A 144,179-nucleotide genomic window follows, 5' to 3' on the forward strand; every position below is an offset into this window, starting at 1 on the left:
TGGTTAGGACTTGGCATTCTCATTGCTGGGGACTTTAGGTTCAATTCCTATTTGGGGAACTAAAATTTCATAAGCTGCATGCATGGCAAAAAAAGAAAAGAAAAAAGAAAGATCTCAAATAGACAACCTAACTTTACATCTCAAGGAACTAGAAAAGGAAGAACAAACTAAGCTCAAAGTTAGTAGAAAGAAGAAAATAACAGAGATCAGAGTAGAAATGAATGAAATAGAGACTTAGCAGACAGTAGAAAAGATCAATGAAATGAAGAACAGTTTTTTAAGAAGATAAACAAAATACACAAACCTTTAGCTAGACTAACCAAGAAAAAAGAAAGAGGACTCAAATAAAGTTATAAATGAAAGAGGAGACATTACAACTGATACTACAGAAATATAATGAATCATGAGACAACTATGAATAATTAATCAATCCTGAGGATCATTGGAAGGGCTGATGCTGAAGCTAAAGCTCCAATACTCTGGCCACCTGATGCAAAGAGCCGACTCATTAGAAAAGACCCTGATGCTAGGGAAGACTGAAGGCAGGAGGAGAAGGGGACGACAGGGGACAAGATGGTTGGATGGCAACACCTACTCAATGGACATGAGTTTGAGCAAGCTCCAGTAGATGGTGAAGGACAGGGAAGCCTGGTGTGCTGCAGTTCATGGGGATGCAAAGAGTCAGACACTACTGAGTAACTGAACAACATGAATAATTATATGCCAACATTTTGGACATCCTAGAAGAAATGAATAAATTCCTAGAAACAGATAGCCTACCAAGACTGAATCATGAAGAGATAGAAATCTGAATAGACTTACTACTAGTAAGGAGATTGAATCAGTAGTCAAAAACCTCCCAACAAAGAAATGTCCAGCTCTTTCCGCCATCTTTCCCTGCCGCCAGAATGGTGCGCTTGAATGTCCTGGCCGATGCTCTCAAGAGTATCAACAATGCCGAAAAGAGAGGCAAACGGCCAGGTCCTTATTAGGCCATGCTCCAAAGTCATCGTCAGGTTTCTAACAGTGATGATGAAGCATGGTTACATTGGCGAATTTGAAATCATTGATGATCACAGGGCTGGGAAAATTGTTGTGAACCTTACAGGCAGGCTAAATAAGTGTGGAGTGATCAGCCCTAGATTTGATGTGCAACTCAAAGATCTAGAAAAATGGCAGAATAACCTGCTCCCATCCCGTCAGTTTGGTTTCATTATACTGACAACCTCAGCTGGCATCATGGACCATGAAGAAGCAAGACGAAAACATACAGGAGGGAAAATCCTTGGATTCTTTTTCTAGGGATGTAATACATACAAATAAAATGCCTCAGAGGACAAAAAAAAAAAAAAAAAAAAAAGAAATGTCCAGGACCAGATGCCTTCATGGTGAATTCTACCAAACATTTAAGGAAGAATTAATACCAAGCCTTCTCAAGCTTTTACAGCAAATGGAAGAGGAGGGAACTCTTCCAAAATCATTATACGAGGCCAACCTAAACCAGACAAGGACACGACAACAAAAGAAAATTAGAGACCAGTATCTCTGAGGAACACCCATGCAAAAATCCTCAACAACATATTAGTAAACTAATTTCATGGTATATTACAAGGATCATATACCATGATCAAGTGGGATTTATTCTAGGGATGCAAGGGTGGTTCAATATCCACAAATCATTGTTACACTACAACACATTTAACAAAACGAAGGATAAAAACATATGATCATTTCAATAGGTACAGAAAAAGCACTGGAAAAAATTCAACATCCTTTTTAAGATAAAAATTGTCAATAAATTGGTATACAGGGAATGTACCCCAACAAAATAAAGGCCATATTTGATAAGCCCACAGCTATCATTCTCAATGGAGGAAAGCTGAATGCTTTTCTTCTAAGAATAGGAACAAGACAAGGATGCCACTCTTGGCATTTTTATTCAACATGGTATTGAAGTCCTAGCCAGAGAAATTAGGAAGAAAAAGACATGAAGACATCTAAATTACAAAGGCAGAGACAAAACAGTCACTATTTGCGGATGACAGGATTTTATATATGTTAATTGAAAATCCTAAAGACTCCACCAAAAACTATTAAAACAAATAAACAAATTCAGTAAAGTTGCAGGGTACAAAATCAATACAAACATCTGTTGCATTAATTTTTGTTTTTGGGTTTTTTTTTTTTTTGCCATACCATGTGGCTTGTGGGATATTAGCTCCCCAACCAGGGATCAAACCCAAGTCCATGGCAGTGAAAGCCCACATCCCAACCATAGGACCACCAGGGAATCCCCCTGTTGTATTTTAATACACTAACAACTATCAGAAAGAGAAATTAAGAAAACAATCCCATTGACAATAGCATCAAAAAGAATGAAATACTTAGGAATAAATTTAACCAAGGAGGTAAAAGATCTATACCCTGTAAGACATTGATGAAAGAAACTGAAGAAAACACAAATAAAAGGAGATATTCTACGCTTATGGTTGGAAGGATTAATGCTGTTAAAATGTCCATACTGCACATAGTGATCTACAAAGTCTATGTAATCTGTATCAAAATTTCAATGGCATTTTTCACAGAAATAGAAAAAAAAAATCTTAAAATTTGGGCTAGATGGCAAATCCCAGTCAACAACTGGGAATGGAGATAGGCTTCTTGAACTGACCTAGGCTTTAGAGTGACATGGTACATACCTAGAGTGTTACAGAGAGTGTTATGAGTTATTAAAGGAATTTGTGAAAATATATTTCTTACCAGTTGCTGCTATGGGGTTGTTTGCTCAATGACTGAAGTAGAAAAATAAGGAAGTATCTAGATGGCCTCTCATACTCCCTATTAAGACTTTGTCTGCTAGTGTGTAACAGACTCCTTTTATTTCTTTTGGCTGTACCTCCCACCAACCAGGATCTTAGTTCCCTGAACAGGGATCAAACTCATGATTGCTGCATTGGGAGCACCAAGTCTTTACCACAATGGCACCCCACTCCGGTACTCTTGCCTGGAGGATCCCATGGACGGAGGAGCCTGGAAGGCTGCAGTCCATGGGGTCGCTGAGGGTCGGACACGACTGAGCGACTTCGCTTTCACTTTTCACTTTCATGCATTTGAGAAGGAAATGGCAACCCGCTCCAGTGTTCTTGCCTGGAGAATCCCAGGGACGGGGGAGCCTGGTGGGCTGCCGTCTCTGGGGTCGCACAGAGTCGGACACGACTGAAGCGACTTAGTAGTAGTAGTAGTAGTAGTAGTACCTGGTAAATCCCCTGATCCCTTTTAAAAACTGAGGAAAGGTTATAAATTCTTTTCTCAGAAAATGCACAGCTAATACACACAAAATATTTTTCATAATTTCAGGGGGCCACATACTTCTGAAATCTATTCTGGACTCCAAGATAAGGACTGTTCTCAGCTATGTTTTCTCCCAAGAGTCAGCCCAACTCTCAGTCCTATTTTATTTTTAAAAAATATTTACATAGCTGCACTACATCTTTAGTTGTGGCATGTGGGATCTAGTTCCCAACCAAGAATCGAACCCTGGTCTGCTGCATTGGGAGTGGAGTCTTAGCCAGTGGACCACCAGCGAAGTCCCTCAGTCCTATTTTAGAATATAGTAAGTTTCAGTTCAGTTCAGTCGCTCAGTCGTGTCCGACTCTTTGCGACCCCATGAATCGCAGCATGCCAGGCCTCCCTGTCCATCACCTACTCCCGGAGTTCACTCAGACTCACGTCCATCGAGTCAGTGATGCCATCCAGCCATCTCATCCTCTGTCGTCCCCTTCTCCTCCTACCCCTAATCCCTCCCAGCATCAGAGTCTTTTCCAATTTAGTAGATCAGAAGCAGGTTCTGGAAGCAGGTGGGTTTGGGAGATTACTAGGCATTACTATACATTCTATGTACTTTGCAAAGTATATAGACATGAACAATGCGACGGAAGATGCCACATTCTGGATCTTTCAGGAGGTCGTTATGGTCACTACAAATAATGGTTTCTGACCACAGATCCAGCTGAATCATTCAGCAAATATTTACTGGGCGCCTGATATGTACAGGCACTGAGCCAGGCAATGAGCTCACCAAGATAAAAAAGACACCATTTGTGTCCTTGATGAGACATTCACATGAAAAAGCATGAATGTAGTTATTGGTGGCCTGAAAATAAAGGTTACCTAAGACTGAGAGGCATTCTGAGGTGACGGAAAGGACTCTGAGTTTGTGATTTGATTTTTGGCTTCACCTCATTCTAGTGTGGCATCACTCAATCTCAGATTGCCTCATCTATCAAGTGCGGCAAATAAGTAGATGAGAACTGTGGCAAATTTTCAAAAAGATAACCTTTAAAAAAATTAACATGGACAAACAGAAAAGGCAAGTTACAGGCTTATTGAAAATGACAGCTGAGAGAGTCACCCCCAAAGGGAAGAGCCTAACTCTTCCCAGGCTCTACGGACACCACCGCGCCCCGCACGCGGTCACAAACCGCCCAATAAACCTTCCCGGACGGATCAAGTTCCGCTTCCGCAGGCAGGTTTTCGCTATAGGCGTGAGCGAAGGACGCCAGACGCAACGTAGCGTCGGACCTCCCCATTGCGCATGCTCTGGAGGAGAGGCTGAGAACGGAAGGACGGGGGAGTGGCCAGACGCCGCGGCCGGCCGGCTCGCTCTCCCTGTGGCCCCGCGCGGGAGGCGGGGGCGCGCACACGCTCGTTCGCGCGGCCGGCTGCGTACAGTAGTGACGGCCGCGCGGGAGCGGTCACATGACCGTAGCGGCTGCCTGTACAGTAAGGACCCAATATGGCAGCGGCGGTAGCAGTGGTAACGGCAGCAGGAGGACCGGCCGCCCCATAGACCGCCCCCAGCGCACCACCCCCGTCGCTTCCTCTGCTCCGGTGCTCCTCCGGCCTGACTTCCCCTTTCTCCCACCTTTCCCGGCACCGCGGGAAGAACAGCGCAGAGCAGAGCAGGCAGGGAGGGCGGCCGGAGCCCGGACACGGGAGCCTCCCAGTCAGTTCAAGACCCGACATGAGGGAAAAGGGCCGTAGGAAGAAGGGCAGGACCTGGGCGGAGGCCGCCAAGACGGTAAGGCGGAGGGAGCGGACGGGAAGGCTGGGAGGATTTCGTTCCCTCGCCGCCCTCCCTCGGTCGCAGGGGAAGGGAGGTCAGTGGCACTGCGACCCGGCTAAGGGGGGCACAAAACCGCGCGGCGAGGGCGGCGGTTTGTGTCGGGCTTGTGGTCCCTGTGGGAATGGAGGCGCCTAGCGGAAGAGGGTCGCCGCGGGGCTGTGGCTTCTCCCCGCGTCTGCGGTGGTTCCTCTATGGTGTTTTGAAGCTGCCTGTTGGAGTCACTGCGCTCTCACCCCCACTCTGTGGTAGCCCCTGCCCCAGCATGGGGAAGTCTGTTGTGCTTGCACAGTAACCGGTTCTTCTCCCTTGTGCGGCTGAGGAGCCTCCATTGGATGCGGATAGGAGAAGGCTTGTGCATGCACCCAGCCCCAGAAAGAAGAGGGGAGCGGTGGAACTGGGTAGAATTGACCCGCTGTAGCAGGCACACCGCTCGACTCCGGGGCCCCTGCTTGTCTGGGCTCCTGGATCCGGCCGGAGGTCACGAGGCTCTTGTTTTATGTTTGCTGTTGGAGCCGAAAGTGCAGGAGGTGTTTAGAAACGAAGTAACAGGTGGGACTTGTAGAATTTTTTTTTTTTTCCTGTTTCCGTAGAGACCTACTCAGAACAAGGCAGCAATGCATGGTGGGACCTGTAGTTTTACCCGGCCTTGATTTTTCCGTAGCTAAAGTGGTGATGGCCTCACGAAGTTGTGATTAGTGGATAAAACCATCCTTTTTTTCCTTCTAAATTTATCTTAACGAAATTTAGAAGTAGGTTTAAAAAACAGAGTATTGAGGATGAGTGAGAACTTTTATGTTTTTTAATGAAAAAGTTAAAAGCGTCCATGTATATATATTTAGAAATGAAAGGTTTGGAGAAAGTCAGGTTCATTCCATCTTCTGAGGGTGCAGCAGAAAAGTAATAGGACGTGAGACAGCAGCATTTTAGTGTTGGGAGGCGAGAAGGATGGAAGCATTATTTTTAATGGTGAATCATGACAGTAATACTTGTATAACCTGGAGAGCCCCTCTGAATGAAGCCCCTCTTTATGGTGTGTTGTATGTTTTATTTTTTAAAGGGGAGTTTTCTGAAGTAACAAATGTTCACTGTGGGAAAGTTAGGGAAATTATAGTATTTTAGTATAAAGAAGGAAATAAGTCATGCATTTAACCAAGCTCTGTTAACATTTGATATATTACCGCCCCGTCTTTTTTATTTCCCCAAATCTGGGTATTTTTGTTTATTCATTCTTGCACATTTGCTTTGTAAATCTTGTGCATTTGTTTTGTAAATGGTATGTTTTAGAGGATTCATGAATCTTAAACTTGTTTGTCTGGGTTAGTAGGAAATGTGTAAAAGTTAGTGAATAAATAAAAGCACATTTTATTTGTTGAGTGCTTTCATTTACAGTGTACCTTCATAACTGTAATTGCTGGTCGTTTCCCTCCAAAGAAAAAACTCTAGAAATAATTTTGTTGGGTGGTGGGGAAATTCCTCCTTCACAAAAGGAGTGAAGGAGGAATTGTTCTACTTGATCAACACTACCTCAAGACCTCTTTTAAAGGATAGTAAATTTTATTCATAAGTAACCAGATCCCAGTCTTCATTGTGTTAATTAATTTTAAGTCTCTAGAATTTCATGAGTACTTTATGAATTATCTCTTTGGATAAAACAGTCTAATCTTTGGGAGACTGTGACAGGAAAAATTTGCATCTACAGTCTATTTTCCTATAGTAAATAATTATGTTTGCTCATTTATAACAAACATTTCAAGCCTTAGCTAGTTATGTGCAAGTAATATTTAGAAGATGTAAAGACTGGAGCTAATCAGTAGATCTTTGAGTGAGTTCCTGAAGCGATTGGTGTATTAGTGGTTTGGTATTTTTATTTGATTCTGGCAAATATATAAGAGCTCAGACTAAATAAAAATGAATTTTAGAAAGAGAATGGTAACACTAAAACTTCTTTTTTCTAGTATCCAAAATCTAGAAAACACTCTACTCTTTTTTATCATCTATAAAGTATTTAAACCTCAGTGGTCAAAGGTTTCTGTTTACAGGAGAAATAGGTAGAAGTAAATGTGAGAAGAATAAACAAAAGTAAATCTTTAATATTTTCAGATGCAGAGTAATGAGATCAGAAAGTTAGTGGTTTGACAGAGATAACTTTGACCTAAATTAGGAAACTGTATATTTTATAAGATTAAGAGAACCAGGAGAAGCAAGTCTTAAACTTACCTCATAGGCATTAAGGCCAAATGTTCTATGAACAGAGTTTCAGAAAGGATATATTAAAATTATTCATTGAGTATAGGCAATGTCTAATTCATATTTTATTATGTTCTTGGTACCTACATTGTAGAGCTATCCTGTTTTAGAGAACGTTATTAAAATGGGGTTGTGTTCCTGACCAATAATAGAGCAATAGATAAAATTACTCACGTATATATGTATTTATATCACATATGTTTGTGATTTGGGGTTTTGTGTGTATGTGAGAGAGCTACACAAATTGATACAGGATTGCTGTGAACAACCTGAAAAAGGAAAAATAATGTGATTCATAATTATTATATAATCATGAGATTATGCCAAAGTCTGCTTAAATGTAGAGAATAGATGAGTTCCAATAACTGAAGACATCCAACAGAGAAATAATGGAATTAAGATTCAGTTGAACTTGAATGCTCATTCACAACACTGGATTGTGTCCCTACTGATCTTATATTTGTCTCATAAATACACTAGTTATAAAAAGCATTATTCAAGTATTTAGTTAACCCTATTACATTTTAAATTTATTTATTTATTGGCTGCACCCTGTGGCTTGCAGGATCTCAGTTCCCCTACCAGGGACTGAACCTAGGCCATGGCAGAACCCAGGCCATGGCAAGACTGGAATACTAACCCCTAGGCCACCGGGGAACTCCCATTATGTGTTTTAAATTTTTTTTTTTTTTTTCACCATTTACTTCTATTTATTCATTTTTCTAAGAGGAAATGCTTCAGTCTCTGGATTGAAAAAGGAGAAAAGTTGGCTTATATTTTTATATATTGAAATCTTTTCAGTGAAGATTCTAGACTTGACTTTTTTTTCTTTTAGCTGAGTTCATGATCATCATCTAATTTAATAATACTAATTTATTATACTTCTTATACGTGTTTTAAATTTTAAAGGTAGCAGTGATAGTGGTGATGATGTGATTTGGATGAGAGACCTGCAGGATAGTATTTGGTGCAATTAAAACAGAAAAATTTGTAGTAAGCCAGAGATAATGAAAATCTTTACATTGACTTTAGAACTGTGTTCGAAGTTCCGCTCATTTTTTTTTTTTTTTTTTAAGCAAAACAAAGCATTGTATCATGTACACATTAGGTGACATCCCTGAGGAATTTAGCTGTTTTTACAAAATAGAACTTTCAAAAGAGTATAATTTTGGTGATACTTTTTTTTTTTTTGACGTTTTCCCTTGTCACCCACCACAACTGGGGACACATCAAAAGGGAAAAATGTCTTTTTTGGACAAGTTTGTTGTGATTGTAGGTGAAAGAGAGCAGCAGACCTTAGAGACTGCATTAGGTTATCTTTGAGGAGTGAAGTGGTCAGAGTGTAAGTGAAGGATGGGTGTTAGAGGTGAGGAGAATAGCAGGCGAGTGTAGATCTTTAGCATGTGATGTCTAGACAGAAGGAAAAGTGTTTTTTTTTTGTATCTAGACTTCACTTAGTGGTTAATACTGTTTGGAAGGTACATAGGTTTTAAAATTTATGTTATTTACCTAAAGTCATTTGGGCTTCCCTGGTGGCTCAGTGGTAAAGAATCTGCCTGCAGTACAGGAGCCACAGGTTCTAGCCCTGGGGTGGGAAGATCCCCTGGAGGAGGTTATGGCAACACACTCCAGTATTCTTGCCTGGAGAATCCCCATGGACAGAAGAGCCTGGTGGGCTACAGTCCATAGGGTTGCAAAGAGTCAGATACGACTGAAGCGACTTACCACACTTGCCTAAAGTTACTTAACTTTAGGGAATAGAGTGGAAGAAAATTTGTATTAAAGGAATAACTCTCATAAGCTAATTACCTTTCTGTAGGAAGTATTGAAAATAGAAAAGAATTACTTAAAAGTAAAATGATAAAGTACATGTAATGATTAGAAAGAAAAAAGTCTTAAAATATACTTTAGAAAAAACAGATGTATTAACTTAAAAAGTTTCAGTTCTCTTAATCTTGACCATAAGTAATTATCTTCTGCTAGGAGTATGGCCAGGCCTGGGGATATCTCCTTGGACCTGTATTGGTTGGCCAGAGTCTTTTTATGTCTGTGTTTGTCTTATGTTTGTACTTGTAAATGTTAGAATCTCCAGGAGAGTGTGCATCTTGGAAAACCATACTAAAGAAATATATTGTTTTTGTAATATTGTTTTATAGAAGGTAAAACTGGACAAAATCTTCCTGGAATATGTTAAAAATAGAATGAGAAAGATTGTGAAGAGCGTGGGTGAAAAACTGAGAAACTGCTCTAACCCATACTTTTCAAAATTAACCAGTTTTTTTTGAGGTATAATTGACATAAAATTATAAGATATTAGATACGTTTATGAGATTTCCATCTGCAGGTCTGTTTGTGCTAGGGCATTCTTTGCTTGAGAGATCTTCATTTTTGCTTTAATACCGAAGTAAAGTTCCCTTGTATTTTGCCCTTATATTTTGTATTATTATTTTCAGTTCATCCTTCCTTCTCTCCTCTTCTCATGTTCCTGTCTTGAAAGGCCACAAACTAAGGAAAAAGGAAGGAAAAAAATCTTTTTTGAACATATAAGTTAAAAATTTCTGTGGAAAGTGCTGCTGCTGCATCTCCTAGAATTATGACAGGAGCTGAGAAAATGATGTCAAATTTGCAGAAGTCCTTACTCTTTCCTCATCCACAAAATCTGTTATCTACTTTTAAAAGACTGTGCAATTTTGCTGTCAGTGAAAGGGCATTATGTTTTCACTACAAAAGCTATCTGGAAGGAGGCCAGTTGTGTGGAAGATAGAACTACAGGAACCTGATAAGTAAGGTTTGTCTGCTGTCTTTATCCTTTTTATTAATATATGCATGCATACTAAGTCGCTACAGTCATGTCCTACTCTTTGTGACCCTATGGACTGTAGCCCGCCAGACTGCTCTGTCCATGGGATTCCCCGGGCAAGAATACTGGAGTGTGTTGCCATGCCCTCCTCCAGGGGTTCTTCCTGACCCAGGGATCAAAGCTGCATCTTTTATGAGTCCTGCATTGGCAGGCGGGTTCTTTACCATTAGGGCCACCTGGGAAGCCAGAAGACTTGGAATGCTCCACCAGTTCTGTTTTCTTTCTTTCCATATCTCATAGAGGCCATCCTCATAGTTTATAGTGTTGTAGTATTGCGCGATTTAGTACTTTTAGTACAGTTTGATTTATCATGTTTTTAAAAGGTTTTTGAGCGTACTTAAGTTTCGAATTCTTTAGATAAGACTTAAAAACAATAGTGTTAGTTTTCTATTACAGTTATATAGGCTCTTTTAAAAAATAACTCATTCATTCATTCATTTATATTTGGTTGTGTGGAGGGCCTTTTCCTTGCTGCCTGTAGGCTTTCTCAGGTTGCGGAGAGCAGGAGCTACTTTTTGTTCGGTGGTTTTTCTCCTTGCGGAGCACAGGCTCCAAGCACATGGGCTTCAGTAGTCGCAGCACATGGGCGCGTTAGTTTCGGATCTCCTGCTCTAAAGTGCGGGCTCAGTAGTTGTGGCGCATAGGCTTAGTTGCTCCTTGGCATGTGGAATTTTCTTGGATCAAGGATTGAACCCATGTCCCCTGCATTCGCAGGCGAATTCTTACCCACTGTATCACCAGGGAAGTCCTAGACTCATTATTTTTAAAAAAGTAGAACGGCAGTATATAGAGAGTCTTGGATGAGTCACTATACTGAAAATAGGAATTAAATGCATATGCAAATATTGAAAATAATTTAGTTACCAAACTGAAATTAACGTGCTTAGTCACTCAGTTGTGTCTGACTCTTTGCGACCCCATGGATGTAGCCCTCTAGGCTCCTCTGTCCATGGAGATTCTTCAGGCAAGAATACTGAATTGGGTTGCCACGCCCTGCTGGATCTGTTGTCTTTGCCATTTTGGTACATTAACAGAGCATTTCTTTAGTTGCTTTGTTCAGTAGAACTTGATGGAAATGATCTGTATCTGTGCTGTCCAGTACACTAGCTACTAGTTACGTGTGGCCATTCAGCACTTCAAATGTGACTAGTGGGACTAAGGAACTGAATTTTGAATTTTACTTAATATTAATTAAGCTTAAATACCTACGTTTGTTTAGTGGCTGTTATAGAATAACTTTCTATGCTTATTGACTTTCTCTGTATTTTTCAGTAAACTCTTTTTTTTTTTTTTTTTGCTTCCTGGTCTTTTTTATTCTAGTTTCTAAGAGTGCAGTGTAGATGAAGAAAACTGGCCCTTTGTGATACATGTCACAGATCTGTTTCCCAATTTTGGCTTTGACTGATTTATGCATTTTTTTTTTCTGCCCAGACATTTTTTTATGTTAATATATTAATAAATAAATTTGCCAATCTTTACCTTTTGTGTTTTTCTAGGTTTTACGTCCTATTAAGAACAACATTCTCAAAGATTATAAATGAGTGCTTTAAAAAAATGTTTAGCTGTAAAGGTGTATATTCCCCACATAAAATGCATATTTTGTTACGAACAAGTAGGAAGAAATTCAGTTCATATGTATCAGTAAGACTGTGCTTCTTGATGGCAGAGACTTTTCTTTTAAATGTTTCTACCTGCAGAGATGAGTGCTAAATCTTTGTTGTTGTTTTTCACCTTTTTTATTGGCGATAAGACACTGTTGTCACTTTAAAGAGAGCACAATTTGAGTAAAATTAGTCAACTATATTAAGTATTGTTTGCCAGGAAAACTGGTTCAGTACCTCTCTCTTGTTTGTGAAAGAAAGTTATTTCAAGACACACCATGGTATTTGCCTTCCAAGACCCTTTTGAATTACATTTGGATATTTCTGTGGTAATTTTACTTCTGACCTTGCTTGGCAAAACTAAAATTGGTTAATTGTAAAAACACATGTACTGAGTCCTGAACATCAAGGGACACTGTAAACCTAATTAATTACTGCATCTTCTCGGTAATTTGCTCTTTTAGTAAAAATTATGTTGTGAAACACTTGTCATTTGAAAATTCTTTTGCTGCTGATGTTTAGCAGCAAACATCATTGATACTGCATTTAGAATAGACTTTCAATAGCTTGGGGTGGCCCACATCATCTTGAATCTTTAACCCACTGATGTCTGAATTATTTAGTAGTTGGTTTAGCCATATTCAGTTTCAAATAAAGTGCTTAACGATGTTAGTGACTTATTCTAAAGAGTAACATAAAAATTTTAATGTATTGCTATTGATTTTATAGTTTCCTATATAATTTGAGTGGTTCTGGCAAATTTTGTAAGTTTAAATGGATGGTACCCACGAAATTGATATTTTTGGAAAGGTTTTCTCTTTGACATTGTGTTTGTGTGTGTGTGAGAGTGGTGGAGAGGGGAGAGAAGGAGAAAGAAGATGTCAAAAAGATGGATTACAAGATAAAGATAAAGATAATGAACACTTTTCATGTATATCATTAAACACCTATGAAAGATGTAAAGAGGAATATAGGTCTATATATACATATATATATATTTATATGTGTGTATATATATATATTTTTTTTTTTTTTGGCATCTCCCGAGCAATATGCAGGATCTTAGTTCCCCGACCAGAAATTGAACTCATATCCCCTGCATTGGGAGCCCAAGGTCTTAATCATTGGACCTCCAGGGAAGTCCCAAGACTATTTTTATTAGCAGCTTGGGAATAACCTTAACAATCTGGATCTGATTTTGGTTGTTTAATTTACTGAGCCTATTGTGTCAGCTTGGACAAGTCATTTAAATCAGTGCTCAAACACTAGTGTGTATAAGAATCATCTGGGAAGCTTATTATGATGTAGATGATTATTCAGTAGGTCTGCAGTGTAGCCAGAGATTCTGCATTTGCAATAAGTTCACAGGTGATGCTGGTGCTTTGGTATAAGGACCACTTTGGGAGTTGTAGGGACTTTAGACTAACTGTTCTCAATTTCCCCCAACTTTAAGATAGAGATAATAGAATTTACCCTAAGTCGCTTCAGTCTTGTCCGACTCTTCACAACTCCATGGACTGCAGCCCACCAGGCTGCTCTGTCCATGGGATTTTCCAAGAGTACTGGGGTGGGGTGCCATTGCCTTCTCCGATGATTAGGCTAGAACATGTGAAAAATTCTTTGACGATACATGGTATGTTGTTGACTTTCCTGGTGGCTCAGTGGTAGAGAACCCATCTATTAATGGAGGAGATGCAGGTTCGCTCCCTGGGTTGGGAAGCTGGAGAAGGAAATGGCAACCTACTCCTGTATTCGTGTTTGGGAAACCTACTCCTGTATTCTTGTTTGGGAAATCCCATGGACAGAGAAGCTTAGCCAGGTATAGTCCAAGGGGTTGCAAGTGTTGTAAGCATGGTTTGTTAATGTTACTGAAAAATTAATAAATGTAGATCATCTTATGTTTCTGAATGAGAAAACTGAATATTGTACAGATGTTATTTCTTATCAGGTGTAGAGGTTTGAAACAGTTCTAATGAAAAGCTTTCTAGTCTCAGGGACCCCATTTGCCACTTGTTTCCCAAGGTCAGTGTGGAATGAATGACAGAGACCTGAACAAGCTGTAGACAAGTTTGGGAACGCAGTGGAAGCTCTATATCGTGCTTTAGGAGATTGTGTGCCAGATCCCACTCTCTTGACTTAGACTTTGTGAACCGCTATGGAGAAAGCACGTAGCAAGCAATGAGCAAGCAGCCTCAAGTTTCTGAGTGACTCCTGGCAAAAAGTCAGCAATAAAACAGTAAGGGACTGAAACCTGCCAACAAGTAAGGTTCATGGTAAGCCTGGAAAAGAATCCCAAGCCTCAGATAAGTTCACAGTCCCAGCTGTCACTTCTGTTCCAGCTCTGTGAGACCCTCAGCAGAAGACCCTCTTAAGCCATGGCCAGAATCCTGCACAGAACTATTAGATAACTTGGTATTGGGTTCACCTAAGTTCATCATAAACCATAATCATACCATAAATTTGAGTTGTTGGGGTTGTATAATAGCAAACTAAAAGTAATATTAAAATCTAGTGGAGGAAGGAACATGGAAAGGTTGGTCTCAGAGAGGGTTTGGCCTGGATATTCAGGGGTGAATATGGATAAGGGTATTCCAGGCAGAAGGAAGGCTGAAAAAATGCAGCGTATGTTTTATGCATGCTGATTTACCTTTGAGTCTTATGAAGTATAGTAAAAGATAAGGCCAGAAAAGACAATCTAGGATCCAGATGTGGAGAGTTGTAGAAGTTGAACTGACAGATATTTTTATTTTAGTAGTTGTAATGTTTTTCTGCAGGTGACAACATCATTGTCTGTGTTTGGGGCCATTTGTGGGGTGTATTGTAGAGAGCTGAAAAGTCTAGCTACAGAGAGGTTATCAGGGTTAGAGTAGGGCTCTTGAATTAAAAGGATGCCTAGGGGTATACATTTTTTCCCCCCATCATTCAGTGTTTCTTATTTTATACCCATTCCACGTACACCTCTCATGCTTACAGGTCTCCAACAGAAGCCTATGCTTAAGATCTGCCAGTCTCCTGAAATCTTCACCTAATAGGAGGTTCTGGCATGTTTTTCAACACAACTGAATTGTATGATTTTTGAGAGGGAAAAAAGAAAGCAAACTCTTTTCCCACTTCATTCTAGCTCATGTTGATTTTTCTTTTCTCTGAATTCTTATGCCGCTGTTCTTCCTGTTCCGCTCTCCTCTGTGCCGCTGGTCTTCTGGGTTGTTGAGGTGGTAGAATCAATCAGGAGTCTGTGTTGCACAACTCCAGGGGGAGCCATTCATATTCACATATTGTATTTTATGTGAATATTGCTTTCTAGAGTTGTGTATCACAGTGACTCTGGGTTCCATGATGCTTTTTGTGAAAACATCATTAAACATTAATTTATTTGGACTTCCCTGGTGGTGCAGTGGATAGGACTCTGCCTGCCAATGCAGGGGACATGGGTTTGATCCCTGGCCCGGGAAGATTCCACATGCTGTGAAGCAGTTAAGCCTGGGTGCTGCACTACTGAGCCCACGCACCTGGAGCCAGTGCTCCTCAGCGAGAGAAGCCATGGCAAGGAGAAGCTCATGCACCGCAACTAAGAAAGCCCACGAGCAGCAGTGAAGACCCCGCGCAGCCAAAAATAAAAGAATTGAAAAAATACTGGGATATTTCAGTTCAGTACAGTCGCTCAGTTGTGTCCAACTGGTATATTTATTTCTGATCAAATTTAGAATATTTTTGCTAGGAGAAAAACAATTATAGGTTTGTGATAGAAAAGTCACACCTTGAGAACAGATGGGTGGGCAGCAAGAAGGGCAGCTTTTCCAGTCTTTTTAGTATTGGATTTGCTTCATATGTATTTCCCAAGTCTGTTTCCTGCAGACAGAGGTGGTAGCAAATGACAGAGGTTTGATGAACGTGTTAGCTGTGTGGTTTTTTGTGAACACTTTACTTTTTAGACTTTTTAATATGGTGGATTACATTGATATTTCAAATTTTGAATTGGCCTTGCTTTCCTGGGGAAAGAAACCTTACTTGGTTGTGTATTATACTTTATATATATTGCTGGGTTTGTTGAGGACATTTATAGCTATGTTCATAAGGGATATTAATCTGTAGTTTTTTTGTGTTGTTTATGACTGGCTTTGGTATCAGGATAGTGTTGACCTCATAAAAAAGGAAGTCTTCCTTCCTACTCTGTTTCCTGAGAGAGATTACAATTGATCTTCACTATTCGTGGATTCAATACAGTTGACCCTTGAACATCTTGGGTGTTAGGGATGCCAACCCTCTCTGTACAGTCGAAAATCTTCAAGTGACCTGTAGGCAGCCCTCCATATCTGTGGCTCCTCATCCATAGATTGAACCAACCTTGAATTGTGTAATACTGTAGTTTTTACTGTTGAAAAAAATTCCTTGTATAGGTGGACCCATGCAGTTAAACCTGTATTGTTTGAGGGTCAGCTGTATTTGTGGATTTACCTGCTTGCTAAAATTTACTCCTCATCCCAAAATCAGTACGTGGCACTTTGGTCTATTCATGGACATTGGCTGAGTGGCAAAACATTTGTCACCTGACGCTGAGATCTCTGCTGAAGTCACACAAGGTGATGCTGTGCCTTCTTGTTACAGCTCTCATAGTGAAAAACGTGCCTTTTGGCGGTCTATTTAATGTCATGGTGTGCGCATTTTTGTGCTTTTTGTTAGGCTCTCACTATTTAAAATGGCTCCCAAGTGTAGTACTGAAGTGCTGTCTAGCATTCATTCTTAAATGCAAGGAAACTGTGCCTCATGGAGAAAATACCTGTGTTAGATAAGCTGTGTTTAGGTGTGAGTTACAGTCCTTTTGGCCATGAGTTCAAAGTCAGTGAGTCAGTAACATGTATTAAATAAGATACCTCCAAACAGAAGCACGTAAAACAAGGTCACGTTGACAAAAACATGACCAGAGGCTTGTAGGAACTTTGTATTTCACTTAGGAGCAGTGGATCAGTATTTGCTAATTTAACATTCATGGTGACTTTATAGAGCATAACTATTGTGAATAATGAGAATGGACTGTGTATAGAACTGGTGTTATTTCTTCTTTAAATGTTTGATGGAATTAACCATTGAAGCATTCTGGGGTCTAGAGATTTCCTTGGTGGGAGCATTTTAACTACGAATTCAATTTCTAGTATAATTATAGAACTATTCAGACTTCTTGTGTAAGTTTTAGTAGTTTGCAGTTTTCCAGGAATTGGTCCATTTCATTTAAGTTGTTGAGTTTATGTCTGTAGAGTTGTTGGTAGTGTTCTCTTATTGTTTGCAGTCTGTAGTAATATATCCCCTCTTTATTCTTGATACTGGTTATTTGTCTTTTCCCTTTTGTTTTTTTTGGCTAGAGATTTATCAATTTTTAAAAATCAATTGAAAGAACCAACTTTTGGTTTCATTAATCTTTCTCTTTTTGTTTTCAGTCTCACTGATATTCATTATCTTTATTATTAGTAGTAGTCATTTTTCATACTCCACCCCCCCCCCCCCCCCCGCCCCCCGCCCCACTAGCCTCTGGTAACCATTAATCCTTCTGTGTCTTGGGTTTGCCTGTTCTGGACAGTCCATATACATGGAGTCCTACAACATGTGGCCTTTTGTGTTTCATTTTTTTCACTTTAGCATAATGTTTTCAAAGTTCATCCATATTATAGTGTGTATCCTTTTTTGTGGCTGAATAAATTCCCTCATGGCTATACCACCTTTTATTTATCTGTTTATCAGTTGATGGGTATTTGGATTGTTTATACTTTTGGCTATTATGAATAATGCTGCAGTGAATATTTTGTGTACAACTTTTTGTGTTAACGAATGTTTAATTCTTTCTGGTATGTAGGAGGGGAATTGCTAGGCCATGTGTTAACTCTGTTTAACTTTTTGAGGAATTGAATTATTTGTCTTTTTGTTGATTTCTAAGAATTCTTCATATACTGCATCAGTTCAGTTGCTCAGTCGTGTCCAACTCTTTGCGACCCCATGGACCACAGCATGCCAGACTTCCCTGTCCTTCAGTATCTCCCAGAGCTTGCTCAAACTCATGTCCATTGAGTGTCAGTGATGCCATCCAACCATCTCATCCTTTGTTGTCCCCTTTTCCTCCTGCCTTCAGTCTTTCCCAGCATCAGATGTCTTTCCTGTGAGTTGGCTTTTCACATCAGGTGGCCAAAGTACTGGAGCTTCAGCATCAGTCCTTCCAATGAATATTCAGGATTGATTTCCTTTAGGATTGCCTGGTTTGGTCTCCTTTCAGTCCAAGGGACTCTTAAGAGTCTTCTCCAACACCAGGTTCAAAAGCATCAATTCTTTGGCACTCACCCAGCCTTCTTTATGGTCAACTCTCACATCCATGCATGATTACAGGAAAAACCATAGCTTTGATTATACTGCATACATGTACCTTATCAGACACACAATATTGTCTTTGTGGGTTCTTTCACTTTTTTTAGAAATGGTCTTTAAAAATATTTTAATCAATCACTTAATTAATTAGACTACACTGGGTCCTGGTTAGGCAATGCAGGATCTTTAGTTGCGACACGTAAACTCTTCATTGGGGCATGTGGGATCTAGTTCCCTAACCAGGATCCCTGCATTAGGAGCTCAAGAGTCTCAGCCACTGGACCACCAGGAAAGGCCCTTTACTTTCTTGTCCTTTAGCACACAGTTGTTGTTTTTTTTTTAAGTATTTTAACTTCTATTGCATTAATTTTTGACTGTGCTGGATCTTCATTGCTATGCAGGCTTTTCTCTAGTTGTGGCAAGCAGGGGCTGCTTTCCAGTTGCGGTGCGCTGGCTTCTTACCGCGAGGGCTGCTGCTTCTGTTGTGGCTTCTTCTGTTGCGAGGGCTTCTTCTGTTGTGGAGCACAGGCTCTAGGCACACAGGCTTCAGTAGTTGTGGGACGCAGGCTGTAGAGCATAGGCTCATTAGCTGTGACTCGTGGGCTTAGTTGTTCTGCAGCATGTGGGATCTTTCCAGATCAGGGATCGAACCTGAGTCTCCTGGGTTGACAGGTGGATTCTTTACCACTGAGCCATCAGAGAATCCCCTGGAAGCTGACTTTTGACCAAACATTTGAAAGAGATAAAGGAGCAAGCTTTGCAGATAATCGGGCAGAGAGCCCTCTACAGAGGGGGAGCAGGCGTTATGAGGACTCTGAGGCAGGAGTGTGCCATCTTGGTCTAGCAACTCTGAGGAGGCCAGTGTAGCTGAAGTAATGTGACTAAGGAAGAGAGATATAGGAGTTGAATTGGGAGGCAGCATGTTCATTATTCGGGCTATACTCCCATTTCCTAGAATTCAGGGTAGATTTTCCTGTCTTCTTGTTCCAGTTTACTGTCCAACTCCTCTCATACCAAATGTCCTCTGGAGTACTTTTGGATTGGCATTGGCCTGTGGAAGGTAACATCCTTCTCTGTGACAGGTGATGGCCAAGGTTTCAATAAAAACTGTAAAGTCCTTCAGAGGTTTTCAGAAAATTATGACTTTTTTAAAAAAAAGTTTTAATACTGACATTATTCAGGATATATCAGCTTCCTGGTTTTTTCGGTGTTCTTTATGCTTTATTTCTATAGTAAATTACTTCTGTCTGTATAATGGCAACTAGGATCTGTATATCTGTTGGATTAGGTATTGTTGAATTTGTTGTCTCAAATTCCCTTCTGACAGGATAGTGCTTTTACTGTTAAAATATTGAACACCTACCATGTATATAATAGAAATAAGCTAACTAACTCATCAGATCAGATCAGTTGCTCAGTCGTGTCCGACTCTTTGCGACCCCATGAATCTCTTTTTCTGTGATCCAGCGGATGTTGGCAATTTGATCTCTGGTTCCTCTGCCTTTTCTAAAACCAGCTTGAACATCAGGAATTTCATGGTTCACATATTGCTGAAGCCTGGCTTGGAGAATTTTGAGCATTACTTTACTAGCGTGTGAGGTGAGTGCAATTGTGCAGTAGTTTGAACATTCTTTGGCATTGCCTTTCTTTGGGATTGGAATGAAAGCTGACCTTTTCCAGTCCTGTGGCCACTGCTGAGTTTTGCAAATTTGCTGGCATATTAAGTGCAGTACTTTCACAGCATCATCTTTCAGGATTTGGAATAGTTCAACTGGAATTCTGTCACCTCCACTAGCTTTGTTTGTAGTGATGCTTTCTAAGGCCCACTTGACTTCACAGTCCAGGATGTCTGGCTCTAGGTCTTTGATCACACCATCGTGATTATCTGGGTCGTGGAGATCTTTTTTGTACAGTTCTTCTGTGCTCATATTGAAACTCATATTTTAACAAACAGGCTAAAAAGAAAAGGAAAATAAGCTAATTTTACTAAGCAATCGTGTATGTAAATTATAAATACAGCAATATAGTAAAACAACACACCATGATTAATCAGAATGTATTCCAGGAATGAAAGTTCCTTTTGTTATTAGGAAATTATTAATTCATCAAATTATTAGGTTAAAAATGAGCAACTCTATGTAGAGATGGTACTTGCCCAGCTCCCTAGGCAGGGATTTTATTTTTTAGACCCCCTTATCTAGGTGGTGCCAAGTGACTGTTTTTGCAGGGAAATGTGAGCAGAAATAATGTGTCACTTCTGGGTCAAGGTATTTAAGAGCAGGGTGTGCCCACTGAGTAGGAATCAGGTGCACTGAACCGTTAATAATATGTTCACAGCTCAATAACTGTTTATAATATAATAATAACTTGTATTGTGTTACGCTAATGAAATTTTGGGATTTGGTTATAGCACCTAGTGTTACCTCACAGGTATGAGCTATATGATTATCTCACATGTTAAAAAAGCAGTTATTTAAATTCAGTGTCTGTTCAAAACCTTTTGATTATACATACACATACCCAGGAAGGTAAACTTAATTAGAATTTCTTTCTGTGTATGGATGACTTAAATATAACTGACTCTGTGTTTGGCTTATTTAAATTTATTTTCCTTCTAAAATAGCAGTCTTGGGAATAGCGGAAATAAAACTCAGCATATTGTCCTTTAAAAAAAGAAGGACATACCCAAACTTCCATTACCTGACTGCTTTTGTTTTTTTTTGTTGTTGTTTTTTGAGTTTGGGCAGAAAGATATTTTTATAACATAAAGAAAATTTCAGCCTAGTAGCCAACATCACAATGATAGTGAAACACTAGAGATAAACATATGAAAAGTATGACAAGAAAATTTGCTTTCATTATTTTATTTAACATTGTTTTAGTTATTGTAGCCACTGTAGTTAGGCATGAAAAATAAATGAGGTGCAAACATTAAAAGAAGAAAAAAGTTGCTATTTGCAGATACTGTGACTGCTTATTTATTAGAAATCCCCAAAGTATCAACTAAAAAAATCTAGGTAAGAGTTTAAAAAGATGATTGTTAAAGTAAATATATAAATAGAGTACCTATATCCCAATAATTTGGCTTCCCAGGTGGCGCTAAGTGGTAAAGAACCTGGCTGGCAATGCAAGAGATGAAAAGTGCTGTTTTGATCCTTAGATCAACAAGATCCCCTGGAGAAGGAAATGGCAACCAACTCTAATATTCTTGTCTGGAGAATCCCATGTACAGGCGAGCCTGGCAGGCTTCAGTTCATAGGCTTGCGAAGACTCAGACACAACTGAAGTGTCTATTGTCTATGCATGCACACACAAAGTTGAATAAGGAGTGTATAGAGTCTAGGTGAAGAAAATACAAAATCCTGGGAGAGGATGGAGAATAGACTTGGAAAATCAGAGAGAGTGACGTTGCACCTATATTTGAAGAATCAATATAATAAAGAGATTTTAATTCTTGTCAAGTAAATTTATAAATTTAAAGCAATTCCACTCTGACAAAACAAATCAAACCTCACCTGGGTTAGACTAAGAATACATTTTTTTTAAAGAAGTGTTCAGTTCAGTCACTCAGTCGTGTCTGACTCTTTGCGACCCCATGAATCGCAGCACGCCAGGCCTCCCTGTCCATCACCAACTCCCGGAGTTCACTCAGACTCACGTCCATCGAGTCAGTGATGCCATCCAGCCATCTCATCCTCTGTCGTCCCCTTCTCCTCCTGCCCCCAATCCCTCCCAGCATCAGAGTCTTTTCCAATGAGTCAACTCTTCGCATGAGGTGGCCAAAGTACTGGAGTTTCAGCTTTAGCATCATTCCTTCCAAAGAAATTCCAGGGCTGATCTCCTTCAGAATGGACTGGTTGGATCTCCTTGCAGTCCAGGGGACTCTCAAAGTCTTCTCCAACACCACAGTTCAAAAGCATCAATTCTTCGGCGCTCAGCTTTATTCACAGTCCAACTCTCACATCCATACATGACCACAGGGAAAACCATAGCCTTGACTAGACGAACCTTTGTTGGCAAAGTAATGTCTCTGCTTTTGAATATGCTATCTAGGTTGGTCATAACTTTCCTTCCAAGGAGTAAGCGTCTTTTAATTTCATGGCTTCAGTCACCATCTGTAGTGATTTTGGAGCCCCCCAAAATAAAGTCTGACACTGTTTCCACTGTTTCCCCATCTATTTCCCATGAAGTGGTGGGACCAGGTGCCATGATCTTTGTTTTCTGAATGTTGAGTTTTAACCCAACTTTTTCACTCTCCTCTTTCATCTTCATCAAGAGGCTTTTGAGTTCCTCTTCACTTTCTGCCATAAGGGTGGTGTCATCTGCATATCTGAGGTTATTGAGATTTCTCCTGGCAATCTTGATTCCAGCTTGTGTTTCTTCCAGTCCAGCGTTTCTCATGATGTACTCTAGGTATAAGTTAAACAAACAGGGTGACAATATACAGCCTTGACGTACTCCTTTTCCTATTTGGAACCAGTCTGTTGTTCCGTGTCCAGTTCTAACTGTTGCTTCCTGACCTGCATACAAATTTCTCAAGAGGCAGATCAGGTATTCTGGTATTCCCATCTCTCAGAATTTTCCGCAGTTGATTGTGATCCACACAGTCAAAGGCTTTGGCATAGTCAATAAAGCAGAAGTAGATGTTTTTCTGAAACTCTCTTGCTTTTTCCGTGATCCAGCAGATGTTGGCAATTTGGTTTCTGGTTCCTCTGCCTTTTCTAAAACCAGCTTGAACGTCAGGAAGTTCACGGTTCACGTATTGCTGAAGCCTGGCTTGGAGAATTTTGAGCATTACTTTACTAGCGTGTGAGATGAGTACAATTGTGTGGTAGTTTGAGCATTCTTTGGCATTGCCTTTCTTTGGGATTGGAATGAAAACTGACCTTTTGCAGTCCTGTGGCCACTGCTGAGTTTTCCAAATTGGCTGGCATATTGAGTGCAGCACTTTCACAGCATCATCTTTCAGGATTTGGAATAGCTCAACTGGAATTCCATCACCTCCACTAGCTTTGTTCGTAGTGATGCTTTCTAAGGCCCCCTTGACTTCACATTCCAGGATATCTGGCTCTAGGTCAGTGATCACACCATCGTGATTATCTGGGTTGTGAAGGTCTTTTTTGTACAGTTCTTCTGTGTATTCTTGCCATCTCTTCTTAATATCTTCTGCTTCTGTTAGGTCCATACCATTTCTGTCCTTTATCGAGCCCATCTTTGCATGAAATGTTCCCTTGGTATCTCTAATTTTCTTGAAGAGATCTCTAGTCTTTCCCATTCTGTTGTTTTCCTCTATTTCTTTGCATTGATTGCTGAAGAAGGCTTTCTTATCTCTTCTTGCTATTCTTTGGAACTCTGCATTCAGATGTTTATATCTTTCCTTTTTTCCTTTGCTTTTCGCTTCTCTTCTTTTCACAGCTATTTGTAAGGCCTCCCCAGACAGCCATTTTGCTTTTTTGCATTTCTTTTCCATGGGGATGGTCTTGATCCCTGTCTCCTGTACAGTGTCACATCTACAGGGCTGTATTAATGTATATGTATACAGTACAATTAATGGGTGCTTAAGGGTACAAAGAATTTACATATCTAACTCTCTTACCAGTAGAAAACAGTGATAATGGTTTAAGATAACTTTCTTCACATATGTATAACACCCCCCTCCATAAGGAGTTAAATGACATTTACAATTCTGCAACTTGCATTGTTCACTTGATGATGTCTAAATGTCTATGCATGTCTGCACATAGAGTGCTGCATTATTCTTTTTCTTTACATTATTTCATTAAGAAAAAATTAAAACACACAGCAAATTTGAATGAATTTTACCCACCGTATACCTACCACCTAGATTCTACTCACTAACATTATCTATCCACATTGCTCCTTTTAAAAATGTGGTAAAATGCACATAAAATTTACCATTTTGATGGTTTTAAACTGTACACTGTTAAGTATGTGCCTGTTGTCCATAGACTGTAGAACATTTTCATCTTGCAAAACTTAAACAACTTACCAACACTCCCCTTCCCACAGTTCCTGACAAATGTGTTGTGTTAGTCACTCAGTCTTGTCGATTCTTTGTGACTCCGTGGACTATAGCCCACCAGACTCCTCTCCTCCATGGAATTCTCCAGGCAAGAGTACTGAGTGGGTTGCCTTTCCCTTCTCCAGGGGTTCTTCACTATTCTACCTTGAATTTCTTTGTCTTACCTCATATAAGTGGCATCATGCAGTGTTTGTCTTTTTATGACTGGCTTATTTCATTTAGCATAATGTCCTCAAGGTTCATCGTGTTACAGCATGTTTCAGAATTTCCATTTTAAGGCTGAGTAATTGCATTGTATGTGTATACCACAGTTTAAAATCCATTCATTTGTTGATGGACAGTTGGTTTGTTTCCGCCTTTTAGCTATTTTGTAATACTGCTGTGCACATGAGTATACACAGATCTCTTTGAGATCCTGCATTTGATTGTTCTGGATATATAACCACAAGTGATATTGCCAGATCATAGATAATAATAATTCTGTATTTAGTCTTTTGAGAGGAACCACCATACTGTTTTCCATAGCCGCTGCACCATCTTACATTCCCATTAGCAAAGCACAAGAGTTCAGATTTCTCGACATCCTTGCGAACAGTTGTTATTTCCTGTTGTGTGTGTGTGTGTTTTTTCATACCAGCCATCTTAGTGGGTGTGATGACTTCTTATTGTGATTTTGACTTGCATTTCCCTAATGATTAGTAATTATTTTTATATGCTTCTTGGCCATTAGTATATCTTCTTTGGAGGAATGTTTTATTCAGGTCCTTTGCCCATTTTTAATTTGTTTTTTCTATTGAGTTGTAGGAGTTCTTTATATACTGAATACTAACGCCTTACAATTCGCCAGCTATTTTCTCCCATTCTGAAGAGTGCCTTTCAGTGTTGATTGTCTCCCTAGATACAGAAGAGTTTTAAGTTTTGATGTCGTTCACCTTCCCTATGTTTGTTGGCTGTGCTTTTGATGTCCACATTGCTTTTCTTTGATGGTGGCATAGACGATTATTTGGCTACTTAGCAATCTATTTTATTACTTATTGGAATTTAGGTAATTTTTAGCTTCATGATATTACAGACATGGCTTTCTAGTAAATATTGTTGTTCATATTTATGTACTTGTAAGAATATAATCTTCAAATTAATTTTTGTATCTGGGAATTGTCAGGACAAAGGTGTAGCCAGCCAAGCCTAGAGAGTGCCGTATTATTCTTGAAGAGTTGTTCCTTTTTACAGCACTGGCTGACAGTGCCTCCTCCCTACACCCTGTCCCATGCTGAACTTTCAGTCCTTTTCATCTTTGCCTATTTAGTGGGTGAAAAAAATATGGTTTTGATTTCAATTTCTATATTTAGAGTTGTATGGCTGTGGTTGAACATCTTTTTAGGTATTTACTAACCACGTGTATTTCTGTTTCTCTAAACTGTCTTCATTGCCAGTTTTTTTTCTTTGAATTGGTGTTTTTCTCCTTGATTTATAACATCTTCCTCTGTATATGGTGTGTTTCCCAATTTTTTCAACTAGTTTTCCTTTGAGTTCAGTTCAGTCACTCAAATCATGTCTGACTCTTTGCGACCCCATGGACTGCAGCACACCGGGCTTCCCTGTCCATCACCGACTCCCGGAGTTTACTCACCTTCATGTCCACTGAGTCGGTGATGCCATCCAACCATCTCATCCTCTGTCGTGCCCTTCTCCTCCTGCCTTCAATCTTTCCCAGCATCAGAGGCTTTTCCAATGAGTCAACTCTTCACATCAGGTGGCCAAAGTAGAGTGTTAGCCTCCCAGGGTCAGTCAGTGACCGTGTTACAAACCAATGATGCTTCAGTGTCAGTCCTTCCAATGGAGATTCAGGACTGATTTCCTTTAGGATTGATCGGTTGGATCTCCTTGCAGTCCAAGGGACTCTCAAGAGTGTTCTCCAGCACCACAGTTCAAAAGCATCAATTCTTCGGTGCTCAGCTTTCTTTATGGTCCAACTCTCACATCCATACATGACTACTGGAAAAACCAAAGCTTTGACTAGATGGACCTTTGTTGGCAAAGTAATGTCTCTGCTTTTTAATATGCTGTCTAGGTTGGTCATAACTTTAGACTCTGCTTATAGGTTTGTGTGTGTGCTTGTGTGTGCATGTGTGTACAGGCAGTACCAAGTTTTTCATTTTATATAATGTAAGCCCATTTGGTAAGATTTTTTTCTCATATTGTTCTGGGTTTTGTGTCATTCTTTGAAAAGCATACTTAACAAAAGCAGAATCCATAAAAGACAAGATTTTACCACATAAAAATGAGAAAACCTTTCTGGATCAGAATAATACTTGTACATGATAGAAAATATGGGGAGGGTAAAAAGGAAAAAAGAAATTACCCACAGTCCAGTGGCAGTTACCATTGATATTTCAGCTTAATTTTTTTCCATTTTTTTCCCCTACTTAACCTCGTTTCAGTTTGTGGAGAGTCATTGGTTTGTAACTTGGTCACTGACCTTGGGGGGATAACACTCCACTCATTGATTGTGGAGGAATGGAGATCTGCCTCTTATTTCTTGCTTGAACTCTAGCACAGTTCACTAGACCTCCTTTTGAGTAGTAAGGAGTTAGGAAGGGCAGAAGCTAGAGCAGGGAGTGTTGGTGTTAGAAGGTCATCATGGTGAGAGTCAGACATCTGTTTATATAAAAGTGACTACAAGTTACAGTTTCTTTCTCCTCTATTGTACAACTTTCCTTCACTATTTAGTAAAGTTCTCGTTTCATAGTGCCTCTGGGTTTTTTTTTCTTTTACACTGTGCAAAGGCAGAAAAAGGGTATTTTAATCCTTTGAACCAGAGCTTTATTTATTTATTTTGTTTTGTGTGTGTGTGTGTGTGTTTTGTTGTTATACCTGGTGGCTTGTGGGATCTTAGTTCTCTGACCAGGGATTGAACCTGTGCTCTGGTAGTGAAAGCACCAACTTCTTGCCATTGAACCACTAGGGAATTTTATTATTTTAGTTTTTCTGATGTATGATTTTATTGTATAACAGTAAGAAAATGTTTGAACTCTTCGTGCATACTAAGTCACTTCAGTTGTGTCCAACTCTTTGCAATCCTTTGGACTGTAGCCCGCCAGGGTCTTTGTCTATGGAATTCTCCAGGCAACACCGGAGTGGGTTGCTATCTCCTCCTGCAGGGGGATCTACCCAACCCAGAGATCAAACCTGATTCTCCTACATTGGCAGGTGAGTTCTTTACCACTAGTGCCACCTGGGAAACCCTGAACTCTTTATGGTTTTTGTAATTAATGATGTTTCCTAATAAATAAGCAATTTTTCTAACAGTTCCATTAGTGAATGGGAGAAAAAGAACTTTTGAAGAGTTTGATATATCTTTGAATTCACCCTTACTGGCTTTATTATTCATATACTTCTATTTCTGTCTTATAATCATAAATGAGAGCTGTAGTAGATGGAAGGTTGGGATAAGAGAGGCACCCTAACTTTAATCAGGATCTATGATTGCTATCCAAATTCCATTTTTTAGTGAATGGTTTAGGCCACTTCATTTTATTGGACATTTTTTTGAAGGATGGCCTAACAACCCTAGAATTTGGAACTTGCTTTTTAGCTGAGATACAGTCATTTTACTGAAATTCTTCTGTGATAGTAATACATTATATTTGCAGAGTGATATTACCCACATTGGTTTCCTCCTCTGGTTCCTTATTCTTTGTTGGCTGAACCCTGTATGAAATCTTGTTCCTCCAATGTGGACAAGAGTTGGGCAAATTAGAAATATAAACAAAGGAAAATTATACATCTTGAGCTGATAGAAGTATTTTAAGGAAATGTCTCAATATGCAGGTCCTTTAATTTTTTGTTAGGGATTCATTATTTTTTTGTGAACTGTGGACACTTTTAACTAATTTCCCCTTTTTTCCCCTTGATTATCTGGCTAGCAGTGTGCCTTGTGGAAAGTTTAAAAACAAAAGTGTAAAGAGACATATTCTTAGTCGTTTCAGGGTCAAAGTTCCCCTTTGGAATTTAATGAAAGCTGTGGTTCTTCTCTTCAGAAAAAGATACAGACACTAAATACTATACAAGACTCCAAAGGAGTTCATGTAATCCTGAAGCCAACTTGTGTTCTATCGGCCTAGACTGTAAGTTAATAACTCTGATCTAAGATAATACTATCAACATTTTGACATTAGCTGAAATCTTATGTTGTAACCAGTTTTGCTTGTAGTTTTTGTATATCATAAGCATTTCCTAATCATCAAAAGCTCTGGTTAAAGAAATCTTTGATGATGACATACCATTGTTTTCAATGTAGAAATAATTTATTGATTTCCTCCCTGGTGGCTCGGTCAGTAAAGAACCTGCCTGCGTTGCAGGAGACCTGGGTTCAATCTCTGGGATAGGAAGATCCCCTGGAAGAGGAAATGGCAACCCACTCCAGTATTCTTGCCTGGAGAATTTCATGGATGGAGGAGTCTGGTGGGCTACAGTCAGGGATCACAAAGAGTCAGACATGACTGAGTGACTAACACTTTCACTATGTTTCAAGTATTGTCTAATTGGAGGGCCATAAAGATAAAACGGCTTGTGGTTTCTGCTTTGCTCTTGAACTAAAGATCTCTTTATGAGGAGAGTTAAATTGATTCACTTTATTATCTTAATGTTGGAAGTTAAGATGGTTTATTTTTACCATTGTTACAAATAGTACTACAGGGATCACCTTTGTGCCTAGCTCTCCTGTATATTTCTGTTGTTGCTTTTGTAATCGTTAGAAGAAAAGTTGCTGGGTAAGAGGATGTCCGCCTTTGGAAGGCCCTTAAAGTTACATGTTCACTAAATTGCTTTCCAGAAAGGTATGTCAGTTTACTTTCTCAGGTATGTAATGTGTTGGTGCCTTTCTTACTTAACCCTTGAAGGATTGATTATTACCAGTTTTGGACATTTTTGCTGTTTTGTTAGATGACAGATAAACTTTCAGACATAGAAAGGAGTAGGAAGTTATGTCAGGTACAGAGAGCTGCACTGTGAGAGGTGGGACGTCAGCATTGTGAGTGTTGCAGGACATTGGAAGACTCTGTTACAGTTTATTTCTTACACAGCTAGCACTCTGTATTAAACCCACTCTTGTTACCAGTTTCTCAAGATAGAGGCTGACGGGAGTCTCTAAAAATGACTTAATACAGGGTGGTTAACAGATTAAGCTGTGGTCTGTGTGACAGCAGCAGGTTCTAAAACCATATATTCATTTCCCTCCAATTCCATCTATTCTGGATTTCCTTCACCCTTGGCCAGACTTCAGCTAATCTGAGATCCTTGCCTGGTAGTGTGACCCAGACTATCGTTCCTGAAGGGGCTGAACCCCTGTTTGCCTTTCTCTTATCATGCCTTTGCCTTGTGCTGCTGTTGCCTGTTATTACCACCCTTGTAAGCATTGAAAACCACCTAACTAGTAATGTTAGTTGCCCCAACATTATAACTCCTTTTTTTTTGCCTCTTAGTCCATCAGCATGAGGAGCCCAAAGTGACTGACAGTTGTTAACTTCAGATTCAAAGTCCTCTGATTAAAAATGTTGGCCCATGGGAATAAAGATCTCTGATTTTAGCAGAGCCTAAAGTTGCAGGAATGGGAAACAGGTTCTTTTTTTTGCTCACTAGGGTTCTAGGAACAATCCTATTTCTGTTCATACCACTGGATTGTACTTTCAGGATGCACTTACTGCAGTGTACCCTAAAAGGCTTACTGTGTCTTGGTCGCATAGCATATGTGATATGAGTGCTCAGTGCCCGTGGTTAAATTTTCCTCAATGTAAGCACGAGTCATGTGGTCTGAGGTAGTCTTATACCCCGTGTTGTTACAACTAGGTACTTTTGGATAATGGTGCTGGCTGAGGCACTGAAGGCAGGGAGGGCAGACTTATCAGAATCATTGTCAGTGCCAGTGAGGGCAGATTGCTGCCTTTTGAGGGTGGAGGATGCCCAGTGTTGTCAAGTTGCCATCCAGTGTTTAGCTCATCTCTTTGAGCGGTTGTACCAAATTGGAGGCTCAGGGTTTGCCTTTGCTGATGACTAGTTTTGGATACCCAGCAGCAGCAGAAGCTAAGCTATGTCAGTTTTGAGAGAAGAAGGCTATACTGACTCCCCAGCAGTTGGTTTGGAATTGCTAACTCTGGTAAGAATGCTTATTCCCCTGCTGTTCTGAACTGGGCTGCCGTGCTGCTGTTTGGGCTCCCTTTGGGTAAGAGAAGTTCCTGAGGCAGAGAAGTGGAGAGACTCATGGAACCTTGAGATAGGCCACTATCAGCGTGAAGTGGAATGGACAGTCAGTGTTAAGTGGGAACTGCCTGCAGCAAATGAGGCCGAGTTCATCCGTGGGCTGAAGAGATGTGATACAGGGCAGCAGTTGTTTCTGCTGGATACTAATGCAAAAGAAGGGAAGCAGTTATCTAGTCCATCATTAGGAGACTGGTTAAATAAGTTGTGGTATATCCACATAGTGGAATATAATGCAGCTGTAAGGGAAAAAAAGCTTTCAATATACCATAAGGACCTTCAAGATATATTCAGTGAAAAAGGTCATGTATTGAATATTGTATATAACTTGTTGCCTTTTGTTTGTAAAAGTGAGAAAATTTTTTTTGCTTGTTTATGGTTGCTTTGATGCTAGTAAGTATCTGAGGAGGAGAGGATGGGTGAGAATGGGAGGGAGATGGGACATGGGGGAGGAGCTAGGAAAGAATGGGAAAGAAAGAAAGATGAGAGATGAAACATTTTCTTTAATGCTTGTTTAAAAAATGTTACCTGGTTTTTGTTTGTTTTGTAAGTGAAACCTCTTACAAATGATGAAATGTTTATTATTAGTTTGAATTTTATTTTCCATGTGACTATAAACTAAAACTTCTCATGGCCTTTGAACTAATCAAATACATATTAAATATTCCCATGCCTGGCAACTTGTCACTCATTTGTCAGCTTGAATGTTGGGTGGTCATTGATCCTGACTACTCAGCTCTCTCTCTTCCCATTAAAATTGTCTCATTAAACTCATCGCCCTGTTTTATTTTATTGCACTTAACTACTATCTGAAAATTAAAAAAATTACTGTACTTATCACTTTTATTTTGTTCATTGTATTTATCACTATCTGAAAAAATTTTTTTTTTGCTTACGTATTTATTGTGTGTTTCTACCATTAGAATACTAACTTCTGGGGACTTCCTGCTGGCCCAGTGGTTAAAACTCCATGCTTCCAGTACTGGGCATGGGTTTGATCCCTGGTCAAGGAACTAAAGTTCCTGTATGCCACATGACCAACCCCCCACCCCAAAAAAAGGAATACTCACTTCCTTAAAAGTAAGGACTTGCTGTATATTGTCCAACATTTTTTGGCATCCCATTTTTATTTTTGTTTGTGTATACATGGATGTGATATCTTTTACCCTAAAGATTTATTTACTTATCAAGCAGAGAACATCTTTTCTTCTCACTTGCCCTGCCTACCATCCCCAACCCTCTTTATTGGGTATCAGTTCACTTCCTCTTGCTTTGATCATTTTAGGTATTAAAACAGTTTCATGTTCAGGTATGAGTAAGTTGAGTTCTCTGGTTACTGGTGTAACCACCACCCTAATCAAGGTATAAAATATTTCTGTTCATTTCCCTTTGTGGATTTGACAAAGCTTGTTAGTTGATACTTCAGTGTTTTATTATTTTGTTGTTTACTCTGCATTTGAAATACTGCATAATTTTTATAGGAAGAATTAATGTTCTTTACCTTTGTTTCCATAGTTCTTTATAGATGTTATCAGTGTTTCATCTCTTGTATTGTAAATGTCCATCTCTCTTTTCCCCTACTCAATCTCTACCCTAGCAGTGAACTACAGGGCTTGATTCTTACTCATTTTTGTATATCCAGTTTTTGGCACTTAAGAAGCACTTAGTAAATGTTTGTTAAGAGTTAGTGTTAGGAGTAGTGTGGATGTATAACTGATTGAGAGACTGTATAGCTTAATGCTTAAGAGCAAGGAAACTTGTCTTCCATCAGATCAGATCAGATAGATCAGTCGCTCAGTCGTGTCCAACTCTTTGTGACTCCATGAATCGCAGCACGCCAGGCCTCCCTGTCCATCACCAACTCCCAGAGTTCACTGAGACTCACGTCCATCGAGTCAGTGATGCCATCCAGCCATCTCATCCTCTGTCATTCCCCTTCTCCTCCTGCCCCCAGTCCTTCCCAGCATCAGAGTCTTTTCCAATGAGTCAACTCTTTGCATGAGATGGCCAAAGTACTGGAGTTTCAGCTTTAGCATCATTCCTTCCAAAGAAATCCCAGGGCTGATCTGCTTGCAGTCCAAGGGACTCTCAAGATCCTTGTCCAACACCACAGTTCAGAAGCATCAATTCTTCGGCTCTTAGCCTTCTTCACAGTCCAACTCTCACATCCATACATGACCACAGGAAAAACCAGAGCCTTGACTAGACGGACCTTTGTTGGCAAAGTAATGTCTCTGCTTTTGAATATGCTATCTAGGTTGGTCATAACTTTCCTTCGAAGGAGTAAGCGGCTTTTAATTTCATGGCTGCAGTCACCATCTACAGTGATTTTGGAGCCCTGAAAAATAAAGTCTGCCACTGTTTCCACTGTTTCCCCATCTATTTCCCATGAAGTGGTGGGACCGGATGCCATGATCTTTGTTTACTGAATGTTGAGCTTTAAGCCAACTTTTTCACTCTCCACTTTCACTTTCATCAAGAGGCTTTTGAGTTCCTCTTCACTTTCTGCCATAGGGGTGGTGTCATCTGCATATCTGAGGTTGATATTTCTCCCAGCAATCTTGATTCCAGCTTGTGTTTCTTCCAGTCCAGAGTTTCTCATGATGTACTCTGGGTATAAGTTAAACAAACAGGGTGACAATATACAGCCTTGACGAACTCCTTTTCCTGTTTGGAACCAGTCTGTTGTTCCATGTCCAGTTCTATCTGTTGCTTCCTGACCTGCATACAAATTTCTCAAGAGGCAGATCAGGTGGTTGGTATTCCCATCTCTCAGAATTTTCCACAGTTTATTGTGATCCACACAGTCAAAGGCTTTGGCATAGTCAATAAAGCAGAAATAGATGTTTTTCTGGAACTCTCTTGCTTTTTCCATGATCCAGCGGATGTTGGCAATTTGATCTCTGGTTCCTCTGCCTTTTCTAAAACCAGCTTGACCATCAGGAAGTTCACGGTTCACATATTGCTGAAGGCTGGCTTGGAGAATTTTGAGCATTCCTTTACTAGCGTGTGAGATGAGTACAATTGTGTGGTAGTTTGAGCATTCTTTGGCATTGCAGCCCTTGTGAAGCCTAAACCAGTGGGCAAGACAGATGATTTAAGATGCAGTTATAATAAATACAGTGTGATAAACACTGCAGGTGTGTATGGAGTCCTTAGTCCATCTACTTCTTTACTTGCAGATTCTCACATCCAGCTAATACAAGGATATAAAATTTATACTTTCCAATATTCAAGAATTATATAAACAGGTCCTATATTTGGGTTTGATTCTCACCTAATTAAAAGCAGTATTTGGAAGCTATGGGAGGATGAAAATGTCCAAGGAGAGTAGAAACTGGGGATAAGAGAATTTTGAGAAAGATCAACTTTGTGGAGAACGAAAAGTTGCTAGTGGAGAGATAGGAGGGAAGCAAGGAGAGTCTGGTGTCAAAGAAGCTGAACAGAGGAGTGCATCTCAGGACAGAGTGATCAACAGATACTGTTCAGTAGGCAGGTAAGATGTTTGGCTCTATCAGCTATTCCTTCTGCCTTAATTCCATATTTCCATATTATCTTTTCAGCTCATGAACTCATAGTGTTTGTATAGTGAGTTTGGTAGGTGAGGAATACTGCATCCTCTGACTTCATTTGTTTCTGAGTGTCACATTGTAAATAGCACAGGTTTGGGAAAAGAGAAATTTGTCAAACTCTCCAAAGCATTTGCCTCTCAAATTGGCATGGGAAGAGTTGGTATGGCTAAGGGATGCCTCTGTTCCTTACTTATCCTGTTCAGTGGAACTTGTTCAGGTCCATTTGACAAAACAGTTATTCCTTGATTCCATGTTTTCCTTCACTGTTTAAGAAGAGTTGCTTTAACTCCTTGTTGCTACTCCTGGACCTCCCATTCAGTGCTAAACCTCCTCAAGCTTGATTTCTTCCCTCGTGATTAAGTGGAATCTGAACTTGTAAAGCTGAGAACTTCTTGTTGCTAAATACAGAAGACTTTGAAGTTGCCATCTCAACCTCTAGGGGGGTTTTGACATTGCTGATCACTTTATCCTTTTTAAAATGCTTCTGTCTTTTCTGAGGCAATGTATTCTTCTGTATTCCTTCCTATTTCCTTGGCTACTCCTTTGTTTATTTGCTAGTTTTTCTTCTCTTACCCTTTATCATTGGCTCTTACCACTTCTCATTCTGCATGTTTCCTGGTGGACTTCATTCACTACTGTCACATTAAATTAAAGCTTTTGGATAGTGAATAAGCCACAGGGCACTGATGTAAATCTGTAAAGATTAGCATGTTTTCATATGTATATTTTAAATGTAAAGTAAAATTTTCTAGATACCACAAAATTCAGGCTCTACATATCTGCTCCTATTTGTAATGAACTCAGAAATGCAGCAGTAATTGAAATACTGCTTTTAATTAGGTGAGAATCAAACCCAAATTTAGGACCTGTTTATATAATTCTTGAATATTGAAAAGTATAAATTTTATATCCTTGTATTAGCTGGATGTGAGAATCTGCAAGTAAAGAAGTAGATGGACTAAGTACACTTTAAAAAACAAATTTATACTTTAATTCTGTGTAGTGTTGATTTTAATTCTTCTCAACAGTTACTCAGTTTGTTATAAAATAGTTTCTAAAAATTGTTTTGTAAGTTCATGAACAATTCCAATAGAATGATTTTTTGTTTGATAAACACTGCCCTCCTGTGGTTAAAGTAAACTAAATGTTTTGTGAAACAAGCAGTCTTTCCAATTAAAATTAATTCGTGGTAAAATAATGTAATAGTAATAGCTCTACAGTAATAGTATTGTAGTAATAATGTAATGGAGTATGGTATTTTTGCTAACAAATAGACGTGGGCATTTTATTTTCCTCTTCATCTTTCCCATTTGGGTTTCTCTAGTGTGTCTGTACATTTTTCTGTTTATGTACATTTTCTTATTAAAAATTAAGGGAATTAAAAGTTAAATGCAAATGTTGAAAAATATTAAGCTATTGAAGGGAGAATAAACATAGATGTGCTAAAAGAAATCAAAAGAAAAGACTAATGAGCTATAATATGTGAAACCAATAAAAGCCTCCATGGAAAAACAACAGTAATGAAAAGATGAAGAATAAACTGGAAAAAGTATTTGCAGTAAATGTGACAATAGAAGTTTTAATATATTTAATATGAAAATGAGAGCTCATACAAATGGTATATACACAAGGGATAGTGGTTGTGAATAACCAGTTTATAGGTTAAATGAGAAAACACAGTAATTAAAGTGTAAAATATATTAAAATTCATAATGGCATTACATAAAATTGTATTCATAATATTCCTAATGGTATGTCAAAGAAAAAAGCCATACTCACCAGTCACTGTTGGCGTATACTAGAAAAACTAGCTAATTATTCTGATAATAAATAGAAGGATAGATTCAAACAGTTATCCTGCTTTTTTCTATATGAGTTGTCCTCCTGATTCATCTTGACATCTCAGAAAAGAGACCATAGCTATCCTGTGTATTCTCGTGTGTGTGTGTGGCGGGGGTGGCGTGGAGGGGGCAGAGTAAACAACACTGTGATGTTCTTTCGGTAAAATAAAATCTGGATCTGTGCAGCCCTCTAGGTAATTCTAATTTTCAGGAAATATGTTCAGAGTACATACAGTTAGCAAAATACAGAATGTGGGAAATTATAGTTTTCTTGTTTGTTTGGTTTTTTTTTTTTTTCAGTAAATAAATTGGAAGATAAAAAGGGAGAAATCCATAAATAAACATAGTTTTCTCTTCCCCATGAAAATTGAGGACATTGTCTAAATAATTTGATAATTAAGGAACTATAGTTACATTCTGAGGAGTAAAGTGGTATTTTTTATTTTTAAAAATAGTCTTTATCCTTTTTTTTTTTTTTTCAGTCCTTATCCTTTTTAAGAAATCTATAGTAAGTATTTTTGGATGAAATGTTGAGATTTGTTTCAGGATAATCCACTTTGTATGCTTCCCACCCACATACAAGGATCCACCTGCAATCCACCAGGAGACCCTGGTTTGATTCCTGGGTTGGGAAGATTGTTGGAGAAGGGATAGCCTACCCCCTCCAGTATTCTTGGGCGTGGCTGCAGGTATGGCTGAAACAAAATAAGCCATGTGTTGACAATTGTTGATTGTAGTGTTCTCTCTGAATTTGTGTATGTTTTAAAATGGTCATACTTAAAAGTTAATGAAGTGAAGTGCGTGCATACTCAGTCGTGTCCAACTTTGCAACCCCTGTGGACTGTAGCACACCAGGCTCCTTTGTCCATGGAATTTTCCAGGCAAGAATACTGGAGTGGTGCCATTTTCCTACTCCACAGGATCTTCCCAACCCAGGGATGGAACCTGCATCTCTTGTGTGTCTTATGCACTGGCAAGCAGATTCTTTACCAACAGTGCCGCTGGGAAGCCCCCCAACTCCCCCCTCCAAAAAAAGTTAATAGAGTCCTTGTATTTAATTTATCAACATTTCTTTTTTTCCATCAGACTAAATGATATATAGTTCTAAATATTGAGAAAATTTAGCATAAATTTCTAAATTAAGATTAATTTAAAATGCTTAGTAAGGTATTGGTCATAAACTTTTATTTTTTTAAAGGAAAGTAAACATCTCTTAAGCAGTTTTAACTAATTGGCTTCCTCTATTTTATTTCATTAAAAAACAGTACACCTAGAAAATCAATGAAAATAATTTTCATTAAGAAAGAACACAGACTGTATGACACAGGGAACCCAAAGCTGGTGCTCTGTGACAACCTAGAGGGGTGGGGTGGGGAGGGAAGTGGGAGGGAGGTTGAAGAGTGAGGAGACATATGTATACTTATGGCTAATTTGTGTTGATGTATGGAAGAAACCATCACAATAAAGTAATTATCCTCCAATTAAAAATAAAATTAAAAAAAAAAAACACAGAAATTTCAGGTCTCCATTTCCAGTAGCTTAATGTCTTGTCAGCATATTAAGTATTTATATATAAATAGTAAAGTTCAACCATATTAAAGTAATTCCTTGCTCTGGATAATAAATTAGAAAATACTTTTATTATTACCATTACCATGGATAATATAAAAGTTTTAAATTCTGAATAGAGTTCGTTTCATTCTGATAGTGGATTAATTGTTACCTTTCAGTTAAGATTTGATATTCCAAAGAAATTTTTATTAATTTCCACTTCATAGCTCCTTGGACAGAAAGCCGCTGGTTCACATGAACAGTAGGGCAACCACATCCTCCAGTTTGCTCATCACTACTTTCTGGTAGAGTTGGGATTTGGACTCTGATATTCTGCCTCATTATGATTAATTAACCAAAGTATTCTTACATATGAATGGGGCTTATTCTGTGATATTTTACCCTTGCTTTTCTTGCAGAATAGCTTACTATTTTGTCTTTTTTTCATTTGAATATTTATAATGTAAATATTAATAGAACATATAAGTGACTTTATAGGGAGTGAAGTCTTGGGATTTAACTTAATGTTGCTTCGTATTTTTGTAAAGTTTAGTTCTTGCCTAATGTTTAGTATTATTGGCAGTCTAGGGCATTGAAATAAGCCAGACAGAGAAAGACAAATATTGCATCATCTCATTTATATATGAAATCCAAAAAAGTTGAACTCATAGGAACAGAGTGTAGATGAATGGTTACCAGGGGTTGAGTGGTAGAGGAAATTGGGCTATATTGGTCAGAGGATACAAATTAGCAGTTTTAAGATAAATGCATTCTGGGGTATAATGTTCAGCATGGTTACTGTGATTAACAATACTGTATTATAAACTTGAAATTTGCTTAGAGAGCATATCTGAAATGTTCTTACCACACACCCAAAAAGGTGCCTATGTGAGACAGTGAATGTGTTAAGTTAGCCTTAATGTGTGGCAGTCATTTAACAATATATACATGTATCAAGTCATCACATTGTACACCTTAACTTACACAGTGTGTTGTCAGTTATATTTCAGTAAAGGTAGGGGGAAAATCTGGCTAAAGTAATAAAATTGTGTGTCTGTAGGGATGGTGTTGCTTGTGAGTGTCTGAGTGTATTTTAGAGTGGTCAGGAATATCTCTGAAGAAGTGAAGTGAGGGAGAGAGTCCATGAATTCCTGAGGAAAAGTATTGTAAGAGGAGGGAGCAAGAACAGAGGCCCTGAATTAGGAATGAACTGGTTATGTTTGAGAAAGGGCAAGAGGGTAATGTGAGAAAAGTGAGATGAGAGTTTCATGTAGAATTTCTTAGACTCTATTAGGAATTCAGATTTGTTTTGATTTTAACATTTTAAAAAGTGACGGGTTAAAAATCAGAGGAATATGTAATTTAAGTTTTAGGAAGATTACTTAACTGTCATGTGAATAGACTGATGAGTCATTTAGGCTGGTGTAGAAGAAATTGCGGTTTTACATTGTTGAAATTTGCTGTTTCATATTGGAATACATTCTTAAATGTAGTTATATTATACATCATTTTAATGCACATTTTTCATTTTTTAGCTAATACTTATTACTTGCTGTTTATTTTATGTTGGACTATAGAAATGATGCCAAACAAAAAGCAAATTTAAGTGATTTTTTATTTGAGTTTAAAATGAGTCATAAAGTAGTGGAGAACGACTTGCAGCATCAACAATAACATCTGGCCCAGGAACTGCTAGCTAATGTACAGTGCAGAGGTGCTTCAAGAAGTTTTGCAAAGGAGGTAAGAGCCTTGAAGATGAGCACAGTGGCTGGCCATTGGAAGTTAACAACGACCAGTTGAGTGCAGTCACGAAAGCTGATCCTGTGAAAACTACAGTAGAAGTTGACCGTTCTATGGTCATTTGGCATTTGAAGCAAATTGGAAAGGTGAAAAAAGTTGATAAGTGAGTGCCTCATGAGCTGACTGCAAATCAGAAAAACCATCGTTTTGAAATGTTGTCTTCTCTTACTGTACAACGAACCATTTCTCAATCAGATTGCGATGTGCGACGAAAAGTGGATTTTATGACAACTGGTGACAACCAGCTCAGTTGTTGGACCGAGAAGCTCCAAAGCACTTCCCAAAGTCAAATTTTCATCAAAAAAAGGTGGTCACTATTTGGTGGTCTGCTGCCCATTTGATCCCCTAATAGCTTTCCGAATCCTGGTAAAACCATTACATATGCTCATTAAATAGATGAGATGAACCGAAAACTGCAGTGTCTGCAGTTGGCAACGGTCAATAGAAAGGGCCCAGTTCTTTTCCTCGACAATGTCCATCCTCATATGGCTCAACCAACGCTTCAAAAGTTGAACGAATTGGGCTATGAAGTTTTCCTCATCCAGCATTATTCACCTGACCCCTCGCCGACCGACTACCAGTTCTTCAAGCATCTTGACAACTTTTTGCAGGCAAAATGCTTCCACAACCAGCAGGAGGCAGAAAAGTCTTTCCAAGAGTTCCTCGAATCCTGAAGCATGGATTTATGCTACAGGAATAATAAACTTACTTCTTGTTGACAAAAATGTGTTGATTGTAATGGTTCCTGTTTTGCTTAATAAAGATGTGTTTGAGTTATGATTTAAAATTCGTGGCTGAAACTGCAGTTACTTTTGTACCAACCTAATAGTTAGATATGGCTTTGGCTGCATATCCTCTTGAGAAATCTGTAGGCAGGTCAGGAAGCAACAGTTAGAACTGGACATGGAACAACAGACTGGTTCCAAGTAGGAAAAGGAGTATGTCAAGGCTGTATATTGTCACCCTGCTTATTTAACTTATATGCACAGTACATCATGAGAAACGCTGGACTGGATGAAGCACAAGCTGGGATCAAGATTACTGGGAGAAATATCAATAACCTCAGATATGCAATGACACCACCCTTATGGCAGAAAGTGAAGAAGAACTAAACAGCCTCTTGATGAAAGTGAAAGACAAGAGTGGAAAAGTTGGCTTAAAGCTCAACATTCAGAAAACGAAGATCATGGCATCCAGTCCCATCACTTCATGGGAAATAGATGGGGAAACGGTGGAAACAGTGGCTGACTTTACACCATTCTTAGGGTGTGTCCTTGTCTGTATGGTTCAGAATGACTTGTCTTTTTCATTTTCAAGACGGGGTTAAGGAAGGGCCAAAGAGGGATGTGTCCCTGACTTTTGAAAATCTGAGTTGTTGAAGTCACTCCGCCCCACATTGTGTTGTCCGGTACTTGGATTCCACACCTAGATTTAAGTGCGTGTTTTCTTTTCATCTGTAGCTATATAATATTCAATTGTGTAAATATACTGGTTTTCTTAATATATTTTTATTAGATAAGAAACCTTTAAACTTTTTTCTTTATTGAGTAACAATGAATATTTTCTTATATTATCAATAGTTTAAAGTTGAATGTTGAATAAAGTTGAATTTGTACACTGGATTATGTGTACATATCCATTTCATGGTGTTGTTTTATTATTGCCATGTTTTTGCTGTCCAAAGTAGCAGGGAAAAAACCATTGAAATGTGACTTTTTTTTTTTGCATTTGATCGTTTGTGAAATCAAGCATTCTTTGTTGTTTCTTCCATAAATTTTTATTATAGGATATTGAATGTGTACATAAAAGTCAACAGTAATATAATGAATATTTTTGTACCATCTTATAGTTTCTATAATTATTGACTTATAGCCTGCCTTGCAATACTTAATCTCTATCTAAATTTTCTCTTTATAACTTTGAAGCAAATCTCCAACATCATATAATTTTATCTGTAAGTATTTCAGTATGCAAATGTTACTTTATGTTTTCTGTTCAGTTGTTTTAATTATTTTATGAGCTATCTGTGTCCATGATGTATTTTTCTCCATTTTTAGTAACTTTATATGATTTTAATATATAGATAGTAAATACAGGTCCAGTTTTCTGTTATAGGCCTTAAGTTGGATAAAGGTAGTAAGTTAAATTTGGGGCATGTTAATTTTGAGATGAAACATACAAGGTTGATGTTTAAAAGCAGTTATAAACAGACTGTGCTGCTGCTTTTCATTTATCAAAATGGGAGTGATTGATGAAGTCTTGGGAATGGATGATTTTATTCAGGGAGAGTTGGAGTGAAAAGGAAAAGCTCTAAAATGATGCTTGTGAAATATTTAGGGGGTGGCCATAGAAAAAGACTGGAGAAGGAAATGGCAACCCACTCCAGTATTCTTGCCGGGGAAATGTGTTGGACAGAGAAGCCTGGCAGGCTACGTGGTCCATAGAATCTCAAGTCAGACATGGTCTAGCAACTGAAGAACAACGAAAAGACTACGGAGAAACATATTGGAAAAAAAGAGTCTGGAGAGAGCAGTATCTTAAGAGGGAAAGGTTAATAACATCTGATGTAGCAGAGAGGTCATGGAAGATGTAAACAAGTTTATTTGTTGGATTTTATGGTTAAGCAAATGAGGAAAGAGATGCAGACACAGGACACAGTGCGCTGTAAGCTGCAAGGTAGACCTGAGTTTGAATTATGACTCCCACTTACCTTGCTGCATTATGTTTGGAAATTTGCTTAGCTATTAGCAAATTTACGATTTGTTATCTATAACAATAGATAACTATCCTGAGGGTTAGTTATCCCACTTCTTAAATGGGAGTAATGATGCTTCCCTTTTAAGGTTGCGGAGACATTTAACTGAGAGAATGATTAGCACTTGTTTGTGTCTTCTTTATAAATGATAGTTGCTGATATCACATCTTGATACCTTAGTGGCTGATCTGAGATATCTGACTTCAAGTGGTATCTATTACATAAATCTTGTATCTATTGTTTGTGATACAGTTGCTGTGCTAATTGATAACTCCTTTGATAGTATAATGTAGATTGGTTCAATTTTAGCTTTCACTTTCATCCACTAATTGCCAAGGGTTCCAGGTTTAGAATGGAAAATGATTCAGGTAAAGAGTTTCTGCCTAAAATTTGTATAAAAAGAAAAGGAGGAGTACAAAATTGACTTATAAGAAAGCAATTTAAAGCAAGTCTGTTAGTGGAAAATATCCTTCATTTTCCTTTAAGAATGTCTTAATTTCTTCTTCATTCTTAGAGGATATTTTTGCTGGACAGGAGTGTTTTAATTACAGTCCTTGTCTTTCAGCACTCAAAAATGTACTTCACTGTTTCTGCCTTTCATGGTTTCTGATGAGAAACCCACTTGAGTCACTTGAATTGTTGTTCTCCTAAGTGAAATACTGTTTATCCTTGGCTGCTTTCAAGATTTTAAAATTTTCTTTGGTTTTCAGTAATTTGGTTGTGATATATCTAGGTATAGATTTCCTTGAATTTTGTTGTTTGAGATTCATTGGTTCTCCTGAAATTGTAGGTGTGTATCTGTCACCAAATTTGCTAAGCTTTTGCTGCTATTCCTTTACATTATGTTTTGTGCATGCTACTCTTTATTTTCTCATTTTGGGACTCTAGTGACATGCCCATTGACTCTGTTCATCTGTTTTTTTGTTTTCTCCCCCTGTAACTTTTCTGTTTGTCAAATTGAATAGTTTCTGTTGCTCAATCTTCCGGTTCACTGACTCTCTTCCCCTGTTACCTCCATTCTGCAGTTGAGCCCCTCTAGAGAATTTTGGATTTTACTTTGGATTGTAGTTTTTAGTCTTTTATTTTAATTTTGTTTTCTGCACCACACAGGTACACACACAATGGTATAATCAACCTTACTTCTTTGCTAATACTTCTGTTTTTTCCCCCCCAAGAATAGTCTTCTCGCTTCTTTTTTTTTTTCCTCTTCTTGCAGCATGGTTATAATAGCTGCCTTAAAATCTTTACCTGAAAATTCCAGCATTTGTGTCATCTCAAGTTTGTTGTCTGTAGGTTGTCTTTTCCTTTGTTGAGTTACTGAGATTTTTCTTCATATGTCAAGTGATTTGGGTTTGTGTATTAGACATTTTTTTCCTTTTGTGACATTTCTGTTGCAGTAAAACTTTGATACTGTCTCATTTGAGTCCTATGGAGAATGTTGTTGGTACTTTATTTTGAGGGATTGGGGGTGCTTTTTAAGCAGGCATTTGGCCTTTTAGGTTCAGGTCCCAAGTTTCGGCCTATCTTCTGTGCACTAAAATTCTAGCGTCTAGTTTTTAAAACTTGTTTCTATCTGTCCTGCATGTGCACCACTGAGTGCTAACTTTGGGAACCGGATAGTGTGTTTGGGGTTGTGTCCACATATGCTTAGTTCTTGGGTGACCCCAGGAGTGTTTGTCGAACTTCTTGGTGTCACTTTTTGAGTTCCTTTCTCTTTGCAAGTTTCCTGACACTTTCTGACTCCTAGAGAACTTTCTTCCTAGTCCTATGGCTAAATAACTCATGTTTTCATCTCAGCGTTTTGCTACACACTTCCACAGCTGCATCTGCCTTTGATGCCAAGCGACAGGATGGTAGAAAAAGGATATAAACCTTAGGAATTCCCACCACATTCATAGGATTGGACGGAACCCGCTTTCTTGAAGTTTTAGGTCCTTGTCCAGCCACTGCTGGTATCATCACTGCCACAGCTGCTGCCTTTGAATTGCTTGGGAGCGGGGTCTGAGAGAAAGGGAAAAAACCAAGAGGATCTTCCTCCCCTTTTGGGGCCCCCTTGACTGCTTTTCAGACAGAAAAAAGGAAGACTTCTTTTGAAGCCATTTCTGTCTGCACTTACTGTGCAGTTCTGATTTGGGGCTGCTTTGAAGTCTGGACTGAGTGATCCTAGGGGAAATAAAACCAGGAAACTCACTGCTGGGTTAGTAGTACTTCTGGTTTTGGTTTCCTCCTCAAAACCAACTGCTTCCATTTTCAGAGTCCTCAGAAAACTAGCTGCTCTGTGTACTCTGTCCAGGTTTTTAGTCGTATTCAAGAGGAGAGACAGGATAAACTTTGCTTATATCCTCTTTACCAGAACACAGATACTGTTTAATTTCATTATATTGTTCATTTATTTTGGTTAGGAAATTACTGAGCATCCAAAATGTACTAGACTTTGTTTGGAAATGTTAAGGTGGATACTCCTTAAGCTATTTCCAGTAAGTCTACAAGTAGTTATGTTATGTGGTGTTGGAGGCAGAAAGTAAGCATAATTTCATATTATGCATTCATAATAATTAGTAATCTTTTTTGACTCATTTCTGCTTTGGGATTTGATGTATGGTTTGTGACTGAAGAAAAGAATGTCCTATTTAAAGACTGTCCATTAATTTTTCATTTATTATCCCAAAATTTAAGGGATGAAAGGTCTCTGGATTTGTATGTGCTGGATGAAATTAATACATAGCTATAATAAGAATAAGAAATATAGTTTACATGCATAATTATAAGAATTTAAGTAAATAATTTGTTACTATATACTTGTTTCTCAGGTCTTAGAAAAATATCCCAATACACCCATGAGTCATAAAGAAATTCTTCAAGTTATCCAGAGAGAAGGACTAAAAGAAATCAGGTGAGTTATTTAAGTGTTATTTGTAATAATTATAATACTCGATTAGAATATTTTGTAGTATATAGCAGTCTTCAAAGATTATTTAGTAATAATTGCTTTATTAATTTATGATTTGTTGAATTCAGATCTTTGGAGTTTTCAGTCATAGCACAGGTAAAAAACCAAAAGTAAGTTAGAAAAAATTTCTTATAAGATAGCTATTGCCACACCCATGCACTTTAATTCTTAGGAGACCTGGAGCCATTTTCATCCACATCTTTTGATGTAATAAGCTTGATCATTAGCAAATAAAAAATACTCTAAACAGTTCAGAGAATGGTTGATGTAGTCTAGGAAAAAATAACCTTGGCCAAAAAGAATTGTGGAAAAAATATTTAAAGCAGTACGTGTTTTAAGTAATAGTCTTATGTTCAAATAAAATAGCCAGGGTCAATTATTATAGGACCAAAGATAAAACACACTTTAATTTTTAAGAGCTTTATTATATTACAACAGGACATAATGGTCACTGTTCATAGTCAAGACCCTCTGTCATCAAGAAATACTAAAGTTATGTTCAATATACTTTATATGTTAAGGCAGAAATCTGGGTGTCTGCATTAGAGACATTTTCATTAAGAGAAAGAGGTTGCTGTGCTACTAGTTGTTCTCAGTCAGGGGTGAAATTTGTGTAACAGCCATAGGGAAAGTGTTCAGAATTTTGGGGGACCATGACTAGATTTTGATTATCACCATGACTAGAAAGGAGGGAGCACTGTGGTGATAACGGGAATAGAACAAGGGTGCTAAATGTCTTCCATGCACATTGTGCTGGACAGCCCTTCACAGGGAAGAACTGCTCAGCTCAGACGCCAGTGGTGTTGCTATTGAGAAATAGTGAGCTATATTGGAATATTTGTAGATGGATTGTATATTTTTTGATGAATAGCCATTGCACATTTGAGATTTTTTAATTTTTATTTTCTTTAACATGAAATTCCAGATTTTTTAAGTTGGCTCTTTTTTAGTAATACAGTTAAAAACTTTGATATGTGGCCAAATGTCAGTAGGTTGGGGACAAATTAGCTTTGCTCTGTTAATATTAAATATGAAGTAAAAGTTTATCTCTGTATAATTAATATGTCCTAAAAAATATGTGATCATTTGTAAATTAAACCATTAAAATGTGTGAAGAATGAGTCTTAAACATATTTCTTGTAAATTATTAAAAGATTAATCACTCTTAATTTATCAATGACATTATTCAAAATTTTTATTTGAGTTTGGCTAGACTTACTAGAGTAAAGCATAATCCTCTAATCCTAGATATCTGTATAGGCTACAGGAGAAAATGATAGTGATTTTAGTTACTTTGAGGAACAAATTATGCTAAGGCATTTTAATATCTTTTTTGTGACACAATAGAATTTTCTAGAATAGGAATAAGCAAGAGATTTCAATTCTTTTCATAAAATTAGACTTTTGATACACACTGAGGAAATAGACCAGGAAACCTGTATAAAGAGATCAAACTCTTAACAATGCCCTAGGTCTAAATGACAATTGCAGGATCATCCATCTCTAACATAGTAAGGCTCTGTGGCTGTAAACTTGTCATTATTATTTCTAGAGAGTAGGCAGGAACAGTGAATAAGAAAGAATACTAAATAAGAACAGAAGGGGGAAAAAAGGAAGAACTTAAAAAAATGTAGCAAGATGGTGGAGTCATCAAAAATAGCTTCTGGCTTCACTTAGTGACAACTTACAAATAGCTGTTCTTGATTAAGCTATTGTGGTAATACAGTTATGTGACCACAACGCAGTACTTTTTAAGTCTCCAGTGACTTCCATTTTGTTACCTTACAGAACTTATAGTTTTGCCTGTCTTACCACTCAGCATTATTTAACACAGATGACTGCTATTAATACTTCCTTCTTGAAATGTTTCCTTACTTGAAGTGTCCACAGATATTCTAATTTTCTTTCTTCCTCTGTGAACTTTTCCTCTCAGTTCTTTTGTTCATTATCTTCTCTCCAACTCAAGTGCAATTTTGTCCATTCCCGTAACTTTGTCGGGGGTGGGGGGGGGGTCACTTTTGTTAGTTTCCAGTTTTGTAGGGATGGGCATTCCCACCTAGCCTTTGTACATGCTGACCCCTTTACTTAGTTAACTCTTATTTTTTTTGGGTGTCAACTTGAGTATGTCTTTTTCAGAGATCTTTGACTTCCTGATCTATTAATAGATCACATTTTCCATTTTTAGTTTCTTAATAGTGTTCTGTGTTCTTTTTTCATAGGACTTAAGATTTGAAATTGCATATTGTTTTGGTCTTAAAATCACGTATCTTCTCTATAGCTTACATTAAGCTAGTAGCTCCATGAAGGCAGGACATAATCTCCATCCACTTGGCATTCTCCTTCCCCTCCCCCTTTCCCCCCAGGCTTGGCACGTAGTAGACATTGCTCACCTACTTGTTAATGAGTATATGAAGTATCAGTGATTGGAAGGTCATATTCACAAGTAGTTATAGCTTACCTTCTTGCTGCATGACGTGTCACATGGTAGTCTTACAATCTTTAGACTTTTAGGTAGGTTATGAGATGAAATAGATACTTTGCTTATTGAAGCTGTGCTCCTTTTTACAGTTTTACTTTCATTCCTTAATCCTTAATACAAGCTTTTCCACTTTTTCCATTTTCTCTGTTCCTCCTATTTTGAAGAATCTTGCTTAATTTTAGTTATTTCCTACTATATTGTTTCATTTTAAAATATGTTAAAATGGAAGCTGCTCCAATGTCTGTCAGCAGATGAATGGATAAATAAAATGTGGTATATACAGTCTGTGGAATATTGTTCAGCTTTAAGGAGTGAGATTCTGATATATGCTACATAGATGAACCTTAAAAACACACTAAGTAAGTATATGTATAATTGAATCACTGTACTGTATACATGGAAAGTAACACAACATTGTAAATCAACTATAATACAACAAAAATTTTAAAAAAGCATATGAAAGAGAATGTGTATATAGATAGATACCTATGTATTTTAAAAAACACATGGTGAGTGAAATAAGCAGACAGAAAAAGGCAAATATTGTACAGTTCCACTGACATGAGATACCTAGAATAGGCAAACTCAGAGAGACAGGAGATGGCATAGAGGTTACCAGCGGCTGAGAGTAGGGAGAATAGGGACTTACTGTTTAATTGGTACAGAGTTTCTCTCTGGGATGATGAAAAAGTCCTAGAAGTAGATAGTGGTAATGGTTGCACAACATTGCAAATCCGCTTAATGCCACTGAATAGTACACTTAAAATGGTTAAAATGGTAACTTGTATATTATGTATATATTTTGCCAGAACCAGTCAACAAAAAGAAGTATTAAAAATGAAGTGATTGGCTCCTGGTTGAGGAAGATTGTAGTCCCTTTGAGAAGTTAGGTGGTAAGATTGAAAATCATTTACCCAAAGTATGGAATTTTGAATGAATTAATTAGAAACATGTACAGTATTCTTAGAATATTATAACATTTGAATTAAAAGCTCCTTATAACTATAAAGCATACCAGCATTTTAAAAAACAGAAAAAGAAGGTCCATGAATTTTCCCCTCACAATAACTTATGATTTCAGGCATTCCATTATGTTTGTTTGCTTTTAATTCCTAAGTGAATCCCTTTTAAAGATAGAGTTTCCCAAGGAAGTCCCAGGGAAGAAAGAAGATATGGATTTTGTTGTTTCAGGTGAAAAGAACATTTTGGAGTGTTCTAAAAGTAGCTTAGTTCTGTTGAGAACAGATGAGAAGATGTGAAAAGAGTTGGAATAACCTTTGGGAAGAAGAAAAGATAAAAATTTTTTTTAAAAGAAGAATTTGGAACTTTTAGGTTGTAACAGTTATTGGTAATTTAGATAGATGCTCTGTGATATTTGGTCATATGTTTAAAAAAAAAGTTTCTGTACTGTTTGCCAATAAATAGTTATTTCAGAAAATTATAAATGGCTTTTAAAAATTTGTTGTGACTTCTCACTTCCTTGTTAAATTTTTCATGCCTAAAATACAGCCTAATTGTTTTTTCTCTTAACTTACATAGGAATGATAACTGGGCAATAGTTCCCTAGTCTTGAGCTCTTTGACACAGAATTGCTTGTTCCAAAGTTGAAGTTCTGTCAGAACCTTTACAAAAAATTCTGTAAGCTTTTAATCATTTATTTTTACCTATATCGTTTCCTTTTTACAGTTAGTATTGTTCACTGGGTAAAGATTTTATTTATTGGGTTGACTTGGTTGAAAAACCCCCATTCTCACTTTAGCTGATGGGTTATTGATTCTAGATCATGCTATACATTTAGGTGACTCTAAATATTGAAAGGATAGCTATTTTTGTTTTCCTCTCAAGACACTACAAATGAAATCAAGGATTTGGAGAGACATGTATCCATTTGAGAGACATGATACCATTTGACTACTTTAGTTTCTAAGAGAAATTATTCAGGGTTTTATTTTATCTTGAACCAGTGTAACTTGTATAGCAAATGGCTGTCCTTAGCCATCAGTATTTAAAATAGTCTTTCAAACACTTAACATGTTTCCTTTTTGTCTGATGATGTAGATTTTCCAGTTTACAGGAAGGCTAACTCAGTACTCCCCTCCCCTCTATTCCTCTTTTCTCCTCACTTGAGTCATTATTTCTTCCTGTGATTGCAAAGTATCCCATCAGGCATGCATACAAACCCCAGAGGTAATTCAAACTCCAGCCTCCTGAATATACTCACACAGCTTCTTGGAGCTGTTTCTGGGACTTGGGGCATTCTTTAAAATCTTTTAAAATTAGGTGTGTGAAAGATCCCTATCTTTGAGTTATAGTTCTGTAGTTCTCAGGGTCCGGTCAGCAGACGGAAGCTACCAATACATGGTTTAACAGGGAAGTTACAAAGTTAACTGGTGATTAACTGATCAATATTAACTAGTAACCAAGAATTAACTATTAAAAGGTAAAGATAACGTAGAAGAATACAGTAATTACAGACTTGGGAAGCAACTGTAGGACTAAGGCAGTGTGCCCTAGGAAAGAATAACTTTCATGTTCCCAGATTCAGCTCTCCGTGGAGAAGGTGGGGCTCTGGTTCAGTGGATGACAGAGTTCACTGGTGCCATAGCCTGAGGTGGCACATCGGAAGCCACCTTCTGGGTACTAAAAGAACTTGCTGGAAAGCCTCCTGCTGGGTGTTCAGCTGGGGAGCCAGCTGAGCCACCAGCAGAATTTTCTGGGGAGGTACCCTTAGGCTTTCTGCTGAACATTGCTGAAGGGTGAGCCACTATGGAGTGTCCCTCATATTGTTGGGTGCTGCAAGCTCAAGAAGAAGCAAGCTAGAGTACACTAAAACCAGAAAGGAGAGACCCCATTGTTTATTTTTGCAGTGTCCTCCCAGCACTCTACTGACAAAATTTAACACTGAGCCAGCTGGCAAAGGAGAAATGTTTCTAGAATCCAACTTCATTATCACAGAGAAGGGCAAAGAAGGTTGGATTTGGAGCTAAAACTCAATAAATCGATAACTGGCACAGAAAGCGTCAGTAATTTTTCCTGAGTAACAGGTCATTGACTGGTCCCATGTACCACTTTTGTTTAGTTGATTTCTTTCCATCTGTACCCCAGCTAAACTGGTACAGTGCTGTTGACTGTTTAGGATCTGAAATTTCTTATCTGTACTCAAGACATTAAGCCATCATTTATCCTCATCTCTTATGAAAGAATCTTGAAATCTTTCAAAGTCAACTGAGATATTACCTCCACAAAGCTGGTGCCTTTTTCCTCTTCAGTTCAACATATCTTCCTCTCTCAATATTTTTCTTTTTTAAAGATTTGGCATGCAGGATCTTAGTTCTCGATCAGGGATCAAACCTCGAGGAAAGTCTCCTGTTTTGTTCCTGATGTTGGTGATTTTTATTTTCCCTTTTGTCTTTGTCAGTCTTGCTAGAGATATGTTAATTTTTTTGGTTTTTTTTTTTTTTTTAAAGCGACCAGAGTTTTGTTTCTTTGCTTTTTCTCTATTGTTTTGTCATTGTTTTTCCATTTAAAAAATCATTTTATGACTATGGTGAGGATATGGTCTCTGTTGGGATTTTAAATGTTCCATACATGCTTGAAAAGCCTGTGTATATGTTTTCTCCTGGTTTGGGGGTGGAAAGTGAAGTTGCTCAGTTGTGTCCGACTCTTTGCTACCCAATGGACTGTAGCCCACCAGGCTCCTCTGTCCATGGGATTTTCCAGGCAAGAATACTGGAGTGGGTCGCCATTTCCTTCTCCAGGGGATCTTCCCAAACCGGGGATTGAACCCAGGTCTCTCGTATTGCAGGCAGATGCTTTAACCTCTGAGCCAGCAGGGAAGTGGTTACATCTCATACATGGACTTCCCCACCAGACAATGTTATTATTTGCTTTCTGGCCCTAAAGAGCTGAAAGACTATTTTTATCCAGATGTTTACCATTTCATGTGCTCTTCATTCTTCCCTTAAGTTCCACATTTCCCTCCAGTATCATCCTCCCTTTAGCCTGAAGCACTTCCTTTTCAGTATTTCTTTAAGAACTGCTCTGCTGGTGATGAATTCTTAGTTTTCCTTTATTTGAGAATGTCCTTTGGGAGGGGTAGAGTAGGGGAGGCTTTCATTTTGAAGAATTTTTTTGTTGGGTACAGAATTTGATATTGATAGCTCTTGTATTTCAGTACTTTAAAAATGTTGCTCTACTGCCTTCTGACCTCTATGGTTTTTGGTGAGAAATGCATGCTTGTTTCAATTATTGCCCTCCTGTAAGTAATACTGATACACTGTTTTCTCTGGTTGCTTTCAAGATCATTTCTTTTTGCTTAGTTTACAGCAGTTTGATTTTTTTAAAAACATATCTAGGTGTGGATTTCTTTGTGTTTAAATCTCTTTAGCATTCACTGAGCTTCTTGAATCTGTAGCTTTATATATTTTGCCAAATTTGGCAGATTTTCAGCCATTCTTCAGATATTTTTTCTTCACTACATTCTTTGTCTTCTTCCAGTGTCATGAGTCTGCTCATTTTTCCTCAATCTTTTTCTGTCTGTATTTCAGATGGGATGATTTCTGTTGCTCCTTTGTCATATCTTCTGACACTTCTCTCATTGTTCTGCATTCAGCCACTGAGCCCATCCAGTGATATTTTTAAAATTTCTGATATTATATCCTTTAATTCCAAAATTTGTGTGTGTGTGTGTTTTTTTTTTTTTAATAGTTTTTGTTTCTTTGCTGAAAACTTCTGTCTTCCCATTAATTTCAAGTTATCTTTGCCACATGGATATAGTAATAATGCTTTAAAGTTTCTGACTGTTAAGTCCAGCATCTGGGTAATCTTAGGATTAGCAACTGTTGATTGTTTTTTTCCTTGAGAATCTGTCACATTTTCCTGAACCTTAGATTATTGAGAAATTTAAGGTAGTATTCTGGACATTTTGAATAATACATTGTTTTATGTTCTGTTTTTCTTCTAAAAACTTCCGTAGAATGCTGATTTCTTTTCTTTTTTTAAAGTAAATAGCTCAATTATTCACAGACTACATGTTCTCTCTTCTGTGTTTGATAATCACTTCATCTTTTAAAGCCTTTGCTTTGCTCTTTTGGATCTGTTCCTTGTTAGTCTGAGATGTGAACAGGGATTCAGTTCTAAAAAGCCTTTGCTGTGTTGATGGGAAATGTCTTGTGTGCCAGCTTAGAGATGAGCCCAGGCCTTGTGAGGGAATTAGGGGAGTCCCTTCTCTGGTTCTTTTCTCTTAGGAATTCCATACCCCACAACCCATTCTTAGAATTTTACCTATCCTCTACAGTAGGACATCTCCTCAGCTAGGTCGTGCTTTTTAGTCAAAGTGGTGAGAAATAAACCCCAGAAAACTCACTCTCTGAGAGTTTAGCCAACTGAAGTTAGAGTATAGTCCACATGACTACCCTCACTTTATTAGACCAACTACGTAGTTCACAGATTTCCTTTTTTTAAAAAAAAGTCTGTATTTATTTTATTTTTGGCTGCACTGAGTCTTTGTTGCTGCATGCAGGGTTTCTCTAGTTACGGTGAATGGGGGCTACTCTTTAGTTGCGGTGCACGGGCTTCTCATTGCGGTACCTTCTCTCACTGTGGAGCATGGGCTCTCGGCATGTGGGCTCAATATTGTGGTGCATGGGCTTAGTTGCTCTGCAGAATGTGGAATCTTCCCAGAACAAGGATTGAACCTGTGTCCCCTACATTGGCAGACGGATTCTTAACCAGTGGACCACCAGGGACCACCAGGGAAGTCCTCACAGATTTGACGACTCTCAAGGCTTGATAATTTGCTGAAAGTACTTGTGTAACACTGAAAATTGTTAAGCATTTGGTTTTGGAAGGATACATATTAAGATTTGTCAGGGGAAGAGACACACAGAGTCAGGGTGCAGTACCCAGCGCAGAGCTTCCAGTCATCCTCTCCCCATGACTTAGGATAGTGTTAATTGTCAGCATCAGTGTGTGACAGTAAGCAGAGTATTGTCAACCAGGGAAGTTCACTTAAGCCTTGGTGTCCAGAGTTTTTATTTATTGGGGGTCCATCATATAGGCATTATTCAGTTTTCAGTGTCCAGCCCCTCTAGTGGTCAGCTGATAGAATCCATGTGACCCAAGCCCCCGCCTTAAATCACATTGTTGGTATGTATCAAAGCAGGGTTTTGATACATATCCAGATTGCAGTGTTTCTATGTGGCTGGCCCTCATAGGGCCTGCTGTTGCTACTAAGTCGCTTCAGTCGTGTCTGATTCTGTGCGACCCCAGAGACGGCAGCCCACCAGGGTCCCCCATCCCTGGGATTCTCCAGGCAAGAGCACTGGAGTGGGTTGCCATTTCCTTCTCCGATGCATGAAAGTGAAAAGTGAAAGTGAAGTTGCTCAGTCGTGTCCAACTCTTCACGACCCCATGGACTGCAGCCTACCAGGCTCCTCCGTTCATGGGAATTTCCAGGCAAAAGTACTGGAGTGGAGTGCCATTGCCTTCTCCGTCATAGGGCCTAGTGATATTATTTCTTAAGCCAAGGGCAAGGCCACCCTTCTGTGGGTAATGGTAAATTTTATACTGTATGATCTCATGTGAATTAGGTTTGACTTCCCAGCATGCCAGCTATCTTAATTTTCAGTGTTTAAGTAGTTGCTTTTTTTTTTTTTTTTTTTTTTAGTCTCTAGACTTTATTCAGACTTTGCCTTTTTTTTTTTTTTTCAAATGGCCTTTTTACCTGTCTCAGGGCACAACCCAAGACACCACTGTGTGATTAACTTTAAAAACTCAAATGTTGGGAGTTTACATTTACATCTCTGCTATACTTTATCATTTTGTTGAGATAATTTTAAAAATTGACATATAGTTCACATACCATTGTGGTCTACATTTTAGAACATACAGCTCAGGTGTTTTTTTTTTTTTTAAAGTTTACTTACCCAAAACACTTTCATCACCCTAGAAAGAAGCCCTGTACTCATAAGCTGCCACTCCCCTTCCTTGTCCCCTGCAACTCTCCCCCTGTCCCAGCCCTAGGCAATTAGTAATGTGCTTTTTGTCTCCATGGATTTGCCAATTTTGGATATTTTGTGTGATGAAGTTATATAATATGTGGTCTTCTATGACTGGCTTCTTTCATATATAATGAATTTGAAGGCTCATTCATATGGTAGCATTTATCAGTACTTCATTCCTTTGTTGCCAAATAATATTCCATTATATACATATGCCAGATTTTATTTACCCATTCATCTGTTGATGGATATTTGGTTGTTTCTACTTTTTGGCTATTATGAATAATGTTACTGTGAACAAGTAATAATGTTACTTGTACTCATGTACAAGTTTTTTTGTAAAAGTTGCTTTTTATATTTTTGTCTACAGTCTTTTGGTGTAACAGGCAGATAGGCTGGCTGTTGTGGGCCTGCTTTGTCTTCACCAGTACCAGAAGTCCTGGTCAATTTTAAATCGTGAAATTGGATTGAGCTTTAAATTCATGGAATCTTCCATGGTGAACCACAAATTTTGAGTTGGAGAATCCTGGTGTTTTTCTTTGGCTTTGAATGGAATTCTAGATTTTGGTGTAACCTTTGTTTTCCAGTCATTTTTAAATTGCAGTAAGGGGGATTGTCACAGTTTGGTGTAGGCCATTTAACACAGGTGTTTTATGACTAGGTGTTTGGAACCTCAGTGTCAACTAGTTCTATAATTGGAGCCTGGCTTTTCCAAAACCAAATAAGTAAGTGGATGTGAATAGAACACAGTAAACCAGTGTGAGTCCATTGGCATGGTTAAGCATGGCTCCGTCCAAATGGAAATACTAAGCCTACCCTGAAACATTTACATCTGAAAATTACAAGACATGTAGTCTGATATTTAGATATAATTTATGAAGGGTGTGCTGCAGCATTTTGAGAGTTGAAGGGATTGAGGAGACAAAGAGGACTTTTACTAGATTATGCAAGATATGGTGTGGTTTAGATTAGGGTGAAGAGAACAGACAGATTTGAGATCATGTTTCAGGACTTGCTAATGGATTAGATATGGGAGGTATAAGGAAGGGAGAAATGAAAAATTATTTCTAGGATTCCTTGATTGTACAGCTGCCATTTACCATAGGGAGGAAGAACAGAGGAATAAACTGGGAAAGTGAAGGGGGTTAATTAGTAAAGAATCCAGTGAGCATATTTAGTGGATTCAGAAAAAAAGTTTTGAACATTATGAGGGGTGAGGAGAAATGTTCAAGTGTGGGGAGTGATTTGTTATACGTGTTAAGACAGCAGTTTAAAAAAAAGGTAGTGATGACTGGAGCTGTAGAGTAGGTATCTGTTTTTTGGATGTTGTTGAATAAATAGTTCCAGGTATGTTATAGAATCTAAAAATAAATTCTTTTTCAAGTCTAGGTTTATAAGTTAGGTACTGAAGACAGTTTTTTAATGTATATTTTTACTTTTGGAAAATTCCACACTAAAAAGTGTGTATCTACCACATAAATTATAAATAGTTCCTTCACCACAGGCTGTTTCAGGGTTAATTTCAGATATTTTATTACTTCCAGTATGTACTTAACACATAGGAACTTGAGAGACTATGTGCTATTGGATATTCTGTTTTGTTTTTAAAAACAGACCAACTAAACATGGACATTATGCATACATACTATTGATAAAACATACAGAATAGTACATAGTACATAAATCAAGTGCTTATGTATACTTTGAGAACATTCTGGCTAACCCTTAAAATGTTACCATTTTTTACTACTTCTATCCTTAGTCTTTTGTACAAATTTTCTTTGCCTATCACCTGTGGCTGCCATTATTATTTACAAATGTGCTTTTACAGCGGTGAATTTAGGATTTCAAGCCTTCCTTCTAAAGTAGCCATTGCTTTTAATAACTGCCCCTCCACCCCCGAATTCTTTTACCAGCTTTGCTCATTCTGTTGGCTGTATTGACTCTTTTTTATCAATATATCACCTAGTAAAGAAAGAGTTTTTAGGAAAGAAGAAAATAGTATTCATTTCCTGAGACCCGTTCTTTTTACTAGTTTTTGGTTGTTTGCTTTTTGGTCTTTCCATTCATGAGTAGAAGAGGAAAGAGAAATTTAAAAGATTCTGGGTATTCATGAATTTTTTTATCCACAGATTTAGTGTTTTCTGAGACCATTTATGAGTGGTCCCAAGTGAGCCCAAGGGTTCATGATATATAATAGTAATTTTGGTGAGGCCTGTATGAATTTGAATCTTTTACACTGTAAAATTGGTGTGAGTGGGTAAATTGTACAGCTAATAAATGAGCATAGCCAACTGCCTAGCTTTTAAATTAGGTTGATCATTGCTGATTTGCTGCCTCTGAAACAAGTTGGGAAGTATTTAAAAGCATTGATTCTTTATGGAGGAAGACTGGAAAGGAAGACTTAAGTGTTAGTTACTTAGATGTGCATTCCTTACAAAAGGAGTCTGTCTAGTTCTATTTTACAGCTTTATGCCTCTGATTAATAATACTCTTGAAGGGGTACTCTCTTTTGCATTCCTCATCCTCTTCTCCCCCTCCCAACCTCTTTCCCAAAAACAGTCATATGATTTCAGTCATAGAATGATACAGCTGGAAAAGATAATTAGGATATTACAGTTGTATCTCATTTTATTATTGAAGAATTAAGGCCCATGGAGATTGAGACTTGGCCAGGGTAGCACAATTAGCCTCAGTGAAGCAAAAAGTCAAGCTTACTGCTGACTTTTGTTCTTTTTTTTTTTTAGTATATACTGCCTCTTCATCTATCATTCTCCCTTCCCTCTGACTAGTATATTTGCTTTATTGTTTTTCAAATAAAACTTATACCATGTGCTATCATAGAACATTAGGTTAGTGGCTATCTAACTGTAAGTTGGTCTCTGGAAGAATTTGAAGTAAAAACTCCAGCCATTATAATAACTTGTCTTCTCAAAGGGCCAGTAGGTTTTTTTAAATTTTTATTTTATGTTGGAGTATAGCTGATTAACAATGTTGTGATAGTTTCTGGTGGACAGCACAGGGACTCAGCCGTATATATGCATGTATCCATTCTTCTCCAAACTCCTCTTTCATCCAGGCTGCCACATAACATTGAGCAAAGTTCCCTGTGCTATGCAGTAGGACCTTGTTGGTTATCCATTTTAATAGAGCAGTGTGTACTTGTTGATCCCGACTCTGTGACTATCCCTTCCCCTCATAGGGCCAGTACATTTTTAAAGAACTTTTCCTATAGGAACATTTAAACAGATCTTTATAGTGTTATCTTACAGAGCTCAAAATTGTTACCTACAGGGAGTTTTTTCTTGTGTTTCAGTCTTGTATCCCAATCAAGCCCTTTCAGAGTTAGAACTGTAAAGCTCTCTGGGAACCATCTAGCAAAAATTATGCTTAATAAACATCTTCCAGATTAAAATGTTACCTCTTGGGAGGAGTCCTGATTGTATCTGATTAGTATTGAATTCATTTACTTATGTGCAAAATACTCTTCCTCATGTGGTATTTAAATATGTTTTAGTTCACTTCACACCAAAAACTAATCCAATTACCTAAATTTTTTTCTCACCTCTTATATAAAAGTGTATAGCAAGGGAAATGAAGATTCTCTACTACTTTGCGGCAGAAATCATCGCCACAGAGCAGATAATTTGACTGTGAAACTGAATTGCCTTGAGATGATTTCACTAGAAGAAGCTCAGTTTAAGAATAAAGATTATTATTAGTTAAATTGATACCGTATTTATCTAAGGTTAGCTGATACCTTTGAGTTCAGCCTGTATTTTCTTTACCTCCTAATTTTAGTCTGCTTCCAAGCCCACATACCTTGTAGGGATGTCAGAAGGATTAATTATGAAAAAAACTAATAAAACACAAAAAACTTGGATATTAAAAGAGTATTTTTATCTATTATTATTTAGCTTCATAATGAGTTAGTTACATTATGGAACAAAGGGATGCTAATAAACCTTAAAGTCTATAGCTGATTGCTTTATGATGGTTCCTTGAAATTTGAAATGCATGGGAAGGATGTCAAAGAATGGGGTATATTCAGTGTATCCACATTTAACTTTAAGTTGCTGTAATAGTTTTACTCTGCCACATAATTGAGGTACTGCAATTGTTATAAATGATTTAAACTCTTTAACTGATGTATTTTAGACGCTGATATTTGAGACTAAACTTGTAAATTCTAAAGAAATTAATGTTTTATATAGCAAAGTATGGGGGAGAGTACTAATTTGAAGAATTACGGATATTGTTGGGAAGGGAAGGGAGAATTTATTTTTTTGGCTTAATTGTTGCTTTGTAAAGAAAAATTAAAAGCTCTTTGTTTTTTTTTTTCCTTCTTTGATTTTCTTGGGGTGCATTCCAACTCCAGAAGGTAAGAATTACTTTATTCTAAAGAAGTATTATACAGTTATAAAGCACTCTTTTTTTACAAGTTTAATTGAACTTACTTTTGGATGCATGATGTTTACTTTATAAAACTAATTAGTCTAGTAACTAAGAGTGATATTAATGTGTAAATATTGGTTGTATATGCTTTTTTGTTGTTCTTTATAATTTGTAATAATCATTGGTTATACTTTTAAAAACTCAGTCTACATTTAGTTTCAAGATGATTATTTGACTTTCTAGCATTGGAATACCTAAAATTCTACAGACTAATAATGAAAATATTTAAGAGGTTGGAAATGTGTGAGCTAACACTTTCTGTATGGCTGTAAGATTGAAAATGTATGTTTATGCTCTTACTGATTTAGAGAGAGTATTGGTAAATCCTTTAAAGGAATAACACTTATTTAAAACCAGGCCCAAAACAGGTTAAAATTCACCATCACCGATGCGATGGACATGTGTTTGAGTAGGCTCCAGGAGTTGGTGATGGACAGGTAAGCCTGGCGTGCTGTAGTCCATGGGATCACAGAGAGTCGGACATGACTGAACTGATTGGTAAATCCTTTAAAGGAATGACACTTAAACCAGGCCCAAAACAGGTTAAAATTCTTAGTCTGAGTCTTCACTGAATTGGCTTTTTGTCTCCCATTTTAGATACACCTCTGTTACAACAGTTCCCATGTTAGAGGAGTTATATGCCTGCGACACTTGACAGTAGGAACCACATCCATGTGTTTTCATTTCACTAGGACATGGCATGTTTGGCTTTTAGTTAGAGCTTAGTAGATCTTTTTAATTCCAGTTTAATTTCTATTCCATTAATTTTGTTTATAAGAAATTATTCATTTTTGAATTTTAGTTTATGGAGGAAACCTTATTTCAGGTCATACAAACAGTTAAAATTATAATTTTAAAAAATTTTAAATAGGCAAGAAAAAATTTTGTTTTTTTGAGGGGGTCTTATACTTGGTTAAATTCTTTTGGTATGAATAATAGGAACCAAATGTGAATAACTTTATCAAAATGAGATTTATTTGAATATGGGGTAGCTAACAGTTTCAGAGGAAAGAAACAGGCTCTGGAATTTAGAGAACTAAGTTAGATCAGGCAGCTGACACTTGAAGGATGGGCTCATCAGGGCCCTCCAGCTGGGATGAATTAGTCTATGTCTACTTTGCTCGAGGTTAAAAATTCAAGGAAGACTGGCCTAGTGTCCAGGGATGGTGAGACATCTTAATGGACAGTCCTACAAAGACTATTTCCAGTGGGGTAGGGCATAGTTCCTCAAAGCAAGATTGCATGTTCTTTTCCGGAGGAAGAGAGAATATATTGACTAGGCAGAGACAACAAATGTCCACGACATGGCTTACTGTAGAAGATAAGAGTACAACAGAAAAACTTAAGCCCCAACAATTTTAAGAACTGTCTGTTTATACAGATTCTCCCAGTGGTAACATTGTGCATCACCACAGTACAGTATCACAGGAGTATATTGCTTTTGATACAATCTACCTGGCTTTATTTATATTCATTTATGTATGTAGGTGTGCATGTGTGTGTGTGTGTATATATGTGTTTTAATTCACTCTGCCTATCTTTGCCTTTTAATTTGTATATTTATGCCATATTTAAGATAATTATTGATATTTTAGAGTTTATGCTTACCATTCTGTTGTTTTTCCATTTGTTTCTTCTGCTTCTTGGTTCTGTTTTTCTTTTCTTGCCTTGCCATGGGTTATTTTTAGGATTCTGTATTAGCTTGTTTATACTGCATTTCTTTGTGTCTCTGCATAATTTTCTTAGTGTTTGCTCTGGGTGTTACAGTATACACATGTGATTTATCACGTATCCACATTTTCCTATATGAGCTTTACCATAACTCTAAGTTACTTCTGTGAGTTGGAAAATGCCAAGAATTGGTACAATTCACGTATTTCAGTTTACTGTTTCAGAACTCTAGAGCTCGATATGAATGAGTGTCAAGAGTGACAGTTCTTGTTTAAAAGCAGAGAATAATGGTAATCAGTAGCTTTAGCTATTTAGGTAATTAAAGTAAAAGTTGCCCAGTTGTGTCTGATTCTTTGCGACCCCATGGATTGTAGCCCACAAGTCTCCTCTGTCCATGGAATTCTCCAGGTAAAAATACTGGAGTAGGTAGCCATTCCCTTCTCCAGGGGATCTTCCTGACCTAGGTATCAAACTTGGGTCTCCTACATTGCAGGCAGATTCTTTACTGAGCCACCAGGGAAGCCCATTTAGGTGTGTAATCTTTACTGTTAAATGAACAAGAATACCAAATAGAACAGAGATAGAAAATTACAACAGATTCTTACTTTCTGATGTACTTAATCAAACCTGATAAAATTTTATTCTTCTCTAGCTCATTTCTTTCAGGACTGTTTCTGTAACTTATGTTGACCAGTATTTTGTTTCCAGTTTCTGTTATCCATACTAATTCTTTTACCTCAAGTAATATATACTCACATGTGACTGTCTGTACTTCTTTAGTTCAGAAACATACTGCTTTTTTGAAACTTGACCCAGCCAGTTAAGAAATGTTAGTATCTTGATGAGCTGAAATAAAGGCAGTTGATACTTTTATATATGTAGCTGTTAGAGTGACCTTTTTAAGCAACTTGTTGTAGTGAAACCAGTAGAGGAAATGGCTGTGGACTGATAGGAGTCAAGCACTTTATTATATTCCGTATATTTACTTTAAAATAAAGCACAGAAACACTGGACTCTTCCCCCCAGCCCCCCGCCTTTTGAAATGATTTTGCTCATATCTTACTGGTAATGGACAAGCTACACTTTTTAAAAAGCAATAGTGGGAAAAAAGACAACAATCGGAAGGTGAAGAGACTGAAGATTTACAGTGAAATATTGAAAGGATAGAGAGAGTGTATAAACACAGTTTCTGAAGGATCTTTTTGTTTCTATGGCCTCCCTCTCTATGCTATTCCTAGATTGCTCTCTTATTTATTTTGTGCCCTTTGCTGCCCTGTTCAGACTTCTCATTTTGTGGTCCCAACTGGGCCTCCTCCTCCCAGCATGCCTGTGTAAAAGTTTATCTGCATACCCTCTTACCCTCTCTCCAGGGGTTTTATTTCCATTTATTTAACAACATGTTTGGGAAGGAAAATAGTTTGAAGAAACTAGTTCTCTAGAGAATAGATGAGTAGATGCTACTTCTTACATTTAAAACCTACATTTATTTCTTTTTAAGAAGTAGATTAGTAGTTCACCCAGATGAACTTCTCATTGGAAGAATTGCAGGTAATATGACCAAGGGAAAGCAAGCAAGAGGTTTTAATGAAAGAGTTTGTAAGAGTACATACACAATGTTTCAGTGAATTTAAAGCCTACTGAAACTATTAATTTAATGATTTCTAAACACACCATTTTCCATCATAAGGACACTGTTGTGTTCAATTTGCTTTGTGTGCTCTGTCAGGGTAAGCATGCCACAGATCAGCTGTTGATTTTAAAGTTATGTAGTGCTGATTTTTTTTGTTAGTATGTGGGTAATGAGTGTGTGTGTGTATGTATATTATGTGAGTGAAAGATTCTTACGAGTTTATTGTTTTTTCACATTTAATATTGACCTGCTGCTTGCTGCTAAGTCACTTCAGTCGTGTCCAAGTCTGTGCGACCCCATAGACAGCAGCCCACCAGGCTCCCCTGTCCCTGGGATTCTCCAGGCAAGAGCACTGCAGTGGGTTGCCATTTCCTTCTCCAATGTATGAAAGTGAAGTCGCTCAGTCATGTCTGACTCCTAGCAACCCCATGGACTGCAGCCTACCAGGCTCCTCTGTTCTTGGGATTTTCCAGGCAAGAGTACTGGAGTGGGTTGCCATTTCCTTCTTCGAATATTGACCTGAAATAGGGTTTATTCAAGCATCTGTTTGGGGAACTAGATAATTTTACACCTCTTTTAACTTTGAAACTCAGGAGTCTATTATTTAATCCTGTTGAGATTCAGGATATTAAACTTTGAAGGAAAAATATAGAGTGTGTAATAGTTGAGTCAGAGATAGGTAAGCTGATTATGTCCTAGTTTTGACAAGGCCATTCTGTAGAAAGGAGTACAGAAAAATAAACAAGAGATTAGGATTTAAGTTGAGATAAGGCAGGGTGGTCTGTTGCAAAGTGGAGTATCTAGGAATAAGTAAATAAGACTGGAGTCATTTAAAGCTCTTTGCCAAGGGCTTGAACTGGGGATAATAAATGTTGGAAGACACTGGTGAATTTTGAGGATGAATTGTAGAAGTTTATTATATTAGATTTCTTTAGCTTAGTTGCTGGAGAGAGGATGCCAGTGAGGAAAAAAGAGGCCAAAAATCTGAAAAAGTAGACTTCAGGGCTTCATGAAGAGTCTTATTAAAGTGCTTGAAGGGCTGTCATCTGAATTAATGAAGAAATAATTTCTTTTCCTCTCCACTTATAAAGATGGTTTATTACAAGGTCATTTAAGCAAATTCAAACAGTAGAGAAAATCACATAGAGGAAAGAAAAGAATCTCCTAAATTTTCCACCATGATTACCACTGATTTACATCATAAAATCAGGACTGATAAATGGAGTTAGAGGAAGATGCATTTGGCTTAACTTAAGGAAGAATTTATGAATAATTACAAACGCAGAGAGACTCCACCAGCACATTATAAGCTTGTGCAAAAGACTGTTTAGGATGTTTTAGGAGGGGATATAACATGTGTAGGAAAATGGGCTTCATGACCTGTGAAGCTCCTTGTCAGCCTATGGATTTTACCTGATTCTTGTCTGTAGATGTTTGCACCTGAGAGATGGTTTTGTAAAGTGAAAGTAAGGTAAAGGATGATTAAAAGTTGTAGGATTTTATTTGACCCAGCAGTTCCACTTCTCTGAATACACACAAAAAAATCAAAAGCAAGGACTTGAATAGATCGTTTTACACCAGTGTTTATAGCAGCATTATTCACAGTAGGCAAAAGGTGGAAACAACTCATGTTTATTGACAAATGGATAAATAAAATGTGGCATGTACAGTCAATGGAATATTTTTCAGCCTTAAAAAGAAGGAAATTCTAACATTCTACAACATGAAATGAACTTCAGAGATATTATACTAAATGAAATAAACCAGACAGAAGAGGGAAAATACCATATAATTTCACTTCCATGAGAGACCTAGAGTATAAGTTATATAGAGACAGAAAGGATTAATAGGAAGGTGGTTGCCAGGGGCTGGTGTAGGGGGAAAATAGGGAGTAGTTTTGTAAGGTGAGAAGAGTTCTGGAGCCTGGTGTTGTAAAAATGTGAATGAACTTAAGTGGAAGTGAATTGTACACTTAGAAGTGGTTGAGATGGTAAATTTTATGTTATCTATGAAACTGCAGAAGTGTTAGTCGTTAAGTCGTGTCTGATTCTTTGAGATCCCAAGGACTATAGCCTGCCAGGCTCTTCTGTCCATGGTGATTCTCCAGACAAGATAATGGATTGGCTTGCCATTCCCTTCTCCAGAGGATCTTCCCAACCCAGGGATCGAACCCAGATCTCCCGAATTGCAGGCAAATTCTTTACCATCTGGGTCATATTTTGCCACAATAAAGTTGTAGGATTTTGTTGTAATTTGAGTAGGGTACATTTTTATATAATGTGGGAGAAACAACCACTGTAGGAAAGAAGACAAATGGCTGAGGTAGAGAGGGGATGAGCAGAGGTTACTTCTTTAAACTTTTATAGACGGTAATTTTTCCCTGTCAAATTTAAAATATAGGCAGTGATAGAAGGTTGTAGAAAAATATGAGTGAATTAAAAAAAATTTCTGCCTACAGTGTGATGATACAGAATCAGTATAACAAGTGGTACGAGTGCTATAAGGGTCTTCAGAATTAGGAGAGTTACAGACAAGATTAAAAAAGCTAAAGATTTTTACTGAGAGTTGATGGGCCTTATATATTTATGAATACTTTTGCAGACTTCACTTACAGTTTTATTTGTATCTTCAAGCTCCAGAAAGAAACGGAAAATGAAAGAAAGCAATAGTGAAAATGTCCAGACTTTCAGTGGAGAAATTTGGCATGATTAGTTATGGGAAAAATTATCAGTTAATTTTTAGAAGAGATCTTTAGTAAAATCTAAACCTAAGTTTCTGATTCTGTTCAGTTCTTAAGTTGATAGCAAAATTGCAATTGTGGCTAAATTTTTTACATTACTGGACATGGGAAATGTGTACCAACTTGCCTCATCTCCCTGGTGGGAGGGAAATCTTAATTAATCATAAATTAAACGATAACTATAGTGTGTGTGTGTATGAGTGCACATTGGGAAATAAGGAGATCATATCATTTGGCTTCACTCAGTCCCAGTTCATTTATTTTTACATTAAAAGGTAAGAATGTGTACTTAGGAAACTTCCACTTTATTTTTTATATCACCAGCACTTACTGCTGTGCAGTTACATGGTAACTATTTGGTAGATGTTCAGTGAATGAGAAATCAAGTTAGTTTCTTTTCCACATCATCTTTTTCTAAAAAACTTCTATTGAGGTATATTATGCATGCCATAAATTTCACCTATTTTGACTCTGAGTTGTGCAACTATCACTGTAGTCCCCAATAAGATTTTTCATACTTGTATACAGTTAGTACCAGTTTCCACTGCCATCCTCTAATTTCCTTTCTGTCTCTGTTGGTTAGCCATTTCTAGACATTTCATTTCAAATAGAATCATATAATTTATGGTCTTTTGCTGTTAATCCATATTGTAGCATGTGGATTAACCTCAAAAGACCATAAATTATATGATGAGATGGTTGAATGGCATCACTGGTGCAGTGGACATGAACTTGGGCAAACTCTGAGCGATGAGGGACAGGGAAGCCTGGTGTGCTGCAGTTCATGGTGTCGCAAAGAGTCGGACATGACTTGGTGACTAAACAACAACCGTCACCATATTGTAGCATTTATCAGCACTTCATACTTTTTCATTGGTGCATATTGTTTTTATAGATTTCTATATATGATGCATATTTTTTAGCTTTTTATTTGAATTTCAGACTTAAGAAAAGTTGCAAAAACAATAAAATTAAAAAAGCAGTATATAAAAATTTTTGTTACTTTACCTAGGTTGCACGAATGTAAGCATTTTATATACTTTATCTGTCTAGTTGATGTTTCTGAAATGTGTAAGAGTAAATTGTAGACGTGCTGCCCCATTTACATTTAAACACTTCAAGAGTATACTTTCTAAAGGCAATATATTCTTATGTAACCACAGTGTAATTGTCAAAATCAAGATATTAATATAATACTTTCTAAGCAACAGACTTTATTTAAATTTGACAATTCTTCTGCTTATGTCCCAATCCACGATCACACATTGCATTTCCTTTTAGCTTTTATGTATCTTTATAGTCTCCTTTAATGTAAGAACATTCTTTTAGTCTTTGTCTTTTATGACCTTTACATTTTTTAGAGTTCAGAACAGCTGTTTTGTAGACTGTCCTGCAATTTAGGTATGTCTGATGTTTATTCATGATTAGATTCAGGTTGTACATTTTTGACAAGAATGTCAGAGAAATATGTCATTTTCACTACATCATATCCAAAAGTATGTGATTTCAGCTTATCCCATTATTGGGATATTGGATTGATTACTCCAGTCCCTCAGTTTATGTGATGTCTGCTGTGGTTTTCCATTAAAAAGGTGTAATTTTTTCCCCTTTGTAATTAGTATCTTTTGTGCAGAGGGGAGATACTTTGAGACTGTGTAAATACCTTGCTTCTCATTATGTCTTTGCTCACTAGTTTTAGCATCTCATTGTTATTTATCTATTGCTGCTTAACCGTATTCATAGATTTAGGAGCTTAAAACAACACACATTTATTATCTCAGTTTGTATGTGTCAGCAGTCTGGGCATGGCTTCATTGGGTTCTCTGCAAGACTAGCCAAGGTGTTGACCAGGGCTTGGTTCTTATTTGAGAATAAGAGAAGGATTGGAGAAGGAACCACTTCTAAGCTGTGTTGTTGCTAGCAGGATTCAGATCCTTTATATTTATCAAAATGGAGTGCCTCAGTTTCCACCTGGCTGCTGGCTAAGGCTGCCCTGAGTTCTTTGCCACCTGGGCCCCCCCAACCTAATATGCTTCCCCAAAGCCAGCAAGGGGAGAGTCACCTTGCAAGAATACTGCAGTCTTTCGTAATGTAGTTACTGCTCTGCCCCCTCTGCTGTATTCTGCTGGTTAGAAGCAAGTCACAGGTCCTGCCTACATCATGGGGAGGGAGTTACACAGGAGGTGTAACATTAGGGGTCCTTTAAGAGTATATCCACCAGAATGTCCACTGATAATACTTGTCTGCAGTGTCGTGGCCACACATGGTGGTTTTCTAATTCTATCATTTCTTTTTTGTTAGAATTATATGGCAATGAATTCTCCCCCATTCATTGATTTGTTCTTTTATTTACACTAGTATGAACTCACTGGAGCTTCCCAGGTGGTGCTGGTAGTGAAGAACCCCCCTGCCAATGCAGGAGACGTAGGAGACGCGGGTTCTATCCTAGGTCAGGAAGATTCCCTGGAGAAGGAAATGGCAACCCACTCCAGTATTCTTGCCTGGAGAATCCCATGGACAGAGGAGCCTGGTGGGCTACAGTCCATAGGGTTGCAAAGAGTTGGACATGACTGAAGCGACTTAGCACTTATGAGTTCATGCATGAACTCCATAGATTGTTCGTTTATTCTCTGGGTTATTTTCTACTGTATTTCTTTATTTTGTTGCTTGAGTAGTAGGTAGCAGTTTAATCCCTCCCTACACAAACAGGTAGGAGAAGTCTTTTGCATGGGTGCCTAAACAGGTTGGTGATATAATGAGTCATTTATCAAAATAGACATTTGAAAATTGAAAATGTATTTTGACTTAACAAACTTTTCAAGTTGTTATCAAAATGTCATTGCTTTTATATTAATATTCAAGGGAATCGCTAATTTTCTCCCTAAATATAACTATCCTATAATTGAAATGATTAAATGTTTTGATGATAATGAACTAAACACACTCATTCTGAAACCACTGGATCCTCCCACCCAGCTTCTTCACCTTGGGCTTGTCTCTTGATCTTTAAATGCTACGCATAGACAGCCCCACTCTTTGCATTTGTGAGCATCAATGACTGTTTTTGAGTGTGTCTCTTCTAGTACTCAGTGAACAAATACCTTGCTAGTCAATGTGTCTTTTCTCTTTGGACGTCTCTCACTTTAATCTGTGTATAGTCTCTATGCCCCTTTACCTGCTGTTCTAGTTTTCCTTTTAACTAGCATGCTGTTAACAAAGGAAGTGATTTTGAAAAAGAGCCTTATTCTCTTTTAGAAGTTACATTGTTTTAAAATTTATTCATTTATTTTAGAGTATTTACTATAAAATTTTTGTAAAAATGGTTCATAATAGCCAAAACCAGGTCAATCAGTAATGAAAAAATAAACACTGGAAAATACCTGAAATTCAGTAACCAGGAATTACCACTGGTTGATTACCACATTTAACTGAAGAAACTAAGATAATTGCTGTACTAATTTTTTCCATGAAGATTAGTAATATACTTCATTTAGGGTATTAATTTCTAAATGATCTCTGAAGTTGAGGAAAAAGAAAATAGAAAAATTCTGAATGTGCATTATCACGTGCTAAAAAAAATAGAAAGTATTTACATTTCTCTTTTATCACCATAATTCCAACTTTTTTTTCCCCCTCTAAATGTTTCTCCACTCCTGAGTTTTCTTTCTTTCTTGGCTAGATTTAAGTTAATGGATGATCTTTTCCCTGAGTTCTCATGGACTTAATATTTTTTTATTACTTCTTTGTTTGAGTGATAGCTAGCTAGCTAGCATATTTTTTTTTTTTTTTTTTTACTGTCTGGCATTGAGTATTGGTAAGAAGGCAGATGTTCCCTGCATTATACTGGGCTTATCAGTCAGTTTTTGCTGCATAACTGTCTTGGTTTCAGTGGTTTATAACAACAGATAGTTCCTTTTCTTCTTCATGTCTTTAGAAGAGCTGGAGATTAGTTATTGCCTAGGCTTGGCTCTCTGCTGTGGGTTCTGAAATCAGTGGCCTGCTCTCATGGCAATCAGGAGGAAGTCAAACTGTGCAAGCAGCTGCTAGCCTCTGGTTCTGACATTTATGTTACCATTGTATTGATCAAGTCTTATGGCCAAGCCCAAGAGGGGCAAGGGAATAAATACATTTTATTTACTGTAAGGTGGCCTGATAGAGGGAGTGAATGATTACCTAAAAACAGTAATGTACTCTGCCCACTTTTGTTTTTCATGCCTAGATTTCAGCTTGATTCTTAATCCTTGAAGTTCAAGATTTGGAAAAAAATTAAGATAAATATTTTGGAGTATCTTGGGTCAGTTAGGCTGTGCATGTTGAGTAGCATGTTGCCTCTCCTTCCATCGTTCAATATACACTGTTGATTCATACACATAATGTTTTCTCATTGATAGGAGGGAGTTGCCACCTTTGAATATTCTCCTATATTTTTCTTCTTTATCCTTTTCATATCTCTGTCAGTATGAATGCTTTTGATCTAGATGCTTTGTCAGTTACGATATTTTCATTTGTAAATAACAGGAAATGCAATGTAAACTGGCTTAAACATTAAAGGAAATTAATCATGTGATAAAAGTGAAAATACCTGGCAAAACTTGATCCAGGTGCTCTGGCAGTTTGATCAGAATTTTGGCTCTACTTCCTTCATTTTTGCTCCATTTTCACCAGGTTCATCCATCATAGTTGCAGGTGGAGCCTGTATGCTTTGGGGTTTGACTATAGAAGAAAAGAGAGAATCTGCTTCCCAGAGCTTCAGTGAAAATCACATGCTATTGAATCTGGCTGGTCTACAGTAGAGCCACATGTTAAATTAAAACTTTTTCATGACAATATGTGTAGTTATAAATGAAATATATTTAGGAGAAGTATTGATTCTATACATTGAGATGGCTTCCATAAACAAGGTACTTAAGGCTGAAATCTGAAGAGTGAATTAATTGGAGCTACTAAGAGAAAAGGTGAGGGTTATCATTGCAAGCAGGAGCATTAACTAGTACAAAGGCCAAGAAGTCAGAAGAATTGTAAGTTACAAAATGAAAAGAAAACTAGAGTAGGCCAGAGCAGAGAGGGTGTTGCAGGGGTCAGATTATTTTGATAATTCTGGGCTTTATTTTAAGCACATTGTGATATTATGGATCAATTTTCAGCTGGGCAGAGATGGCACAATCATACATATTTTTAAAAGGTCACTGGCTTCAGAATGGAGAATTGATGAGGGTGAGTGAAGTTATTGTCACTTAAGATAGGTAGGGAACACTGGAATATTATGACACTGGGGTGGGAAATAAGTGAAGGTAAATACCACAGTTACTCAGTCACTTCTCTGTTGCATATACTTGCTATATGTAATTAAGATTCTGTACAGATTATGAAGCAGATAGTGTTTCTTCTATTTCACAGATGAGCAGATTAAGGATATTTACTGACTTGCCCATGATATACTCAGATCTGAACTCTAAGATTGGTCTGAATATATAAATCTGGCTCCTTAGGCCACACAGTGGTCTCTTTTCATGAGTTGCTATGTTTGTTTCCTCTGAGCAGTGTTAATTATAGGCCTCAGGTCTTTCAGCCCTGCTGGCTACTGTTAACCCCCTGTACTGCAGAGAGAATCAAATAAGGCTATTGGCAGTATGACTGAAGTTACTTCTGTTCTTAGGCCTTGTGTATGAAGCATCTTGGTATATTTCCTTCATGAAGTGTATCAGCATAAAATTATAGCACTACACTTACTCCTTTCCTTGAGAAATGCTCCCCACCCTCCAACCCCCAACCCCTACTCCAACCCCAATCTCTTAAACATGGACCAAAATAATTAGAAACTAAATTATCTCATGATAGTTATGTAATCTTTTGAGGTATTCTTGCTTCAGCTGCTTCAAACCCGTATTATACTTACTTGACTTGACATCAGTATTAATTTCCTCTGTACCAGGGTTTTATCACTCATGCAGGGGCTGTCTGTTCCTTCAAGTTACTCAGTTATTTTTATTTAGTTACGTCATTCTGGAGTTACTTCCCTTGAAGATATATTCCTGCCATCGTGGGCAGTGTAGCCTATTTTACTTCTCTGCCATTGCTTCATTATTCATAAAAATGAATTTTTCAAGGGTTCTCTGGTTTTTTATATTTTCCTGAAATCAGATCTAAATTTTTGTTTTAAACAGTGTTAGTGTTCTGTATATCTTGTGGGTTTTTGAAACTTTCATATTTCCTTCAAAGGAAAATTACACCAGATTTGTGAGGAAAATATGATGGTGTCTGTATCTGTTACATCTTTTCACCAGATGTGTGTGCCATTTACTTTCATTTTATGGGTTTTACCGTAAGAGATTTTTTTGTTTTGGTTTGGTTGGCTTGGGGTTTTTTGTTTGTTTTTTGGTGTTTTTTTGTTTGTTTTGTTTTAGGTTCTAGGTACTAAGCTCTAGATGAGACTATATGTTACTTTCTCTCAGACCTAAAGTGCTCTGTGTACAAGCCTCCAATCTCCATTCCATAATGCCAAAATCCAAAATGCTTGAAAAAGGTTTTTCAGTCTTTTGGTACCAAACTTCCCTTTGTCAACAATTCTCTTCAACTGTTTTTCCTGCTTCGTGTGAATATTCATGTATTTTACTGTATTTGGTTATAGGATTGCTGCCCCCGATCTCTCTGGTGATGTTACATAGTATATGGCATATCATGTTGCCTTTCAAAAATCCACATTTTTATGTCTGAAGCAATTGGCCTTAAGTTTTTGGGGTCAGGGATCGTGCACTTGCATCTGTATTGGCAGCACTGGTTGCAGTGTGCCGTGGCCGTTTGTTCCCTTGTCTAACAGTCCTGATAAACTTTGAACAAGAAAGCTTTCCTCCTTGGAGCCACAGACCCTAGTTTATTGAATACTTAGTAAACAGTACTAAACAGAGTGGGTACTTAATACTGAAATTGAATACCAAAAATTAGGGCAAACCTTTTACTAGATAGGTTATTGAGCTACAGATTATAGCATGTTTTCTTTTTACTTAGTTATATGTTCTTTTTAAGCAGTTTCTTTCCTCTTCTGCTTCTTTCTTCTTACTGAAATTTTGTCTTCACCACTTACAAAGCACTATGTGATCTTGAACCAGCTTACTTATTAACACCTCAGTATATTCGTTTGTTCATTTGTAAAAATGGTGTAATAATTTTGCTTACCTCAAAGGATTGTTGTGAGGTCTAACCAGAATGCTTCCTGGAATTTAGCACTGTTTTTGCTGTTAACGTAGCTGTTATTGATTCATATCCTGTTGGTTACCTTACTAACATATGGTCAGCCATTCTTTTATTGACTTTGAAGTCATTTTCAGTGCTTTGACACTTTTAACAATGCTGAAGTTAATCCTTGCATGTATGTTTGTAGGTCTTTGTGGTCTTATTTTGGGGGGATTGATTGAAGTGGGGTTGTTGAATCAGTAGCCCCTAATGGTTTTAATTTTAGTGGATACTTCCATGTTACTTTCCTAGGACGGAATTGAGGTGGGGAATAGGGGGTGGCAGTTTTCAGTCCCACCAGCAGTCTTTAAGAGTGCTCATTTTCCTGTAATCTTACCAGCAATGGGTTTTATCAGTTCACTTTTTAAAATGAAATAATAAGCTTATGGGAAATTATAAGAATAGTCCCGTGTGTACCTCACCCTGCTTCCTCCAGTAGTAGCCTCTTAAATATAGCTGTAGTATGATATCAAAGCCAGGAAACGGACGCTAGTACAGTACTGCCAACAGAGACTTGACTATATTTGATTTCTCCAAGTCTGACCAGTGGTGTCTCAGTTTCATTTGTTTTTGTTTAACCACTGTTAGGTTTGGGCAGCTTTTCATGTATTCTCTTGGCCGTTTTTACTGCACGTTCATATCCTTAATCCATTTTTTTCTAATTGGTTGTTTGTGTTTTCCTAAAAGAAGCTCTCTTAGGATTATTCATTATTTTGTCTGCCATTTGTTTTGCAGTTACTTATTCTAGCTTTGTATGTTTTGTGTAATTTTGTTGATGATATTACTTTGCTATACAGAAATATTTATTTTTTATTTAGTTATTAAGGTTTTCTTTTGTGGTGTTGGAGTTTTCTCTCTTATGTCAAAAGTTTGCTCTATCCTGTAGGATGCCACACATTTCCATTTAGGAAAATGAATTGATTGCAATTAGAAAGGAAAATGTTATATATAACTTTTCTACAGATAATTTATTATATAGCTAAAACTCCAGAAAATATGATAAATGTATATTAACTTCCCTGGTGGCTCGGTGGTAAAGAATCTGCCTGTAATGCAGGAGACGTGAGTTTGAGCCCTGGGTTGGGAAGAATCCCTGGAGAAGGAAATGGCAACTCATTCCAGTATTCTTGCCTGGAAATTCTCGTGAACAGAGGAGCCTGGCAGTCTGCAGTCCATGGGTTGCTTTTAAAAGAGTCCCACACAACTTAGTGAATAGACAACAACATATTAGTAAACTTTTAATCAAGTTTCTACATAGAAGATGAATATTCCAAAGCCTGTTTTATGTCTTTTTAAGTGATCTTATGATAGGTCTAAATATAAGAAACCATTATAATATAGATAAATATGGAATCATTATGTTACACATTTGACACTAATGTAATATTTTATGTCAATTATATCTTGGTTTAAAAAAGGCCATGGAAATATGTTCTTTCCATGACTAACGTTCATTCTGGTACAGCAGTATGGAAGGAGATTAATATTGTTTATTTCTCTTTGTGTTTTCTTTTTCCTCCCTGTTTACTTCTGAACAGGCTTGTGCTAAGCGAAGTATATTAAAAAATTTTTTTTTCAGCTTTATTGAAGTGTGTTAACAAATAAAATTGTAGGTAAAATAAAATCTTTACAGAATGCTTTTGTGATACTTCTGTGAGAGAAATTTTTCTTGACTTAAATGTTAGATGCTGACTTGGGATTAAGAAAATTATAAAATTATTTTTTCTTTAGATATCTGGGAATTAATTTTACATCCATTTTCTCCATGGTCACCTCTCTAGATTTATAGACTTTTTATAGTTTATTGGAGAAGGAAATGGCAACCCACTCCAGTATTCTTGCCTGGAGAATCCCAGGGACAGGGGAGCCTGGTGGGCTGCCGTCTCTGGGGTTGCACAGAGTCGGACACGACTGAAGCGACTTAAAAATGTGTTTTGTCAAATGAGTGTTGATCCATTAATTTTATCTTAATTAGAAACTAATCATTGTGTTCATTTTGTTTTGTTTTTTTGACAGTGGAACTTCCCCTCTTGCATGTCTGAATGCCATGCTGCACACAAACTCCCGAGGTGAAGAAGGCATCTTCTATAAGGTTCCAGGTAGAATGGGAGTATATACTTTGAAGGTAAATATTTTTGTTAGGGAGTCATTTTAAAAGTGAAAACAGGAAGTGACTGTATATAAATAATACTTGAATCGTAGAGACAGAATTCTGTTCTTGAAGAGCTTACTTTCAAGAAGAAGTAAAAATTTCAATCCAATGTCCAGTACTTTTTTCTTTAATTAATCTGTAGCCATGTGTAGATAGATTGGAGAAGTAACTTCACTTCATTCTCTGCCACAATATTATTTTGAAAGGATGAACTGAAAATTATTTCCAGTGACTTTAAAGGGCCTCACATCATTTAAATAATAATGAGTGTTACCGTGGAGCATATAGCTTTAATGCTTTATACTACTTTCTCATTTAATTCTCCGTTACAATTCAGAATTGTGATTATTATTTCTTTATTATAATGGAGAAAGCCGAAGTTCAGAAGATTGGATTTTCTTGCCCAGTGTTAGCCAGATAGTATTAGAGCCAGAATATGAACTCACATCTGACTGAATTTCCATTTTCTTTTACCATAACAAGCTTGCTAATTTCTAATTCCTGCACTAAAAAGGGATCTTGACTTATTATTGTCCTTACAGTTATAAACAGAAAAGCCAACTCAAATGAACTTGAGGAAAACAGAGAATTTATTAGTTCATGTAGCTCAAAGTTTTAGGGAAACTCGGCCTGAATTCAGGAGCTCAAATGATTGTCATCAGAAATGGGTCTCTCCGCTTTCTTTTGGCTTCATTCTAAGGCAGGCCTTCTCATCTACATGACTTCACTCCCAAGCCCCATTCTGCATGCTGTAAGCCTGAGGGGAAAGAGTCTCACAAACTGAAGCAGGAGCCCTTTTAGTTAGTTATGTTGTAGCTTAATTGGTATGGCTTGGCGCAAGTGCCTGTACCTAAACAATCACCTTTGCCAAATGTATTGAATCTTCTGATGGCTGCCCTTAGGTTCATGATCACCCTTGATATGAAGGTGTGGTTAAGCCCTCTCTATCCAGATGGATTGAGGAGAGCGTTATTTCTCAAAGGAAATTTATCATCAGTGACATGTCCACATGTGTGTGCAACTCTTTTCCCCTCTTACCTTTTTAGCTTTGGCTGTAGTCATCACTGTGCTTGGTGGTTGTGTGTAGCATGCTAATTTTTAAAAGATCTAACTCACCTTTAATACCTTCTTTTAAAACACCTTGTTCAACTTCTTGGGGTTACAGGGATCTAGCCCACATGGAGCTTTCTATGTTTCTTTTAGGTTTGAGCTGTTGTAGACCTCCCATATTGTTAAAAATATTTATTAAATGCCTACTCTGTACTGGACACATAGAGGCTATAAAGAAGGATAAATTAAGGTTCCTGATCTCTTAAATCTCACATAGTTACTAAAATAATTAGTGACAGAATGTACTGTGCTATAAAGTGCTGTTACAGTGTAGAGAAATAAAGATTCATCTTGAGTAAAGGAATTTAGAAGTTTTTGTTTTTATTTTTGCTATTTTAAAGTTGTAAAATTTGAGTTGAACTTTGGTAATGGGAGGAAGGGCCTTCCAGGACAAGGGGATAGGTTAAGCAGAGGCACAGATAAAAGGATTCAGAATGGACTTGGGAGTAAATTGGAGTGGTTAGACCATAATCTGTGTGTGGGCTGGTGTGGTAAGGAGTCGGGGTGGGGTAAATGTTAGGTGAAGAGCACACTTTGGAGGCTTTTGAAAACCTGACTGAGGAGTTGGAGAGAGGAGGAGGGAGAGTAGTCATGTGTTGAGGAAGTGGCAGAGGCTTTCAGGAGAATAGCATGATCAAATCCATGTTTAGGAAGATAATTCAGTTAGGATACACTTAAGAATTAAGCAGGGAAACTTGTCAAAAAGATGGTTATGATTGTTTAGAAGTGGTAACTGGGCTGTACTATGAGAGTGATTGGGGCTTCTCTGGTGGCTCAGAGGTAAAGAATCTGCCTGCAATGTGGGAGACCAGGGTTTGATCCTTGGGTCAGAAAGATCCCCTGGAGAAGGGAATGGCTACCCACTCTAGTATTCTTGCCTGGAGAATTCCATGGATAGAGAAGCCTGGCAGGTTATAGTCCATGGGGTCGCAAAGAGTCAGACACGACTGAGCGACTAACATTTTTCATGAGACTGCTAAAAGATGGAGGCAAGGAACATTAGAGAAATAAAATGTGAACCCTTGGGAGTAAATGAACGGATGCAGTGATTCTAAGATGTGGGGTGTGAGTTGATCCTGGAGGGATCACAAGTTTAGGAACATAGTTATATTTGTACTAAAGTATTTGTTGAACTTATGGATCAAGAGGTCTCTTTGGCAACTAATCTGTAAAAGTTTCCTGCATTTTGAAAGAAAGAATAGAAAAATAAGGGATATGTATTTTTAGAAAATGTATAACATGTGAAATGGCACTGGAGTATAAACATAAGTGAGAAAAAACAATTCCTTACCAGATCAGAGGTTGCTGTCTTCTTTTTTTTGTTGTTGACCACACCCTGCGGCATGTGGGATCTTAGTTCCCCCATCAGTAATCAAATCCATGCCCCCTCTGGTGCAAGCTCAGAGTCTTAACCACTGAACCAAAAGGGAAGCCCCCAGAGATTACTGCCTTGATTATAATGTTGTGAGTGCCAGTTGTAGGTAGAATGGTCATGTGTCAAAATTATTTTTGATCTGATAATAAAAATAAATTATGTGGGAAAACAGAAAATATATTCAGAGGAAAAAAGAATCATTCCTAGTTTTATAACTTAACATTCACTAATGTATTTATATTTTATATACTATATAAATACATAGCAGCCAGCTAATATTTATTGAACCTTATCATATGCTAGGCACTGTACTAAGCATTTTACATTTATTAACTCATTTAATTTCAGAATGATCTTTTAAGGTAGGTACTATTACCTCATCTTACAGGGAAGCTGAGGCATGAGCGTTTAAGACTTTGCCCAGAGCTGCATCATTAGGAGAAGATAAGGCCAAAATTCAAACCCTAGATTCTTAATTTTACAGCTTCCCTGTTATATCTATCATACTGTGGCTGACACAGGAATCGTTTGTGATTAGCATTCTCACTATGCAGTGCAGAAACCAAAGATTCAACGATTTTTTTTTTTTAAATGATTCCTTTTATATTTGACTCTTGCTACTTACACTAGCGAATTTTTGGAACCAGATAGATTCAAATAATTGCCATCTCTTTCTTGCTGTCCAGACTCTTAATTGAATTTGTAATACATAATGGCACTTATATACACACAAATATATATACATTATATGAATGATGGGTATGCTTACATTTTTAAAAATTGTTATTGTGTACCTTTTATAGATTTCATTTCATCATTTACCTGGACTTATATATAGCAAGTTTTTGTCTAAGGCTCTGTGTTGTACGTGCATAAGATTGTCATGTATAATTTTTATCTTTGAGTATAGAAGCAAACAGTAGCTAATTCTACACAAAGAAGAGAGGTGACAGGAATCAGAAATTGCTGGTTCTGCTACTGAATCTTACAATCCTAAAAAATAATCAGCACAATTGCAAGTCACAATAATGCATATCAGAAATTTAATTCCTGTTTGCTGAAATGGTAATGATTAATCCTAATTGGATGCCTACATTTTCAGAAAGATGTGCCGGATGGGGTGAAAGAGCTTTCAGAAGGTTCAGAAGAAAGCAGTGATGGTCAGTCAGATTCCCAGAGTTCTGAGAACAGCAGCAGCAGCAGTGATGGTGGCAGCAACAAGGAGGGAAAAAAGAGCAGGTGGAAAAGGAAAGGTAAATCCACCTGACCCCTCAATACAGGACTGAATGCCGTAGGATAAACGCCCTGGTTAATAGTTCTTCTTCTAGACCCCGGCTCGGTTATTCCCTTTCCTTTACTAGTTAGATCAGTACTGTCCCATGGAATTCCCTGCAGTGATGGAAGTGTTCTACATCTATATTGTACAACTCAACAAAGTAGTCACTAGCACCATGCGTCTTTTGAGCACTTGAAATATAGCTAGTGTGACAGAGGAACTGAATTTTCACTTTATGTTAACCTGAATTTAAATAGCCACATGTGGCTAGTCGCCATCACATTGGACAACTCTAGGTTTTTACCTGGGTTTATTTTCAGCTCTTGGCTACCTGTAACCCTTCTTAGGATGCTATTATGTTATTTACCTCTTTAATACTCTCTTCTAAAATTTGAGGACTTAATTGCTTTAACAGCTCACTCCTTACTAGGAAAAGAATGCTTTTCATTTCTACTAGCAAAGACTAAATTTAGTCTGCTAGTCTTTGCCCTCATCTCCTGCTTGGTTTCTGCTTTATAGTTTACCCCAAACTGTTTTTTTAGAGAATAACATCTTTGTTGCTGCAGCTTCCCTGGGATGAATTTTCCACTTAGAGATACATTTTATTACCTAGTCTTGCTAATTATCTGTAGCTTCTTTTTCAACAGTCTTTTTGAAGAGGCAAAATCATTTTTACCCCAGTATTGGTAAATTGAGCCATATATGGCAGGACAGATTTTAAGCCAGCTCATGCTGGTTACTTTATAAGGACTGATGTAGTGATATGCCAGAGCAAAATAGACATCCAAGAATTTCCCTAGCTTGGATATCCTCTTAGGTTTCAGTTGTAGGTGAGTTGTCTTTGAATCTAGAATTTAGAGTTACACTTATTAGAATAATTGACTCAATGTTAAGTGCTAGTAGAGCTATTGATTTTTGAACTGTATCAGAAAAGTCATCAGGTTTATTACCATTTCTGTGTTAATGTGTGGATTACTCTTGGAGAAAATTTAGATAACTGGTTGTGTTATCTGAGTTCTCTCATAGCAGCTGCTACACATGTTATTTGGACAAATTTTGAAACCAGGGGGTCTTAGCTTTAAGATCACAACCACTTAGAGAACAGCCCAGACCCTAAGTGTTATGAACAAATGGAATAAAGGCAAGGCAAGATTGGGACCTGTGACCAACATTCTTAAAAAAAAAAAAAAAAAAAGATTTATTTGTTTGGCTGTGTAGGGTCTTTCCTAGTTGTGGTACACAAGATCTCTGCTGCAGTGTATAAACTCCATTTGTGGCGCATGGGTTCCAGAGTGCACAGGCTTAGTTCCCTGATCAGGCACTGAACCCACGTCCCCTGCATTGCAAGGCAGATTCTCAACCACTGGACCACCAGGGAAATACTCAGTATTCTTGATACGTATTTTTTAAAAGTAATCCCAGTCAGTAGTGAAGAGAGGTGTGTCCAGTGTCTTAACGTTTCTCAGATTATACTAAAGGACCCCCCCTGCCTTTTTTTTTTCTGTTCTTTTTTTGGAAGATGGAGCCAAAAGTATTTAGGCCTCTTTCTCTCCTCTGCTTCCCCCCAGTTTACATTTTTCTTTTTAAGTTTGGGAATTGTTGATCTAGGATTAGAAACCAAACCAGGTCATCAAGCAAGAGAAACAGATTCATAATTTCTGGATGTGGCTGGAAACAGGGAAATCAGCATTAAAGATGGTCAGTAAACTGGGAACAAAGTCACGGTTGTGTAGGTCTTTGCTTTTTGGTAGCTCATAGGCTGGAATAGCTGTTTTAGGTAGTGATTGTTACATGGTTGTGAAAGGCTATCTATGAGGTAAATGTGTTGTGATTACAGGAGGATTTAAGAAATAACAGTTGAACCCCATTCTCAGTAGCTTCAGTTCAGTCGCTCAGTCATGTCCAACTCTTTGTGACCCCGTGGACTGAAGCACTCCAGGCTTCCCTGTCCATCACCAACTCCTGGAGTTTACTCAGACCCATTGAGTTGGTGATGCCATCCAACCATCTCATCCTCTGTCCCCTTCTCCTCCTCTCAGTAGCTTAATGGCTGGATTAAAATATTACAACCGTGCCCCACACTTGGCATAATAATAGAAAATATTAACATCAAGGTTATAGCAAATTCAAAATTGTAGTCAACATAAATTATTTTCTAACTGCCTCTGATGCATTCTTCTTGAAATTGTCACAGTATTAACTACTTAGCCTCAGTTTATGTTGAGATCTTAAGATCTTTTCTGATTGTAGCCTGTTAAACTGAGACTAGGATGAACGTCATGTGGTGTTTGAAAGGTGGAGATGAGAAGTGTATGTGATGTCATATGGAATTCACATCGACTCTGGCAGCTCTGATATCTTAAGAAATGGATAAATGCTAAGCTAGCAATAATGAAGAATGATTTAGTCTCTCATAGGATGTACTTCTCTCATTCTTGAGTCATGCATATGGCATAGGCATAGAAGTGTAGTTTTAATTTTCTGTTGTATACATATGAGTATTTTTGTAGGCAAGTGCAAATTAAAGTGGAAAACTTGTAGATAGCAGTGATAGTAGTAGCATGCTGCAGAACAATTCTAAGTCAATTGCAGTTATTAATAAAGGTGAAACAAATGTGTCTATTCCGTTTTCTTATTTAGAGCTTTTACTCTCAATCTGACATCACTTTATTTCAAATGCATTGTAAGACAGGAAGAACACTGAGATAGTATCGAAACCCACTTCCTTTTATGTACAAAAATAAAGAGCTCTGACAGCAAAACTGATACTTCTAGTTGGAAATCGATAGAGACTCTCTTGAAATAGGTATACCTTTCAGCCAGATAGGAACAGAGAGTAGAACCTTGAAATTCAGTCAAATGTTAAAACTAGTTTATTGATTTCTGTGTAAGGTGGAAGAACTTAGAAGTTTGTAGTTTTGGTTCCTAATTTCCAGACAGGAAACAATGTTCAGAGAAGAGCTTTATGGAATTCCAAGTCAAGGTAAGATGGAATAACACTAGAAAAATGATTAAAATCAACTTTTTCTGTTGCTTTTTGGGTAGGATCGTATCTAAGTGAAGTCTGCCTTTTCCCTGAAATATGATATTGCAGCATGAAATATCTACATGTATTATTGTTTTTATCTTCTGATAAAATTATTTATTATTATTGTCTTTATATATTTTTAATAATAAAATTATTTTTGTTATTAATTTGTGAAAATTAAAACTCTCCCTTAAGAGAAGTATTGCTCCTTTTGACCATGAAGACGATTTGGGGAACTTAAATTGTTATCAGTCTTTCAACGATTAATCCTTTAACTGTATAAAGCTCAGTTTCAATTTTGGTATTACTGCTCCATTATTTCTGATAGTCCCTCTAATACTTCAGAGGGTCTCACTGAATATCTTCAGGAGAAAAAATAAAATACTAAGAGATTATTTACTAATTCTTTTAATTCAAGTGCATTTAATATGAATAGTCCATTACCCTTTGGACCTTGTTTCATATGATAATCATTTGTTGAAATGGAAAATTCCCAATGCTATAGTGAAAAGTGGTGCCTTCTGAGCTTATACCTAGTGGATGGTACAGATGGATCCAACGAGCTGAAACTACTTCAGTAAACTATATAAGTAAAACTGGTTTTGATGAGCCTCAAGTTCTAAATCACTTTGGAAAGCTGGTTTCTCGGTGTATTATAGTTGAACATGCATCAGAATCACTGGGAGAGCTCATTAAGACAGATTCCTGGGCCCTACCTTCACAGTTTCTTGTTCAGTAGAGTTGGGTTGGGATTCAGTAATTTGCATTTTGTAGATAATAATGGTATCATTCTAGGTACAATACCTTAGAAACCAGTGTTTAAAACAGTGTAATAATAAGAGCAAAAGACTAGAAATTACTAAACTACTCATCAGAGTCCAGTTGAAGAAATTATGATACATCTGCACAATGGAATTTTATGTAGCTATTGAAAGGACGATGATCCTTCAGTCTCTGCCTCTGTGAAGACATGGACTTCTCCTCTGTGTTTGTCTTGTGTTTAAGGTGACTCATCATTTGATTTTAAGACCCACTGGGCTCATCCAAGATTATTTCCTTGTCTCAAAATCAATTATATCTGCCAAGTCTCCTTTTCCAAATAGTATAACATTTCTGGGGGTTAGGACATGGACACTTTTAGTGGACACCACTTAATGCACTGCAAGTACTCAGTCTTCTGAAACTGTGCAAAGTTCAAATGTTGGTTGTGCTCCTTACTACCTGAGTCCTTTTGCAGGCTAATTAAATTTCTAGATAAGGAAAATTTAGATAATACCATCACAATATGCAGGTGTTTACATTTAATATTTATATATAAATACACATCCTTGAAATTTTTTCATATTTTTATTTGCATAGAAAAATGTCAACAAGGATACCAATCCAACTATATTATTTAGTTATCTCAGAGGGTAGAATTGGAGGAGATTGGGTGGGAATAGAAAGAGAAGTTGTACCTACCTTATTGTTCAAGTCGCCAAGTCGTGTCCAACTGTTTGCAGCCCCATGAAATGCAGCATGCCAGAGTTCACTGTCTCCCAGTTTGCTTAGATTCATGTCCATTTAGTTGGTGATGCCATCCAACCATCTCATCCTCTTTTCTTGCCCTCAGTCTTTCCCAGCATTACAATCTTTTCCAATGAGTCGGAGTTTCGCGTTAGAGGATGGTTGTAAGAGTTCAGTGAAATTCTGTTCAAATGAACCTAGCACAGCATTAGGCGCATAGATGATGTTTAATTCTTGGTTACTCTAATAAAGTTAATGTGTCTTAGAGATAATGTAGGCACTAGAAGGATTAAAAGAGATGAGTTTATCAACGTGTTTAAATCGTGCTTGCTCTTTGTAGTTCTGAACCTTTAATATTTGAAAGTTTCATTAAAGTTGTGAGACCGGTATTTGGCATTAAGTCAACTCTGGGAGATTTTCTTGATTTATTTTAGTTGGCTTCAAGATATGTTTATGGATTCATTTGCTAGAAAGGGCTTTTGCCTTAAAGGGAAACATTCCAAAGGTTTGCCCTGGTAATCACAGATAGCTTTATTGTGTGTTTTCCAGGCCACAGTTAGAATTATTGCATTCTTTAATGGGGTCATTTTGGTTGGTTTGATTTTTGTTAATTTTTAGATATTGGGGCAGTTGAGGACATGTATATTCTCAGATTTCCGCAAACTATTAAAAAGAAAGTAAATATAGTTAAATCTTAATAGTTTTTTAGCTTTATTTTCATAATGTCCATTAAAAACATTGGTCAAATCAAGAAGACAGACAATAGCAAGTGTTGACAAGAGTGTGGAAAAATTGGAATACTCACACATTTCTGACGGAACTGTAAAAATGGTGCAGCCATTTCAGAAGTCAGTTTAGGACTTCCTTAAAAAGTTTAAACATAGAGTTACTGAAAAACCCAGCAATTTCACTTTTAGATATGAACCCAGGAGGGTTGAAAACATATGTCCAACACAAAATCCTGCTAATGAGTGTTCATAATGGCCAAAAAGTGAAAACAGCCCAAATGTCTGTCGGCTCATGAATAACAAAATGTGGTATATGCATACAATAGAATGTTATTTGGTGATAAAAAAAATAAAGTATTGATACATGCTGAAACATAGATGAATCTTTAAAACACTAATTTTAAAAAAAAAGCCCATCACTAAAGAGGGAAGTCAGTTAGGGGGAAAGAAGAATGACAGCTAACCAGTACAGTGATTCTGATGATGGTTGCACAACTTTGCAAATATTTTACAAGCCATTAAATTTTACACTTCAGGTGAATTGTATGGTATAGGAATTGTATCTCAGTGAAACTGTTAGTGCACTCAGATGCTGACCAATTTTTTAAAATAACAGCACTAAGAATTTAGTTTCTTTTTGTTGCTTAACCATCTCAAGAATTATCCAACTCCATTTTTTGTTTTATATGTTACAATTAACTTTTTTTTTTTTAACACCACACTTTCTTTCCCATATATAAACCCCCAGTTAGGGCTGGGATACAAAGCTGAAGTTAAGTATGATGAGTCTTCTTAATATTGTCTACTGTTGTCTTCATTTTTATTTTTGAGTCTGGGTCAGCAATTTCTTTATTATCTTGTATCATAAATTATACACTGTCGAACTTTAGAGAACATGAAGATCTTAATTGTGTTTATTATAAGAAGTATAGACCCTTTCTGGGGAAAACTCTTCACGCAATACTGAGGTTTGGCCGAGTCTGATAAAACAGCTAGTGATGAAGTAGAGAGTGGTTCCATCCCATGTATCCCTACACTGATTTCATCAGAAGTCCTAAAGCACCCTTTCACATGGGTATCAGAGTTGAAGGAATATAAGAATTAGAGAACAGTAGTGTTTGAGGTGGAATGACCTTATTGCCTTCATTTTAAAGATAAGGGAAACTGGAACCCGTTCTATCAACCCAGGGCTCTTCCACAATACCATGTTGTTACTAGAGGTAACAGTAGGTTCCAGTGGGTTCTAGAATCTTTTCTAAACTTTACCTTAGTTGATGACTCATGGTTTATATTCTGCTTCCTGCTTCTTCAGTCAATTCTATTGAAAAAATTAAAGAATGAGAAGTGATGAATACTAACATTCATCCCTTCCCCATCCTGTCATCCTTCACTAGAGCTTTCTGAGGAAATAAACTGAAAGGGGAGGCTGTTTGCAGTAGAACTCCAAAAAGAAGATCCTTCTCAAAAGTGTTTGGTCACAGTTCTTAATACAGGTAGCACTATATGATTGGGAAAGGAATGGTGCTTGATATCGCCTCTGATAACAAAACTTGGAATTGTCATTTTTCTCCCCCTAGTATCATCTAGGCTGTCACAGCCATCTTCTCCTCATTCGGGCTGCCCATCTCCTACCATTCCAGCAGGTAAAGTCATTTCTTCATCACAGAAGCACAGCAAGAAGGCACTAAAGCAGGTAATCATGCTATTCTGTGTACAGAAGTATACTCTCGTATATTAAAAATGCATGCTTCTGGCAATCAATGAGTTTCTTGAAAGGACATTAAGTCCTTTTAAGGAAAAATTTTATACAGTTTCCCAGTTTGTTTTTAATAATTTATGCATCTCTGCGTTATAGCTTTGTCGTAGATACTCTTTATATCACACTTCAAAAGTTCCTCATTGGTTTCCAATTTGCTATGAGGGGTGTGTGTGTGTGTATGTGTGTGTTACAAGTAGGTATTGAATTTTTTCAGGTTGAATTTTTTCAGCATTTATTAAGTCATCAGGTAACTTTTTAAGTCAGCCAGTATGCAGAATTCCAGGGCTAGATTTTCTAATGTTAATCTGTAGTTAACTCTCTGGAATAAGCCCTATTATGTTTGTTACATCATTTTTAATATATGAGTGGAATTTTCTTTTTTATGAGTTTAGCTTAGATTTTGTTATTTTCTTGTACAGCTTTGGAATCAGGATTGTTCTTAGCATCTATTAAGTTCTGTAGCTCTCTATATTTTTCTAGATTTTTGGAAAAAATAATAAAAATTAGTCTTGCAGATCTTACCTTTTACTGCTAGGGTGTTTCAATTTCATTTAGTACTACTCTTGATTTCTGATTCTTTTTGGAAATTTATTTTTCTTAAAAAATGGTCTAGTTCACTTGATTTTTTTTTTTGTCAAATATTGGTATAAAGTTGTACATAGTATTTTTGTATGTGTGTGTTTTGTTCCTCAGTGTACTTTGTTTATAATGTATCTTTTCTCAGTGTTACTTGCTGACTATTTTACTGGGCTTTTCAAGGAACTAGCTTTTCATTTTTTTGAAATGCAGCTTATCAATATGTATAAATTTGACTAATGATTAAGAACACAGACCACTTCTATCCTTTTGTTGCTGTTGCTAAGTCACTTCAGTCGTGTCCGACTCTGTGTGACCCCACAGACGTCAACCCACCAGGCTCCCCCGTCCCTGGGATTCTCCAGGCAAGAGTACTGGAGTGGGTTGCCATTTCCTTCTCCAATGCAGGAAAGTGAAAAGTGAGAGTGAAGTCGCTCAGTCGTGTCTGACTCTTAGCGACCCCATGGACTGCACCCCACCAGGCTCCTCCGTCCATGGGATTTTCCAGGCAAGAGTCCTGGAGTGGGGTGCCATTGCCTTCTCCACTTCTACCCTTAGATTGGTATATATAATAGAGCTTAATTATAACATAAAGCACTGTCAAGTACATGGGAGAATGACTCCTTGTAGTTTGCTGGTAGAATATAAATTATCATAGCTGTTTTGGAGAAAAATTTTATAATATTTATTAAAATTTTAAGTGCACATACCCTATGACTAAGCAGTTAAATATTTGGAAACTTATCTTAGAAAAATGCATGTGTTCATACATTCACACACAGAAAAATGTTTGGATTAAAGTTTATAATAGGAAAAATGTTTAAGTAGAGATACATACATGAGTTGCTTCATTAAGAGTGGCATATCCATACATTAGACAGTTATATAGGATTAAAAGTTTACTTTGTAATGAAATTATTCTGCACATATAAACATCACCACACTATAATGTTTAATAGTTAAAATCAAGATGTGTTACAGCACTCATTAAAAACATACACATATCTGACATACATACCCAGAACAATAATTCATGGAAACATGAATATGTATATATGCACCAACACACACATATAATGTAAGTGTAGAAGAAACTCAGTAAGGAACAATAAGTTGATGACTATAACTTGTTACCTTATTCATGACATAAAAACTACTCTGTATTATTTTCTTGTAATCTCAGGAGTCAGATACTGTATTTTCTTTAAAGAATATCAATATGGGAAATTAGGTAAATTAGATTGTTGATATGTAAAGTAAAATTTTTGCCTCCTGTGTATGTTTTTCATATTATTAGGTGAGAAAACATTTCAGTATAAGTTATCCTTTATCACAGTGAAATTTGTTTTTATTGTTTGTTTTTTAAATTTTAAAATTAGGCACAGGGTTTGTATCCTACTGAGGGAGGGGGAAACTGAATGCAGTTCTTAAAACAGAGAAGCTGTAAGTTGTTTCGTTTTTATTTTATATCTGAATTTATGTGATCATAGCAGAAACAGATAAGATCAAGTAGCTCTATTAAATTTTGCATTAACCTAGAATGACCTACATACTGCGAATAGAAAGAAAGAAATACTAGTGGCTGCCACACAGGAAGCCTACAAACATTTTGTATTCTGATTGCAAAGAATGAGAGATAAGCTGTCATCAATGATCAGACAAAACTGACATTATGTTTCTGCCTCACCTATTATAAATGTTATAAGTGAAAGGTAAGCCAGATATGAGAGACTCTGAGTATTCTTTTCTTCACTGACAGCTTAGATCAAGGAAATCAAGTGTTGCCACTGTGCCTATATGGCATAGCCAGAACTACATGTGAATGTGAAGTAGGAGAAAACCGTATTGTGAAGAAAGAATCTGAAACAAGTAGGCAGTTGGTTATTCCACACTTTTCTACATGATGGTCTTGAAAGTTAAAGCTTCAACTGACATTTTAGTGAGGTCATAGATGTTCAGCCTTTTCCTGAAATGTAGTTTTAGTTTGTCTTTTTTTTTTTTTTTTTTTTTTAAGCTCTTGAATTAAACAGTTGCCTTTATGTATCTTCATGATTAAAACCTCGGGAGCTCTTTATTTTTCTGTTCGTTCTAGTTTAGTATATTCTATAAGAACATTATAGAAATTAAAATATTCTGAAGTAACCAGAAGGAACCACACTTCTTATTAATAGAACCAGTGTTTTCTAATCTTCCCTCCCTTCAGTTTACCACATTGGTATAAATCGCTGAGATTCATTTGATCATTGGGCCAAATCTTACTGCTCTTACACAAGATCAAATTCAAGTAGTTATTTACTACTTTTTGTTCAACTGCAGCACCTCTGAAGCATACATAAGGCAAATATTTATATTTCTAGATAAAGTTGATACAAATGAGAACTGTTCTTGGTTCAGGGCTTAGAATTCTGTTTCAGAATGATCGTATCTAATTCTCTGTTACTACAAGTTTGAGAAATCCCTGGCTTATTGGTGATTTTTAAGTTCTAAAAAAATGTTAATGACAGTTTCTCAGATTTATGTACAGGAGAATATTGGTGAAGGAAAAAAATCCAAATTTTAAGGCTCATTTAGGCCTGTATTTAATTAGTTTAATTGAGATTTTTGTTTACTTGGATAGATTTCACAGAAATTGTATAGTCAGCATGGTCCTTACCACTTAAAAGAAGACATTTATGATTTGTTATTACTAAAAACTGATTTGTTTCTCACAGTCAGTTTTCTCTTTCTAGGCACTAAAACAGCAACAACAGAAGAAACAGCAGCAGCAGCAATGCAGGCCAAGCATGTCCATCTCCTCCAACCAGCACCTCTCTCTGAAGACTGTCAAAGCATCCAGTGACCCTGTACCTGCCAAACCTGGTAGGCAGACCAAGTGTCTTTTCAGCGAAAGTTTCTTTTCCAGTATTTTTGTATATAAAACCCATATAGTCTGTTATTTATTTTTCAATTATTGTATTTATTTACATAATCCTTATACTGCCAGATGCTCAGTATAAATCCTTTTAGGGTAAATGGAGAAATTTATGCAGTGTAATCATACAGTTATTTTAAAGTACATCATTGGGATTTGCACGTTAGAATAAGATCAGTGACTCATTCCCCAAATGTCTAACAATAATATTTGGAAGCCTCCGATTAGTAACCTTATAAAGCTGATGTTTCCAAGTTGCTCAAGCTGAACTCTACAAGTTCTCTCCTTTAAAAATATAAATCCTTCCTAAGAGTACATAATACCTTTGAGTTTCCATTGGACATATCCACGGGCCTTTGGATTTTTTGTTACTGTTGCTTATTTTCTTTTCAATTTAAACTGGTTGAGCTATAGGCTTTTTTATTACACAGTTCAATTCAATGCCAGCTTATTTATGGGTTTGCCAGATTTAAACCATGTCTTGTAGAACTTTGCATTTTTGTTAGAAAGGAAATTTACCACTAGAAGCAAATGTGCTGGGAGGAAAAAAGGGATTTTATTCACTTTTGACTCCTAATTCTCAGACTCAGAGCACATCTGCAGGGTCACATTGCCTCAAACATAACTCCTTTTGGTTTGTTGTTGTTCAGTTGCTCAGTCACATCCGACTGTTTGCAGCTCCATGGACTGACTGCAGCATGCCATCTCCTTCACCATCTCCTGGAGCTTGCTCAAGTCAGTGATGCCATCCAGCCATCTCATCGTCTTTTATCCCCTTCTCCTCCTGCCTTCAATCTTTCCCAGCATCAGGGTGTCTTCTAATGACTCATTTCTTCGCATCAGGTGGCCAAAGTATTGGAGCTTTAGCTTAAGCATAAGTGCATCTAATAAATATTTAGGATTGATTTCCTTTAGGATTGACTGGTTTGATTTCCTTGATAACCTTTTGGTTAGCATTGTATAATTTAATTGTTCTTTTGATTGATTAGTTTCTATCTATAACTTCAGGGTTATGTATTTTTTTCCCCTAGCGATATGGGAAGGAAAGCAATCTGATGGACAGTCAAGCAGCCCTCAGAACTCAAACTCTAGCTTTTCTTCTTCTTCGGTTAAAGTGGAAAATCATTTGCTGGGCCTGGGGAAGAAGTCATTCCAGAGGTCTGACAGGCTCCACACAAGTAAGTTGCTTTACTAAGGACTCAGTTCTCAGACATTAAATTGTCAACTCTGTGTTTGAAATTTGTTACCTGCGAGGCTTAATTGCTGCTTCCTGTTCACCTTTGAGCACTTGACTATTTTCATGTTCTTCCTTTCCTGCGTATCAAACTTCATTTCAGAATAAGATCTGTTATCAGCGTTTTTGTGGTTAATTTTTCTTTCTGACAAGGGGTTTCTTTATCCAGCATTATTTATATTTTATCTTTGTATACATAGAAGGGCTTATAATTGAACATGGCAAACTGAACCACCTTTTCTGCTCCAAGTCCCACTAAAGCAAGAATATGGAAAAACCATATTAAACCCTTAAGAGTAAAGAAAACAAGAAGATAACAGATGGACAGGCAATATCACCAAATTTTGAAAGATAAAAACTGGATAGAGTTTTTCACAGAGCTGAGGAGCAGGTGCCAGTAGGAAGCAAGCCAGCTGAGCCTGTAGAACTCCAGAAGGGTTTAAGAATTGGAAATACCATGTCTTAGAGAAGATGAAGCATTGGGTTGAAAAGAAGAACCTTCTTTAAAAGTTAATAAGAAGCAGTTTGATGCCTTAGCCTAGCAGGAGACAAGAGGTTTATTTTGAGGTGAAATTAAATCTTACAGACTTTAAGTTTAGAGACACCATACATAACTGAGGACAGATAAGGAGGCAGTATACTGAAATCAGGGAAATGAAATAAAACACAAATATAGAATAGATCCTCCTGCTTGCTTGGTGTCCAGAATGTTAGTAGTGGGGCATGTTTCTATCTCCGTTACTTTGTTCTTCCTCCCCACCTAAGCTTCAGCAGGAGATTGAGGGATTGGTACTCAAAGAAATTGAATAGCCTAAAAAAAAAAAACAACTGCGCTGGCAAATGTATTGATTGCCAGCTAAAAGAGATCATCTGGAAGCTACTTCTGTGCAGCTCGTCAGTCTGCAAGACACACCCGGGCACCAGAATTTTCAGTCAGTCTTCTAGGACCTGTTTTTGCTTGTGATTACCTTTGAAGAAAACCTCCATCATGAGAGGATCTGAAATATAGACTCACAAAAGTAGAGATAAATCAGGAAGGAGAAAATGTTAAGTAACTTTAAAAGCTATGGTATTCACAGAAAGACATAAAAGATGATATCACATCCATGAAAGAACAGAATAATACTGTTTTTAAAAATCAGAAAATAAAGAGTTCCAGGATATTAGATACTATGGGAGCAGAGATAAAAAATTCTAGTAGAAGTACTTAAAGTTAGAGGTGGAAAAATTTCCTAGTACATAGGTCAAAGGAGAGATTGAAAAAGAGAAGGTAAAGTGGGAATGTGAGTCTAGCCTGTCCAATGTCTTAAATAGTGGGAATGTCAGAAAGGCCAGAAATTGAAAGGGGGGCAATAATGCAAGAATACAGGAAAAATAATGTGAGAAAATTCTGTAGAATTGAAAGCCACAGATTCCATTTATGTTTTAAACTGTGTTCTCAACTCTATCAGTGTCTAGAAAGACTGAAACCTTCCTGTTGTGAACAGACTTTCTGTAACTGCTAAGCTGTTCAATCGTAACATTTTTAGCTAATGCAGAGAAAATTGATGAAAATAATTATGGGAAGAGAAAAAGAGCCTCGGTGTAATTTATAGAGATATTTGAATTTTCTACTTTTCAGTCATTCTATGTATGTGTTATAAACTTCTCAATTCCATTAGTGAAATGATCAAATCTCAAACATAAAATGCATTTTTTAGTATGACAAAAGATTCACTTTTACAGTTTATTCCAGTTTTGCAGGGGAGATAACATATTTTTTTTTTATCCCTTATGAATGAACAAAATTTGCTTTGTTTATTTCTAAGAACCTTAAGTGTTATCTTCTTCATAGTGTGATATTTTAAAGTAATGACAGCCATGACATTTTTGCACTGCAGAGCAAGGTATAGTTTAGAAAGAAACAGGAATGTGAAGAAGGCCCAGGTGATTCTTCTCCATGTTTTTACAGGGCAAATGAAGAGAACTAAATGTGCTGAGATTGATGTTGAGACGCCAGATTCCATTCTGGTTAATACAAACCTACGAGCGCTAATCAACAAACACACCTTTTCAGTCCTTCCTGGAGACTGCCAACAGCGATTGCTTTTACTACTTCCAGAGGTGGATCGACAGGTGTGTTCTTTCAAGCATATCAGCAGTTTTCTAACCCTTCTGGGGCTTCTTTCAGCCATCACCTTTAGAACTCCTTAAGATTTTTAAAATGGTTTTTGTGTGTACGTGTAAAGAAGTGATATCAAAGGTATTAATAAGAAAAACAATATTTCTTGTAAGTGTTCTTAATTGGGTGGCCCTGTAAGGCTTATAAAGAAAAAGAACCCTCTTATCAGAAATGTCAGGATTTGGAATAAAATTTGTCTAGCTATCATATTAGGATGTAGACATGCACAGAGTATAATTCAGAAGGAAGAATTGTCTTAAGACATTACATGGGGTGTTTCAATGGATCTTTTGATGAGATTAAGAATGTTATTTTCATTTTTTGTTAAACTTTTCTAAAACACTTTTTGCTTTAATAATACACTTATGATGTCAGCAAATTTGGAAAACCCAGCTGTGGCCACAGGACTGGAAAATGTCAGTTTTCCATCACAGTTCCAAAGAAGGGCAGTGCTAAAGAATGTTCAAACTACCAGCCATTTGTGCTCACTTCCCATGCTAGCAAGGCTATGCTCAAAATCCTTCAAGCTAGGCTTTAGACTTGGATCAAGAATTTCCAGATGTACAAAGTAAGTTGCCAGCATTCGTTGGATCATAGAGAAAGCAAGGGAATTCCAGAAAAACATATACTTCTGTTTCATTGTCTACGTGAACACCTTTGACTGTGTGGATCACAAAAGACTGGAAAATTCTTAAAGAGATGGAAATACCAGACTATCTTATCTGTCTCCTGAGAAACCTGTATATGGGTCAAGAAGCACAGTTAGAACCTTACATGGAACAACAGACTGGTTCCAAATTGGGAATAGAGTACAACAAGGCTGTATATTGTCTTCCTGTTTGTTTAATTTATATGCAGACTAAATCATGAGAATTACTGGGCTGGATGAGTTACAAGCTGGAATCAGGATTGCTAAGAGAAATACCAAGAACCTCATATGCAGATAATACCACTAATAGCAGAAAGCGAAGAGGAACTAAAGAACCTCTTGATGAGGGTGAAAGAGGAGATTGAAAAAGCTCGCCTAAAACTCAGCATTAAACAAACTTAAGATCATGGCATCTGGTCTCATCACTTCATGGCAAATAGAAGGCGAAAAAATGGAAGCAATGGCAGATTTCTCTTCTTGGGCTCTAGAATTACTGTGGATGGTGACTGCAGCCATGAAATTAGAAGACGTTTGCTTCTTGAAAGGAAAGCTATGACAAACTTAAGACAGCATATTAAACAGCAAAGACATCACTTTGCTGACAAAGGTCCGTCTAGTCAAAGCTGTGGTTTTTCCAGTAGTCATATACGGATGTGAGAGTTGAACCCTAAAGAAGGCTGACCACCAAAGAATTGGTGCTTTCGAACTGTGGTGCTGGCGAAGACTCTTTGAGAGTCCCTTGGACATCAGGGAGATCAAACTAGATATCCTAAAGGAAATCAACCCTGAATATTCATTGGAAGGATTGTTGCTGAAGCCGAAGCTCCAATACTTTGGCCACCTAATGTGAAGAACTGACTCATTGAAATAGACCCTGATGCTGGGAGAGGTTGAAGGCAAAAGGAGAAGAGGGTGGCAGAGGATGAGTTGTTTGGATAGAATCAGTGATTCAGTGGACATGAACTTGGGCAAACTCCAGGAGATAGTGAGGGACAGGGAGGCCTGGTGTGCTGCAGTCCATGGGTTCACAAAGAGTTGGACGCGACTTAGTGACTGAACAACAACAAAATCCAAAATAGTTTGTACTCCTTAATAAAACTAAATGGTACCTAGTAGAAACACTAAAGGTTTGGAAGAATCTTGGCAGGGACCAGAGAAATTTAAGTTGGTCAGGAATAAGGCATAGGTTCAAGACCTAGGCTTTCATCGAGGAAGGAGGAGTGACTAGCAAGTCATTCTCCTTTTTGATCTTCTGTTTCCTCTTCTGCAAAAGGTTCATTATGATTTTGTAAAGTTTTTTTCAATTCTGTGGTTTCTTTAAAAGATTAATGATTATTTCCAAGTATGTACTATGTTCTAAGCAATCTGTAAGGCATTTCACTTTTTTCTAATCATTTAAAAACAGGATGGTAGAGATTTGTTTTACCTGTATTATAGTAAGAGAACTAGATATGTCCTCTAGTTTGTAGTAAGAGATTATAAGTAAGCTATACAGATCATTATAGCTATTTGACTATAAAGTCAAAACTAAATTCTTTCTTATTCTGAAAATCATCTTTCTACTAAACTATATTGATACCAGTTTTTATATTGCTATGAATTAGCACGTGTGAAAGGTCAGATTCCATTTCTGGGGAGTCAGATAAGTCAGTGTACTACCAGCAGTAGGGAAAGGAAGTAAAATGGATCCTTCCCAGCTATTGCTCTCCCTGCCTTAACATTTCTTGGAGAAATTGCAGATTTGGGGATCCCCAGTTCTTGGTTAGAACAAGTAAGGAGACTGAAGTTTTGGGAGAGTTTTTAAAGAACTTCTCTTATTGCCTGGTATTGCTCTCATCATTTTTAAAGACTCAAGTTTGTAGGTTGGGGCTAATAACACAAGACCTAATAGAGAAGGTCTATCTGTAGAACTTTATTGTGGGTTTCTTTAAACTGTCTTATGACTAAAATGAACTGTCTTATGACTAATGGTCCTTGTCCTCTGTTAGAGGGGATCTTGCTATCTTCAGTTTTGAAATTAAAAGGCACCTTAGAACTTACAGGCTTTCTGTTGAGTGCAGTCCTGTTGTGTATGCTTAATAGGAGGCTGCTTGACTGTCGTTTTCAGTTACTGTGGTGGGAAGGCACGGTAATCTGAGAACAGGGAGTATGGAATTTATTAATGAAATTATTAGTGAATGTTTTAGTGATTCTGCCTCATTGTCCGATGAAATTTGGAGTTTATCCAAAATTCTGGTTATTATTAGCATGAAACATTGGACACCATATTTCAGTGTATGGAGTACCCAACAATGAACAGTAGGGAAAGCATTATGTAGACCAGAGGAAAGAATAAGGAAGGAGTGTGGATTAAAACACCTCTCTTCAGATATATTTGAAGGTCTGTCTATGGAAGAGGTAAACTTCGTTTCTCCAGGAAACAAATTTGGAGTCAAAATAACCTTAAAAAAAAATAGAGCTCTTAAACTGTAGAATGGACTGACTTGTTTTGGAGTAACTTGCTCAACACTGGAATGTTCAAGGAGATGTTGAATGACCTGTTCTCATAGGAAAGTCAGTTACTCCTCTGCCAAATCTATAGAATACAAAACAGCAGTCAGCAAGCTTCTTAGCATGCAGGCCAATTTCAGCCCACTGCCTGTTTTTGTAAATAAAGTTTTATTGGTATTCAGACATTTCAGTTAGTTTCTGCATATTATCTATAGCTACAACAGAGTTAAGCTGTTGCAGCAGAGACCATATGACCTATCTGTCTTTAACAGAAAAAGTTTCTGCTCTAGAGCCAGAGGAATATCATCCTGGCCCAGATAGATTTAGAAAGTAAAGTGAATTGAGTTCCTTAATCCCTAAGATGTCCCAATAGTTACCTAAATTTTCTTCAAAACTTTGTGACTTTAAACTGTTAATCCATCAAGAATATTTTTTATGTTGCTCTGAAATTGTGGTTCAGCTTTATTTTCTACTGACTAGATGGCCAGCTATTCCAGCACTACATGTTTATATAACCATCCTTTTCCTCTCAGTTTGAATTACCATCTTTGTTATATATTCTTCTATTTACATGCAGTATGTATTTATAGGCAGTCTTCTCCTTCAGTTATTTCTTTGCTCACTCTAATGCTAGTAATAAGTGTTTTGATTGTAGTGACTTTGTGTGGTATGTTTAGTACTTAGGCAGTTCCCCTCTCAGTTTTCCATATAAATTTTAAAATCATTTTATTAATGAAGAATCTGCATAGGGGTTCTGGTAGGAATCTAGATGTTACCTTTGAGAGAATGGCGGTTAATAACATTGCAAGTGTAAAGAAGAATCTTAAAACCTTTTGGCATGACATCACAAATCAGGTCAGTAGACAAATGAAGGAAATACCTTCAAATTATGTGGCTGTTTTACTGTGAAAAAGTAAACATGAAAAAGATTCTCACAAAATAAAGATAAGGAGCCTTATTGAATAATGAGCAGATGATAGGAATTAGCCTTTCACTAGATGGCAAATCTAAGTAGTCAGTAAACAACCAGAAAGACAGATAAAACTAGTAGTCAGGATAAAGGAAATTTTTATCATTTCAAACTCATTAATAGGTAGAAGTTAAATAGTGTGTTAATATCTCTTGTTGACAAGATAAGGAGTATGCTCGTATATTTCTAGTAGAAATGTGAATTGTTTTAGCCTTTTTAGAAAATAATCTAACAGTCTTTAGTTTTATACACACACAGATATTTCTTTGCTTTCAAAACCTGTCCCATAGATAAAAAGAACTAGTATATTCATCTTTACTGGAATGCTTATTGCAGCTTTGTTGATTATGGGAAGACACTGGAAACAAAGTGTATGTTTATGATTAGGAAATTGGTACATGAATTGAGGGACATTCATACAATGAAATAATCTGCAGCTATTATAGTGGAACTAAAACTATGCCAGTTGAGACACTTTGACATTGTATTATGTAAGAAAAATAAGTTTCAGAGTAGTGTGTAATTTGTCACAGTTTTAGAAAACAAACAACCTTTTAGAAAAATCCTCTTATATATGTATTTATTTGCAGAAGATTCTTTAAGTATAATTAATAAGAAATAGAATTGAGAGGAAGAAAGAGATGAACAGGAAAGAAATTTTTTAGAAAAAACAAAACAAAACAGTATTACATTATAAAATATTCAAAGTATCCATAATCAGCATGGTATGATTTAGTCTTGTTTCTGTAAAATTTAATGTACACACATTCTTTTCTAAAAAAGACAGGAACATCAAATTCCACATGTTAACATTTGGTTGTCTTCCTGAGCTTTCTGTGGCTTATTCTTTGACCCAGGTTGGTCCAGATGGTCTGATGAAGTTAAATGGCTCAGCCCTTAATAATGAGTTCTTCACTTCAGCAGCCCAAGGCTGGAAGGAAAGACTTTCAGAAGGTAACTGTTAACTTTATGTGTCTCCTAGAATGTGTATGCATGGGGAGGGCATATTGGCAGCTCTGAGCCTCAATAGGTGTTTGCCCAGTTTGGGAAGGCAAAGGACAGAACATTTCATAGGGAAGAACTAGTGAAATACATTGCTAGACTTTTATCTAGAGCACATAACCAAGTTTGGCTCCAGATGGAGTTCAGCAAGATGTTTGTTCAAGGATTTAAACTTTCCTGGGAAGCTGAAAATACACAGATTTTTAGGCCCTATTTCTAAAGATTCTGTTTCATTATTTCTAGCTTCATGCTTGGCAGTTGATAGAGTGAGTTATTTCATGGCATTATGAATCATGGTTTGGTAAACAATGAGATAACTTCTTTCTCACTGCCCCATATCAATGAAACTAACAGTAAAAAGAATTACTAAGAACTTTTAAAAAATCTACTTTATTGAGAAATGTTTTATGTACTATAAAATTCACCCATTTGAGGTGTACAGTTCAGTGGCAGCTAGAGTGCTTTAATAAATACAAATTACAACCAAGAATTGCTAACTGTGGTCATTGGTTTGCCATGTTTCTAATTCTGATCTAACGGTTTTACAGAGGGTAAATTATAAAGCATAAAAAGAGTAATTGACTGTGTTTGCATAGCGTATAATTATCAGTCACTATTAGCAGTTCTTAAGCCTGACTGCTCATTATACTCACTTGTGGTATTTTTTTTATACTGACATCTGGGCCTCACTCTCAGTTTTTGTTTTGCGTGGAGTTTCAGTGGGGGTTTTTTTTTTTATTTTTTCCCCAAGTGATTCTAATGTTCAGCCATTATTAAAGCCACTGACTATTTTTTTTTTAACTTTTTATTTTGTTTTGGGGTATAGCTGATAAACAAACAATGTTGTGTTAGTTTCAGCTAAACAGTGAAAGGACTCAAACAATATTATGTTAGTTTCAGCTAAACAGTGAAAGGACTCAAACAATGTTATGTTAGTTTCAGCTGAACAGTGAAAGGACTTAGCCATACATATACACATATCCATTCTCCCCCAAACTCCCCTCTCATACAGTCTGCCACATAACATTGAGTTCCGTATGCTATACAATAGGTCCTTGTTGGTTATCCATTTTAAATATAGCAGAGTGTATATGACCTTCCCAAAGTCCCTAACTGTCCCTTCCCCCTGGCAATCAAGCTGGTTCTCAAAGTTTGTGAATCTGTTTCTAAGTTCATTTATATCATTTCTTTTTGGGTTCCACATATAACATGTAACTGTTGAGTTCTCCCAGCACCATTTGTTTAAGAGGCTGTCTTTCCAACATTGTGGAATCTTGCTTTCTTTGTCATAGATTAATTGATCATAGGTGCATGAGCTTTTGGAGAAGGAAATGGCAACCCACTCCAGTGTTCTTGCCTGGAAAATCCGAGGGATGGGGGAGCCTGGTGGGCTGTCGTCTCTGGGGTCGCACAGAGTCGGACACAACTGAAGCAACTTAGCAGTAGCATCATAAGCTTTGGAAAAGGAAATGGCAACCCACTCCAATATTCTTGCCTGGAGAATCCCATGGACACAGGAGCCTGACAGGCTACAGTCTTTGGGGTCGCAAGAGTCAGACATGACTAAGCAGCTAAGCATAGCACAGCATGGGCTTATTTCTGGGTTTTCTATCCTGTTCTATTGATCTGTGTTTCTATTTTTGTGCCAGTACCATACTGTTTCGATGACTGTAGTTTTGTAGTATGTGACTGTATAATTTTTATTTCAAATACTGTATGTGTCACTGTGTCAGTACACATAGAATACAAAATAACACTTGAAAATTATGGGAGGTTGTGCCAAGGAATTAGCTTTGTGAAAACAAGTGTGAGCAGCTTTAAAATACATACAGTTATAAGGGGAGCACTGGGAATGCTATTCATTGCTCATTTTTTGTCAGATCACTGATGGAGCTAATTGACCAGCTAATTAATATCTGTATTTTTCATTATAGTTGTTATAGAAGTGATCACTACAACTGTGTAGAAGGGATCACTTACTGATTACTTTTGACCTTTCTCTCGAAGATTTCTATGAACAGAGACCCCATTTTTTTGAAGGAGTCAGAATCACATGAGCACTTTAAAACATATCTGTTACCAGTACTTTTTTTTTTTTTTTTAAGAATAATTTAGATTTATGTTCCCTACTCCCCAACTTTTTAAAGTAGATATTATAAACAGTGCTACCTCTATTATTATGTTACTTTTTTAAAAAATATGAGCAGTCACTGCTATACCTATACATGCTATCATATTTTATGAGTAGCAAAAACTTGGAACACTGTACACATGTGAACAGAGTTCAGTATTATTTATCCCTCTTTTTATTAAGCCCAGTAGACACAACCAAAAAGCACAAGTTCTAGGTGGATTCTGATGGTTAAATCCCTCTTCTTCCACTCATATGCCCAAGACTGTGATAAGTGTTCGGAGAAGGCAATGGCACCCCACTCCAGTACTCTTGCCTGGAAAATCCCATGGACGGAGGAGCCTGGTGGGCTGCAGTCCATGGGGTCACTAGGAGTCGGACACGACTGAGCGACTTCACTTTCACTTTTCACTTTTATACATTGGAGAAGGAAATGGCAGCCCACTCCAGTGTTCTTGCCTGGAGAATCCCAGGGACAGGGGAGCCTGGTAGGCTGCCGTCTATAGAGTCACAGAGTCAGACATGACTGAAGTGACTTAGCAGCAGCAGCAGTGGTAAGTATTAGATGCCCTCTAACACTTTTCCTTCCCCTCTTCTTATACTTCTAAGACCTAAGAGGTCTAATACTTCAAATATACTCTTTCCACTTATTCTTTGATGTCCTGGGTATTAGAGAATTAACAGGAAACAGCATGACTGAAGTGACTTAGCAGCAGTCTGTCTCAGGAACAGGTTTTAAGATGGCCTACCAAGCACATTCATTGTTCTGTACTGATGGAGTGGGAAAGATTGAGATGTGATTGGTAGTATATGAAAATAAATGGCATATTCAGAGCAGCTGAGTCTTTGGCATAATGAGTGTCTTGTTGCTAGGGCACTAGACTCATACAGTTTCTGGAACAATTAGAAAACTGACAACTCCAAAAATAGCTCTCTACCTTTTCACTGGAACCTCAAAATGTCTTTAAGCAGGGCCATAGGTGTTCATTATGCTGTTAAAGCTAAAAGGCCTAAAATACAAGTTGTCTCAGAGAAAGTGAAAGCGAAAGTCGTTCATTTGTGTCCGACTGTCTGCGACCTATGGACTGCACAGTCCATGGAATTCTCCAGGCCAGAATACTGGAATGGGTAGCCTTTTCCTTCTTGAGGGGATCTTCCCAACCCAGGTCTCCTACATTAAATAAAACTCAAATAATAAAATGTTCAGTGTCATTGTTTACCAAAAGCATATGACTCTTTTTTCCAGTGGGAAAAAAAGTTTATAAAAAATCTGTAGGGAATATTAGGAGCTGGAAGGGAATGATACAAGGAAAATCCAGAGAAAAAGCCCACTTAAACTCAGCTGAGTACTGGAAACTACATGGGGTGGGATGCAAGTGTGTATGTTTCAACTTATGGCACTTACGGAGTTCTCCCTTACAGTGAGGAATTTGGGGAGATTTCTGTTACTTTCACATGATAATATTACTCCTTCATGATTCTATCATGATTTGCCAGTAGTGGAAAGCTGCAAACAACACATTCCTATTGAACATCTCTTTTTTCTGGTACATTGTAGGTGAGTTTACACCGGAGATGCAGGTGAGAATTCGACAAGAGATTGAGAAGGAGAAGAAAGTAGAGCCGTGGAAAGAACAATTCTTTGAAAGCTACTATGGTCAGAGGTAATATCAAGACAGGTTTTGTAAACCAAATCTGTTAATTCCTATATATATGTCATGTGTTACTTCATCTAACTACCTTCCCAGAAAATCTAGTCTGCAATTTTCTTCATTTTTTTTACCAAGAATATTTTTTCTTCTTATAATCCTTAGGTACACAGAATTGGATTTCTCATAACCTTGAACTCTTAACACATTGCCATTATAGATGGTATGGTTTCTTAAAAAAAAGAAAAGATTTTATTTTCTTGAATTCGAGTCCTTTCTTTGGATAGATTGGCTTTTTTTCCAGTAACTTTTTAATATATAAGAATACAGAAGTTCTATACTTCTTTTTTTTTTTTAACTGTAGGCAGTTATCCCACAATAGGATGACTTATCCAGAATCACTAAGGATCCTATAATACATGCCATGATATTCAACATGTAATTAAACAGCCTTTCTTCTCTAAAAGACACTCTGGGAGATACACATAGTGCAATCAAGATACAGACCCTTTTCTCAAGGCACTGTAGTCTGAGTCTTGTTTTTTCCTTAACAGAATCTTAATGGGAGGAATTCCCTAGCAGTCCAGTGGTTAGCACTCAGCACTTTTACTGCGATGACACAAGTTCAAGCCCTGATTGGGGATCTAAGATCCCACAAGCCACAAAGCATCCGCCCCCCACCCCCCAGAAAAAAAAAAAAACTTAATGGGAACACTTAATAGATAACAATGGAGCTGTATTGTTTGAAATAGAATTGAATACCCAGAGTCTTAATTGTCTGTTAGTTTCTCTTCCTTCCTTATGTGTACCTAATGGCAACCTTTAAGGATACTCCATAATCACAGCTTGAGAACAAACGGCTCTTTTCCTTATCTCCCAGTCCTTATCCTCTCTGTGGTCATTTCAGAAGTGATTCTTAATGAAATGAAGAGCCCAGTACACTGATTTTTTTACCTTCTTGGTGTGAGCTTTGAGCTGTTCTACAGAAATCAAAGTGAATACATTTAGACCATGATCACAGGTGGCAGTTATTCTATAAATATTGTTCATTCCAAGCGTTACAGCCATTCTTGGGTCTTTATGTTTTTAGCTGTTACTTTCTGCCAGCTTTTTGGGGAGGACTACATTTGATTACTGTACAAATTTGTCCTTAGCCATTCCATCTCAGGGGTAACAGGACTGATTATTTGAAGTCACCAAAGAGGACTATCTTACTTTTACTTGTACAGTATTCTGAGACATTAGGGGAAATCTGTAGTGAACCCTCCAGTGTAGTCTAGCTGTTAGCCAGGAAGTCCTACTTGGCCTTCATTCCCAGGATAGCTCAGAGGCATTTAATCTCAGAATTTTAGAGCTATACCAAGTGAAATTTAAACAGATTTTCCAAAAATTCAGTTTTCATTTTCAACGTCTGGAGATGAGTCAGCTCTCCTACTGTTTCCTCTGGTTTCCTTAGATTTCTTGGGCCAGCCTTTCTACGGGTACTTCAGAACAAAGCTGTTCAGTTCAGTCGCTCAGTCGTGTCTGACTCTACAGCCCCATGGACTGCAGCACACCAGGCTTCCCTGTCCATCACCAACTCCCAGAGCTTACTCAAACTCATGTCCATTGAGTCGGTGATGCCATCCAACCATCTCATCCTCTGTTGTCCCCTCCTCCTCCTGCCTTCAGTCTTTCCCAGCATCGGGGGCTTTACCAGTGAGTCAGTTCTTCGCATTAGGTGGCCAAGTATTGGAGCTTCAGCTTCAGCATCAGTCCTTCCAGTGAATATTCAGGACTGATTTCCTTTAGGATGGACTGGACTGGTTTGATCTCCTTGCTGTCCAAGCTGATTACAGTCCAAACCCACAATCCTAGGGGACATGGGTCTTTGGCTTCTTTCACTTCTCTGTGGGAAGTCTGTGGTGCATGCCTCTAGACAATGTAGCTCCTTTGTAAGCAGAAGTAATAATAATAATAATTAACATTACATTGAGGATTTATTATGTCCTCGGTACACTGTTCTAAGTACTTTACATGCATTAGTTACTCATCCTAGCAACACTGTGAAGTGATTAGCCTCAATGTACTATTAAAGAAATGAGGTGGTTGGATAGTATGACCGATTCAATGAACAAGAATTTGAGCAAACTCTGGGAGATAGTGAAGGACTGGGAAGCCTGACATACTGCAGTCCATGGGGTCGCAAAGAGACAAACATGACTTAGTGACTCAACAACAACACTGCTAAAGAAACTGAGACAGAGAGGCTACTCACTTACTTAATATCACATGGATAGTAGGTATCAGAGCCAGGATTTGAATCTAGGTGCTCTAGCTCCAGACCTTTCACTAATATTAATAATAGTGATGTTAATATATGAAGATTACTGACTAAGTATCACAGGTTCTTCCAGATATTGCCATATAAATTATCTCATAATATATTCAATAACATAGGCGATTTCTCAACTACAGTATTTTTTTCTTCCACCCTTTAGTTCTGGCCTGAGTCTTGAAGATTCAAAGAAATTGACAGCTTCACCCAATGATCCCAAAGTAAAGAAAACCCCAGCTGAGCAACCAAAATCTACGCTTCCTTCAGAGGCCTCGCCTGTCAGTGTAGTCCCAGTAATTCCCCAGTTAGAATCTAAAGAGGAAGTACTGCAGATGCCATCACCAGTCAGAAAAGAAGAGCATGAAAGCCAAGATAAGACGCAGCCACACTCCACAGAGCCCCTTCTTTCCCCAGCTACCAATACAAATGAGCTTAGCAGCATTCCTCCCATCAAGTGCCCGAAGGATGAGGCTCTTGTGGAGCAAAAGCCAGTTGCCTCTGCTGAACAGGAATCTGAGAAAAAGAATCATCTCACTACAGCTTCAAATTATAATAAAAATGAAAGCCAGGAAGCTTTAGTTACTTCCCTGAGCAAACCCAAGAGTCCTGGGGTAGAAACAACAGTAATGAAGCCCACAGTAGAAGCAAGTCCACAGGAGACAACTATGAAAGAGCCTCCATCAACTCTGGCTGATCACAGCCCAGAAAGCCTCAAGAGGAAATCTTCTCTCACCCAAGAAGAGGCCCCAACAAGCTGGGAGAAAAGGCCGCGTGTCACTGAGCATCGCCAGCACCAGCAGCCATTTCAAGTCTCCCCACAGCCCTTTCTCAGTAGAGGGGACAGGTTCCAGGTGCGGAGAGTACCACCTCTCAAGGTAAGAAAGCAGGAAGAATTGAAGAAGAGAGATGGTCTGAACAAGTTTTTGGTTTTGCCTACTAAATTTCAAGTGTTTGTGATGTTTCTTAATGTGGAAGCAGTGGTATGTATTTGATATGTGTGTAACCATGGTCATATATGAGTAAAATTATTAAGAAACAGGCATTTAGAAGTGCATCCTTACAAATCTTTATTGGGATTTGAATACTTATTCAAATATCTGAAAATCTAATGTAATCCACTTCCACCCACCCTCCCTGCTGGCTACTCTTGTATTTTAAGACAATTATGGAATGTATTCTGTAAGTATAATAGTAAACAGGAGGAGGTCATTGATGTAAGAGATCATGTATCTTTTTATCAAGAGCCATGATGTTTAAGTGTACCTTGACCCTTTTCTTGCTGCCATAACTGATTTGATGTTTTGAGGGTCTGAACTCCCTTTTAGTTCTGTCCTTTTATAGGAAATGTGTGTGGCTGCCATGAATCTCCACTGGTCACTTGAGGGATTATAAGATGGTATAGCCTTACTAAGCTCTGCTGCTTTGGATATGTGATTAACTTGTGCTTCAGCCATACATTGCTGTGTATCAAGATCTTTTAAATTTCTGTAGCAGTGTCACTACCTTCGTGTGTACTTGGTCTTGTGCCTAGCATCAGTTTTCAGTTCATTCTTCATTAATCATATTTATTGATTTAATTTTTTTATTAATAGTATTTATAAGTATTATTGTGTCTGCATGAATTCTGGCACTGGATATTATTCATTCACATTGGAATATAAGTTTAAAAATAAGCCAAATAGAAATACTTTTTTCCCGTTTTAAATTTAACTTAGGTGAACTGAAGTCCTACTGGAAATAACCCTTGAAATACTCCGTTAGAAGTACTTGACCTGTTTCATGCACTATAAGACTCCTCTCCATTTTGCTTCTTTTTACTAATACTATGCTGTTCTTAATTTTAAATTTTGTGGTTTCAGCACTCCGGAATTTCCTTTTCCTTTTTTTGATATTTTTCTACCATTAGCATACACTCTCATGCTTTGCTGGAGATTTTCATTTTATAATAATCACTTACTATTCTTCTTTAAAAATATGAGAAGCCTTTCTTTAAAGCTTATCTTATCTCTAGACCTGAGAGCTGAGTTACAGTTTAGGTTTTACTTTATATAAATGACACTGGGTAAGAACCATCATTACTGTTTCCACATCTTATCTGCTAATCCAAAGAGACTGTGCAATGAAAACTTAAATCTTTTGCAACCAAATTTATGTTACTTAACTGTTTTCCTTTTTTTTTTTACTCCTTCCTCATTTCGAAGCTTTCTAGCAGAAGTGACTTTAGTATTATAACTCTCTTACCTTAGACCTTATCCAAATCCCTCTTTCTGAGACAAAGCTTAATGTAATTTAGAACAAATCTTTTAAACAAAACTTAAGTAGAAAAACAAAATTTGAATTTTATTATGAATGTCTTATTGTATAAAATTATATATGCACATGTATCTATCCTACATATATATAATATAAAATATATACATATATATATATATATCTACAGAGAGAGATAGAAAACTCAGACATACATTGTATATTTTCCATTCAGTATACAGTTATAACAGAAAGAATCTAATTCCTTTATTCTTTTTCTATACAAGGAGAGGGCTTCTCAGTAAGTTAAGTTGTTGGAATTGTTATCAACACCTAGAAACCTTGTGTGGTTTCCATAATTAAAAAAAAAAGTATTACATGTCATTTATTCTACATAAACAGGTAGTAGGACTAATTACATAAATAACTGAAATTATTTTTAAGCATTAAGAATTTTTATTTTAACCACTTTGAAGGATTATCCTTATTTCATCAACATGTTATTGATTTTCAGTCATTATGATAGATATTTATTGTGCTGGATATGTTATTCTCAAGGTTATTCTGATGTAAGATGGTTTGTTTCTAATCCTATATATGATTCCTCTAAACACCTGTGCTTTTTACTTTCTTGTTTTTAATTTTCTAGTTTCATCTGTTTTTTCTCCCTATTAATTGTCTGTTCCAGATGGTATTACTAAGGGGTAATAATGACTTTACTCTGGGCAGCTTATAAAATACTGTGTGCAGTTGGATGTAAAATAGATGGAACTTTGAGATAGAGGTTCAGTATATCTCCAGATGAGAAATATATGGGCTTTATGACAAGTGTTACATAATCCCATAGGTCTAACTTCTGAATGAGAGAGAATTTTTCAGGACTGCTGACCTTTTCAGAAATGAGTATTGCCAGTAATGCAAAATCCTTAGTGACTTTATTATTCTCAATTAAGGAGTTCCAGAAAGATGCATTATCTTTGGGCTCTGTGGCTTAATTTTTTTAGTTAAATGCCCTAGAACATCTGTAACCATTATTTTCTGTTTTTAACTTTACCAACTATTAGAAGGTTTAAGATTGGTGCATTCTGATGCATTCCAATAGATTTCAAAGTGTTGTTTTGAACAGAAGTCAGAGTCTTTTCAAATATATTTTATGATATGAAAATCAGTGGTTTCAGACCTAACATTCAGAATCTCCTCACAAGGTTTTTAGAAATGCATTTTTTCTTTGGGAGTTCTCATGTTTAATTTTAGGGATAGGACTTAGAGCACATATATTTTTTTAAAGCTCCACAAATAAATATAATGCCAGCAGGCGGTGAGAATGACTTCGGTTCACAGTATAGACAATATGTACGTACTCCCTCTTGAGTGGGTGGGGTGGGTTACACATGGTCTTTCTTCTGGTGCTATCCAGAGGCCTCTGTAATTTGAGATAATTCAGCCTGTATGCTTAGCTGTACATGTGTGAGTGTGTAAAAGAGAACAAGAAATTTTCCCTGGACCTCGTGTAAAGCCAAGAAATGAAAGACAGGCTTCCCAGGTGGCTCAGTGGTAAAGAATCCTCCTGCAAATGGGGACACAGATTTGATCCCGGGATTGGGAAGACCCCCCTGGAGAAGAAAATGGCGACCTACTCCAGTATTCTTGCCTGGGAAATCCCATGGACAGAGGAGCCTGGTGGGCTGCAGTCCATGGGGTTGCAAAGAGATGGACATGACTTCATGGCTAAACAGCAACAATAGTGTGCTACTTTATTTTTTCTGTTTCTTTTTTCTTGCTTTTACGCATATTTTAAAATACAGATATCATAGACAGGTCTGTATCTTAAATGATCAGCTGTTGTGAGTAGTAGTGACATTAAGACAGAATTGTGTTGAGAAAAGAGCTTTGTGACTGGGTGGGAGTGAATGTCAACAGAGGAGAGTCTTTGGCACCAGTAGAGGGGGTGAAAAGACCCTAGAGACGGACCTGTGTGGCTGTCTCCATGGATTGGTCTCTTAGCCACAGGCCTCCCGTCCTTGTGATAGTGTTCACCCTATTCTCAGAATTTGTGTTAATTAAGTTTTGTTACTCTTATAAAAGAAAGCTAAGCTCTGTTGTTTTTTTTCCCCTTAATTCTTTCAGATTCCGGTCTCCAGAATCTCTCCCATGCCGTTTCCTACATCGCAGGTCTCTCCCAGGGCTCGTTTTCCAATCTCCATCACTAGTCCTAACAGAACAGGAGCCAGAACCCTTGCAGATATCAAAGCAAAAGCCCAGCTTGTCAAAGCACAGAGGGCTGCCGCCGCCGCCGCCGCCGCAGCCGCTGCTGCCGCCTCAGTTGGAGGGACCATTCCAGGACCTGGCCCAGGCGGTGGACAGGGTCCAGGGGAGGGGGGTGAAAGGAGAACTGCTAGAGGAGGGGATCCTGACTCAGACAAAGTCAGTGAGCCCAGCAAGGGCCCCGCACTGGAACTGGCAGGAACTGGAAGCAGGGGAGGTACGAGAGAGCTTTTACCCGCTGGGCCAGACACTCAGCCCCAGTCTGAGACCAGGACCGCAGGCCAGCCACAGCCTCTTAGTGGCCCTGGAGCACAACTACAGCAAACCCCCTCAGTGCCTCCCGCATCTGCCGTCGGTGGAGCATGTGCAGGTGTCCCCTCCCCAGCCCACATTCATGCACTCCCGCCAGCTTTAGGAAAATTAAGTAATGAAAAACTAAATCCCCCCAGGGTAACAGGCACGGTGGCCTCTCTCAGCCAACCCCAAGGGCCCAGTAATGGTAGGCAGGAGAAAGCACCTCCAGCTCCAGCAGATCCTGCTCTGATCATGGGTGCCTCGCCTGTTCATTTTGCAGCTGCTGGCGCAGTGGAGCCTAAAGCAGGTTCTAGTAAGAATGCCCCCAATCCTCCGGCCTCAGCAGAGATAAGTGCTAGCGCCTCAGTGGATACAACTGCCTCCCCTTTAACATCTCTGTTAACAACAGCCACTTTAGAGAAGCTCCCTGTGCCGCAGGTCAGCGTAACCACAACGCCTACTGGATCAGCTCCATCCTTGAGCACTTTGCCGGCAGCCTCTAGCCTTAAAACTCCGGGAACTTCTTCACATATGAATGGACCCATTTCAAGGCCAAGCTCTAGTATCCCTGCTAATAATCCTTTGGTAACTCAGCTGCTGCAGGGCAAAGATGTTCCCATGGAGCAAATTCTGCCTAAACCTCTTACCAAAGTTGAAATGAAAACTGTTCCACTCACTACAAAAGAGGAGAAGGGAGTAGGAGCACTCATAGGTACCAGCGTGACAGAGAACAGCACCAGAGAGGAAGTTCATGAGAGACAGTCCCATCCAGCTGCACAGCACCTGGGTAAAACTTTGCAAAGTAAGCAGCTCCCCCAGGTTCCAAGACCCCTGCAGCTCTTTTCAGGTAAGGATCTAAGGGACTCTGGCATTGACACACACCAGTACCAAGAAGGACTCAGTAAGGCCACCCAAGATCAGATTCTTCAGACTCTCAGCCAGAGGGTTCGGAGGCAGAACATTCTCTCATTTGTGCAGCCCTCACAGTTCAACTTTACTCACTCAGGTTTCCCGTTAGAGGACATTTCCACAAGCCAGAGGTTCATGCTAGGTTTTGCTGGCAGAAGGACATCCAAGCCTGCGATGGCAGGTCACTACTTACTTAATATTTCCACCTATGGCCGGGGTACAGAGAGCTTTAGGAGGACCCATTCTGTGAACCCCGAAGACCGATTTTGTCTGAGTAGCCCCACTGAGGCCTTGAAAATGGGATACACAGACTGTAAAAATGCAGCAGGAGATAGTAGCAGCGGGAAGGAAGATGATACTGACGAGGAAAGTACTGGTGATGAGCAAGAATCTGTCCCGGTAAAGGAGGAGCCACAGGCTTCTCAGAGTTCTGGCAAGTGTGATGCAAGTTTAGGACCCCACAGTAGAGAAACCCTGTCCACCAGTGACTGTTCCGCTAAAAAGAATGTGAAGGCAGAGACACCAGTGCCTGAGCAAACCCCTTTAAGTAAGGAGAATTACCTGTTCACTCGAGGCCAAACCTTTGACGAGAAGACCCTAGCCAGAGATTTTATTCAGGCAGCACAGAAGCAGATGGCTCATGCAGTGAGAGGTAAGACCATGCGGAGCAGCCCAGAGCTTTTCAATTCTACGTCTCTTCCTCTGCCTGCAGACAGTCCTACCCATCAATCTCTCCTCCTCCCACCACTGCAAACCCCAAAGCTGTACGGGAGCCCCACACAGATCGGGCCAAGCTACAGAGGCATGATCAACGTCTCCACCTCATCAGACATGGACCATAACTCCTCTGTCCCGGGGATGCCCGACTGTAGTCAGGTGTCTAGCAATGTTGGTGATGTCATGTCCTTTTCAGTGACTGTCACAGCCATCCCTGCCAGCCAGGCCGTGAATGCCGGCAGCCGCGGCCAGACCATTCCTGTTCAGGCCTTCCCTGAGGAGAGCAGCGTAGAGGACACGCCTTCCAAGTGTTACTGCCGGTTGAAAGCCATGATCATGTGCAAGGGCTGCGGAGCCTTCTGCCACGACGATTGCATTGGCCCCTCCAAACTCTGTGTCTCCTGCCTTGTTGTTCGGTAATGAGATCAGAAGGAGAGCTCTCTGTAAAGGAGACAGGAATGGGGAAGGGTTGACAGATGTGGTTTTTGCCGTTCTTTTGGAATCATAGAAATAAACTAGGTTTCAGTTTCAGTTGTCTTAAGAGACAAGTGTTGCTTAATCAGGAACACAGAGTACAGATCTTACATTTTAGAAAAAGAGCACCTTGTATAGTAAGTCCAAGTCAAGCAAGACTTTGTGAATTTGTGACAAGTTTGCACTTACAAAATCATGTAAATATGTCACATCTTGTTTTAACATTTTTCCAGGTGTTTAGGTAATGATGTATTACTTTGACTTCAGATTGCTGTTCCACTTCATGTGACTGAAAAGTTTAATGCCACACCTGGTAAAAGGCAGTGATTTCCCTTCTGCCCTTTCCTAAGAGGCTAGGAAAAGGAAGGAGTGGAGGAATGGTCTGAGGAAATGACTGTTCATGTTGATTATGTCTTGACAGTCTGACTGCAGGCTTTACATATAGATTCTTAAGCCTTTGCAGAATTTAGATTGAGGGTTTACTCACTCCCTTTACCTAGGTGGAACCTGCTCCAGTTGTTATTTTTGATAAGGCATTAATTTCATAGTTAGTGTTTCTGACTCTGAAAGTTCTGCATTGGTTCTTGGTTTCCACAGCCCAGTCCTGTTGCCAGGCATTCTGCTTGCGGTCTGTGAGGCCCTGCCATTCCCTACTCCCACTTCTTGCCCTGAAGAGAGAGTTGCCTCACTAGACCCCTCAGGTCACCATCCCCTGTGCAGAGCAGTGATTCCAGCAATAATCTCTGAGGATTCAGTCATTCATGGGAGCTTACAAACAAGTTTGAAATACTAGTAGAAAATTAACAGAGAAGTGTCAGTGATAGGGTGTTTTGTTGGGTAAGCGGAGTTAAGGTGCAGAAATTTTTGAACTGAATTTAAGGAACTTTGGAAGACAGTTTTAACACTAGAAACAAAGTAGCCCCTCTCTCTCCCCCTATTCTCTCCAGCCTGTTACCTAATGTTCTACAGTCAGCTGTATCTACAGGTAGAAAAACTCATTAAACCACATTTGCCCCATCCTGTTTTATCTGTTTTGACCTCCAGGCATTTGAGGAGCATGGAAATCATCTTAATTATATTACTTTGAACATATATGTGTGGCATACACATTGTAAAAGTCAGACACTTTTTCCTATTCTCCTATTTTGGAAAACATGTCCCCTGTTTTGGATTACTGCTGTCTACACATTAGAAGTTTCTAATATAAAGGGTCTTTAGTGAATGACTAAGGGAACGTCTAGAAAGGAAGAGAAATCAGCTCCAAATTTTTGTTTGTTCTTTTTTTTTGTTTCCTTTTTGTTGAATCCTGTCTCTCGTAAATGAAGAATTTTTGAATACATGTGTTTAAGTCATGGTTAAAGAACATGAAAATAAATATACAATTTATCAGAATTTGGTATTAAAAAGTTGGGGATTGTCAGTGTGCATCGTTTGCATATTGATTTCAAATCTCCTGATTTCATGTGTGTAAAGGACATGTATCTGTGCCACCTAGCACAGTCATCGTGCTTAATATTCAGGATGTGATATATACAAAATGCAGAACAGCTTAAACTCCTTAATGAAGTCACATTCCAAATAGGGGAAAGTAGACAGTAATAATCTTAGCTTTGCCCCCATTGTACTACCCACCCCTCCCTATCTCACCTCTCAAATTACACATACACTCAGTACTTTAAAACCCCACAAGAAACTATTTACTTCTGTTTTTTGTTTGTTTGTTTCTGAGTTTTTTATGGTTCAAAGCAAATAGAAGATTAGTATCTGTGTTCTATTTCAGCCAAGACAATTTAATGTTCTTCTAACTTCCCTTTTTATTCCAGCACACACATAGCTAACAGATAAGAAATCTGCAAGGATCCAGGGATAAGGAGCAAGTTCTCCAGCCAGTAACCAGTAGAAATCAAAAACCATGGTTCTGTTCTCAAATTGTCAGTGCCCTGGGTAATCCCAAGGGGTGTTTAAAAGACCTGATGATAGTTAAAACTCTCTATTCCCAGCTTTCTCACTACCCACTTTAGTGGCAGGACTGAGGGATAGCCTGCCTGCCTGCAGTGGTTGACTGTTTGAGAACTGACCCTACGGTGAACTTGTAACAATCAATTTGGATTTTTTTTCTTCACGCCTTTCCTACCATAGTCTCTCCTCCATGGTTCTCTTCATCAAAGGATGGACAGACTAACCAGGAAAGGAGGAAAGGCATCAGGGATTTTCAGGTCCATTTAGAGAGCAAACCATATCGTGCCTATTCATCTTGACCCAGGCCCTTGAAGAGAGGCCCTAAGCAGTACCGTTCACCAGATTCTCTTTACAAATAATCCCCAGCTAATAAAATAGTAATCATCAGCTAAGTGTACTGCCTCAATCTTGGCTAAATGAGAAAATAGATTCTGTTAGATTGGTACAAAATTGAATGCAGTCTGTTTATCAGTTTGTTTCAAAACAGTGGTGTCAGGTAGAAGGTCATCTTACAATGCTGACTGAGCTGAAAGAACAAAAAGTAGAATCTGGCTGTTTCAAAAACGAAGCAGTAGGAACAAGAAAATCTTTAAATTACTAGAATATCATATCCCAGTACCTTTCAAGCAGTTTTTAATCTTAGGTTTTCAGTTACTTTACCTTTCAGTTCAGTCTGGAATGTGTCTAATAAGCTGCTCAGCTTATTTTTATGGTATTAAGTTGCACTATTTCCAGAGACTAGTCAGGCATGCTGCCTGATGCTGATGCCTCCAGGGTATCTTCTCTGCCTTCAGATAACCTTCCACTTTGGTGGGTCACCTTGGGGAGATGGCATTAATGATGTATCTATCATCTCATTCTCACTGACGAATATTCTTAAGTTGTCTAGTAGAGAAGGCTCCCTGAATCTTAAAGATTTTTTTATTAAAATTCTTCCTCCTATTAAACAAAAAGCCAAATAACCTGAAGTTGTTTGCCCTACATAATAACCCATGTTGAAGATACTGAAGCTGTCTGTAGTACCCCATGTAACATTTTTTAAATATTGGACCTGGCAGACAGGACATTTTTCTTGCGGCGGGGAAGCATACTTATATGGGCTGGGAAGGCACACAGTGTAGATATCACAAATTTAAACAGAAGAAGACCTTACTGCCTTCCGGGTGAAGGCATAAACTCATTCATAATCGGGTAGTTTACCATCCTGATTTCTTACTGCCTTTCTTCACCTAAGAGTCCTGAAGGCCTCTTGGGTGAAATTATTTGTTAAAATGAGGGGGTCTTCTCTGGTCATGACATCACTGTTTAGAGCTCTGTCAGTAAGCAGTACTAGGGTTTTCTCTGCGACCTAGGGATTTCAATTCACAGCAAGGAGAGAAGTCTCCCTATTTCATTACAACAATATGCTAAGTAAAAAAAAAAAAAACTTGGCCAAGGGTAGCTTTCAGCTCAATTCGTAGAATAGTCCAAAGAGACTCTGAGAAATATGGTAATAAGCAGGGATCTTTCCTACCGTGTTTCAATACCTACGTAACCTATTGAAATTTCGAGAACAATAGGTAAAACAGTTCCTAAAGTTGAAGAGCTTCATAGATTCTTGGTTACTTTATTTTTTTTAATGCTTTACATTTGATACAACTATTAAAGATCAATTTTAAAAAATAGCTTTCCAGTAATATATTTTAAGTAATATATATTTTAATATCTATGTAAAAAGTGACAGTGGAAGACTTTGAATTTCTCATATAAGGTATGTTTAATGTAGGACCTCACTGTTAAGGCACAAATTATTTCGAAGAAAGTTACTCAAAGATACTCAGATTATTTCCCCCCAAAAAAAATGCAATAAGGGGAAGTTTTGGAGTTTATTTTTTATTTTAAAAGAAAATTGACTTATTTACCACAAGCTATTTTTTTTCCTTCTGGCTTAAAGGTTTGTAGAGACTGGTTTGGTAAATGCTAAACTTTTGTGTCTTGCCTTTTTAAAGGAATTGTTAACATTGGAATTGAGGGTATGTACAGAGAAGTTGGTGTCAACACCATTTAAAAACATATTTTTTCACAAGTATAGAAAAATCATTTTACATGAGAATTTTAAGTATTTGCAATAAATATATGTATATAGATTGTATGTATTCATATATTCTTATTTTTCATTTTATTATTAAGTAAAAGATAATTAAAGTGAAAATGAACACCCGTGGAGTTTTTGATGCATCTTGAGGTCTGACATCCATGTGAACGTGGTGTGGGTGAGGGCCCTCAGGTGTTGCCTTATACTACTATTGGAAGATTACCAACAGACTGCACAGAAGAGAGTCAAGTGAGAAATTTGTGATAAATCAGGGTAGTGTGTTTCTTTCAGAACTCTAGTGAATTACTAAACGTTAAGTCCTCCCAGTCTGTCTGTCTCTGTGCTCTCACCCTTGAATTTGTTTTCTCTCCTAACCACCTACTGCTGGGAAAGTCGAAACACAGTGCATTCTTTTTTATGTAGTATGCTTCTAAGACAAAGAATGGTAAGAAAAGACCTGTAAAGGGGGAAGTAGGTTTTTGTTTTTCCACAGTGGTAATAATTCATTAACATTCTCTGCTACCACCTTCAAGCCATAGGGTTTACATGAAGAAATAATCTTGTGAAGATAATAGAAATCATTCTGTTTTCCTTCTTTGAGAAGTGAATTTCATAGCCAGTTTCATGTCTTTTCCAATTGATCTGGAGATAGAAGGGCTAAGAAAACTTGAATGTTGCTCTTCCTAATGCCAAGAAATATGTTTATGGAAATGAGGACTGAGCCAAATATTAGAGGGGAGGTTAACCACATACCTAGAGATAACCTGGAGTCCTGCTCTCCAGAAGTCATTTTGAGATTGTAAATACTAAGTTCTAGGATATGACTGAGGAGCAGGAGGATACCTAGTCAGTCGTTGGAAATAAAGATATATAGCCCATTCTTTAAAAATGAATAATATATAGCTTTATTGGTGACCTGAAAGGAAGTAAGGTCAGAGTTTGAAGAATATATCTTAATGACCTATGAAACACTTAATTGTAGTTTACTAGTTCTCCCCATAAATGCTGTGGTGAAAAATTGCAATTTTTGGAAATTAAGATACATAAAATACTTAAAGGAGTATGCCGCTTTGGGCATACTTACCTTCCCGACCAGGAATAAAGCGCATGCTCCCTGCATTCAGGGTGCAGAGTCTTAACCACTGGATCACCAGGGAAGTCCTGAGAATGTTCTCCTAATAGCCTTATTATTTTAAAAAAAATTGGAAACTCATACATAGGGTTGCCCAAACATGTTGAAATAGATGCCTAAGAGAACAGCACTAAATCTTATGCTGAAAAAACACTATTTCTAAAGGAAAAAATTCTCAGGGAACATGTGCTGCCTCATAATTCCCATATTTGGTAGATAAGAATGAAGGTGAAATATTTCCAAGTGTGTGAACCAATTCATGATAACCATTTATAAAAATTGCCATGCCCCCCCCCCCCCAATTTCTAATGCATAGTTAGTGTTATTCCTACCTACCTCACGGGAAGTAAAATTCATATTCAGGTAGTGACATAGGACCTCAAGGACTGCAGTTGACTGAGAAAGCAATACACCAGAACACAGCTTCAAATTGGATCCCCAGCTTTCCTTTATTTACATCACAGGACTGCAGTTGACTGAGAAAGCAGTACACCAGAACACAGCTTCAAATTGGATCCCCAGCTTTCCTTTATTTACATCACAGAGTCTTAGAAACCTGTGTTCATTGCTTTTTACCACTAGTTAACCAAGAGTGGTCTCCACAAGTCAAATTTCACAGTTTTCTAGTTGTTTGTGTACATAAATCATGATGTTCGAGTATCTTCTGAACACCTGTGTGCGAAGCACTGTGCTAAAGTTCTAGTTAAGCAAAGGTAAAAGCAGTCATGTAAAAGGCTTTCCTAAAGGAGTAACCATATAGCATGTGTCTAGTTCAGAGCTCAAGGAGTAATATATGAAATTTAATAAGAGTAAATGAACTATGAAATAGAGGTCTTTGAGGCACTGAGCAAAGCACAGTGGCAAAACAGGAAGAAAGAAAAGGGGCATTGCCCCTACATGAGAATTCAGTGTGTAAGTGAGCCAGGTTGATAAAATTTACCTCCTTTGACAACTATCATTTGAAGATCTAGAGATTAATAGAAATTTCAAGAAATCTCTTGGTAATACCAAGATTGAGAAAGTCATTCTGTTCAGTATGTCAGTAAAGATACTTCTTATTTTCAACTTACTCAACTAACAGTTTGGTAAATCAGCTTTCCTGTCAAAATAAGCTAAAGGAAATAAAAGAGTTTGATTTCCATCTTGTAGACTGGTGAGAAGGAAGTGTATTCATTTAAAACTTAAGATATTTTCATCCCCTTTCCCCCTCCATTATGGATAAAATTAATGTTCTTTTCATTCTAGTATTGTAGAATTGACTTTTTCCACCCCCTTTCTACACAGAACTTGAATTAAAAGAGGCTTCAGCAGGACACTTGCCCTTATAAAGTGGCCTAAATCCTAATTCTTTATGACTTTCCAGTAGAAAGATGTTAAAAGGATAAATTTATTTTCTCAGTGCTTATCTTTAAACTTTGTTTACCTGGATTATGGGTTTGAAGCTTGAATTTCTGTATTCCAAAATATCCATGTTCACCTTTCAGTCAAAAAGGTATTAGGTGTATCCACCATGTAATACAGTCTCAAGTCTCTCCAGGAAGTAAGAGGTTAGATACCCTGTATTTTCCTTATACTTCATGACCTTAAACAGAAGATTGGGTTCCTTTTATAAGGACTGTATAAGCTAAGGAATCTCTGTACCACTGTGTATCTCTCAGTCTTAACCTAAAAAGGGCATGCCTACCAAGATTTCCTTGTCACAGACTAAACTTGGAAGAGAGAGCTGATGAGCTGTTGAGGTGGGCTGTGACTAGATAACCGGCACTCATGAAGAATAACTGCAAATTGAGCTTTCCTGGTTCTTCAAGCTCAAAAGAAACTGAAGGGAAAATCCTGATTTTCATCTTGGCTGCAAAGCTTAGTGAGTGCCTAGGGAAGAAGAAAGATAAACCCAAGATTGGACTTAATAAAACTTAAAATTATTTTTATCCTTTTACTGAAACTTTTTTAAGGTTTTGGATTCCTAATAATGTACTGAATTGCCATGAGTGGAACATGGAATTTGATGTGAGGCATTTTGTGGGCTAAGTGATGGTTTTCTATTGAACCATATTATCTAGTGACAGCTTTTGCCACTGCTCAGCATTTAAGGTTGTGCACCTGTGGCTAAGTGATGCAGACATTGGATCAGACAAATTCTATATTAAACCAATTAGAGCACTTGGATCCTCTTTGTAAATATTTAATATTCAGATTAACCCAATAAGAAAGCAATGCACTAAATGCTATTAAAATACCTGAAGATACTTTAGAACTATTACTATACACACAGTCTATGTCCTTCCTATGGAAAGTGTGGTATGTAAAATCTTATATTTCTTGGGTCAATTCTTTTAAAAAAACCAGTGTCTAATGTTTTCAGAGCTTAGAAACACTGGAGTTGGACTTGAACTCCATGTCAGCCATTGTTTTCATTTTAAGTTTTCAGACAGTGGTTTGAAAGGAACCCAGCTGAACCCATATGTAACCATTCTGAACAAGCTTTAAATTAATGAAACTTAAGAGTCTCAAAATTGGTTTCCTGTTCGTTGTATACAGAGACAGAATCTGTGCTGAAAAGGACCTGACAGCTTTACTCTGATAATAAACTTATTGAAGAGCAAGTTTGTTATTAGAAAGTTTGTTATGAAATTTTTAGAACCCATGAAAGATCTAGAGTACATGATAAATGAAACTCTAGAAATTAAAAACTTAACCATAAGTGCTATGACCTATTTTTTTTAAACCCATATTAATTCTGTGACTCATTGCATCATACCCTAAGACTTTCACCAGCACCAAGAGAAATCAGAATAGAAGAAATGACCTTAGCTGGTCTTACTTTAAAATTTTTGTACGCATAGGCCTTAGCACCTTGACAGATAAAGCCCTGCCTTTTAGTTCCTCCTCACTCTTATCTTTATTCTTCCTACTTTTAGACTGTTCCTCTTATTGGTCGTATAAAACTACCTTCAGGATTGAATGTATAGTATTGTTTCTGCACATGGGCAAACTGTATTTTATCTTAATGACTCATTTTATGTTGAATAAAGGCATACAGTTTTACTCTAGTGACTGTGCCTTTTCTTTTCCAAAGAAACCAGACACCATACTGAATGACTCAGCTGTTTGTTTCCCCTTCCCCTCTACCTGACTGCACAGTTGTTCCTGGGTCCTAGCTAAATTTGGGTACTACAGAGAGTGCCAGGCAGAGAACTCAACATGAGCCATAAAGAGTGAATGTATTTCAAAAATTAAAAGGAAACCCATATTACAAAGATACAGTGGTATTGGCATAATGACAGAAATGGGAACAAATGGAATAGAGAGCCCAGAAATGAACCTTCAAATATGTGGTCAAGTAATTTTTTATAATGGTGCCAAGACAAATCAATGAGAAAGGGCAATCTTTCAGTAAATGTTGGGAAATTTGATATCCATGTGCAAGAAAATAAAATCGGACCTTTCCTCTACATTATACATAAAAACTTAAATGAATGAAAGACCTAAACATAGCTAAAACTTCAAAAAAAAAAAAAACAAGAAAAATCATAATTGGATTTGACAATGATTTCTTGGATAGGATGCCAAAAGCACAGGTGAAAAAAGATAAATTGGGTTTCATTAAAAATTAAAAACGTGAATCAAAGGGCATTATCAACAGTGAGAAGACAGCCCACAGAATGGGAGAAAATATTAACAAATCATATTAAGTCAATATTCAGAGTATATAAGAAATTCCAAAACATAATCAATTTAAAAAGTACTTGAATAAAGGACTCGAGTAAAGGACTTGTATCAGTTCAGTTCAGTCGCTCAGTTGTGTCCTACTGCGACCCCATGAATCGTAGCACGCCAGGGCTCCCTATCCGTCACCAACTCCTGGAGTTCACTCAAACTCACGTCCATTGAGTCGGTGATACCATCCAGCCATCTCATCCTCTGTCGTCCCTTCTCCTCCTGCCCCCAATCCCTCCCAGCATCAGGGTCTTTTCCAATGAGTCAACTCTTTGCATGAGGTGGCCAAAGTATTGGAGTTTCAGCTTTAGCATCAGTCCTTCCAATGAACCCCCAAGGCTGATCTCCTTTAGGATGGACTGGTTGGATCTCCTTGCAGTCCAAGGGACTCTCAAGAGTCTTCTCCAACACTACAGTGCAAAAGCATCAATTCTTCGGCGCTCAGCTTTCTTCACAGTCCAACTCTCACATCCATACATGACCACTGGAAAAACCATAGCCTTGACTAGACAGACCTTTGTTGGCAAAGTAACGTCTCTGCTTTTGAATAGGCTATCTAGGTTGGTCATAACTTTCCTTCCAAGGAGTAAGTGTCTTTTAATTTCATGGCTGCAATTACCATCAGCAGTGATTTTGGAGACCCAAAAAATAAAGTCTGACACTGTTTCCACTGTTTCCCCATCTATTTGCCATGAAGTGATGGGACCAGATGCCATGATCTTCGTTTTCTGAATGTTGAGCTTTAAGCCAACATTTTCACTCTCCTCTTTCACTTTCATCAAGAGGCTTTTGAGTTCCTCTTCACTTTCTGCCATAAGGATGGTGTCATCTGCATATCTGAGGTTATTGATATTTCTCCCAACAGTCTTGACTCCAGCTTGTGCTTCATCCAGCCCAGCGTTTCTCATGATGTACTCTGCATATAACTTAAATAAACAGGGTGGCAATATACAGCCTTGGCGTACTCCTTTTCCTATTTGGAACCAGTCTGTTGTTCCATGTCCAGTCCTAACTGTTGCTTCCTGACCTGCATACAGGTTTCTCAAGAGGCAGGTCAGGTGGTCTGGTATTCCCATCTCTTGAAGAATTTTCCAGTTTATTGTGGTCCAAAAGGCTTTGGCATAGTCAATAAAGCAGAAATAGATGTTTTTCTGGAACTCTCTTGCTTTTTCCATGATCCAGTGGATGTTGGCAATTTGATCTCCGGTTCCTCTGCCTTTTCTAAAACCAGCTTGAACACCTGAAAGTTCACGGTTCACATATTGCTTAAGCCTGGCTTGGAGAGTTTTGAGCATTACTTGACTAGTGTGTGAGATGAGTGCAATTGTGTGGTAGTTTGAGCATTCTTTGGCATTGCCTTTGGGATTGGAATGAAAACTGACCTTTACAGTCCTGTGGCCACTGCTGAGTTTTCCAAATTTGCTGGCATATTGAGTGCAGCACTTTCACAGCATCATCTTTCAGGATTTGAAATAGCTCAACTGAATTCCATCATCTCCACTAGCTTTGTTCATAGTGATGCTTTCTAAGGCCCACTTGACTTCACATTCCAGGATGTCTGGCCCTAGGTGAGTGATCACACCATCGTAATTATCTTGGTCGTGAAGATCTTTTTTGTACAGTTCTTCTGTGTATTCTTGCCATCTCTTCTTAATATCTTCTGCTTCTGTTAGGCCCATACCATTTTTGTCCTTTATCGAGCCCATCTTTGCATGAAATGTTCCCTTGGTATCTCTGATTTTCTTGAAGAGATCTCTAGTCTTTCCCATTCTGTTGTTTTCCTCTATTTCTTTACATTGATCGCTGAGGAAGGCTTTCTTATCTCTCCTTGCTATTCCTTGAAACTCTGCATTCAGATGTTTATATCTTTCCTTTTCTCCTTTGCTTTTTGCTTCTCTTCTTGTCACAGCTATTTGTAAGGCCTCCCCAGACAGCCATTTTGCTTTTTTGCATTTCTTTTCCATGGGGATGGTCTTGATCCCTGTCTTCTGTACAACAGGTCTCCAAAAAATGTACACGTAGCCAAGAAGCAAATGAAAATGTGCTCAACCTCACTAATCACTAAGGAAATACAAATCAAAACTACAATGAGATACAACTTCACACGTACAAGGATATATGTACTGTCAAAAAGTAAAACTGTTGGCAAGAATATAGAAAAATTGAATCCTTGTGCATTGGTGGTGGAAATATAAATAGGTAAACCAACTATGGAAAAAAATTTTTCTCAAAAAAATAAATGGAAGTACCCAATGGTCCAGCAATTTCTGAATGTACACCAAAAAGAAATAAAGGCAGAAACAGGTATTTGTAAACTAATGTTCAAAGCAACATTATTCACAGTAGCTAAAAGTTGGAATGACTCAAATGAATGAATATCTAATGTAGCATATACATATGATGGGATATTATTCAGTCTTAAAAAAGGAATGAAATCCTGACACATACTACAACATGGATGAGCCTTGAGGACATTATGCTAAGTTAAATAAGCCAGACATAAAAGGACAAATACTGTGGGATTCCATTTATATGAGGTGGAATAGAATAGTCAAAACTCCTACAAAGTAGAATTGTGGTTGCCAGGGAGTAAGGTTAGAGGGGGATGAGGAGTTAGTGTTTAAAGTTCTAGAGATGAATGGTAGCAATAGTTGCGTAATGGTGTGAATGTACTCAATACCAACGGTACACTTGAAACTGTACTCTTGAAAATGGTTAAAATGGTATATTTTATGTTTATTTTACCACAATGGAAACAAAAGCAAAAGAAAACTGAAAGAGAAATTAAACGTGTGACATTTTCTTATCTGAGCAAAGAGAAGATTAATTTGAAAGATTTTAAGGAAATAGCGTAAGTTCCACCCATGGAGTTAAGAAAAACTCTATAGCACTAGAGAAACTAGTGATGATCTTAGAAGAAGCCATGTATCTTTGAGGAAGCAAAACTTTTGGAGACCACCCTGTGCAACAGCTCAGAAAAGTATCCTCGGACCTAAGCTGAGAATAGAACCAAGTACAACCGGGAACCCTGCTATTTAACTCTTATGCGAGAGTACATCATGTGAAATGCCAGGCTGGATAAGTTACAAGTGGAATCAAGATTGCTGGGAGAAATACCAATAACCTCAGACAGGCAGATGACACCACCCTAATGGGAGAAAGTGAAGAGGAAATAAAGAGCCTCTTGATGAAGGTGAAAAAGGAGAGTGAAAAATTGGCTTAAAACTCAACATTCAAAAAACTAAGATCATGTGGCATCCAGTCCCATCACCTCCCGGAAAATAGATGGGGAAACAATGGAAATAGTGGCAGACTTTATTTTCTTGGGCTCCAAAATCACTCCAGATGGTGACTGCAGCCATGAAATTAAAAGACACTTGCTCCTTGGAAGAAAAGCTATGACAAACCTAGACAGCATATTAAAAAGCAAAGACATCACTTTGCCAACAAAGGTCCATCTAGTCAAAGCTATGGTTTTTCTGGTAGTCATGTACAGATGTGAGAGTTGGACCATAAAGAAGGCTGAGCACCAAATAATTGATGCTTTCAAACTGTGGTGATAGAGAAGACTCTTGAGAGTCCCTTGGACAGCCAGGAGATCAAACCAGTCAATCCTAAAGAAAATCAGCCCTGAATACTCACTGGAAGGACTGAAGCTGAAGCCAAAGCTCCAGTACTTTGGTTATGTGATGCGAAGAGCCGACTCATTAAAAAAGCCCCTGATGCTGGAAGATGGAGGGCAGGAAGAGAAGGGGACAACAGAGGATGAGATGCTTGGATGGCATCACCAACTCAATGGACATGAGTTTGAGCAAACTCTAGGAGGTAGTGAAGGACAGGGAAGTCTGGTGTGCTGCAGTCCATGGGATCACAAAGAGTCAGACACAACTGAGCACACGCACACACAGAGTATTAAGTTTGATGGTAGCTAAAAGTTTTTCCTAGATGCCCTTCATCAGGCTGAGGATGTTCCCTTCTGTACCTGCTGAGAATTGGGTTTTGTTTTTTCTTTTTAATCAGGAGTGGAAATTGGATTTTGTCAAGTGCGTTTTCTGCATCCATTGATTTGATACGGGTTTTCTTTTTCATTTTATTAATATTATGAATTATGTTGATTGGCTTCAGAATATTAAACCAACTTTGTATTCATTGATTTTCTCTATCGGTTTTTCTGAGTTTTTTCATTGATTCCTGCTCTAATACTTATTATTAGGTTTCATTTCTTTTGCTTATTTTAGGCTTAATTTGTTCTTTTTTGTCTAATGTCTTAATCTAGAAGCTGATGTCATTAATTTAACAAGAGATGTCATTAATTTAATAATTTAATTTTTTATAATGTTTAGTACTTATAAATTTCCCCCTAATTACTCCTTCAGTAGCATGCCAACAATTTCCATATGCTGTTGCTTCATTTCTCTGCAGTTCAAGATACATTCTAACTTTGATTTTGATATCTTCTTTGACCCATGGTAATTTAGAGATGTGTTACCTAGTTTCAAAGTATTTGAAGAATTTTCAGATATCAATCTCTTACAGATTTCTATTTTAATTTCATTATAGCCAGAGAACTTAGTTTTTAAAAGCTTTTTATTTTATATTAGAGTCTATAGCTGATTAACAATGTTGTGATAGTTTCAGGGGGACAGCAAAAGGATTCAGCCCTGCATGTCCATGTATCCATTCTCCTCCAAATTCCCCTCCCACCCAGGCTGCCATATAACATGGAGCAGAGCAGAGAACACATTTTGTGTGACTTGAATTCTTCTAAATCTATTGACTTGTTTTATGGCTCATAACATTGAGTATGTTTGAAAAGAAAAGTGTGTGGTCTGCTGCATTATGTACCATAAATGTCAGTTAAGTCAATGTGGTTGATAAATTTGTCCATATTTTTATTGATTTTTCTGTCTACTTGCTCTATATCAGTTATTGAGAAAGGAATATGGAAATTTTCAACTACAGTGGTAGATTCCTCTCTCTTTGTAATTCTTTCAGCTTTTGATTTGTGAATTTTTAATAAACTTTTTTTAGAGCACTTTCAGAGGTTACAGCAAAATTGAAGGGAAGGTATGGAGCATTAACATACTCCCACAAACTTCCTGACTACCAACCTCCCACACCAGAGCTGTGTATTTGTTAAAATCCACTGGCACATCATCATCACTCAAAGTTCATAGTTTACATTAGTGTTGTACCTTCTATGGGTTTTGACAAATGGATAATGACATTTATCCACCATTAAAATGAGGTACAAAGTGATTTCACTGCCCTAAAAATCCTGTGTGCTCCACCTATTCATCCCTTTCCCTACCCTCAACACCTGGCAAACCCTAATCTTTTCATTGACTCCATTATTTTGCCTTTTCTAGAATGTCATGTATTGAAATCATACTGTACATAAACTTTTCAGATTGCCTTCTTTCAGTAATATGCATTTAAGATTTCTGCATGTCTTTTATAAAACTTAACTTTAACCATTCATCCATCGATGGACACTGAGGTGCTTCCACGTGTTGGCTATTATAAATGATGCTGAAGTGATCTTTGGGGTGCATGTGTTCAAGCTAGTGTTTTTGTTTTCTTTGGATGAATAACAAGAATTGGAATCGCTAGATCATATGTTGGTCTATTTTTTTAATTTTTGAGGAACTTCCATACTGTTTTCTGCAGCGGCTGCACCAGTTTACACTCCTGCCAGCAGTGCATGCCTCACCATCATTTGTTATCTCTTGCCTTTCTGATAACAGCTCTTCTAACAGGTGTGAGGTGATATCTCACGTTTTGACTTGCAGCTCCCTGAGGCTGAGTGATGCTGAGCATCTTTTCCTGCACCTTTTGCCCATCTGTATGTCTTCTTTGGAAAAATGTCTATTCAGAACTTCTGCCCAGTTTTTAATTACCCTGATTGTTTTCTTGCTATTAAGTTGTATGAATTTTTTACATATTTTAGATATTAACCCCTTATCAGATATAAGATTTACAAATATTTTCAACTACTTAGTAAGTTGCCTTTTAATTTTGTTGATGATTTCCTTTGCTGTGCAGAAGCTTTTTAGTTTGATGTGCTGCTGCTGCTGCTGCTAAGTCGCTTCAGTCGTGTCCGACTCTGTGTGACCCCACAGACGTCAACCCACCAGGCTCCCCCGTCCCTGGGATTCTCCAGGCAAGAACACTGGAGTGGGTTGCCATTTCCTTCTCCAGTGCAGGAAAGTGAAAAGTGAAAGTGAAGTCACTCAGTCGTATCCGACTCTTAGTGACCCCATGGACTGCAGCCCACCAGGCTCCTCCGTCCATGGGATTTTCCAGGCAAGAGTACTGGAGTGGGATGCCATTGCCTTCTCCGTTTAGTTTGATGTAATGAACTTAAAAAAAAAAAAAAAGGCTAGCTTGAAGCAGAAAGCTGAGCTATAACTTCTTTGTGCATGGTAGGAGTTCAGTATATCTATGTTGAATTAGGTAGAAATCTTAATTTGCAATTTTTAAAATTTCTTTTACACTTGTGAGAGAAATAAAATAAGGGCAAAGAAGTTTTTTTTAAAGTCTTATCAGAAAAAAGGGAAGAGTTAAATACTTTAATTTCAAATTATATTAAAAAATTGATGTCAAACTATCCTAAATTTTAAAAGTTGAAGGGATAAGTAAAGGCAGATCAATAGGATATACTCTTTTAAGTATACTTGTTGGGAATTTTTAAAATGCTCTTTAAACATCACTTCTCCCCAATTATTTGCAAATACATATTTTAGACAATTAGATATTCAGTGTATCTTTTTCTTTATTGAATCAATTTTTCTTTATTTTAACATTATATTGAAAATAGTAATATTTGCGATCAAATACCTATTGAGCATTAACCATGTGCTTGAGGACTGAGAGAAACAGTGGTCAGAGAGATGGAGGAGAAAGAACATGATGACATACTCCATAAGAGTGACAGAACCTCACAGGTCAGAGTTAAGCGGCTCTGGCCCTCTATAACGGGGGAAATTTGGGTGCTTCTCTTATTTATGGCAGTTCCTCCATCTGTTTCACACATCTATAATTCATAAAGTGCTAACAAGATTTATCCCATTTCATCTTCATCACTGTCCTGTGAGAAAGAGGTTACCATGTTTATTTAACATACAAAAATCTGAGAATCAAAGGGAATAAAGGTCCTCAGTCAGCAGAGTCTGTGTGGCAGAGCTGGGGGAGGAACCCTGTTTCCTGGACACCAGCTGCACCAGTGCCCTGCTTCTGTAAAGAGGAGAGAACGGCCTGCCTTGGCAGTGGCGGCCTGCTCGATATCATTCCCCTTCTGATACTGCCGTCTCCTAGGGAGGAGTCCCAGTCTCCTTTAGGGGAAAGAAAGCTCTGCAATTAGACTAAATATAGTCTGGGAGAGGCAGCCTCTCATTTGGACTAATTATCCTGTCACCCATCAGAAGAACAAAGAGTGAAGAATTTTCAGGCCTCATCATTCCAGCTCCTCTCACCAGCTGGGGCTTCCATGTAAGAAGTCTGACCTCCAGGCCGGAAGACACACATTGTTAACAGAGCAGACTGAAGTGACTGAGGAGCTGACTGCCAGGGTGACTGGGGATCCTCTGGGCTGGCCCACTGGAGACCATGGCAGGGACGAGACTGCTTCAGTCTCAGGCACAACGACTCTATTGAGAACTGGAGGCAGATTGGCCTGGTGAGAACTCCCTCTGTCCAGATGGGAGACAGAGAACAAGGGGAGGCCCTCAGCGAACCATGCAGCCTGACAGTCAGCTGTGTGCTCCATTGATAACTGATTTTGCAAAGCTCTTCTTGTTCTTCCATCTAACCAACCCTTACATGCTGGGTTCAAGATATGTGGAAAGTGAAAGTCACTCAGTTGTGTCTGATTCTTTGCAACCTCATGGGCTATACAGTCCATGCAATTCTCTAGGCCAGAATACTGGAGTGGGTAGCCTTTCCCTTCTCCAGGGTATCTTCCCAACCCAAGGGTCTAACTCAGGTCTCTGGCATTGCAGGTGGATTCTTTACCAGTTGAGCCACAAGAGAAGCCCAAGTATACTGGAGTGGGTAGCCTATCTCTTCTTCAGCGGATCTTCCAGACCCAGGAATAGAACTGGGGTCTCCTGCGTTGCAGGCAGATTCTTTACCAAATAAGCTATCAGGGAAGTCGTGCAAGGTATGTGGGGTGTTTATTAAATATCATGCCATAAGGAAGCCAGGAGATATGTTAACTGAATCCCTAAGAGTTGAACTGAAAACCAAAGTTAGTGAAATTCAGGAGAATGAAAGTACTTTGGTCAAGATGTGTGCTTACACCATTAAGTCCAGTTCAGTTCAGTTCAGTCGCTCAGTCGTGTCCGACTCTTTGCGACCCCACGAATCACAGCACGCCAGGCCTCCCTGTCCATTACCATCTCCCGGCGTTCACTCAAACTCACTCCATCGAGTCGGTGATGCCATCCAGCCATCTCATCCTCTGTTGTCCCCTTCTCCTCCTGCCCCCAATCCCTCCCAGCATCAGAGTCTTTTCCAACGAGTCAACTCTTTGCATGAGGTGGCCAAAGTACTGGAGTTTCAGCTTTAGCATCATTACTTCCAAAGAACACCCAGGACTGATTTCCTTTAGGATGGACTGGTTGGATCTCCTTGCAGCCCAAGGGACTCTCAAGAGTCTTCTCCAACACGACAGTTCAAAAACATCAATTCTTTGGCGCTCAGCTTTCTTCACAGTCCAACTCTCACATCCATACATGACCACAGGAAAAACCATAGCCTTGACTAGACGGACCTTTGTTGGCAAAGTAATATCTCTGCTTTTCAAGATGCTATCTAGGTTGGTCATAACTTTTCTTCCAAGGAGTAAGCGTCTTTTAATTTCATGGCTGCAATCACCATCTGCAGTGATTTTGGAGCCCCCAAAAAAGTCAGACACTGTTTCCACTGTTTACCCATCTATTTCCCATGAAGTGATGGGACCAGATGCCATGATCTTCGTTTTCTGAATGTTGAGTATTAAGCCAACTTTTTCACTCTCCTCTTTCACTTTCATCAAGAGGCTTTTGAGTTCCTCAAGGTTTGAGGTCAAAAAGAGTTTTATTATTGAGGGCAATATATCAGGGCAAGCAATGAAATACTGTCTCAGGGGAGCTTTTTTAAAGTCTTATTTGGTATTAGGCCAGTGCTATAGAACACATGGCAGCAGCCAGTAACAAAAATTTTAAAAATGAAGAATGAGGCTTAATAGAACACAAAATTCTGTTAAGCACCAGTATGACAAATGATTCCGGTTAAGTTACTTTCTGTTGTGGATGATTTTACGATAGAGGCATAATATCTGCGGATGGGCTCAGACCAACTGTTAAATGCGAGAATCTGGACCAGCACACCTAACATTTGAAACAAGTTCCAAGTGAAACAGTGCACTGGAAAAAAATATTTTGCACATTTCAGATCAGATGTTTGCACATTTTTAAAATCAAACCTCATTTCTAAGAAAAGACATGTAGCTCATTCAGCCAATGGCAAGTGAAATACAGAATTCAAAGTGCTCACGTCACAGTTAGAATCATCATTCGACCCATCCCTGAGTGGGGACATGAGTCATACATCCTGTGTCTGGTACTGACTAGTGGATATTCAAACTTCATCATCAACAACAACAGTATGTATTTACTGACAATCCGCTCTGATAAGGGGGAATGAGCCTGAGAAATTAGTTTTGAATTTCATGAACACATCCTCTTCAGATCTGCTTCAACACAGAATTCTGCTTCAGAACCCCGGAATGAAACAGGAGCTCCCACCTCTACCCAGAAGCTGGAGGAGAGAGAAGTAGGCTAGGATCCAATGCTGGGCTTCTGGAAAGCAGTATAGAAGGCAAAGAAATAAACAGAGTTGGGGAGCCAGGGCTCTTAAAGCCAGGAAATTTAAGACTGGTTGTTTTCCTTCTTTGTGTGCTTGTTCGCTCCTGTGAACCCCTCCTCCTTTGGTTCTTCTCTCTCCCTCCCTGACTCCATCTCCTTCTGGGTTCATTTTATTTTGCCTCATTCTTGCTCATTCTTGGCTTTGTCCAAAATTTTACTGCTGAACGTATGTGAGAGAGCCATCAGATCAAAAACCAGTCACTCTGAAAGCCTAGACCATCCTAAAGACCAAATTGGATTAATTATGCCCAGACATAATTAATGTCTTGAGGGCTTTCCTGGTGGCTCAGAGGTTAAAGCATCTGCCTGCAATGCAGGAGACCTAGGTTCGATCCCTGGGTCAGGAGGATCCCCTGGAGAAGGAAATCGCAACCCACTCCAGTATTCTTGCCTGGAGAATCCCATGAATGGAGGAGCCTGGTGGGCTACAGTCCACGGGGTTGCAAAGAGTTGGACACGACTGAGCCACTTCACTTCATGCCCAGATAAGCTTTTAAAATGCTTTTAAAATAAAGAAAGAAAACCAAATGAACTGAAAAGTTGGGTTCAGTGGCCTTGAAATAATGTCGCTTCTTTGCATGTCTTGGTAGGGTTTTCAAACGGTAGAAAAGACAGTCTTTTCCAGGAGACTTTCATTTGAAAATTTACTTCTCTAAGAGACTCAGTCAAGTATATGCTCACCAAATGCAGGTATAGTGCTGGATACTCCACAGCAGACTCCCAGGTCAGTTCTCTTTGCCCTGAGAGGGCACTTCTGGAGAGAAACGTGTTTCGGATGGAGAATTTGGAAGGGTCTCCTCCCCTCTCAGGCCTCTGACACAGGCAAGTGGCCTAGAGCATAGAGCCAAGGGACAGTGCTTCTAAGACTTGTAAGGATGATGTGTTTCTCTCCCTTTGTAGCCAAAAATAACAAATTGCAGACAAAGTAGTCCCTTTTAGACCATGGTTTCTGAGTCTTGGCATTTTGATATTTGGGCCTGGATGAGATTGTGCTGGGGGCTGTTTTATGCTTTTTGGGATATTTAAGAGCATCCCTGGCCTATACGCATTAGATACCAGGAGCACGCTCCCCCACACCCCCAGATTGTGACAAAAAAAAAAAAAATGTCTCCAGACATTGCCAAGTATCTGCTGGGCAGCCAAGTCAACCCTGGTTAAAAATCCCTTCTTTAGAGAAGGGAATGGAATAGTCTGTTCCAAAATATAGAAAGAAGATCTTAAATGTTTTAAAATGCTTAGGGAAAGAGGATTGTTTAGGAAAAATAGGATGATAGCTTAATTTTCATACCTTCTGAGCTGCTCCAAGCTGTTATCTCTGCTAAACTATATGCTTCATAAGGGCAGGGACAACAGGTATCTTATTTACTGCCATATCCTAGGACCCAGTATAGTGTCTAGGACATAATAGGTGCTTAATAAACATTTGTGGAATACACCATTTAATAAGCAAATACTACACGTAAAGCACCAAGACACAGTCCTATATTAACCCTAATCCTTACAACAACATTAGTAGAATAGGCATTAAAAGTAAAACTCTTTGATAAAGCAAACTCAGATATCACATAATTGTTGACTCCTAATTCCTGTCCTTCTCCCAGCCTATATTCTCAAATAGGATGAGCTAAAGTTCTTACCAACCAGAGTAGAGAGGGCTGCAACCTTCTCTGGGGAGGTGGGGAGGCAGAGCGTGAGTCCCCACGTCCTCAATATGCTTCCAGCCAGATTTCCTTGGATCCAAAAGACACAATGGATGCCAGGAAGCATGGAGATTCCTGGAAATATTGCTGCGGTCCTGGAAACTTGACCAGTCACAGGATCCACATTTGTCCTATAAATATTTAAACCAGAGTAAACAATGTCCAGGTGGCACCAAACCACAGCTGAGACTCGTACCCAGAACCCGAACCTGAGTCATTTCATTAACTTCTCAAAATGGGCCCTCGCATTTTATAAGACTAATTTCTTTTGCCTACCCATCTTTTACTGTATCATCTCTAAGGTACAAATGAGGAAACTGAGGCTTTACGAGATTGCATGCCTTGTCCAGAAACACAAAGCTCCTAGGTGGTAACCCAAGATTTGAATCATGCAAGGCTGGGCTGACTCCATGTTCTTTCGACACATACTTTTCCAGATCAGAGTTGGTGATGGCCATTCCTGCATTCCGTGTGTTATGATTCCCTGAATGGTCTGGGATGGGAGGCTGTCAGATTCTTTATTGTGTGGATTTGGGAGGGGAAGATGAACAGGACCTGGTTTGGAGCCAACAGCCTCAAAGCTATGCCAAGCTGGAGTGCAGCAGGCATCCCAGGATGAAGAGCAGGCAGGACTGGACTGGCCTGGTAGGAACAGGCAGAGGCAAAAATGCAGCGTCAATTGTGGATCTGAACAAGATGAGGCAGAACCCAGACCAGTTGCCTGCTCATGGCTCCCAAGGCAGACAGGACCACTGAGTGGACCACTGCCTTTTAAAGAGGCTTGAGTTGAATGCCTGGATAAGCCAGGGGTCTGGGCAACTTGTCAAGACTCCCCTACCCCTGGGGGAAGGTGTGGTATTGGGGAGCATGCATGTTAAATTATGTTCATATACACATATTCTCAGGAAAGAAAGCTGGCCGGGTCCTGGACTGAACTGGTGTTCCTTACTCATATTATTTATTATTTTTTAGAACTCCCTCATCCTTTAAAAAGATATTATACTTTGGGCAGCTGTGTGGTCACCAGTCTTGGTGATTGTGTCTACGAGTGGTATCAGAGATTACATACAGACCAGGAGTCCAGCTGGTTACAGAAGCCAAGGACACAACTGTTTCTAGAAGAGATGGTTGAAGTTAAGACGCTTTAATTCAAGGAGGAACCACGAGGCCCAACAACTCCATCTTCCTTAACAGGGAATCCCATCACAGGGACTGGGAGGTGTAAACTGAGCCACAGGAAATAGAACAGAAACACAGTCCAAATGAGCCGGTGGTGATGAAATGAGATCCACAGGGATAGTTTCTTCCCAGACAAGAGAGCAGGTGGCAGACAGAGTAATGACATGGGATGGAGTTCACCTTTCCCCTCCTCGAAGGCAGAGCTGCTGTTTAAGATGGAGGAGGTACATAGGCTGGTGGGAGAGTGCTCTGTACTCATAACCTCACATCAAACTATGTCCCCTTAATTCTGCAGGGAAAATGGTCTATGAATAATCGTACCATAGACCAATACTTATTGCATCCTTTTCCTTCATGATGTTAACTCATGTCATATATTAGATATTATTTCCTATTATTTAATTAATCAAATTCTGTTGATGCAGAGGAACTCAAATTCTGGGTCCTCAACTCTTATTTTTTTAAGGAATGGAAATTTAGTAGTATATATTTAAAAAAATGTATGATGATACGTATTGATGTTTGCTATGTTCTAAGGTTTGTTCAAGACCCTAGGGGCATATGACACGTGAGGTTCTTGCTCCTGTGGCATTGATATTCTGATGGGAGAGTACAGTGGGAAGAAACATACATGTAAACAAATAAAGTGATTCCACATAGGGAAAATCACATCTCTGAAATTGACATGATGCTTTACAATTTCCTGAATTATTACATTTATTGTTCTGTGTAGTATTATGAAGCTCATTGTAAATTATATTCTTTCTATTCTTCCGGGTCCTTGATAAAGTGTGACCCCTAAATGCATGTATTTCTCTTTTCAGCAATGGCCCTTAGCTCTTAAGCTATTATGTTTTCAATAGGCTGGTCTTTGTCATCACTTTTTTCCCAGAAATGCTGAATTCCCAGCAAGGTTAAATTAAACACAAGATCAATGAGTCAGTTGTGTCATTGATTTGCTGCAATTGTTAAAGAGGCTAGAAATCTCAAGTAAGAGCTTTTTCGATAAGTGGGCTTTGGGGTTATGGTGAAGACTTTCACATTTAGCCTAAGGAGACACAGGAGAGTCAGGTTCGATCCCTGGCTCGGGAAGATACCCTGGAGAAGGGCATGGCAACCCACACCAGTATTCTTGCCTGGAGAATCCTGTGGACAGAGGAGCCTGGTGGGCTACAGTCCATATGGTCGCAAAGAGTCAGACACTACTGAAGTTACTTAACACACATGCACAATAGACTGAATAGTGACCCCCCCTGAGATGCCCATATCCTAATCCCTGGCACCTGTGAATGTCACCTGATATGAAAAAAGGGAAAAGGGACTTTGAGGGTTGATTAAGTCAAGGATTTTGAGCTGGAGAAATGACCTTGGATTACCCAGATAGCCCCAACATAATCTTTATAAGAGATCCCTGCGAGGACCCTATATGTAAAGGTCCTTGGAAGAGGGATTGAAGTGGGCTGAAGGTACCCCTGGGCAGGGAATGATGACAGCCTGTAGAAATTGGAAAGGCAATGAATTCTCCCCAGGAGCCTCCAGAAGTAAACAGCCCTGCAAACCTGGATCTTTCACCCTGTAAAAATCACGTCGGACATCTGACTTCAACGACTATGAAAGAATCATTTCGTGTTACATTAAACCATCCAGTTTGGGAAACTTGTGACAGCACCAACAGGAAGCCAATAAATGTATGTTTTCATGCAGACACTCCCCACCCCCAGTAGACAAATGTACAAATCCTCCTCATTCTTATTCCAGCTCTTCTATCTGATTGCCCAGCAGCCCTTTACTCTGGAAGCCAGAAAGGATGACATCATTGTCTAGAGAAGGAAGGTCATATAAGAGAAGGGGTTTGATCTTTTTCTCCAACCAATAGCCTAATATCCTCTGCCTCCTGCTTTGTTTTAAAGTCTCCTCTCTTTCCCTCTCTCTACTTCCAGTTGAGACGTGCTGCATTGAACTGGACAGGCTAGACTGGTCTGGAAAGACCAGCCTGAACAAGTCTGGATGTCTCTTTCCTAGCAGCCAATTAAGGGCCCTGTAAGGTATTCTGGCCTGGAGAACTCCATGGACTGTATCGTTCATGGGGTCACAAAGAGTCAGACACGACTGAGTGACTTTCACTTTCACTTTTCAATGGATAAATGAGTGAAGCAATGCACAGGGAATTCAGTCAGTCATCAAGTATTTACTGAGCACCAACTACCAGAGAGCCCAAGATAATTAAACAGATTCCCTGACCTTGAGGAAAAGACAGATGTGTACACCATAAATTACAAAAACAATATATAAAATGCCATAAAAGAAGGATCAAATATGCCATAGGAACCCTGAGCAGGGATTAATTCTGCCTAGCCTATCAGACGGAGAAGGCGATGGCACCCCACTCCAGTACTCTTGCCTGGAGGATCCCACGGATGGAGGAGCCTGGTGGGCTGCATTCCATGGGGTCGCAAAGAGTTGGACATGACTGAGCGGCTTCGCTTTCACTTTTCACTTTCATGCATTGGAGAAGGAAATGGCAACCCACTCCAGTGTTCTTGCCTGGAGAATCCCAGGGACGGGGAAGCCTGGTGGGCTGCTGTCTATGGAGTCACACAGAGTTGGACACGACTGAAGTGACTTAGCAGTAGCAGCAGCAGCCTATCAGAGGTGGCTCCTATAGGAAGTATCATCTGATCAGGGCCTTGAATGATGCATAAGAATTTCACCAAGAAGAAGGAATACATGTTCCAGGCAGAGGGAAACAGTCATGAAAATACATTGTTTAGCAGCCTGCAGTCTGCCTCACCTTCCAGGCGCCTCCATTCTTCATGTGGCTCCTCTAACAAAATAGCACTAAGCTTCACAGCCAAAGGGTGTGGGTAGGAGTCACATGTGGAAACCAGAAATTGGCAACACATGATAAGGGACAAATTCCTTCTAAATATAGAATTCCTGACCTCAAATTAGGGCCCACCCAGCCTTCTTTAATTTCTTCTGTCTATTCTAAATCCACTTTTTAAGTCTTATTGCCTATTAATATACAACCCAATGATAGATGAATTTTTCTACCTCTATACATTGGTGGAAACCACTATATAACTGTGCAGAAATGTATTTTTTAAATTATGAGCACAAGAATTTTGACAGGAAAAAAAGAGGGGATTTGATAAATGTCTGCATTATATGTACCATTTAACCTTTTCTTTGGAGAAGGCAATGGCAACCCACTCCAGTGTTCTTGCCTGGAGAATCCTAGGGATGGGGCAGCCTGGTGGGCTGCCATCTTTGGGGTCGCACAGAGTCGGACACGACTGAAGCAACTTAGCAGCAGTAGCAGCAGCAACCTTTTCTGGCTTTTGTCAGAAAACTTGTCAAAGTTAAAACTTAAAAAGTTAAATACTAACTTATCAAGGTGAGGTTCCCTCCTTCCCTCCCATAGATACTGGGAGAAGGGGCCTGTCTTCAGGTGTTGCTGGAACAAACTATAAATTCCTTTGGCAGCCTGGAGTTTTCTCAGGTAGGCGCTTCTAGTGGGGCCTAGGGTCATTCGAAGGATGTGACCTTGAGCTGTTAGAAACCACATTCGTGCTTGTTCAAGTCTTTACAGACCAAGCTTGAGGACCCGAAGAGAAAAGGCTCAGAGGAGCCTGGCTGAGTTTGGTGAAGGAGAGAATTGGTGTCACTGTTCAGGGGCATTGTCTTGCCCTGATGACTTTCTAGGTCCGGGTCCCATTCCTTAGAGAAATCTGCATCTATTTTATTGCTCTTGGGAGCTCCAAGATACCTCCATATTCTCAAAATAAATTTTCCTTCATTTAAGCAAATTGTCTGGAATTCTCTCCTCAAAAGGAAGCAATCCCTCACCAAAATCAATCACATTGCCTGTATCAACACAGTCCACATACTTGTCATTTTTAATGGGTCAACGGGCATGCCTTCATATGTGTCTGATGGCCTGTTTTGCAATGACTCGAGTCATTTCCAGATTTTTATGCTTATCAGTAGACCTACAAGGAAGAGATTGTAAGAGTTACATTTTTCCTCCTTGAAAGTGAAAGTCGCATCTGACTCTTTGTGACCCCCTGGACTATACAGTCCATGGAATTATCCAGGCCTTTGCCTCCTTAAATGAGGTCAAAAGGTGGGCTGACTTGAGAGCTTTTGTTACCCCGCTGCCAGACTCCTCTCAGGACATTTCAGGGCTTTGGTTTTCCCACTGCCCCATCTAAACAGACTTTCATTTTTATTTATTTTTGTTTGTGTAATGATGCCTAGGAATTGTTTCACTGATATATTTGAATGGCTAATGTAGTCAAGTGGGCCTTAGGAAGCATCATTATGAACAAAGCTAGTGGAGGTGATGAAATTCCAGTTGAGCTATTTCAAATCCTACAAGATGATGCTGTGAAAGTGCTGCACTCAATATGCCAGCAAATTTGGAAAATTCAGCAGTCGCCGCAGGACTGGAAAAGGTCAGTTTTCATTCCAATCCCAAAGAAAGGCAAAGCCAAAGAATGTTCAAACTACCACACAATTGCACTCATCTCATACGCTAGCAAAGTAATGCTCAAAACTCCCCAAGCCAGGCTTCAACAATACATGAACCGTGAACTTTCAGGTGTTCAAGCTGGATTTAGAAAAGGCAGAAGAACCAGAGATCAAATTGCCAACATCCAATGGATCATGGAAAAAGTAAGAGAGTTCCAGAAAAACATCTATTTCTGCTTTATTGACTATGCCAAAGCCTTTGACTGTGTGGATCACAATAAACTGTGGGAAATTCTGAAAGAGACAGGAATACCAAACCACCTGACCTGCCTCTTGAGAAATCTGTATGCAGGTCAGGAAGCAACAGTTAGAACTGGACATGGAACAACAGATTGGTTCCAAATAGGAAAAGGAGTACGTCAAGGCTGTATATTGTCACCCTGCTTATTTAACTTATATGCAGAGTACATCATGAGAAACGCTGGACTGGAAGAAGCACAAGCTGGAGTCAAGATTGTTGGGAGAAATATCAATAACCTCAGATATACAGATGACACCACCCTTATGGCAGAAATTGAAGAAGAACTAAAGAGCCTCTTGATGAAAGTGAAAGAGGAGAGTGAAAAAGTTGGCTTAATACTCAACATTCAGAAAACTAAGATCATGGCATCTGGTCCCATCACTCATGGCAATAGATGAGGAAACAGTGGAAACAGTGTCAGACTTTACTTTTTTGGGCTCCAAAATCACTGCAGATGGTGACTGCAGCCATGAAATTAAAAGACGCTTACTCCTTGGAAGAAAAGTTACGACCAACCTAGACAGCATATTAAAAGCAGAGACATTACTTTGCCAACAAATGTCCATCTAGTCAAGGCTCTGGTTTTTCCAGTGGTCATGTATGGATGTGAGAGTTGGAGTGCCAGAGAATTGATGCTTTTGAACTGTGGTGTTGGAGAATACTCTTGAGAGTCCCTTAAACTGCAAGGAGATCCAGCCAGTCCATCCTAAGGGAAATCAGTCCTGAATATTCATTGGAAGGACTGATGTTGAGGCTGAAACTCCAATACTTTGGCCACCTGATATGAAGAGCTGACTCATTTGAAAAGACCCTGATGCTGGGAAAGATTGAAGGCAGGAGGAGGATGAGATGGTTGGATGGCATCACCGACTCAATGGACAGGAGTTTGAGTAAACTCCGGGAGTTGGTAATGGATGGGGAAGCCTCGCGTGCTGCAGTCCATGAAGTCACAAAGAGTTGGATATGACTGAGTGACTGAACTGAACTGAACTGAGGATTAAGTTGCACAATATGTATACATACAGACCGTAGCACAGAGCCTGGCCTAGAGTAAGCTGTTGTTATTATTGACCTGTTACATTTGTGCTTTTTCTCCTGTATTTGTGTCACGGATTTTATCCATGTGTCAGCTCCTTCTCACTCTGTGTACTGCCCTGGGGCTCCGCCCTTGGGCCTCTTCTCTTTTCTCACTCTGATAGTGATTCCATTTAGTGTCACGTCTTTAATACTCTCTGAACGCTGGCAGCTCACATTCGTCCCTCCAGCCTGGACCTCCCTCCCATACTCCCTTCATGTCTCAGTACCCATGCCACATCTCCACTGGGATGTGGCATCTCAAACTCACCCTCTGAAACTGACCTCCTGCTCCCCTTGAAAGCTGTTACTCCTGTCTCAGCGAATGGCAACCCCATCCTCCCAGGTGCTCAGATTAAACATCTTTGAGTCTTCCTTGACTCCTCTTTTTCTCTCACACTCCCCATTCAAGCCTCTAAATCCTCTGGGCACTGCCTTCAAAATATATCCAAAATCTAGCAGTTTCTCCCCGCCTCCATGAACCACCCTGGCCAAGACACCCTTGTCTCTCACCCTTGTCTCTCACCTCTCACCTAAGTGACCTTCCTACTTGTACACTTGGCCATTGTCAGGATTTTAGCTTTGACCTTGCCCTTCCTCCTGATCATGGAAGTCTGCTATTGTCCCGACTTCACAGTGAGTTATAACGATGTGCAGTGGAAGAACAGGATGTTCTAGTAAAGGTGTGAAAACCATTCGCAGAAGTCCTCCAGCAGGGCTCCCCTTACTTTGCCCTCCCCTAAACCAATCACTGGCAAGAGAAGTCGGCTCACCAGACCAACTGAGACTAATCAGAATTACCTCTAAGACCCCTGAGCAGTACTGAAGCTCTGTTTGTTGGGTAAGAAATGGGGGACAGAGTCTGTCACAATGTGGGAGGTCAGAGAGTCAGTAAAAAAGTCCAATTACTTTTCTGATCTACTCAGTATATGAAATATGCATGCCTAGGTTACAGCTTGCTATGGTGCTAACAGGGCCAAAGCTCCATTCCACTGCACACTTCTCATCAGATACTCAAATTACAGATGCTGTGCTTAAAAAGAGGAGCCTCTATAGACCTTATAATCCTAAGACTATATGTGAAATACACAGTCTTTTCATTTCAGTGCGTCACTGTTTCAAGTTTTATCTGCAAGCCGGCAACTTTTTGTTTAGTTAATTACCTCCATTTTACAGATCCATTTTTAAGATCTGTGGCAGGATTAACTCAATGATAGAGCATTTATAGCCTTAGGCTTCTTAGGGCCAAAGGTAGAAAAGGAAAGCATCACAATGAGACTGAACCTCTTACCGTTTCCCTCTGAAAAAATGCTCTCATCACCTTCTGTCAACTCTCTTCCCTCCCACGTCCAACAGGACAGTGGTACTAACGCTTCTCCAGTTCACCAGCATCGCCCTGTGCACCCACAGCGGGTGGCTTCCTCTCTCCAACAGAACCTCCAAATCTCTCCGTAAGCCTCAGGAGCTAGCATTTCCTCCAACTGCCCTCTCTCCCCAGGAGAGGATGGTTTTGTTGTCTCACTGAGTTCACTGTATGAAAACTTGACCTTCAGGCTAGTATTTCTCTGACTGCATTTCTTTGCACCCCTTGTTTCTGCAATTGCACCCTAGGGTGACCAGCCCCTAGTCTTTCCATCCTGCGGTATTTATAGGCTGTTGTTACGGCTCCCCCTCACCTCACAGGCTGTGAAAAGAAGTTGGCACTTTCAAGCTTATTTCTCCCTCGTCCACATACAGGCAGAGGCTGAAAGCTGCCATTCTGTGTGGACTCCCAGTCTCGCTCAAACGGAAGTTGTCCACATAAAAGGTCAGAGTTTGAGCTCTTCACACCTCTTAGCCCAGCGGTCCATCCCGCTTAACTGTCAGTAGAGCATCTCCCAGCCTTCTGCTTAAGCAGCTGCTAAAGGACTGATCATCTCTGCTTGCACCTGCATCAGGCCACTGGACAAGCTGCTTGAACAGGCAGCTCAGGCTCTGGCTACTGAGCCCAGGCTTGGCTTGGAGCTGCCAGCCAACCCAGTCTCTTGTGGACTTGATTGGGGATGGTTTTGACCTTTCACACTCAGCAACTACTCAGCAGTTACATATTGTTCTGTTATTGTATGTTTCAGTCCTGAGTAAGGTTTATCATCTTGTAATCCAGAGAAGAAAAGAGGCAGAAAAAAAGATGGCTTTGAGTTAACTGTAACACTATGCATGCCTGCATGCTAAGTCACTTCAGTCATGTCTGACTCTTTGTGACCCTATGGACTGTAGCCCACCATGGAGAGCCCCATGGACAGAGGAGTGGGTTGCCGTGCCCTCCTCCAGGAGATCTTCCCAACCTAAGGACGAACCTGCATCTCTATGTCTCCTGCACTGGCAGGCAAGTTCTGTATCATTAGTGCCACCTGGGAAGCCAAAAGTGGGTAGAATACAGGCTTATTTCATAGTCATAGCCTCTTGGTCCTGCCCAAGCTCCCGGCCTCATTCTGCCTTTCAAGGGAGTTAACTAGTCTTAGGTCTATGATTCTCAAATTTCACCGTAATAGGAATCACCTTGAGGAGGAGTGTGGAAGTACAGATTCTTAGTCCCCATTCCCAGAATGGTGGGGTCTGGTGTGGGGCCTAGGAATCAGTGTTTTGACAAGTCCAGTGGTTATCCCGATACTGTGGGCAACAGGATGTGAGACACACCACCCTAAGACATAGCTCAGGACTTGTCATGGCAAATGTTTTCTATGTGGAACCTACTCCTGACGCTATAGCTGGGTCCCCCCCAGTGTCGTCTCCATTCTAAGGAGAGGGAGTTCTGCTTGGCTCCTCCACCCTCCCCAGTCCTGGCTAGGCCACTCCAGTCAGGACTCAGAACAGACATGCCGGGAGCTGTTCTGAATGCTGCCTGCGGCAGTGGCTGGGTCTACTTCCAGCTCACATTTTTCAGCCTTTCTGAAAGACAGCAGGGCCACCCCACTCAGTCAACTGACTCCTTCGTGGATCACCTCCAGAGTTAAACGCTTTTCCAGGTCTCCTCGGTGCCCTTGTCTGTGCTCCTGTCTAGGACGTTATGATATCTCTGGGTTTAAGAAGTCTACTCTGCGCTCTCCATGAGCCTCTTCTCAGTCATCAGCTCTTTCACATTTATACTCAGATGAACATGAGGCTTCTGGGTGGTGCTAGTGATAAAGAACTTGCCTGCCTATGCAGGAGATGTAAGAGACGTGAGTTCAATCCCTGGGTCTGGAAGATCCCCTGGAGGAGGGCACGGCAACCCACTCCAGTATTCTTGCCTGGAGAATCCCATGGACAGAGGAGCCTGGTGGGCTACAGCCTATAGAGTTGCACAGAGTCGGACATGACTGAAGCAACTTAGCACTCATGAATATGAGGGAAAATATACAGTTAGTGTTCTCATCAATCTGCAGACCAAATGAATGTGATATAGTTAATGAGGACTTCTAATTATTCTGCTAGCTAGTAATTAAACATGAATAGTAAGCAGTAAACTCTAGTTACAGTAATATTTTGCTGATGACTCAGATATGTATTTGTAAATGAGACACAATCTCTGATAAAGTTTGAACACGTCCTTTACTGTTTGCTCATGTAATAGTCTTGTTTCACCACTAGGAGGCAAAGGTGCTGAGCTTTTGTCTTTTTCTGGGCTGCTTATAGCTAGCTTCCTGAAGGGCTTCTCTGATAGCTTAGTTGGTAAGGAATCTACCTGCAATGCAGGAGACCCAGTTCGGTCCTTGGGTTGGGAAGATCCTGGAGAAGGGAAAGGCTACCCACTCCAGCATTCTGTCCTGGGGTGTTCCATGGACTATAGTCCATGGAGTTGCAGAGTCAGACATGACTGAGCAACTTTCACTTCTTATAACTACCTGAGGAGGTGCCAGAGAGCAGGGATGGGTTCTAGATTCCCTAAGTCTAAATGGTGAGGGGCAGTGAAGGAAGCCACTGAGATGGGAAGAAGGAAACCGATGTTTACTGACAGTCTCCTGTGACGTAAATTCCACATGAAGCGGTTACACATACACATCTCATTAATTATTTTAGCTATGCAATTCACAGATGAGAAAACAGAATCAGGGAGGTAATATGACCTGCTCAAAAAGCAGAGACATCACTTTGCTGACAAAGATCTGTCTAGTCAAAGCTGTGGTTTTTTCCAGTAGTCATGTATGGATGTGATAGACCATAAAGAAGGCTGAGTGCTGAAGAACCGATGCCTCTGAACTGTGGCGCTGGAGAAGACTCTTGACAGCCCACTGCAGTCCACGGGATTGCAAAGAGTTGGGCATGACTTGACGACTGAAGAACAACACAGAGCTAAGACCAGTGGAGCACAGATCTGAACAAAAGGCCGTCTTGACTCCAAAGTACAAATAGTGCCAAAAAGGAAAGTCTAGTGTGCCTCACTAAAACTAAACTTTTTTTTCTTTTTAAACCAATGACCAGCTTGATTTTTATCATGTGGCCAAACCACAGGGGTTTGTGTACTTCATACTTCACACATCTATGCGTGCGCATTCACCTAACCAGGAACAGTATTTCAGAAGCTCAGCATGGCCCCTTTCTTCCCCCAAATTGAAATAGCCAAGCGTTCTGGAGTCAGGCCTTGAATCCTAAAAGACTGATGGACATCCCAGCCTAGGATTCCATAAATGGAGTGAGTGGCTGCCGTGTCATCATGCCATATCCTGCCCTGTCCAGGCAGGAATGTTGGCGCCTGGGTCTCTGTGACCCAAGCTCCCACAGATCTAGTGCCATGCATCTTGATCCGAATTGCATTGATCAATTTTTATTCAATTATGTATATTATTGAATAACTACATTATGGACAACTCCACTTGTTGGTATATACCCCAAAACACTTAGAACAGAAACTGAGCTTATATTTGTACACCAATATTTAATAGCAGCATTATTCATAATAATCAAAAGGTAGAAACAATGCAGTGTCCATTCACTGATGAATAAACAGCATGTGTATACATTTGATGGAATATTACTCAGTTTAAAGAGGAAGGAAATCTTGACACATGCTACCACATGGATGAACCTTAAGGACATCATGCTAAATGAAGTAAGCCAGATACAGAAACAAATATTGTATGGTTTCACTTATCTGAGATACTTAGCGTCATCAATTATGTGGAGACCGAAAGTAGTACAGTGGTTACGGGGGCTGGAGGGAGGGGAAACAGAGTGTTAGTGTTTAATGGGTATAGTTTGAGCTGGGGATGATGGGCAGGTTTCAGAGGGGGCCGGTGGTGACAGTTCCGCAGTAATGTGAGTGTACTAACACCGTGGAACTAAACACGTTAAAATGGCTGAAATGGTAAATTTTAAGTTGAGTTTACTATGATTTTTCAAAAACTAAAATATTTCCTCACTGAAAATCTCAGTTAAAAGTTAGTGATCAAGCCTTCAAAGCAGGCTTGTCTCCCACTGATAGCAGCCAAGGGAAAACATCCGTGGACACGAGAAAGAGCCCTGTTGTCTGGCTTGGCAACTAGGGGACCTCAGAAAAGGCTGTCTCTTTCGAGCACGTCCTTGCAAGCTCCTGAGAGCCCCTCCTGTCCTACCCTTCCATTATACTTGGTCAGCCCCCAGCCTGGATAATCACCGTCATATGCTGCTTCAGTGCAAGGCCGCCAAACTTGCCGGGGGAAAGCTGTGTGCCAGCTGGCTGCGCTTCTGATTCATGCTCTCCGACTCAACAGGGGCTTCTGTGCTGCTTGGAAATCCCATGTTTCCCAGCTCAAATGCAATCAGTAGCTCATTTTTCACTGTGACTTCCAAATTCTTTCTGCTTTCTTTAAGTTCACCATTTTTCAACATCTCCATTGGGCCCTCAGCAAAACATCTCCCTTTCTCCTTGCTAACTTAATTTTGTTCTTCTCCATCTGCCATCCATATATGTATGGCTTCCCTGGTAGCTCAGTTGGTAAAAAATCCACCTGCAATGCAGGAGACCCAGGTTTGATCCCCGGGTGGGGAAGATCCCCTGGAGAAGGAAATGGCAACCCCCTACACTATTCTTGCCTGGAAAATCCCACGGACAGAGAAGCCTGGCCGGCTACAGTCCATGGGGTCACAAAAAGTTGAACACAACTTAGCAACTAAACCACCTATCTGCTCTCCATCCATCCTTTTTGTTTTGTTTGGAGCTGATGTCCCAGGGCAATGACACCTTCTAGGGACCCTCTCCATTTCCTACTGTGAACCGGCATCAGTGACTTATATGTTGCAGTTCTGAATAAAGTTTACCTGGAGACTTCCCTGTGGTCCAGTGGTTAAGACCTTACCTTCCAATGCAGGGGTGTGGGTTCAATCCCTGGTCAGGAGACTAAGATCCCACATGCCTTGCAGCCAAACAACTAAAACATAAAACAGAAGCAATATTGTAACAAATTAAATAAAGACTTAAAAATGGTCCATATAAAAAAGTCTTTTTAAAAAAATTTGCCTGAAGGAAAGTTTAAGAAAAAAATTTTAACTGCATTGCCTTGTAGGATCAAGCATGAGCTCTTGGGATGGAGCTGACTTTAGTGGTGCCCCAGAACCCTCCTCGCCAGGGGATCAATGCT

The 144,179-nt window shown here is 38.6% G+C and overlaps 1 protein-coding gene and 1 pseudogene across 5 annotated transcripts; both read left to right on the forward strand.

Annotated features, from left to right (window-relative positions):
- Positions 1-884: 884 nt before the first annotated feature.
- LOC139185819 (small ribosomal subunit protein uS8-like) lies at positions 885-1,329 on the forward strand (annotated as a pseudogene).
- Positions 1,330-4,674: 3,345 nt separating this feature from the next.
- ASXL2 (ASXL transcriptional regulator 2) lies at positions 4,675-118,302 on the forward strand. Of its 5 annotated transcripts, XM_070799005.1 has the most exons (13): positions 4,675-5,080; positions 44,809-44,891; positions 74,171-74,279; positions 77,894-78,044; positions 84,907-85,022; positions 88,394-88,523; positions 89,607-89,753; positions 91,761-91,924; positions 96,937-97,033; positions 100,771-100,876; positions 103,342-104,053; positions 107,556-108,834; positions 109,609-118,302. In XM_070799005.1, the coding sequence occupies exons 1-13, from the start codon at positions 5,024-5,026 to the stop codon at positions 110,031-110,033; spliced, it is 3,576 nt and encodes a 1,191-aa protein (XP_070655106.1). In that variant the 5' UTR covers positions 4,675-5,023; the 3' UTR covers positions 110,034-118,302. The 5 variants fall into 5 exon arrangements, with proteins under 5 accessions (XP_070655106.1, XP_070655102.1, XP_070655103.1 ...); XM_070799001.1 differs by having other exon boundaries at positions 4,677-5,080; positions 107,556-118,302; XM_070799002.1 differs by lacking the exons at positions 4,675-5,080; positions 44,809-44,891; positions 74,171-74,279; positions 77,894-78,044 and adding an exon at positions 78,055-81,050 and having other exon boundaries at positions 107,556-118,302.
- The last annotated feature ends 25,877 nt before the right edge of the window (positions 118,303-144,179 follow it).

Source organism: Bos indicus, chromosome 11 (assembly GCF_029378745.1).
Source record: "Bos indicus isolate NIAB-ARS_2022 breed Sahiwal x Tharparkar chromosome 11, NIAB-ARS_B.indTharparkar_mat_pri_1.0, whole genome shotgun sequence".
NCBI lineage: Eukaryota > Metazoa > Chordata > Mammalia > Artiodactyla > Bovidae > Bos > Bos indicus.

What these genes read in the sequence shown, in the direction of transcription:
- ASXL2 (XM_070799001.1), top strand. Translation starts at nt 5,024, where the DNA reads ATGAGGGAAAAGGGCCGTAGGAAGAAGGGCAGGACCTGGGCGGAGGCC. An exon ending in GGGCGGAGGCCGCCAAGACG is followed by an intron (nt 5,081 to 44,808) that starts GTAAGGCGGAGG and finishes CTTGTTTCTCAG; the next exon opens with GTCTTAGAAAAATATCCCAA. An exon ending in CCCTGTACCTGCCAAACCTG is followed by an intron (nt 88,524 to 89,606) that starts GTAGGCAGACCA and finishes TTTTTCCCCTAG; the next exon opens with CGATATGGGAAGGAAAGCAA.